Source organism: Phyllobates terribilis, unplaced genomic scaffold (assembly GCF_046119375.1).
Source record: "Phyllobates terribilis strain yellow unplaced genomic scaffold, ASM4611937v1 Scaffold_38__1_contigs__length_12584779, whole genome shotgun sequence".
Classification (NCBI taxonomy): Eukaryota; Metazoa; Chordata; class Amphibia; order Anura; family Dendrobatidae; genus Phyllobates; species Phyllobates terribilis.
The window spans coordinates 5,006,043-5,150,221 of NW_027362798.1; the positions used below are offsets into that span (position 1 = coordinate 5,006,043).

The 144,179-nt window shown below is 49.3% G+C and overlaps 1 long non-coding RNA gene across 1 annotated transcript; it reads left to right on the forward strand.

The window, feature by feature from the left end:
- Positions 1-9,570: 9,570 nt before the first annotated feature.
- Positions 9,571-65,866, forward strand: LOC141182960 (uncharacterized). The gene is made up of 4 exons (XR_012257984.1): positions 9,571-9,913; positions 18,593-18,679; positions 63,785-63,916; positions 64,769-65,866. It is a non-coding gene; the product is annotated as an uncharacterized lncRNA (long non-coding RNA).
- Positions 65,867-144,179: the final 78,313 nt, after the last annotated feature.

Sequence of the window (144,179 nt, forward strand, 5' to 3'; positions counted from 1 at the left end):
CTGGTTCGTATTCGTCAGGGGGATGAATGGAAGACGGCATTCAACACCCGGGACGGCCACTATGAATACCTGGTAATGCCCTTTGGTCTCTGTAACGCTCCTGCCGTCTTTCAAGAGTTGGTCAATGACATCTTCCGGGACCTTCTCTACTCCTGCGTAGTGGTGTACCTGGACGACATCTTGGTCTTCTCTCCGGATCTCCAGACTCACCGGAGGGACGTTCGTCAGGTCCTGCTCAGGCTAAGGCAGAACCATCTCTACGCTAAATTTGAGAAGTGCCTCTTTGAGCAGACCTCGCTTCCGTTTCTGGGCTACATTATCTCTCAGACCGGCCTTCAAATGGATCCTGAGAAACTGTCTGCCATCGAGAAATGGCCCCGACCGGAGGGGTTGAAGGCCATTCAGCGTTTCCTGGGCTTCGCCAACTACTACCGCCTCTTCATACCACACTTCTCTTCCCGGACGGCCCCAATTTCTGCGCTCACCCGTAAAGGTACTAATCCCAAAGAGTGGCCACCCGAAGCAGAGGAGGCCTTTCTTTCCCTTAAACAGGCCTTCTCTTCCGCCCCGGTGCTGCATCGCCCAGATGGCAACAAGCAGTTCTTCCTGGAAGTTGACGCCTCCTCCTCTGGAGCCGGAGCGGTACTTACTCAAAAATCATCTTCCGGGAGGATGGTAACTTGTGGCTTCTTCTCTAAACTCTTCTCCTCCTCTGAGCGCAACTATTCCATAGGAGACCGAGAGTTATTGGCCATCAAACTGGCATTGGAGGAGTGGCGTTACCTGCTCGAGGGGGCTCTTCACCCGGTAATAATTTACACTGACCACAAGAACTTGGCTTACCTCCAGCATGCCCAGAGACTTAACCCGCGCCAAGCCCGGTGGTCCTTGTTTTTTGCTCGTTTTGATTTTGTCCTTCATTTTCGCCCGGCTGACAAAAACGTCAAGGCGGATGCCTTGTCTCGATCCTTTCTGGTGTCTGATCTCGAGGAGGATCCGAAACATATCATCGATCCCGCCAGAGTAATGCAGGTGGCTCCCGTGAGTCTAAATCGTCTTCCTCCTGGTAAGACGTTCGTACCAGTACCTGATCGGGAGAAGATTCTACACTGGGGTCATTCGTCTAAACTAGCTGGCCACGCCGGTCAGAAAAAGACCCTCCAGCTTATTACCCGGCACTACTGGTGGCCTAACCTGCACAAGGATGTAATAGACTTTGTTTCTGCCTGTGTGTCCTGCGCCCGCAACAAAGTTCCGAGACACCTGCCGGCCGGCCGCCTCCTACCTCTGCCAGTACCTGCTGCCCCCTGGCAGCATATAGCGATGGACTTCATTACTGATCTGCCCGTCTCTGCCGGTTGTACGGTCATTTGGGTGGTCGCTGACCGCTTCTCCAAGATGGCTCACTTCATTCCACTGCCAGGTCTTCCGTCTGCACCCGAGCTGGCTAAAGACTTTATCCGCCACATCTTCCGTCTTCATGGCCTGCCCCGTCACATCGTGTCGGATCGTGGGGTACAGTTCACTTCCCGTTTCTGGAGAGCCACTTGTAAATTGCTGGACGTCACCCTGGACTTCTCCTCCGCTTACCACCCACAGTCTAATGGTCAAGTGGAGCGGATCAATCAGAACCTGACCAGTTACCTTCGGCACTTCGTTAATGCCCACCATTCTGACTGGGTGGATCTCCTGCCATGGGCCGAATTCTCGTACAACAATCACGAGAGCGAGTCTTCCTCCAAATCCCCGTTTTTTGTAGTCTACGGTCAGCATCCTCGGATCCCGTTTCCCGTCTCCACCTCGGCGGACAATCCGGCTGCGGAATCTCTTGTTAACAAATTTTCCTCCATATGGGAGAGTACCCGGTCCGCACTCCTTCTGTCATCCGAGCGTATGAAAAGACACGCTGACAAAAAACGTCTGGACCCTCCTCAATTCCGCCCTGGGGATAAAGTCTGGCTCTCGTCCAAATATGTCCGGCTCAAGATCCCTTCCTATAAGTTAGGGCCTCGGTTCATCGGCCCACTGGAGGTCATCAGTCAGATCAACCCGGTGGCCTATAAATTGAAACTCCCGGCCAACTTACGGATCCCTAACTCCTTCCATGTGTCTCTCCTCAAACCTGTGGTACTTAACTCTTTTTCCAAGTCTACAGGTACGCCTCCTGCTCCGGTTTCTGCTGAGGACGAGTTTGAGGTAGAGAACATTCTTGCCACCAAAAGGGTAAGAGGAAAGACCTTTTTCCTGGTAGATTGGAAGGGGTTTGGTCCTGAGGAGAGAACGTGGGAGCCCCGGGAGAACATCCATGCCCCTCTCATCCTAGCTAAATTTCTGTCTGGCCTAAAAAAGGGGGGGCCTAAAGGGGGGGGTACTGTAGTGCCGGCGTCCCTGCCCTCTGCTAGGCAGGGACGCTGCTCCTCTCACCGCTCTGCTCCGTGCCCGGCTTCCTCCCCCCGCTCTGCTGTCAGCGCGCGCTCCGTCCCGGCGTCCTCCTCCTGCTCTGCTCTCAGCGCGCGCTCCTTCCCAGTCCCTGTGCTTAGGGCGCGCGCGCGCGCGCTCCCCTCCTCTTAAAGGGGCCGCGCGCGCCGCCCTAAAGAGTCCCCGGCCAATGGCCGGAGGACTTCATCATATATAAGGCACCTCCTCCAAAATGGAGGTGCCCGAGCAATGTTGTTTGCACCTGTGTCTCACCTGTGCTTCAGCCCTCAGGTCCCGTTGCCAGTTACCTGCCAGTTTCCTGCCAGTTTCCTGCTAGTTACCTGCCAGTACCTGCCAGTTACCTGCCTGATTCCTGCCTGAATACTTGTTACCTGTCTGCCAGTCTGAGGTCCGACGGTCTGCCTTACTACTCCTGTCAGTCTGTCTAAAGGACCAGCCTGCCCGCTCACCTGGGAGCGCATATCAGCTACCTGCCTGCTTGCCAGCCCGGAGGTCCCGTTGTCACGTGCGGTGACCATCAGCTATTCCAGAGACTCTTGCCCGCTCACCTGGGAGCGCTTCTCCGTTACCTACCTGCCTGCCAGCCCGGAGGTTCCGCCGTCACGTGCCGTGACCACCTGCTATTCCAGAGACTCTCGCTTGCTCACCTGGGAGCACACATCTACCACCTGCCTGCTAGCCTACCCGGAGGCTCTGCCATCACAGGTCGTACCTACCCCTTACCCAGAGACTGCCCTGATCACTTGCCGTAACTCCCTGTCCGTTCACCCAGAGACTGCCACCCGCTCCCTTACAAGGGCCGCCCCCTTGTATAGTAGCTCAGAGGTTCCGCCTCCCGGACCCGTTACAGTCCGCCTCCCGGACCCGTTACAGCCGGCATCACCACCCGGGCAAGTGCCTGGGCCCTGAGCGAGCAGGGGGCCCACTCACCCTCTGGGACACCAGCGCGCTATGGGGCCCATGAGTCAGCGGGGCCTGATGCCAGCGAATGGGCACCTGCACTGGGCCTTCCCCAGTGCTTTAAACTGTTTGCAATACTTACCTCTCCCTGTTCCTCTGCTGCTCCTCTGTCTTCTGCGTCTTCTTACTCTGTGACATCTCAGGGCAGAGGGCGCAATGACGTCACTACAGAGCGCCCTCTGCTAAGCAGTCCCAGTGCAGAGAGTCGGAAGACGCTGATGAGACAGGCCTGCTTCCAGCAAGGAGCGGTGAGTATTTGATTTTTTTTTTTTATGTTATGAGTATTATATGGGGCTCATTATCTATTGAACAATATATGGGGCCCATTATGTATGGAGTATTATATAGGGCTTATTATCTATTGAACAATATATGGGGCTCATTATGTATGTAGTATTATATGGGGCTCATTATCTATTGAACAATATATGGGGCCCATTATGTATGGAGTATTATATAGGGCCCATTATCTATGGAGCATTATATGGGGCCTATTCTTTATGGAGCAATATATTGGTCCCACTATTTATGGAGCAATATATAGGGCCCATACTGTATGGAGCAATATTTGGGCTCCATTATTCTGTATGGAGCATTATATGGTACCCATTATGTATGGAGCAATATATGGGGCTCATTTTACTTTATGGAGCAATATATGGGATCCATTATACTGAATGGAGCAATATATGGGGATCATACTGTATGGAGCATTATATACGGTCCGTTATTCTGTATGGAGCAATATATGGTGCCCATAGTACTGGATGCAGGACCATGTGGTGCCCATAATACTGTATATGGAGGACTATGTGGGGCCCATAATACTGTATGGAGGACCACGTGGTGCCCATAATACTGTATATGGAGGACTACGTGGGGCCCATAATACTGTATAGAGGACCACGTTGTGCCCATAATACTGTATATGGAGGACCACGTGGTGCCCATAATACTGTATATGGAGGACTACGTGGGGCCCATAATACTGTATAGAGGACTATATTGTCTGGTCTGCACTGTGCGCTGGGAGGATTCGCCGGTTTCTGAGCTGTTGTAGACTTTACAATAGATATCACTCATGTAATGTGAGAAGTAAGTGAGATCTTTAGCATTGTACTATACCTATATTTCTGTGCATCATGAATCGTGGTAGGTGTGAAAGGGGCCCACTGAGACTTTTGCCCGGGGCCCATGAAATCCTGGAGCCGGCCCTGGTTGTGGCATCTATTTCTTTTTGTACTGTATGCATGAGTTTTAATGGCAAATTTCTTTAAAAAAACAGTGGGATAAACCGTCATCTGAACTTGTCCCTTAACTTACATTGGTCTGTGAGGTGATCTGAAAGCAGAAAATCCAATGCTGACTTCTAGAACATTTGGGGTAACTTTCCCGCATTGGTCTCTACATAATCTGTGAATTCAGGGAACTGCTAGATCTGCAGCAGATAAAAGAGGGATTATATCAAAATGCCATCATGCAGACCAGCAAGTGACACATCGCTGGGATAAGGTCCTCTGCCCCGACTTGTTGCTTTTAGATTACATAGCAAAAAGCTGATGACAGTTTCCCTGTAATAAAATCCCAGAGCTTCTCCCATGGGAAATCCAGCGGGTGGCAGATACTGGCCTGGAATCCTGCAGATACACAGTACTGCCGTCGCCTATACACTGCATTGTGAAAGGATTTGGCCCCCTTGAACTTTTCTACCTTTCGCCACATTTCTGGCTTTAAACATAAAGATATAACATTCTATTTTTGGGGGGAAGAATCAACAACAAGTGGGGCACAATCGTGAAGTGGAATGAAATTTATTTGCTATTTTAAACTTTTTTAACAAATTAAAAACTGAAAAGTGGGGCGTGCAATATTATTCGGCCCCCTTGAGTTAATACTTTGTAGCGCCACCTTTTGCTGCGATTACAGCTGCAAGTCGCTTGGGGTATGCCTCTATCAGTTTTGCACATCGAGTGGCTGAAATTCTTGCCCATACTTCCTTGCAAAACAGCTCGAGCTCATTGAGGTTGGATGGAGGGCGTTTGTGAACAGCAGTTTTCAGCTCTTTCCACAGATTCTCGATTGGATTCAGGTCTGGACTTTGACTTGGCCATTCTAACACCTGGATATGTTTATTTTTGAACCATTCCATTGTAGATTTTGCTTTATGTTTGGGATCATTGTCTTGTTGGAAGATAAATTTCCGTCCCAGTCTCAGGTCTTTTGCAGACTCCAACAGGTTTTCTTCCAGAATGGTCCTGTATTTGGCTCCATCCATCTTCCCATCAATTTTAACCATCTTCTCTGTCCCTGCTGAAGAAAAGCAGGCCCAAACCATGATGCTGCCACCACCATGTTCGACAGTGGGGATGGTGTTTTGAGGGTGATGAGCTGTGTTGCTTTTACGCCAAACATATCGTTTTGCATTGTGGCCAAAAAGTTTGATTTTGGTTTCATCTGACCAGAGCACCTTATTCCACATGTTTGGTGTGTCTCCCAGATGGCTTGTGGCAAACTTCAAACGAGACTTTTTATAGATATCTTTGAGAAATGGCTTTCTTCTTGCCATTCTTCCATAAAGCCCAGATTTGTGCAGTGTATAACTGATTGTTGTCCTATGGACAGAATAACCCACCTCAGCTCTAGATCTCTGCAGTTCATCCAGAGTGATCATCGGCCTTTTGGCGGCATCTCTGATCAGTCTTCTCCTTGTTCGAGATGAAAGTTTAGAGCAGTGTTTCCCATACTCCAGTCCTCACAGACCCCACAGGTCATGTTTTCAGGATTTCCATAGTATTGCACAGGTGAGAAAATTCCTGATGCCTTGATGATACTTCCATCACCTATGCAATACTAAGGAAATCCTGAAAACATGACCTGTGGTGGTCCGTGAGGACTGGAGTTTGGGAAACACTGGTTTAGAGGGACGGCCGGGTCTTGGTAGATTAGCATTGGTCTGATACTCCTTCCATTTCAATATGATCGCTTGCACAGTGCTCCTTGAGATGTTTAAAACTTGGGAAATCTTTTTGTATCCAAATCCGGCTTTGAACTTCGCCACAACAGTATCTCGGACCTGCCTGGTGTGTTCCTTGGTCTTCATGGTGCTCTCTGCACTTGAAACAGAACCCTGAGACTATCACAGAGCAGGTGCATTTATACAGAGACTTGATTACACACAGGTGGATTCTAGTTATCGTTACCAGTCATTTAGGACAACATTGGATCAGTGGATTCTAGTTATCGTTACCAGTCATTTAGGACAACATTGGATCATTCAGAGATCCTCACTGAACTTCTGGAGTGAGTTTGGTGCACTGAAAGTAAAAGGGGCTGAATAATATTGCACGCCCCACTTTTCATTTTTTATTTTTAAGTTTAAAATATCCAATAAATTTCATTCCCACTTGTTGATTCTTCCCAAAAAAATTTGAATTTTATATCTTTATGTTTGAAGCCAGAAATGTGGCAAAAGGTAGAAAAGTTCAAGGGGGCCAAATCCTTTCACAATGCAGTGTATCTACCACTCGCCGACCTCCCTCTGTGAGAAGCTGATGGTTATTAATGATGGAATACAATGTTTTATTATAGCGGTGAGTGCTGCATTCACTTCTTACACTCATTCATGTGGATTTGTCTGATTAGTGACCTGCACCAGATTATATCATGGGGCTGCTCAAAGTATAAAAATTTACCAAAAAGGTGTGTTCTGTTTATTTTCTTTTGGTTTCCATTTTTTTTTACTTTTCTTCTTTTTTTTCTTACGTGGATCTTTCAGTAAAAAATAAATAAATAAAAAATAAAATATAGTCAACCTCTGGTATGCTCTACTACCATGAGATCCCCATAATAAAGGCAGAATTTAATAAAGGGTTACACATTTATCCAAGACATTGAAAGTTATGGCTAAAAAGGTAAAAAGACTTTTCTTTTTTTGCAGCAAAATTGGCTACAATTGCCCAGACAGGTTATATTTGCTCACAGCGTCGGACTGGGGAGACTGGGGCCCACCCTACAGCTAGATGCAGATACCTGTTAGCCGTTATCCCCGTTATAGTGGGACCTCGACTGTAAATCACAGGCGGCTCCTGCACATCTACTGTGCGCACAGCACAACTGGGATGGACAATTACGGTAGTTTGCATTAAAGGGCTTCTTTGGTGAAAACAAGTTATCACCGATCCATGGGCTCCTCAGGATTGGTGATAACTTAATGATCGTTTGGGTCCGACCATTGGAAACCGCACTGATCAGAATTGGGAAGTTTTATCCCTGACAGGACACTTTTATCCCCATTTTAAAATGCAGCGGCAGGTGGGATGTCTGACCGCAGATCCATTCATTCTCTATGGGGCTTCCAGAAAAAAACAAGAGCAGCGCTCGCAGCCATTGAGGGAATGAATGGATCAGTGGTGAAGTCGCACATGCTGCTCCAGTCTAGTGGGGATAAAAGCTCCACATTCTACCAATCGGTGCGGGTCCCAGCAGTCAGACCCCCACCAATCAATACCTTATCACTTATCCTTTGGAAAGGTGATTACTTGTTTTCACAGTAGAATTCCTGTAAGTGCATCTTGTTCCAAGTATTTAATCACAAATCTAAATAAAGATTATTCTCCTAATATCAGAGAGAACAATTGACTGCTGTACACAACACAATCCACTTTTTCAAGACCAATAATACCACATTCAAGGGAGAACTAACGTGACACTGTGACCAGACCACATATTACCACCACATAGTGACCGAATAATACCACATATTGTATAAGGGACAAATATCGCCACACCATGATCAGACCAGATTTTAGCAGCATATAGCGACCAAATTATTCCACATAGAAGGGAGAACTACCGTCACACCGTGAGCAGACCACATGACCACCACATAGTGACCGAACAAGACCTCATACTGTAAAAGGGACAAATATCGCCACACCATGACCAGACCAGATTTTAGCAGCATATAGCGACCAAATTATTCCACATAGAAGGGAGAACTACCGTCACACCGTGAGCAGACCACATGACCACCACATAGTGACCGAACAAGACCTCATACTGTAAAAGGGACAAATATCGCCACACCATGACCAGACCAGATTTTAGCAGCATATAGCGACCAAATTATTCCACATAGAAGGGAGAACTACCGTCACACCGTGAGCAGACCACATATGACCACCACATAGTGACCGAACAATACCTCATACTGTAAAAGGGAGAAATATCGCCACACCATGACCAGACCAGATATTACCAACATATAGCGACCAAATAATTCCACATACAAGGGAGAAATACCACCACACCATGTCCACACCACATAGTGACCAAATAATAACACATACAGGGATAAATACCACACCATGACCGGACCAGATATTACAACATAGTGACCGAATATTACAATACTGATCATTAATGAAATGTCCTCGGACGCACATTCAGTTGAAACCAGTGGGCCCCCTCTACGTCCTGCTCAAGGTCCTGCCAAGGACCCTGGCCCACCGGATAATCGTCCAGTGTCCCGGTGCTCCAGTCAGACCCTGTTTGCCCACCAAACTCATCCATTTAAATGTCTGATTTTAGAGTTTGCATTGTGTTCCTTTTCTTTGCTTATAAAAACATAATAATTCTAGTCTATGGACCTTTTCTGATGCTGATGGTTCACAAAAGAAATTTGAGACATGTTTGATTGTAATCTGATTTGCAGATAAAACTGGCCCATTCAAATGATTGGATTGCCAAAAAAAGATCCATTTGCATCCTTGTTCTGTGTGTTTTTCACTGACTAATGTTAGAAGTTTGTAAATCTTCATCACTTTTTTTCTCTCATCAATAGGTGGCAGAAAATGTAATTTTTCAACATGAGGAGAGAAAACTTCATCCCATCACTTTACCTGATGGGCCCATGCAGGGTCGGACTGGCCTGGTGCGATAGCGCGAAAAATTGCCGGTGGGCCCCGATGAGAGAGAGAGAATTGGTAGCGGGGGCTCTTAAAAAGTGCGGACCCTTTAAAAGCGCAGCAGAAGGAAATGTAGCGTCGCGTGCGGCGCTCCTACTATTCAGTGGTGACAGCGGGTGACGCGCATAGTCACATGACAGGAGGACGTGGTCTTGGTGGGCGGTGACACGCACCGCGCTCTGCTTTCCCGCTGGTGGCTGGCAGTTGTGTGGTGTCAGGTGACACGCTGACGTCACGCTCTCCTCTCTCTGCTCCCCTGCCAGTTTTTGATACGCCGACGCCGCGCTCTGCTCTCCAGTCCCGGCTCCTGCTCCCTTGGAATTGGCCGTGTAACACCGGCTCTCGTCCGGGTATGTAACACCGCACCAGCACCGCGCACCGCCCTCTTCTCTCCTGCTCTCTTGGCCTTTTAAGCCGGCTCCTGGGCTGAGTATGCGGTGACCTGCACTCCGCTCTCTCACCATCACCCTGGAAACAAGGCTGCAGGCCCTGGCTACAGCTCTCCCTGCTTCAACTTCAACTCAACTGCAATAGCCACGTTTTTCTGGGTGAGTGTTATCAGCATTGGTCATCATCCATATATGGAGGGGTCGCAGGCTGGTCACATGGGGACATGGATAGAGACATGGGGCTGAAGGGGGGGCTGGATGGACCCGTGGGGACATGGATGGAGACATGGGGCTGAAGGGGGGGGCTGGCTGGACCCGTGGCGACATGGATGGAGACATGGGGCTGAAGGGGGGGCTGGTTGGACCCATGGGGACATGGATGGAGACATGGGGCTGAAGGGGGGGCTGGTTGGACCCATGGGGACATGGATGGAGACATGGGGCTGAAGGGGGGGGCTGGCTGGACCCGTGGGGACATGGATGGAGACATGGGGCTGAAGGGGGGGCTGGTTGGACCCATGGGGACATGGATGGAGACATGGGGCTGAAGGGGGGGCTGGTTGGACCCATGGGGACATGGATGGAGACATGGGGCTGAAGGGGGGGGGGGCTGGTTGGACCCGTGGCGACATGGATGGAGACATGGGGCTGAAGGGGGGGGGCTGGCTGGACCCGTGGCGACATGGATGGAGACATGGGGCTGAAGGGGGGGGGCTGGCTGGACCCGTGGCGACATGGATGGAGACATGGGGCTGAAGGGGGGGGGGGCTGGCTGGACCCGTGGCGACATGGATGGAGACATGGGGCTGAAGGGGGGGGGCTGGCTGGACCCGTGGCGACATGGATGGAGACATGGGGCTGAAGGGGGGGGGCTGGCTGGACCCGTGGCGACATGGATGGAGACATGGGGCTGAAGGGGGGGGGCTGGCTGGACCCGTGGCGACATGGATGGAGACATGGGGCTGAAGGGGGGGGCTGGCTGGACCCGTGGCGACATGGATGGAGACATGGGGCTGAAGGGGGGGGGCTGGCTGGACCCGTGGCGACATGGATGGAGACATGGGGCTGAAGGGGGGGCTGGTTGGACCCGTGGGGACATGGATGGAGACATGGGACTGAAGGGGGGGCTGGTTGCACCCATGGGGACATGGATGGAGACATGGGGCTGAAGGGGGGGCTGGCTGGACCCATGGGGACATGGGGCTGAAGGGGGGGCTGGCTGGACCCATGGGGACATGGGGCTGAAGGGGGGGCTGGCTGGACCCATGGGGACATGGGGCTGAAGGGGGGGCTGGCTGGACCCATGGGGCTGAAGGGGGGGCTGGCTGGACCCATGGGGCTGAAGGGGGGGCTGGCTGGACCCATGGGGCTGAAGGGGGGGCTGGCTGGACCCATGGGGCTGAAGGGGGGGCTGGCTGGACCCATGGGGCTGAAGGGGGGGCTGGCTGGACCCATGGGGCTGAAGGGGGGGCTGGCTGGACCCATGGGGCTGAAGGGGGGGCTGGCTGGACCCATGGGGACATGGGGCTGAAGGGGGGGGCTGGCTGGACCCATGGGGCTAAAGGGGGGGGCTGGCTGGACCCATGGGGCTAAAGGGGGGGGCTGGCTGGACCCATGGGGCTGAAGGGGGGGCTGGCTGGACCCATGGGGACATGGGGCTGAAGGGGGGGGGCTGGCTGGACCCATGGGGACATGGATGGGGACTTGGGGCTGAAGGGGGGGGCTGGCTGGACCCATGGGGACATGGATGGGGACTTGGGGCTGAAGGGGGGGCTGGCTGGACCCATGGGGACATGGATGGGGACTTGGGGCTGAAGGGGGGGCTGGCTGGACCCATGGGGACATGGATGGGGACATGGGGCTGAAGGAGGGGCTGGCTGGACCCATGGGGACATGGATGGGGACATGGGGCTGAAGGAGGGGCTGGCTGGACCCATGGGGACGTGGATGGGGACATGGGGCTGAAGGAGGGGCTGGCTGGACCCATGGGGACGTGGATGGAGACATGGGGCTGAAGGGGGGGCTGGATGGACCCATGGGGACATGGGGCTGAAGGGGGGGCTGGCTGGACCCATGGGGACATGGGGCTGAAGGGGGGGCTGGCTTTACCCATGGGGACATGGGGCTGAAGGGGGGGCTGGCTGGACCCATGGAGACATGGATGGAGACATGGGGCTGAAGGGGGGGCTGGCTGGACCCATGGGGACATGGATGGAGACATGGGGCTGAAGGGGGGGCTGGCTGGACCCATGGCGACATGGATGGAGACATGGGGCTGAAGGGGGGGCTGGCTGGACCCATGGGGACATGGATGGAGACATGGGGCTGAAGGGGGGGCTGGCTGGACCCAAGGGGCCATGGATGGAGACATGGGGCTGAAGGGGGGGCTGGCTGGACCCGTGGCGACATGGATGGAGACATGGGGCTGAAGGGGGGGCTGGTTGGACCCGTGGGGACATGGATGGAGACATGGGGCTGAAGGGGGGGCTGGTTGGACCCGTGGGGACATGGATGGAGACATGGGGCTGAAGGGGGGGCTGGTTGCACCCGTGGGGACATGGATGGGGACATGGGGCTGAAGGGGGGGCTGGATGGACCCATGGTGACATGGGGCTGAAGGGGGGGGCTGGCTGGACCCATGGTGACATGGGGCTGAAGGGGGGGCCTGGCTGGACCCATGGTGACATGGGGCTGAAGGGGGGGGCTGGCTGGACCCATGGGGACATGGATGGAGACATGGGGCTGAAGGGGGGGCTGGCTGGACCCATGGGGACATGGATGGAGACATGGGGCTGAAGGGGGGGCTGGCTGGACCCATGGGGACATGGATGGAGACATGGGGCTGAAGGGGGGGCTGGCTGGACCCATGGGGACATGGATGGAGACATGGGGCTGAAGGGGGGGCTGGCTGGACCCATGGGGACATGGATGGAGACATGGGGCTGAAGGGGGGGCTGGCTGGACCCATGGGGACATGGATGGAGACATGGGGCTGAAGGGGGGGCTGGCTGGACCCATGGGGACATGGATGGAGACATGGGGCTGAAGGGGGGGCTGGCTGGACCCATGGGGACATGGATGGAGACATGAGGCTGAAGGGGGGGCTGGCTGGACCCATGGGGACATGGATGGAGACATGGGGCTGAAGGGGGGGCTGGCTGGACCCATGGGGACATGGATGGAGACATGGGGCTGAAGGGGGGGCTGGCTGGACCCATGGGGACATGGATGGAGACATGGGGCTGAAGGGGGGGCTGGCTGGACCCGTGGGGACATGGATGGAGACATGGGGCTGAAGGGGGGGCTGGCTGGACCCGTGGGGACATGGATGGAGACATGGGGCTGAAGGGGGGGCTGGCTGGACCCGTGGGGACATGGATGGAGACATGGGGCTGAAGGGGGGGCTGGCTGGACCCGTGGGGACATGGATGGAGACACGGGGCTGAAGGGGGGGCTGGCTGGACCCGTGGGGACATGGATGGAGACACGGGGCTGAAGGGGGGGCTGGCTGGACCCGTGGGGACATGGATGGAGACACGGGGCTGAAGGGGGGGCTGGCTGGACCCGTGGGGACATGGATGGAGACACGGGGCTGAAGGGGGGGCTGGCTGGACCCGTGGGGACATGGATGGAGACACGGGGCTGAAGGGGGGGCTGGCTGGACCCGTGGGGACATGGATGGAGACACGGGGCTGAAGGGGGGGCTGGCTGGACCCGTGGGGACATGGATGGAGACACGGGGCTGAAGGGGGGGCTGGCTGGACCCGTGGGGACATGGATGGAGACACGGGGCTGAAGGGGGGGCTGGCTGGACCCGTGGGGACATGGATGGAGACACGGGGCTGAAGGGGGGGCTGGCTGGACCCGTGGGGACATGGATGGAGACACGGGGCTGAAGGGGGGGCTGGCTGGACCCGTGGGGACATGGATGGAGACACGGGGCTGAAGGGGGGGCTGGCTGGACCCGTGGGGACATGGATGGAGACACGGGGCTGAAGGGGGGGCTGGCTGGACCCGTGGGGACATGGATGGAGACACGGGGCTGAAGGGGGGGCTGGCTGGACCCGTGGGGACATGGATGGAGACACGGGGCTGAAGGGGGGGCTGGCTGGACCCGTGGGGACATGGATGGAGACACGGGGCTGAAGGGGGGGCTGGCTGGACCCGTGGGGACATGGATGGAGACACGGGGCTGAAGGGGGGGCTGGCTGGACCCGTGGGGACATGGATGGAGACACGGGGCTGAAGGGGGGGCTGGCTGGACCCGTGGGGACATGGATGGAGACACGGGGCTGAAGGGGGGGCTGGCTGGACCCGTGGGGACATGGATGGAGACACGGGGCTGAAGGGGGGGCTGGCTGGACCCGTGGGGACATGGATGGAGACACGGGGCTGAAGGGGGGGCTGGCTGGACCCGTGGGGACATGGATGGAGACACGGGGCTGAAGGGGGGGCTGGCTGGACCCGTGGGGACATGGATGGAGACACGGGGCTGAAGGGGGGGCTGGCTGGACCCGTGGGGACATGGATGGAGACACGGGGCTGAAGGGGGGGCTGGCTGGACCCGTGGGGACATGGATGGAGACACGGGGCTGAAGGGGGGGCTGGCTGGACCCGTGGGGACATGGATGGAGACACGGGGCTGAAGGGGGGGCTGGCTGGACCCGTGGGGACATGGATGGAGACACGGGGCTGAAGGGGGGGCTGGCTGGACCCGTGGGGACATGGATGGAGACACGGGGCTGAAGGGGGGGCTGGCTGGACCCGTGGGGACATGGATGGAGACACGGGGCTGAAGGGGGGGCTGGCTGGACCCGTGGGGACATGGATGGAGACACGGGGCTGAAGGGGGGGCTGGCTGGACCCGTGGGGACATGGATGGAGACACGGGGCTGAAGGGGGGGCTGGCTGGACCCGTGGGGACATGGATGGAGACACGGGGCTGAAGGGGGGGCTGGCTGGACCCGTGGGGACATGGATGGAGACACGGGGCTGAAGGGGGGGCTGGCTGGACCCGTGGGGACATGGATGGAGACACGGGGCTGAAGGGGGGGCTGGCTGGACCCGTGGGGACATGGATGGAGACACGGGGCTGAAGGGGGGGCTGGCTGGACCCGTGGGGACATGGATGGAGACACGGGGCTGAAGGGGGGGCTGGCTGGACCCGTGGGGACATGGATGGAGACACGGGGCCGAAGGGGGGGCTGGCTGGACCCGTGGGGACATGGATGGAGACACGGGGCCGAAGGGGGGGCTGGCTGGACCCGTGGGGACATGGATGGAGACACGGGGCCGAAGGGGGGGCTGGCTGGACCCGTGGGGACATGGATGGAGACACGGGGCTGAAGGGGGGGCTGGCTGGACCCGTGGGGACATGGATGGAGACACGGGGCTGAAGGGGGGGCTGGCTGGACCCGTGGGGACATGGATGGAGACACGGGGCTGAAGGGGGGGCTGGCTGGACCCGTGGGGACATGGATGGAGACACGGGGCTGAAGGGGGGGCTGGCTGGACCCGTGGGGACATGGATGGAGACACGGGGCTGAAGGGGGGGCTGGCTGGACCCGTGGGGACATGGATGGAGACACGGGGCTGAAGGGGGGGCTGGCTGGACCCGTGGGGACATGGATGGAGACACGGGGCTGAAGGGGGGGCTGGCTGGACCCGTGGGGACATGGATGGAGACACGGGGCTGAAGGGGGGGCTGGCTGGACCCGTGGGGACATGGATGGAGACACGGGGCTGAAGGGGGGGCTGGCTGGACCCGTGGGGACATGGATGGAGACACGGGGCTGAAGGGGGGGCTGGCTGGACCCGTGGGGACATGGATGGAGACACGGGGCTGAAGGGGGGGCTGGCTGGACCCGTGGGGACATGGATGGAGACACGGGGCTGAAGGGGGGGCTGGCTGGACCCGTGGGGACATGGATGGAGACACGGGGCTGAAGGGGGGGCTGGCTGGACCCGTGGGGACATGGATGGAGACACGGGGCTGAAGGGGGGGCTGGCTGGACCCGTGGGGACATGGATGGAGACACGGGGCTGAAGGGGGGGCTGGCTGGACCCGTGGGGACATGGATGGAGACACGGGGCTGAAGGGGGGGCTGGCTGGACCCGTGGGGACATGGATGGAGACACGGGGCTGAAGGGGGGGCTGGCTGGACCCGTGGGGACATGGATGGAGACACGGGGCTGAAGGGGGGGCTGGCTGGACCCGTGGGGACATGGATGGAGACACGGGGCTGAAGGGGGGGCTGGCTGGACCCGTGGGGACATGGATGGAGACACGGGGCTGAAGGGGGGGCTGGCTGGACCCGTGGGGACATGGATGGAGACACGGGGCTGAAGGGGGGGCTGGCTGGACCCGTGGGGACATGGATGGAGACACGGGGCTGAAGGGGGGGCTGGCTGGACCCGTGGGGACATGGATGGAGACACGGGGCTGAAGGGGGGGCTGGCTGGACCCGTGGGGACATGGATGGAGACACGGGGCTGAAGGGGGGGCTGGCTGGACCCGTGGGGACATGGATGGAGACACGGGGCTGAAGGGGGGGCTGGCTGGACCCGTGGGGACATGGATGGAGACACGGGGCTGAAGGGGGGGCTGGCTGGACCCGTGGGGACATGGATGGAGACACGGGGCTGAAGGGGGGGCTGGCTGGACCCGTGGGGACATGGATGGAGACACGGGGCTGAAGGGGGGGCTGGCTGGACCCGTGGGGACATGGATGGAGACACGGGGCTGAAGGGGGGGCTGGCTGGACCCGTGGGGACATGGATGGAGACACGGGGCTGAAGGGGGGGCTGGCTGGACCCGTGGGGACATGGATGGAGACACGGGGCTGAAGGGGGGGCTGGCTGGACCCGTGGGGACATGGATGGAGACACGGGGCTGAAGGGGGGGCTGGCTGGACCCGTGGGGACATGGATGGAGACACGGGGCTGAAGGGGGGGCTGGCTGGACCCGTGGGGACATGGATGGAGACACGGGGCTGAAGGGGGGGCTGGCTGGACCCGTGGGGACATGGATGGAGACACGGGGCTGAAGGGGGGGCTGGCTGGACCCGTGGGGACATGGATGGAGACACGGGGCTGAAGGGGGGGCTGGCTGGACCCGTGGGGACATGGATGGAGACACGGGGCTGAAGGGGGGGCTGGCTGGACCCGTGGGGACATGGATGGAGACACGGGGCTGAAGGGGGGGCTGGCTGGACCCGTGGGGACATGGATGGAGACACGGGGCTGAAGGGGGGGCTGGCTGGACCCGTGGGGACATGGATGGAGACACGGGGCTGAAGGGGGGGCTGGCTGGACCCGTGGGGACATGGATGGAGACACGGGGCTGAAGGGGGGGCTGGCTGGACCCGTGGGGACATGGATGGAGACACGGGGCTGAAGGGGGGGCTGGCTGGACCCGTGGGGACATGGATGGAGACACGGGGCTGAAGGGGGGGCTGGCTGGACCCGTGGGGACATGGATGGAGACACGGGGCTGAAGGGGGGGCTGGCTGGACCCGTGGGGACATGGATGGAGACACGGGGCTGAAGGGGGGGCTGGCTGGACCCGTGGGGACATGGATGGAGACACGGGGCTGAAGGGGGGGCTGGCTGGACCCGTGGGGACATGGATGGAGACACGGGGCTGAAGGGGGGGCTGGCTGGACCCGTGGGGACATGGATGGAGACACGGGGCTGAAGGGGGGGCTGGCTGGACCCGTGGGGACATGGATGGAGACACGGGGCTGAAGGGGGGGCTGGCTGGACCCGTGGGGACATGGATGGAGACACGGGGCTGAAGGGGGGGCTGGCTGGACCCGTGGGGACATGGATGGAGACACGGGGCTGAAGGGGGGGCTGGCTGGACCCGTGGGGACATGGATGGAGACACGGGGCTGAAGGGGGGGCTGGCTGGACCCGTGGAGACATGGATGGAGACACGGGGCTGAAGGGGGGGCTGGCTGGACCCGTGGGGACATGGATGGAGACACGGGGCTGAAGGGGGGGCTGGCTGGACCCGTGGGGACATGGAAGGAGACACGGGGCTGAAGGGGGGGCTGGCTGGACCCGTGGGGACATGGAAGGAGACACGGGGCTGAAGGGGGGGCTGGCTGGACCCGTGGGGACATGGATGGAGACACGGGGCTGAAGGGGGGGCTGGCTGGACCCGTGGGGACATGGAAGGAGACACGGGGCTGAAGGGGGGCTGGCTAGACGCATGGGGAGACATGGATTGAGGCACGGGGCTGAAGGGGGGGCTGGCTGGACGCATGGGGGGACACATGGAGGTGAAGGTGGCCAAGTTGGGGACCTGGATGGACACATGGAGGTGAAGGGCGGCAAGCTGGACACATAGGGACCTGGATAGATTATGGGGTGGGGTGGGATGCATATATGGGGGGGACAGGATGGATATATGAAGGGGGCGGGCTGGACACATGGAGTCCCGGATGGATATATGGGAGGGGCAGGCTGGACACATGGAGACCAGAATGGATATATGGGTGGGGGGGGTCAGGATGGATAGATGGGTGGCCTTGCTGGACAAGGGACTTTATTACTGTTTAGTGGCCAGATTGAGGAACTTTATTAGTTTATGATGGCGAGTGGGGAACATTATTACTTTAGAGTCCAATTAGGGACATTATTACTTCTGTAATATAATTTACTTTTTAGGAAACTGTTTTCCATAAGAGGGGACAAAAGGGGGGTCCTGTTACTGTGCAGGGCGCCACTATGTCGCTTTATTTCTTCAACTGGTGTAGTGTAGAAGCCTGGGGAAAAGTGGGAATGTGCTCTAAAAGAGATCAGTTATTGATAACTGTGTGTTATTTTCTGCAGAGATGATTCCTCGCTGGAAGAAGTGATGGCGGACTGTGCCAGATGAAGAAAAGCGAAGATGAAGAACTTCACCTAGAGACATCACTGGTGAGTCAGTGTATTACTGTACACTTACACTATATAGTATATTCAGAGCTCCTGTGTATGTCACTGGTGACCAGTGTATTACCTATACACTATATACAGAGCTCCTGTGTATAATGTCATCGGTAATCACTGTATTACCTGTACACTATATACAGAGCTCCTGTGTATAATGTCACCGGTGATCACTGTATTACCTGTACACTGACACTATATACAGAGCTCATATATATAGTGACAGTGTTGTTAGTATTGTGGTTTGTATTCCTGATCAGTATTGTAGTATTTGTAAATATGCCGGCTGACAGAGATGAGCAGGCACAGAATAACACTAGAACCCAGCTGTCAGAGAAGTGCTCAGCTGGCCTCCAGCCGCCGACCATGTTTTCCTGTGCGTTGCAAATAATGCATACTTTCAAACGCATGCCTATTTTTGCAATGCAAGTCTACGGTACATTGAGTCTGCGCTGATTTACAACGGATCCATTGTAACGCACAGCATAAACGCAATGTTAACCCAGCCTAACAGCAGCGAGAAGGGGAGACGGAGCCCTGGAGACCGCCTAGTCAGTCTACTGGTGGTACTATCATGCCCATTGCCCAGTATGTACTGCCAGCCTCTGTGGTACTAGCATTCAAGCTCACATGGCATGTCCTGCCAGCCAGCCACTGGTGTTAATACTAGCATGATAGTACCACACCACCAGTGGCTGGGCAATGGGCATGCATGATGGTACCACCAGTGGCTGGCAGGACATGCTGGGCATGATTCATGCCTTGTATGTCTTGCCAGCCCCTGTGGTACTATCATGCCCACCCGGCATGTCCTGCCAGCCAGCCACTGGTGGTAGTAGTACTAGCATGATAGTACCACAAAGGGCCGGCTCCAGGTTTTTCTGGGCCTCGGGCGAAAGAGTCTCAGTGGGCCCCTTTTAACACATACCACGATTCATGATGCCCATTGCCCAGTAGTATTTACTGCCAGCCTCGGCCAGGGGTCCTCCCAGTCACCCTTCCCCCCTATCCCTTCCTCCCCTCCCGGCCCCTGCTTTTCATACTCACGCGTGGAGATGAGCTGCAGCCGCTGCCTGGAGCGATGCCGTGTCCGTACTCCACAGCGCGCACAGGAAGCAGTCCCAGGGCGATGACGTCATCACCCTGAGACTGACCTCCTGCGCACGCGCCGGCAGTGTCGCGCTGCGCAGAGGAGGCAGAGGGGCACTGCGGCAGCAGGCAGAGCAGGGAGACCGTTCTGCCTGCTTTGCTGCTGCAGAGGGCCCATCACTAATCATATCGGCAGTGCTGCGAACCGGGGGGGCCCTCTGTTCTCTGTACAGGGCCCAGGGGGTGTAGAGGGGTGGGGCTTGGGGGAGTGGCCATCGCGGCCCACAGGGGGTTTTCCCGATCCTCCGGTGGGCCAGTCCCCCCTGCAGAGGGGCATATGTATATATGCAGGTCGGCCACATCACAGTGGTGCAGAAACATCCACACTGCACCCTGTATACTTGTGTACTGCTGTCTGCTGAAGTGGTAGGAGCCGCCTGAATGCATCTTTTTCCTGCCGGAGAGGAGCTTGTGGGCCTGTGCGGTGAGGAGGTGGACGCTGCGCACCTCCTGAGAAGTATATGGCACTCCATGTATCTGTGCACATAGTATACCACTCTAGTATATAGCAGAAAGGAAACATCGACCAAAAGAGTCCAGGCATGTGGGTGATGCAAAGAATTATTTTATTGATAACCGGGTGGAAGAGGAGGAAATGCAAAAAAAGGGGGGAAAATTAAAAACTATACGCAAAGGGTACGTCGAGACAGGAATTACAATTAAAACCAGTGGGAATGGATCATGATTAGAACAGCAAATGGGTAATACAGAGAATAAAGCCACAAATTAATCCAGTATATAAAAATATATATACATATCATTAGTTAGATATATCTGTACATATGATTGTTTAATTATCATAAACTTTATGACTCGCCCCCTGGGCCGTGGGGCACTCGGATCCGGGCAATAGGGGGAACGATGGGAGTAGTAGTGGCAACTCGGTTCCGTGGCTCAGGGTGGTCAGGCCAGTGGTAGTCCGTTATGTGTTATTGATAATGTCCGACTACGCCACCCGTGGATTGCGGTTATTAGGAACCGCCGCTGCATGCAGACCGCTGGGGCTGATGAGGTGTGCAGCTAGGGTAGTGTGACTCCCCACGGGAAGAGTGCGGCCCCAGGGCAGTGTAGTGGATGGTGGGAGTGATGGTAGTGAGAATCCCAGTGCTGATAGTGCTGGAGGAGCAAGGAGCACACAGACAACAAGTTGCAGTCCAGGGTCTTTACTACAACAGGTAAACTGACCCATAAACAGTCCCAGCTAGGAGGGGACCTGGATGTCTGAGAGCAACGGGGAAATTGGCCCTGGTCAGGGTGAGGGTGTAGGCCTACCGTGCTTTCTGCGCTCCTTCTGACTATCTCCTCCTGATAGGGTAACAGCCCACGTTTCCGAGCTTTCTCGCCTGTATGGCCTGCGACGTGGGTTCCTTTCTGCTCCAAGCCTTGTACGGCTTTACTGGTCCCTTCGGTTGTGGCAGGGCCTCCAGGCTTCTTAGGCCAAGGAATGTACAGTCCCTTGCGGACTGGTTCTCTGCTGGGGGATGTGGAATCCTTCCAGCCTCAGACACCAAAGTCTGGTAAAATGAAGTCTTTTCTCTGCCAAGACAGGCTCTCTTCGCCTCTTGTCTCTGGCTGGTGGCTCTTTCCTACTGCCACACTTCCTCTTAGGTGCAATCAACTTTCTGTCCCTGCTCCACTCTGGGACACGTCTCAAAGCTGAGACAGGCAATCCAGTTCTCTCTAACCCTGTCCCCAGTACCAGCTTTTATAGGGGCAGCCTGCTCCCCCTACTGGCCTGAGACAGGAGGCATTGCATGCTAATGTTCCCCTGGCCAGAGAACCTCCCCCTTGCTCTCAGACACAGCTTTAATTACACTTGTGGCATCCAGGTAGGGTGACACATTCCCCCCTAGTGAAATTTAGTACTCCGGGACTAAACAATAAACAAAGACATTATGCACAACAATAAAACATTAACAGACAGACGACGCACAGATTGAGTTCTTAAGGTCACAGTGTGGTCTGTGACCAGGTGTCCATATCACCAAAACAACGGGGAGCCTTAACCAGGTGGGGGTCTGTCCTACCCCAAGTCCTTCACAGTCTTAGTTCATTCCTGGGTTAGGCTCAGAATGCAGTCCATACAAGGTCCCGGTTATAAAAAGTCCATAACCTGTGAGTCCTTACGGTAGCTGCAAGAAACTGAAACACACTATTAATAAACATGCAGGTAACTTGGCAAACAATTCAACATTTGGCAACAGGGTTATTTACAATTTTAGTACATCCTATATTCTCCAGCGAGCGGGTATCTGTCCCTTTGTGCTCCTGGTTGACCTACGTAGCCACTGTTGGTGGACCAACCTGGCTTTCCCCACCAGCGTTAGGGGTACAGCTACCAGCTGGGTGTACAGGTAAGGCAGGCAGCTGTCTGCGGGTCCTTTGGCTTACCGCAGGCATGGCAGGCTCACTGTCAGCAGAGGGTTGACTCTCCTGGGCTGCTGGAACAGGCTCTTCTGCCTCTGGAACCGCTTGCTCCTCTTCACCTTCCGGCTCTGGTGTTGGTTGTTGCTGTGCCGGTTGCAGGAAATGCAGGACGGGTACCACTATGGCATAATTTATGCGAGTCCAGGACTGAGGGAACTCTCCGAGAACGGTGCTGATCATTTCTTCCTTGTCCTCTGTGGGTTCAAGGTGACTCTGATCCTCTTCTGCACTACGGAGTTGCTCGGGGCACCTTTTGAGGTGGTCTCTGGAGACGACACTAGTGGTTTCTCCTCCGTCCTTGGTGATTACGCACACCTTTGGGTTGTCGTGGTCAGACTGCAGTACGGTGTAGGGTTCCCTTTCCCACTGGTCGTCCAACTTATGTAGCCTTCTTTTTCGCTTTAGGACTTGCTCACCAGGTTCTAGGGGACGAGCAGGGGCGTGTTGATTGAAGAGTCTTTCTTGCTTCTCTCTCACCTGGGCCAGGCTCTTCTCCACACTCTCCTGTACCTTCTTGTACTGCAGTTGCCTTTCCGTATCCCAGTCCGCATCCGGGGAGGTGTCCTCAGGTATTAGGACTCCCATCTCCAGGTCTACGGGCAGCTTTCCTGGTCTCGCTCGCATCAGGTAAGCCGGGGTGCAGTTTGTAGCGTTCACCGGGATGTTGTTGTACATGTCTACCAGGTCCGGCAGTTTTTCTGGCCACAGGCTGCGTTCCTCCAGGGGCAACGTCTTCAGGAGATCAATGACTATATTGTTCAACTTCTCACACATCCCGTTGGTTTGGGGGTGGTAAGGCGTTGTCCGAATCTTCTTATAGCCATAGAGGTTGCAGAACTCCTGGAAGATTTCAGCTTCAAACGCGGGACCCTGGTCTGTCAGGACCTGTTCCGGATACCCGTGTGGACGGCAGAAGTATTGCTGGAAGGCACGGGCCGCTGTTTGGGCTGTCAAGTCCTTTACCGGGACCACCACTAGAAAACGGGAATAGTGGTCCACGATTGTCAGGGCATAGATGTATCCAGACTGGCTTGGAGCCAATTTGACGTGGTCCAGAGCTACCAGCTCAAGAGGCTGCGTGGTGACGATGGGCCTCAAGGGTGTCTTCTGGCTGGTGCGGTCCTTCCTCCTCAGGTGACAAGGGCCACAGTCTCTGCACCACTTTTCTACAGCTCCTCTCATGCCGACCCAAAAGAATCTTCCTCTTAGCAGGAACTCCAGTTTCTTCCAACCAAAGTGTCCCGCTCTGTCATGGTAAGCTCCCAGGACCATAGCTGCATCTCGCCTTGGGACCACGACTTGCCAGGTCAGCTCGTGCGTCCGGTGGTTGACAATCCTTCTGCACAACTTGCCTTCGTAGAGGAACAGCTTGCTCTTCTCCTTCCATAGCTGCTTGGCTTCCTCCGGGGCATCTGGATCTAGGCGGGCGTCTTCCCGGGTCAGCAGATCTTTCACCAGGCGGCCAGCAGGGTCACTATCTTGGGTTTCGGCCCAGCTGTGGTGAGGTAGGGGATTCATCATCACAGTTGTTAGATCCTCCTCCTTCACGCGGTGAGAGAGTTGAGCGGCTCCATACCGGTGAAACGCGGGGAGTTCTACCTCTTCCAGCTCTTCTGGGTCTTCGTCACCTTCAGGTAAGTGAGGCATTCTTGATAGGGCGTCCGCGTTGGCGTTGGTTTTGCTTGCCCGGTACTTGATCACGAAGTCATAGTTGGAGAGACGGGCCATCCACCGCTGTTCCAGGGCACCCAGTCTTGCATTGTCCAGGTGTGTCAACGGGTTGTTGTCCGTGTACACGGTGAACTTTGCGGAGGCCAGGTAATGCTTGAAGCGTTCCGTCACGGCCCACACCACCGCCAAGAATTCTAGCTTGAAGGAGCTGTAATTCTCCGGGTTCCTCTCAGTGGGCCTCAGCTTCCGGCTGGCGTATGCGATCACCCGTTCTCTGCCCTGTTGGTTTTGGGACAGTACGGCTCCCAGTCCCACATTACTGGCATCTGTGTGGAGAATGAAAGGCTGGCCATAATCAGGGTAGGCCAGGATCTCATCCCCAGTGAGGGCCAACTTTAGCTGGCGGAAGGACTCCTCTTCCGGTTTATCCCACTTGAAGGGTGGCTTTTGACTTCTGGACTTGGACTGTCCGATCAGGAGGTCCTGCATAGGAGCTGCCATCTTGGTGAACCCAGGGATGAACCTTCGGTAGTAGCCTACCAACCCGAGAAACTGTCTCACCTCTTTGATGTTCGAGGGGCTTGGCCAGCTCTTGATTGCCGTGACCTTGTCAGGGTCGGGGGCCACTCCTTCCGCGCTTACCACGTGCCCTAGGTACTGGACCTTCGGTTTCAGCAGGTGGCACTTCGATGGTTTCACCTTCAGGCCATAGCCTGCCAGGGCTTCGAACACCTCGGCCAGGTGCTTTAGATGGTCCTCGTAGGTTTTCGAATAGACGATCACGTCGTCCAGGTAAAGGAGGACCGTCTCGAAGTTTCGGTGCCCTAGACAGCATTCCATCAGCCGCTGGAAGGTCCCTGGTGCGTTGCAGAGCCCGAAAGGCATACAGTTGAACTCACTCAGTCCCATCGGGGTGGTGAAGGCGGTCTTCTCCTTGTCAGCCTCTGCCACAGGAACCTGCCAGTACCCGCTAGTAAGGTCCAAAGTAGAAAAGAAGTTAGCAGATTTTAGTGCAGCTAAAGACTCTTCTATTCTAGGCAGCGGATATGCGTCTTTGTGGGTGATACGGTTGATTTGTCTATAGTCCACGCACATTCTCATGGTGCCGTCTTTCTTTTTGACCAGAACCAAGGGGGCTGCCCAGGGGCTACAGCTGTCTCTAATGACCCCAGCTTCTTTCATCTCCCTTAGCATACCCTTGGCGTTCTGATAATGTGCAGGGGACACAGGTCTGTGCCTCTCTTTTATTGGTGGGTGGCTCCCTGTGGGGATGTGGTGTTCTATCCCTTTTACTCTGCCGAAGTCCAGGGGGTGCTTACTAAAGACTCTCTCGTACTCCCGTACCACCCGGTAGACTCCTTGTTTTTGGTGCAGGGGAGTGGAGTCAGCACCCACGTGGAGTTTCTGGCACCAGTCCTCCTTTTGTTTCTGGGAGCCATTACCCTCCGCCTGAGGAGATGGAGGCAAGGGTTCCACGGCCCTGATAGCTTGGTGTTCGACAACAAACAGTTTGGCGAGTGTAGCGTACCTGGGTAAGTGTACTTCCCTCTCCCCAATGTTGAGGATGCGGACGGGCACCCTCCCATGACGGACATCAACCACCCCCCGGGCTGTCAAAATGGTGGGCCTGCTGTCTGAGTACACGGGTTCTACCATGGCTTGGTAGTCTCTACCTCTCAACCCGATAGCAGTCCGACACCAGATCATCATTTCACTTTTGGGAGGCATGGAAATGGGGAATGGATCACTGAGTCTTACGCTACCGATCTCACCACCAGACAGTTCTACCTGCTGCCGTCTCATCAGGGCTTTTATCTCCTTGTTGAGGACTCTCTTTTGGCTGGAACTAGCATTCACCGCCACCTGTTGTAGAATTACAATTACCTCTGAAAGACAATTTTCAATTATGTTAGTACCCACAGTTATTTTAGGGTGACTTTCATGACGGTCAATGTCCACAATAATCACTCCCTGTGCCGGCAGTTCAACTTTACCAATTTTAATGGTCATCTCCTTGAACCCCATCTGCGGCACGGGTAAGCCATTACTGGTGATGATGCTCAAGTTACTGTCTGGATACCGTGTGATATCAGCATCAGTCCAATACTGCTTAAAAAGTACATAAGGGATTGTGGTTACTTGCGACCCAGTATCCACCAAGGCGCTCATGGGGATACCGTCCAGCACCACGGGTAAAACCGGGCGCCCCCCAACGTACTTATCATGCCAATTATAAGGGCCTGGTGATCTTATGCCTGGGGGTCGGCCCTCTGCCCCAGGTTGGACCTGTTTAAATTACAGTACCTGGAAATGTGTCCGGGCTGGTTGCATCGACGGCAAATGGGCTGTGTCCATCCTCTGCGTAGCGGTCTGTGGGCCTCCCTCGGAACGACGGGATCCTCCTCTGTCGACGCCACGGGACATCCTCCGGACTTGAAGCCAGCTTGATGGGTCTTGACGGGTCCACTTGCAACGCCTGGACGGTCCTGGTCAACGCCGCGACGCTCCTGGTCAGCTCCTGGACTTGGTGGTGCAGGCCTTTCGACGGGGCTTGGTTCAGGGCCTGTGCATCAGCCTCCACGGAGTCCATAGAGGAGGGCGCCGCCTCCTGGTGGTAGGTGATAGCAGGGCGCCGGGGGTTTATAGCGCCACTGGTTGCAGATTCACGGAGCACCCTTATGGCCCTGTCCTTAAATTGGGAAAAGGTCAGGTCGGGGTTCTGGAAGAACATGAGGCGCAGCTGGGCCCTGTGGGCGCTGGACAGCAGACCCTCTATGAATTGTTCTGTTAGCAGCTTATCGGTTTCCTGCACACTGCCAGGGTCAGTTTGTTGAATAGCCCTCAAGGCTTCCTGCAGATTTAGGGCATAGTCTCTGATGCTGTCCTGTGCCCGCTGCTTACATCCATAGAACCTCATTTTAATTTCAGCGGAGGTACGTGTATCAAAGGTACCCCGCAGCCGGGCCAGAATACCCTTCACAGTCCCTTTCTCCTCAATGGGCCATGATTTTACCTCCCTTTGGGCTGCGCCAGTTAACTGCCCTGTCAATATGCTGACCTTCTGTTCCTCTGTCAGGGGGTAAACTTGGAACAAACTATACAGTCTTTCCTTGAAGTCAGTTAGGGCATGGGGCTCCCCTGAGTATTTGGGCAGCCAGGCCGCTCCAGGGATGTAGGGCAAGGAAAAGGGCATCACCGCTGCTGCAGCTGCGCTGGTGGCAGTGGGCGCCTCTGTGTCCGACATCTTCCCCCCCCCCCTAGTGAAGTGTGGCCTACCTTCCGACGATCCTCTTCTGTAGGCCACGGCTCCGCTGCTGCTCTGGACGAGGACCTGGCGTCGCACTCCGATGACGTCAGCGTCGCTCTCTCTCCCTTCCAGGACCTTGCGCAGCGTCGTTGCGTGGGGCGGAGCTTCGGATCTCGCGCGGTTTTGACGTCCACGCCCCTCTTCTTCCCGCGCGGCGTCCTGAAGATGGCGTCCGATGGCGGGAAACAGCTGCGGATGGCGGGAAGATGGCAGAAGACGGCGGGAAACGGTCCAAGATGGCGTCTGATGGCGGGAATCGGCTCCGGTTGGCGGGAAACGACTCCGGACGGCGGGAAACTTCGCCACAGGTAAGTTACAAAAGTCTTTTTCAGGCACGCAGTACCCGGTGGTTGCGGGCACGAAATCCTGCCGGCTACGCCAAAGCTGACTCGCCCCCTGGGCCGTGGGGCACTCGGATCCGGGCAATAGGGGGAACGATGGGAGTAGTAGTGGCGACCCGGTTCCGTGGCTCAGGTTGGTCAGGCCAGTGGTAGTCCGTTATGTGTTATTGATAATGTCCGACTACGCCACCCGTGGATTGCGGTTATTAGGAACCGCCGCTGCATGCAGACCGCTGGGGCTGATGAGGTGTGCAGCTAGGGTAGTGTGACTCCCCACGGGAAGAGTGCGGCCCCAGGGCAGTGTAGTGGATGGTGGGAGTGATGGTAGTGAGAATCCCAGTGCTGATAGTGCTGGAGGAGCAAGGAGCACACAGACAACAAGTTGCAGTCCAGGGTCTTTACTACAACAGGTAAACTGACCCATAAACAGTCCCAGCTAGGAGGGGACCTGGATGTCTGAGAGCAACGGGGAAATTGGCCCTGAGGGTGTAGGCCTACCGTGCTTTCTGCGCTCCTTCTGACTATCTCCTCCTGATAGGATAACAGCCCACGTTTCCGAGCTTTCCGTGCTTTCTCGCCTGTATGGCCTGCGACGTGGGTTCCCTTCTGCTCCCAGCCTTGTACGGCTTTACTGGTCCCTTCGGTTGTGGCAGGGCCTCCAGGCTTCTTAGGCCAAGGAATGTACAGTCCCTTGCGGACTGGTTCTCTGCTGGGGGATGTGGAATCCTTCCAGCCTCAGACGCCAAAGTCTGGTAAAATGAAGTCTTTTCTCTGCCAAGACAGGCTCTCTTCGCCTCTTGTCTCTGGCTGGTGGCTCTCTCCTACTGCCACACTTCCTCTTAGGTGCAATCAACTTTCTGTCCCTGCTCCACTCTGGGACACGTCTCAAAGCTGAGACAGGCAATCCAGTTCTCTCTAACCCTGTCCCTAGTACCAGCTTTTATAGGGGCAGCCTGCTCCCCCTACTGGCCTGAGACAGGAGGCATTGCATGCTAATGTTCCCCTGGCCAGAGAACCTCCCCCTTGCTCTCAGACACAGCTTTAATTACACTTGTGGCATCCAGGTAGGGTGACACATTTACATAAAGTGCAAGGCCTCCAAAGTATAAATATACATAAATTATATATCTCATATGTGAACAAATACAGGTGTTTCTCACTAAATTAGAATATCATCAAAAAGTTATTGTTTATTTCTGTTAATGCTGATGATTATGGCTATACGAGTTTCACTTTTTGTATTGAAGAACTGAAATAAATTAACTTTTTGATGATATTCTATTTTAGTGAGATGCACCTGTATATGTATATATACAAGGGCTGGTCCCTTATTATTTGGAGGTCGGTGTGAATCCTGTAGAGAGTAGGGCACTGACTTGGGCATATGTGCTGTTGACAGATCTGTATTTGTATCCACTTTAAGCGTTTTTTAAAAAGGTGACCACATGTGCATTGTACTCACGCTATAGCAGATGCAGATCCCACTCCTGAATGGCGTCCACCCGACGTATGTTTCGGCTTCTTGTCTTCGTCAGGGGGTGGCATCATTCGGAAAGAGCTAAGAGTTAAACGGCCAACTATAGCCAATCAGGATGGAGGTATGTCTCCACCAACCAATGGGTGCTGAGGAGGCGTGGCTCGATACACAACGCGCACCAACGCTACGAGGCAACTACGGCGACCTGTGATGCTGCGAGCACGTGATGGAGACACATGATCGGGGGTCACGGGGCACATATAGATACAGTCGGGGAGGATGATGTGGAGACGTTCATGTGTATCGCCTCTTCAGCAGACATCTAATCTACTGATTGAGTGTGGATATATCGGATAAAGTGGAAAATCTTCTTAATTTATAATGATGGATAACGAGTATAGGTTATATATTACAGCAATACACAGGAATAGGGGGTAGTGAGTGTTACATGTATATAAGAATATAAAGAATATCATAAATTATTATGTGTGATCAGGTGATAAATAAATATTAAATATATACTGTATATTATACGGATATTAGTCCCCATATACAATACAAAGAATAATGAATTAGACTAAAAATAACCATTATAATAGTTGGAGAAAAAGGGGGAATAAATACTAAGTCATTATTAAAGGGGTTTTCCCACAAACAAAAGTTCATTTGAATCATTGTCTGTGTCTGACCCTGTACGGAACATACCACAGCTCCTGGGCAGGGGAGGAAGCAAAAGACAATACAGACATTACAGCAGGGGATCGAAGAGAACTCATTTTCTGAGGTAAAACATTTCACTGCCTGATTTAAACTATATTTTTCCTCACAAAATGAATCCTCTGTTATTCCCTGCTGTAATGTCTGTATACTCCTTTTCTTCCTCCCCTGCTCAGGAGACGTGGTATGATCAGACCATGTTCTGTACACCATCAGACACAGCCATTCATTAAAATTACTTTTGGTTGTGTGAAAACCCCTTTAATACATATATCTTATATCTCCAAATGCGACATGGTGTCCGCTAACAAATTGGAACCATGTCGCGTTTGGAGAGCCCCTGTGTGTCTAAACATGAAAAAGTATTTTTTTTTCCACTTTTTCATTTTTACGACTCAATTTGTGAAGCACCTGGGGGTTCCAAGTGCTCACTATCCATCTAGATAGGTGCCTTGGGGGGTCTAGTTTCCAAAATGGGGTCACTTGTGGGGGAGCTCCAATGTTTAGGCACACAGGCGCTCTCCAAATGCAACATGGTGTCCGCTAACAATTTGAGCCGATTTTCCATTCAATTTGTTAGCGGACACCATGTCGCGTTTGGAGAGCCGCTTTGTGCCTAAACAGTGAAAACCCCCCACAAGTGACCCCATTTTGGAAACTAGACCCCTCAAGGATTTTATCAAGGGGTATAGTGAACATTTTGAACCCAGAGGTACGACACAGAATTTGATAACATTAGGTCATCATATTGAATAAGTTGTCAGTCTTGAGCGCAATTGCTCGCTACTTGAGTCTGTGACGCGCCCCTGGGCCTGTGTCGCGCTGCGTTGCGCACGCGGGAGCTTACCCGGAGCCGGATCTGTTTAGGGTTGTAGTCTCGTGGCGGTGACCCGGTCCGTGCCCAGGGAGTCAAACTGGACGGCAGTCTGTTAGCGGTAGAAAATGGTTGATGACTACGCCACCCGTTGAATGCAGCCAGGGGGCTGCTGCTGCAGGGCAGACCGCTGAGGCCGGTGGAAGGATGGTGCAGCGTGATAGTATAACCCCCAACGGGAGGGGTATGGCCTCAGGGCAGCCGACGTGGATGATGGGGGTAGCAGGAACCACTCAGAGACGGTATGGTAGCGTTCAGGGTCTTTACTGGTAACAACGATAGACCCTCCCGGAGTACTTGCTAGCGAACGGGGCCTGGTCAGTCCTTGAGCAGATGGGATCTCCCCTGGCCAGGCGTAGTTGTAGGCCTCCCAAGCTGACTGTACTCTTCTGGCTACCTTGCTAGAAGCTGATGTAAGTAGCCCACGTCCCTGAGTGTACCGTGTGGTGCTCACCCGTATGGCCGGTGACTCGGGGCCTTCTAATGGCTTCCGCTCCACGATGGCGGTGCTGGTCCCACGCGTGTGACCGGGCCTTCGGGCTTCTGGGCCAGGGGACCTGAAATCCCCTGCCTGACGGATTCTGCTGCTGGGTAGAAGTTAGTCCCCACAGCCTCGGACTCCGGGTCCGGTAAAGAATCTTCTTAGTCAGGGCGAGCTCTTTAGCTGCCAGCCCCTGACTCCTTGTGACTCTGCTGCTTCCTATGCTGCTCTTGTCTCTCCTCTTCCTGGACTCACTAACCCTGCCTCAGCCCCGGGTTTATACAGGGGAAGTTCTTCCCCTCCCAAGGCTGGGCAGGAGGTGTGGCATGCACAGGATCCCCGACCAAAGGACCTCCCACCTGCTCTCAGACGTAATATCTCTATCACTGTGACAACCAGACCCCTGGGGTGTCACACTCCCCCCTAGTGAAATTTAGTACTCCGGGACTAAACACTTTTTAGAAAAATATAACAAGGTATATCAAAGAACAATAAAATACAATAAGGAAACACAATAAGATGGTCACGGATGTCCGCAACCGGGTGCAGTCTTTGAAGAAAAGCAAAGGTGTCCATTTCACCAACACAGGGAGACGTAACCAGGTAGGGGTCTGTCCTACCCCGAGTCCTTAACAGTCTCTAGTCCATCCTGGGTTACGCTCCAACTATATACAAAGGATTCCCGGTAAATCCACCGAAGACTCCTAAAAACAACTAGAAACACAAAATTACACACAAGCAACAATAAACAGGTAAACATTGTAAAACAACTTAAACATTTAGATCCTCCAACGTGCGGGTAACTGGCCTCTAGTGGCCCTAGTGGACCTACGGAGCTGACTGTCTGGCCCTGAACTACAGGGTGTAGGAGCTGTCAAGGGTAAACTGGGCAGCTGTCTACCGGCTCTTTGTCTCACTAGGGGTACGGCAGGCTCACTATAAGCAGAGGGTGGATTCTCCTGTTCCGCTTGGGTGGAGTCTTCTGCCTCCTGGACCGGTTGCTCTTCCAGCTCTACCCGTTGCTCCGTAGGTTCTTGGGATGATGGTTGGAGGAAGGTGAGTACGGGTACCACAACTGCACCATTGACTTGAGTCCAAGACCGAGGGAAGTCCCCGAGCACGGTACTAACCATATCTTCCCTTTCTTCCATGGGTCGATGGTCTTCCTGTTCCTCCTCAGGGTTCCTCAGTTGTTCGGGGCACTTCTTCAGGTGGTCCCGGGATACAATGGCTGTGGTTTCCCCTCCGTCTTTACTGATGGTACAGACCTTCGGGTTCTCGTGGCTTGAGGGCAGTACGGTGTACGGGTCCTTCTCCCACTGGTCGTCCAACTTGTGGAGCCGTCTCTTCCTCTTCAAGACCTGCTCTCCGGGTACCAGGGGAACAGCGGGAGCATACTGGTTGTAAGTCTTCTCTTGTCTTTCCCTAGCCTGACAGAGACTTCGCTCCACGCTCTCCTGTACTTTCCGGTACTGCTGCTGCCTCTCTGTGTCCCAGTCCGTTTCTGGTGAAGTGTCCTCGGGCGTCAGGACTCCCATTTCCAGGTCAACAGGTAACTTACCAGGTCTTGCCCTCATTAGGTAAGCCGGGGTACAGTTGGTGGAACCTACCGGGATGTGGTTGTATAGGTCCACCAGATCGGGCAACTTCTCAGGCCACAGACTGCGTTCTTCCAGGGGCAACGTTTTTAGAAGATCCATTACCACCTGGTTCATTTTCTCACAAAGTCCATTAGTTTGCGGATGGTAGGGTGTCGTCCTTATCTTCCGGCAGCCATACAGATTGCAGAATTCCTGGAAGACCTCCGCTTCAAAGGCAGGTCCCTGGTCCGTCAGCACTTGGTCCGGGTACCCGTGTGGACGGCAAAAGTGCTGCTGGAAGGCTCTAGCTGCTGTTCGAGCCGTTAAGTCCTTGACGGGGACGACAACCAGAAACCGGGAGTAATGATCCACGATGGTTAACGCGTAGACGTAGCCACTTCTGCTGGGGGTCAGTTTTACATGATCCAAGGCTACCAGTTCCAACGGTTGCCGGGTGACGATGGACTGCAGGGGAGTCTTCTGGCTGGCCCGGTCCTTCCTTCTCAGATTGCACGGGCCACAGTCTCTGCACCACTTCTCGATGGTTCCCCTCATGCCTACCCAGTGGAACCGCTCGCGCAGCAGGAACTCCAGCTTTTTCCACCCGAAGTGTCCAGCTCCGTCGTGGTATGCCTCCATCACCATGGCTGCGTCTCTTCGTGGCACCACTACTTGCCAGAGTAGTTCATGCGTCCTGGAGTTAACCATTCTGCGGCACAACTTCCCCTTGTAAAGGAACAGTCGACTCTTCTCTGCCCATAGTTGTTTGGCTTCCTCTGGAGCGTCTGATTCCAGGCTAGCCTCCGGGCGAGTCAGCATCTCCTTCACCAGTCGGACGGCAGGGTCGCTGTCTTGCGTTTCCGCCCAGTTGTAGTGAGGTAAGGGGTTCAACGTAGCAGCCTGCTTACTCCTTACCCGGTGGGAATACTGGATAGTCCCATGACGGTGGAACGCAGGGAGTTCAACTTCTTCCAGTCCCTCCGGATCTTCTCCGTCCGGCAGGTTGGGCATCCTGGACAGGGCGTCCGCGTTGGTATTGGAGCGCCCTGCCCGGTATTTAATTGTGAACTCGTAGTTGGACAGACGGGCCATCCACCTCTGCTCCAGGGCACCGAGTCTTGCCGTGTCCAGGTGTGTCAGCGGGTTGTTATCCGTGTATACGGTGAACCGGGAAGAAGCGAGGTAATGCCTAAAGCGCTCGGTGACTGCCCATACCACGGCCAGGAACTCTAGCTTAAATGAGCTGTAATTTTCGGGGTTCCTTTCGGTGGGTCGCAGTTTTCGGCTGGCATAGGAGATTACTCGTTCTCTCCCCTGCTGAATCTGGGACAGTACGGCTCCTAGCCCGATGTTACTGGCGTCGGTGTAGAGGATGAAGGGCTGGCTATAGTCCGGGTACGCCAAGATTTCATCCCCCGTGAGGGCCATCTTCAGCTGGCGGAAGGACTCTTCTTCTAGCTTTTCCCATTTGAAGGGCGGCTTCTGGTTCTTGGCCTTCCGGGACTGGCCTATCAGGAGGTCCTGCATAGGTGCTGCCTTTTTGTTGAAACCGGGAATAAACCTTCGGTAGTAGCCTACCAACCCTAGGAACTGCCGCACTTCTTTTACGCTGGAGGGGCTTGGCCATCCCTTAATTGCGGTGATCTTATCGGGGTCGGGAGCCACTCCGTCAGCGCTCACCACGTGTCCCAGGTATTGCACCTTTGGTTTCAGGAGGTGACACTTGGAGGGTTTCACCTTTAGGCCGTAACTCGCCAGAGCTTCGAACACCTCCGCCAGGTGTTTCAGGTGGTCCTCATAAGTTTTGGAGTATACGATGACATCGTCCAGGTACAACAGGACCGTCTCGAAGTTTCTGTGGCCCAGACAGCACTCCATTAATCGTTGGAAGGTTCCTGGGGCGTTGCAGAGTCCGAACGGCATGCAGGTGAACTCGCTAAGTCCCATCGGGGTGGTGAATGCGGTCTTCTCCCGGTCCGCCTCTGCTACAGGAACCTGCCAGTACCCGCTAGTGAGATCCAAGGTAGAGAAGAAGTTAGCAGATCTTAAAGCAGCCAATGACTCCTCTATCCTTGGTAAGGGGTACGCATCCTTGTGTGTGATACGGTTGATTTTCCGGTAATCTACACACATCCTCATGGTGTTGTCTTTCTTTTTGACTAAAACTAGTGGGGCTGCCCAGGGGCTACAGCTATCCCGGATTACCCCAGCCTCCTTCATGTCTCTAAGCATCCCCTTGGCGTGTTGGTAATGTGCAGGTGGTACGGGTCGATACCTCTCTTTTATGGGAGGATGATCTCCCGTGGGGATGCGGTGTTCTACCCCCTTGACTCGCCCGAAGTCTAACGGGTGTTTACTAAACACTCTCTCATACTCTTGAACCACCCGATAGACTCCTTGTTTCTGGTGTGAGGGAGTGGAGTCAGTACCCAGATGTAGTTGCTGACACCAGTCCTCCATGTCTTTCTTAGAGCCGTTACCTTCCTCCGGGTGAGATGGAGGCAAGGGTTCCACAGATTGTATAGAATTTTGATTAGTGGTATATAATTTGGCTAGCGTGGCATACCGGGGCAGGTACACTTCCCTCTCCCCGATATTTATTATGCGAACGGGCACCCTCCCATGGCGTACATTGACCACCCCCCGTGCTGTCAAAATGGTGGGCCTACTGTCTGAGTAAACTGGTTCTACCATTGCCTGGTAATCTCTACCTCTCAGACCAATAGCTGCCCGGCACCAAATCATCATTTCACTTTTTGGGGGCGTGGCAATAGGAAAAGGGTCACACATTCTTACGCTACCAATCTCACCGCCGGAGAGTTCCACTTGTTGCCGTTGCATCAGTGCCCGGATCTCTTTCTGGAGCACCCGCTGCTCGCCGGAGCTGGCATTCTTGGCAACCTGCTGTAAAAGGAAAATCACCTCTGCAAGACAATTTTCAATTACATTAGTTCCTAGAGTTATTTTTGGGTGACTCTCATGTTTGTCAATATCTACAATGATCAGTCCCTGTGCGGCCAGTTCGACTCTACCAATTTTGATGGTCACCTCTTTAAATCCGATCTGTGGCACGGGCTGACCATTGCTGGCGATGATACTCAAGTCGTCGTCAGGGTAGCGGGTAATATCCGAGTCATTCCAGTACTGCTTGAAGAGCACGTACGGGATGGTGGTGACCTGTGACCCGGTGTCCAGTAGGGCACTCATGGGAATGCCATCCAGTACCACAGGCAAGACTGGACGTCCTCCCACATATCTGTCGCGCCAGTTCGATGGGCCTGGTGATCTTTTTCCTGGGGGTTGGCCCTCTACCCCAGGTTGTGCCCGTTTAAAGAACAGTACCTTTCCATATGTCCGGGTTGATTGCAGCGGCGGCAGATGGGTCGTCCGTCCTCGCTGTATCGGTCACTGGGTCTTCCTCTGGCCGGTGGGGTCCTCCTTGGTCGACGCCACGGGATGTCCTCCGGTCCGGATGCCAGCTGGATCTTCCCTGGAGTGGAAACCTGTAAAGACTGCACAGTTCGGGTTAGCGCAGCAACGCTTTTAGCTAGCTCTTGGACCTGATGGTGTAGGTCTGGAGCCGGGTCATTGTCCAAAGCCTGCGCATCAGCTCCCACAGGCCCTGCTGACAAGGGCGCCGCCTCCTGGTAGTAAGTGGTAGTGGGGCGTCTGTGGGTCACAACGCCACCTGGTGCCGGTTCTCGGAGCACCCGGATGGCTCTGTCCTTGAACTGTGCAAATTCTAGATGAGGGTCCTGTAAGGCCATTGCCCGCAACTGGGTGCGGTGTGCATTGCAATATAAACCCTCTATAAATTGTTCGGTCAACAGCCTGTCCTCGTTTCCCACTCCATTAGGGTCGGTCTGCTTAATGGCCCTCAGGGCCTCTTGTAGGTTTAGTGCATAGTCCCTTATACTCTCATGCGCTCGCTGCTTGCACCCGTAGAATCTAAGTTTAATCTCGGCTGAGGTGCGGGTATCAAAGGTGTCCTTCAGCCGGGTTAGTATCCCTGCGACAGTCTTCCTCCCAGGTGGCCAGGATTTTACTTCCCTTTTGGCTGCCCCAGTTAGTTGGGCCACCAGGATGCTCACTTTTTGCTCTTCTGTGAGGGGGTACACCTGGAAGAGGCTATCCAGCTTTTCTCTAAAGTCATGCAGGGTATGTGACTCCCCTGAGTACTGGGGTAGCCAAGCTGCTCCCGGGATATAGGGCATGGTGAAGGGCATAACTGCAACAGCGGTAGCGCTGGCGGGGGTTGAGGCAGTGGAGCTCTCCTCCGTATCCGACATCTTCCTCCCCCCTAGTGGACCGTGGCCTACCTTGCGATGATCCTGTTCCGTAGGCCGCGGCTCCGCAGTGGATCGTCAGGGTTGAGGACCTTCCGTCGCGCTCCTGTGACGTCGGCGTCTGCTGGGCTCCTTCCAGGACCTTACGCAACGTCCGGACGTGAGGCGGGGCTTCAGTTCTCGCGCGCTTTCGGAGTCCACGCCCCTCTTCTTCCCGCGCGGCGTCCTCAAGATGGCGTCCAATGGCGGGAAAACTCCACGGATGGCGGGAAGAAGGCTGAAGATGGCGCCGGATGGCGGGAAACTTCACCGATGGCGGGAAGAAGGCTGAAGATGGCGCCGGATGGCGGGAATCTTCACCGATGGCGGGAATCTTCACCACTGGTAAGTTTGAACAGTCTTTGCTTTTCAGGCACGCAGTACCCGGTGGTTGCGGGCACGTGATCCTGCCGACTACGCCAAAGTTGACGCGCCCCTGGGCCTGTGTCGCGCTGCGTTGCGCACGCGGGAGCTTACCCGGAGCCGGATCTGTTTAGGGTTGTAGTCTCGTGGCGGTGACCCGGTCCGTGCCCAGGGAGTCAAACTGGACGGCAGTCTGTTAGCGGTAGAAAATGGTTGATGACTACGCCACCCGTTGAATGCAGCCAGGGGGCTGCTGCTGCAGGGCAGACCGCTGAGGCCGGTGGAAGGATGGTGCAGCGTGATAGTATAACCCCCAACGGGAGGGGTATGGCCTCAGGGCAGCCGACGTGGATGATGGGGGTAGCAGGAACCACTCAGAGACGGTATGGTAGCGTTCAGGGTCTTTACTGGTAACAACGATAGACCCTCCCGGAGTACTTGCTAGCGAACGGGGCCTGGTCAGTCCTTGAGCAGATGGGATCTCCCCTGGCCAGGCGTAGTTGTAGGCCTCCCAAGCTGACTGTACTCTTCTGGCTACCTTGCTAGAAGCTGATGTAAGTAGCCCACGTCCCTGAGTGTACCGTGTGGTGCTCACCCGTATGGCCGGTGACTCGGGGCCTTCTAATGGCTTCCGCTCCACGATGGCGGTGCTGGTCCCACGCGTGTGACCGGGCCTTCGGGCTTCTGGGCCAGGGGACCTGAAATCCCCTGCCTGACGGATTCTGCTGCTGGGTAGAAGTTAGTCCCCACAGCCTCGGACTCCGGGTCCGGTAAAGAATCTTCTTAGTCAGGGCGAGCTCTTTAGCTGCCAGCCCCTGACTCCTTGTGACTCTGCTGCTTCCTATGCTGCTCTTGTCTCTCCTCTTCCTGGACTCACTAACCCTGCCTCAGCCCCGGGTTTATACAGGGGAAGTTCTTCCCCTCCCAAGGCTGGGCAGGAGGTGTGGCATGCACAGGATCCCCGACCAAAGGACCTCCCACCTGCTCTCAGACGTAATATCTCTATCACTGTGACAACCAGACCCCTGGGGTGTCACATCTGCATCGGGTACTCAGGTATGCACCATGTACTGCGTGTGCTCGAGTGACATGCTCGAGTCCCTGCCCCGCATGTTTCACGGTTATTAGACACCCCAAAAAAAACATGCGGGGATCGCTCGTGCATGGCAGGCAATCCCCGCAAAGTTTTTTTGGCCGCGAAGCATATGGGGCGGAGACTCGAGCATGTCACTCAAATACCCATGATACTCAATGCATACCAGAGCACCCGATGCAAACTCAAATAGCGAGCACTTGCGCTCAACACTAGTCGCCATATCGTCACCTTTTTTTCTTACTTTTGAAAAAAATCCCAACCCCATCACAACCCTAAACTCAACCCTAACCCCAACCCCAGCCCTAACCCTAGCCCAGCCCTAACCCTAGCACAACCCTAACCCTAGCACAACCCTAACCCGAGAGTTTATTTTTTACGCCGTCCCTTGTGCGGTATAAGTGATTAGATGACTTTATTCTTTGGGTCGGTGCTATTACAGCGATACCAGAATCATATGGGGTTTTTATGATGGACAGCTGTCACACACTAAAAGACGCATTTTTTGTAAAATCTAGTTTTTGCATCGCCATATTTTGAGAGCTATAATTTTTCCATATTTTGGCTGATAGAGTCATGTGATGGCTTGTTTTTTGCGGGACAAGTTGACGTTTTTATTGGTGCCATTTTTTAGGCACGTGCCATTTTTTGATCGCTTTCTATTCCGATTTTTGGGAGGCAGAATAAACAAAAACCACCAATTCAGGAATTTTTTTTTTTTATTCTGTTCCGCGTGTGGTAAAATTGATAAGGCAGCTTTATTCTTTGGGTCAGTACGTTTACAGCGGTACCACATTTATATCGTTTTTCTATGTTTTGGCGCTTTTACACAATAAAAGATATTTTATCGAAAAAATTATTTTTTTGCATCGCTTTATTCTGAGAGCTATAACTTTTTGATTTTTCGGATGATGGAGCTGTATGGCAGCTTGTTTTTTGCAGGACAAGATGACGTTTTCAGTGGTACCATTTTTATTTATATTCGTCTTTTTGATTGCGTGTTATTCCATTTTTTGTTTGGCAGTATGAAGATAAAGCATTGTTTTTTGCTTCGTTTTTTATTTATTATTTTTACCGTGTTCACTGAAGGGGTTAAGTAGTGGGACAGTTTTATAGGTCAGGTCATTCTGGACGCGGCGATACCAAATATGTGTACTTTTATTGTTTGTTTGCTTTTTTTTCATAATAATATTTATTGATGGGTACATTATATTTTTATTTTTGGTGGATTATTTTTTTTAAATATTTTTACAATTTTTTTTTTCACTTTCTGACAGTTTTTACACTTTTTTACTTTGTCCCACTGTGGGACTTTCACTTTTTTTATTCTGATCGCCTGCATAGCATAGGGATGGAGCACCATCCCTGTGCCATGCAGGCAGTCAGCGCTGCATAGTGAGATTGTTTGGTCGTGCACTGCGCATGACCAAACAATGTTCCTGCTGCATGGTGACCCGGATGTTGTCATGACATTGAGTCGTCATGGCAACACCCGGGAAGCCCCGGCAGACAGCGCTGGAGGCCGGAAGAGGAGGTGAGTATTGCGATCACCTCCCCTTGCCACCGCAATGCTGCGATCGACTTCGATTGCAGCATTGCGGGGGTTAATGTGCCGGGAGAGGTGCGGGACCGCTCCCTGCACATAGTACCGGGTGTCAGCTGTGACAATCAGCTGACACCCGACGGCGATCGCGCCCGCCCAGCCTGTGTGCGCGCGTGATCGCCATGATGTACTAATACGGGTCAGGCTCTTAAAGCCCAGGGCACAGACGCGTATTAGTACGTCATGGGCTGTAAAGGGGTTAATGAATCAGAGCCAATATAGATTGCCAATCATGGGCCAATTCTTTGTGCCAGAGAGCCCCTGGCGACAATACATGCTGATGGCCTATCAGAGGCCAGCAGCTGACGTCGGCATGCATGTGAAGGCGAGCATGGCAGTGACGTCATACACTCCTGTCACCTGCCAAAGTCAGCTGCCGGCTTTACAAGAGGACGCTGCACGGCGGGAAAGCGAGGGGCAGGTGAGTATTTATTTATTTTAAATCAGTGGTCATGCTAGTGACTCGCCCCCAGGGCCGTGGGGTACTCGGCAGCCGGGCCTTATGGCTGCTTTCGGGGGAGAGATCACGGTGGCTGGCCCGTTGCCGTGCCCCGGGGCGGTCAGTGCAAAAAGGGGATATTTATAGGGGATTTGTCGTGACGCCACCTGTGGTGTCTGGTGAGGATGACCAGCGCTGCGACAGTCCTCTGAGGCAGATGATGGGGCTGCTTGAGATGGAATGGCTCCCCACAGGTGGAGCAGGCCTCAGGGCAGTGTAGAATAAATGGAGGTGCGCTGGGCATTGTAGTGCAGGGAGGGAAATGGCACCGGCGAAAGAAAGGAGCAGAGGCAGCTCGGTGCAGTCATCCAAGATTTACTCACAGTTCTTAGACAGTCCACAGGTGCACTGTACTGGTACAAGCCTCCCGCGTTGCGCCACGTTCACCGGGCAGGGGTTCCATCCTTCCTCAGGCAGTTCGGGTGTACCTGGCAGAACCCCACTTTGTTATGTACCTCTCTAGACCGACTTCACGCTGGGTCTTACTCCCTCCTGCCCTGCGCTTCCCACTGTGAATCCTGTTCGGGTGGCTGCGAGGTCCCCTCTGTCTGTCGGAGTTGCACAGACCTGCTTGACCTTACTTGGATTGAAGTGGGGGTTTGGCTCCTGGCTATAGAAGTCAGAAGCCTCTGGTTTTTCCAGCCGAGGCCTGTAGCTGCACGACTGGGCCAGGGGCCGGTCCCCTTCTTGCGGCCTAGATCCTCCTGACACTTGGCAGGTTCGTGGTGTACGGGTGCCGCCTGCAATCGCCGTACTCCCCTAGGATCCCTTCTACAGAACAGAGCTTACTCCCTGCTCCCCTCCTGGGCCTCAGTCCTGGGCCCTTGTAGTGGAGCAGAGCACCTACAGAGACTCTGCTCCCAGACTGTTCCTCTGAACCACACTCCTCAACTCCCTGCTCTTGTTAAGATGTCTACCTTTTTATATATCTGTATGAGTGCTCCCATAAACTACTTCCTCCACCCACACCCACTACTGGTTCCCCCTAACTTTGGGTTCCCCCCACCCCAGCCAGGGTCAGGGCTCAGCAGAAAACGACATTGCCTCTTGCCCCTCCTGCTGGCCTGGGGTAGTGTAGTGTTGGATGTAGGTGTTGAGGTTCCGTGCAGCACTCCCTCCTTACCTGAGAGAAGGGAGACACCACACCTCTGGGTGAGGTGCAGTACCTCTGTGGCTACCGAACCCAAAGGGGCGCCACACTACTACATGTATGACTATGGAGATGCATAATACTTTATGGATGACTATGGGGCTGCATTATAGTACATGGATGATTATGGGCTGTGCATTATAATTTATGGATGACTATAGGGTGCATTATGTTTTATGGATGACTATGGGGTGCATTATATTTTATGGATGACTATGGGGGTGCATTTTAGTACATGGATGACTATGGGCTGTGCATTATACGTTATGAATGACTATGGATTGTGCATTATAATTTATGGATGACTATGGGGTGCACTATACTACATGGATGACTATGGGCTGTACATTATACTTTATGGAGAACTAATGCCTGTGTATTATATTATATGAAGGATATGGGCTGTGTATTATGCTAATATGGATGACTATGGGCTGTGCAGTGTATAATATGGAGGACTATGGGATGCATTATACAATATAAAGGACTATGAGATGTCCATTATACTTCTTTTATGGAGCCCCGTGACTTTTACGTACGCCCCTTATGAGCATAGTTTATTTTCTTCTATACATTAAAGAACAGTAGCAGAATGGGAAAAATATACCAGGATGAGGGATATACTGTATATACCAGAATGGGCCCGGGATAAGGGACATATACCAGAATGGGAGATATAAATACCAGGATGGGGCCAGGATGAGGGACATATATACCAGAATGAGTGATATACGGTATATACCAGGATGGAGGACGCGCATATATATACATATATATATAATATAATATAATATAATAATTTATTCAAGATGGAAGGGGGACCCGGTCCAGATCTTGCACTTGGGCCCATAAGACTCTAGTTACGCCACTACATGCAGCTATAACCAGTCAGTCAAATGGGTACATACAGTACTGTGCAATATTTTTAAACAGGTATGGAAAAATGCTGCAAAACAGCATCAAAGCATCAGGTACACTTGCATACAGTTTTGTGAAGGACCTCAACAAGGAGACTGTTCCCAATATCTTGGCTCACTAAAAAATAACCACAGATCTTCTGTGGATGTAGGCTTTGACAAAAATACTTTTGTCTCTCTATGTAATCCAAGATAGACTTGATGATTTCGAGATCAGTGTTCTGTTCGGGCCATATCATCACTTCCAGGTTCGTTGTTCTTTTTTATACTGATAGTACTTAGTCAAATTGGATTTATGTTTGGGGTCATTGTCCTACTTGTTAGGTATTGTGGTTCTGTGCTCCCACCTGGGAATGGATCAAGTCCAGTGCTACGCTACTCCGGTCGCAGGGGCCACCATTGTCCTGACTGCAGGCAAAGCTACTACGCATGCAGGAAAACCGTCTCAATCTTATGGAGCATCGTGCTCTGGAGTAGTAGGATTTGTGAGGATGCGGGACGCCGTATCTCCCACTGATATAATGCCCGGTTAACATGGGATGCTGTGTTCCCCCGGTTTCCAGGCAACACACGATACTGCTGTGTCTGGCACTAGGCAGTGGTGGGATTGGGTCCAAGCTGCTGTGCAAGTTAGCAGGGAGTGGTTGTCTTGGGATGATTGAGAGGTATTCAACACCTGATCATTAGGTGGGCTATTTAACCCTGTTCCCTGCTCAGTCCTTTGCTGTTTATTACAGTTTCAATGTGCTGTGGTGGTAAGGGGTGCTATCATTATTAGTTGTTATCTTTCCAGCGTTTTGTCTTAGGAGTCTTCTCTTTCCCTTTTAATTTTTCCTAGGTGTTCTTACAGTCGTACCCACCTGGTTCTTGACTAGGCACCGGCCATGTCACCAGACGCCAGCTGGCTGGCGACAGTGGACCTGGGAAGGCTCTGCCATAGTCCCCCTTCCATCACTGGGAGCTGAGTAAAAAGTGTTCCCGGTCCTAAAGAGCTCACCTAGCTGGGCAGCTTGCGCCAAGTGCGTCTGTCCCTGCGGATTTGCTGGTTTGGTGCCAGTCTTGCTGGGTCTTTCTGCGTTAGCGCATTACACTGCTGAATAATAAATTTAGAGCCGGTCAGACGCTTAACTGATGGTATTGCATGATGGATAATTATTAGTGTTGAGCGAATATGTTCTGTTAACCCTTTCGGCGAGTATGCTTGGGCCGAGCACCGAGTAGTTACAGCTGCTCGGTGTTATGTTTAAATCACTCCCGTGTGCATGATTTGCGACTGTTTGACAGCTTTAGTACATGTAAGGAATGTCTATTTATTACACATTCCTCACATGTATTAAAGTTGTCATACTCGCCAAAAGTGTTAACAGGACATACTCGCTCAACACTAATAATTATCTGCTATATTTCTCTGCATTGAAGACACCATTAATGATGACCAAATCCCCAACTCCATTTGTTGAACTGGAGTTCCAAATATGCTAGGTCCCTCTGTAATGGTGTAGAAGATGTCTGAACACCCTCTCTGACGACTCCTGACTGTATAGTTAGTGTGACCAGTGGTTTTATGTGTTTTATCCTTATGTAGGCTCCAGTTTTCCTCTGTACAGGGGTGGACATGGTTAACTGTAGGGCCAGCCCATAGTTTGGGGAGGAGTAAGTGGGCACCAGGAGTTAGTTCCTGTTTTAATAGAGAGTCTGAGTAGAGCTGCAGAGAAGAAAGGACAACTTCAATCGGATCTAGCCATAATTTTGTGTGTGTGAAGAGCAGACATACTAGGGAATACATTTCAGCATTCAAGTAACAGTGGCAGCAGTACTCCATACCAAAGGCAAGTTGGGGCACCCACTGAAAAATAAATCATTTTAAAGCTAGTCTCAGTGTTAGCCAGACCTGGAGGTCTTTGTGAAGAAATATGGGATCAGCCAGGCTGGTACAATGGTCACAGCGCAATACATCGACCCATGTAGCCCTGTACTGGGAATATGAAGGCCCTCGGTGGAGCTTGCTGTTCATTTGCAAAGTTCTACACAAGTATTGCGCCGTCCTCAACCATCAAGTGTGAACCTCTGTCATACTATACAGATGAAAGTTTAAAGCATTATTCCTGCTACCCATTGTACATTTTTTCCAGACCTAGTAAATGAGAGTTTATTTTCGTAAACATGTCTGTCTTCTTCTTTGCGGAGTTAAAGAGTCCCAGTGTCTCACCAACTGTGGCAGAACATAGTCTGAATGTGCCATCAGCTGAATCAGTAATATGTGCACACAACGAGGAACCCCTTGTCTCGTCCCTTACACCTTCACCATACTTCATTGTTGCTTGCAGACCCTCTATATTGTTCCACTCTCCAGTCCTTTGACAAACTAACTGTCTTCTGTGAACGGCAAATATTTCACATTTTTGCTCATTAGTCCATAGCCAAGGCTGACATTTTTCTGCACTCTTGTTTCTATGACTAAGATATAGTTTTTGATTACAATTCTTCCTTGAAGACCACTTCTGGCCAGAACTTTGGATGGGATGGGAGCATTTTTGTGCCAGCTCTGTGCTCAGGCTTGGACTGGCCGACAGGAGAACAGGAGAATCCTCCAGTGGGCCCCTGTGCAGAGTGGCCACCACTCTCTTATATGAGCAGTACTTGGCACAATAAACTTTACTCACTATGTGCAGACAAAGGTAGCATCTTATTCATTTACCAATCTACCCAGTTCATTGTTATATACATTTGTGATTGAGGATAATGTCACATTTGCATGTAGTTGAGAAGTGGGGCCCTAAAGTTGGACAGTGGGGGTCTCTGGCACCAGTCAGACACTGCTTGTGTCTCTTGTATTCAGTGGCTCTGTGTCCCGGTCTTCAGTCTTCAAGCAGGTAGTTTGTTGTGTAGGACATACACTATTTTAGTGCCCTTCCCCCATCACAGAGATTGGTCTCCATAAGGCTGTGTGTCCACGATGCATTTTTAAACTTTTCCGCTGCGGAAAAAACGCTGCAGAAACGCTTAAAAAACGCATGGTAGAAGGCCTGCTATGTTCCCCAATGATAATCCGCATGTGCTGTGCACATGCTGCGGAAATTTCCGCTGCGGATTATCATTGCGGAAAAAAACGCAGCACTACCAATTATTTTGCGGAAGTGCTGCGTTTTCGCCGCCATTTACTTGCATTAGATCGCATGGATTTACGCATCACTGTATATGTAGATGCGCATTCCATGCGTTCTAATGTGCGGATCGTACCCAGGTCTAGAGAAGAGGAGACTCTCCTCCGGACCCGGGTACCATAGAAAACTGTAAAAAAAAATGAATAAAATAAATATATATTTATTTTTTACCTTCTGGCGGCCCCCGATGCGCTCCTCCTCTCATGCCGGCAGTTCGATGGACTGAAGGACCTGCGCTGACGTCATAGTCATGTGACGGGTCACGCGACACTGACGTCGGCAGGTCCTTCAGTGTAACATGATCTGCCGGCAGCCGGGACGGTGAAGCTAGACACCGGGGGCCATCGGAAGGTAAGTATATATTTATTTTTTGACATTCTCTTGGGTCACACTATATAAATCCATGCTGTTTGCATGGATTTATATAGTGTGACCAAGTTGTCAAGCACTTTCCAAGTGATGCTAAAATCGCTTGGAAAGGACTTGTCAACCCGCATGCGGAAATGCATGTGAAGAACGCTTCACATCCGCATGTCCCTGGCAGGAAAAACGCATGTACAATCCGCATGGACAATCCACATGTACAATCCGCATGCGTTTTTTCTCCAGGGGAGATGCAGAAATGCTCAGGAAAAATCCGGAGCATTTCTGCATCGTGGGCACATTGTTAGAACCCTCCTGTTAGTTTTTGCTATCTAGTGTTTTGCGGTCACGTGACGATCTGCCTATATATTCCAGCTCCGCCCTTTTGGCTGTGACTTCAGTGTTGTTTGACTGTTTTTCTAGCCTGGTGCTTCGGTGCCTATCTCTGTCATTTTACTCTTGGACGTCTAGTACTTTTTGTCAGTTTGTCTTTTGTGTTCTACAACAATTTCTGTTTAGGAGGTGTCCCATTTTTGTCCCAGCCCTTAGTGCTTTAGGGACCCCTCCCTTAATTCTATAGGTCTTCGTTCAGACTAGCCGAGGACGAAGGTGGGTCTGTTCACTAGGAACAGGCAGCCCGCTACATCGTAGGGATTCAGCTTAGTCTTACTGTAGGGACAGCTTTCCCCTATCTTTCCTTAGTTCTTGTTGCAGATCACAACAGTAAGTCCAGCCCCAAAAAAAAACTAAAAGGAAAGAAATTCAGGGATCAGTATGGTTTCTGTCCAGGAGTTGGCTCAACGTCTGCAAGGATGGTCTCTGGAGGTGGCCGAGCTTCAGCAACACGTGAGTAGCTGTCCTGGAGCGCATTTTGTGGAACCGAAGGTAGGACTGCCTGATGTTTTTTATGGTAAACAGCAAGATTTTTTTCCTTTAAAAATGCTTATTTGTTATATTTTCGTTTGAGACCAAGATCCTCTGGGAATGAATCACAGCGCATTGGTTTTATTATGTCACTTTTGCGCAAAGAACCACAGGGTTGGGCCTTTTCTCTCCAGCCTAATGATCCATGTTTAAGTTCTGTTGAAGAATTTTTTTCTGCTATGGGGCTATTATATGACGATCCTGATCGAAGCTCATCTGCTGAATCAGAACTTAGACGTTTGAATCAGGGGTCTGATGATGTTGAAAATTATTGCACACACATCAGGAGATGGGCTTCAGAAGTTAAGTGGAATGATTCGGCGCTTAGATGTTTATTTCTTGCTGGTCTGAGTGAAAGGGTTAAGGATTTGCTAATTGCATTCCTTGCACCTGAGACTCTGCAGGGGGCTATGCAGTTAGCTGTTCGTATAGACAGGAGACTGAGGTGCAGGCTCAATGACGTAAAGACTCCTGTAATGTCAGGTCCTAGTCCCCAGAAAATCTGCACTGACGGCGGGGAACCGATGGAGGTTGGGGAGATGTCACTCCACTCTCAGGAAAAAGACCGGAGATTCGCCGAGGGATTGTGTCTTTATTGTGGTAAAGGTGACCATTTGATTAAGTATTGTGAGCGTCGTTTAAGTAAAGAAAAAAAAAAGGTCAGTTACGCCCGTATAGCTTGTTTATGCTCTGCAGGAGTATTTCTTTCTGGGAGTACTACTCTGCAGGGAGATTTGATTGAATTTCAGGTATTTGTGGATTGTGGTTCAGCACTTAATGTGATTGATAAAGGGTTTTTGGAAAACCTTAAATTGAAATCCAAACCTTTGTCATCACTTATTTCTGTGGTTGCAATTGATAACACTCCTTTGAAATGTATTACTCACAAGGTTGCTGCATTTTCTCTCACTATCAATGGAGTTCACCAAGAAATTTTGGACTTGGTTGTTTTGGATAATTTACCCTCTCCAGTTGTTCTAGGATTGCCTTGGTTAAAACTGCACAATCCTTTATTGGACTGGTCTACTAATGTGATTAAGTTTTGGAGTCCGAAGTGCTATGATAAATGTTGTAATGGTCGCTCTGCGGCTGTGGAAAAAGTGGAATTACCTGTACCTATTCAAGATTTTTGGAGGCTTTTTTTTGAGGAATCACAAGTTTTACCTCCTCATAGGGATTATGATTGCACCATTGAGTTTGTTCCTGGAACTACTCTTCCCAAAAGTCGCTTGTTTAATCTGACTATCCCTGAAAGAAAGGCCTTGGAGGAGTACAAAGAGACTAGCCTGGTTGCTGGTCACATTAGACCTTCTAAGTCGCCTGTGGCAGTCGGATTCTTCTTTGTTAAAAAAAAGGACGGCGGTTTATGTCCATGTCTGGATTTTCATGAAATTAATAAGATTACCGTACGCAATTCCTACCCATTACCGTTAATTCCTGACTTGTTTAACCAGTTAGTGGGAGACAAGTGGTTCTCCAAAATTGATCTCCGGGGGGCATACAATTTGTTACGTGTGAAGGAGGGTGATGAATGGAAAACTGCTTTTAACACTCCGGTAGGTCATTTTGAGAATCTGGTGATGCCTTTTGGTCTTACCAATGCACCTGCATTTTTTCAGAACCCTATTAATGACATCCTGAGACCTCTGATTGGTAAGAATGTGGTTGTGTATTTGGATGACATTTTGATTTATTCACCAGATCTGGAGTCCCATTGGCAGAGTGTACGTGAAGTTTTGCAGTTATTGGGTGATATTTCACTCTTTGCTAATCTGGAGAAATGTTAGTTCGCTGTGCAGAAAATTCGTTTTTTTAGCTACATTGTCTCCAGCGATGGCTTTGAGATGGACCCTGTGAAGGTTCAGGCTGTGCAGGAATGGCCTAGGCCTATTGGTTTGAAATCTATACAGAGATTTTTGGGTTTTGCCAATTATTACAGGAAATTCATTAAGAATTTTTCTGTAATTGTTAAACCTCTAACCGATCTCACCAGGAAAGGTGCGAATACGGCCCAGTGGACTACTGAGGCCATTGAAGTTTTTGAGTATCTCAAAGAGAGGTTCAGTTCTGCCCCTATCCTTATGCAGCCTGATGAGACCAAGCCTTTTTTGGTCGAGGTCGATGCTTCATCGGTGGGGGTCGGAGCAGTTTTGTCTCAGGAGAACAAGGGTGGAGTACATCCTTGTGCCTTCTTTTCGAAAAAATTTTCGGAAAACGAACTGAATTATGATGTTGGAAATCAGGAGCTGCTGGCTATTAAGCTCGCGTTTGAACATTGGCGTCATTTTTTGGAAGGCGCTAGATTTCCTATTCAGGTTTTCACAGATCATAAGAATTTGATTTATCTGGATGCTGCCAAACGCTTGAATGCCCGTCAAGCTAGGTGGGCACTTTTTTTTCTCGGTTTCATTTTTCTGTTACCTATTTCCCTGGTACTAAGAATGTTAAAGCCAATGTTTTATCTCGCAGCTTCTCTCCTACGGTCGGTGCCGAGGAGGAGGAGAGCATTTTACAGAAAGGGATTGTGGTGGCGGCTTTGGACTCCGTTTTGGAGAATGGGATTCTGAAAGCTCAAGAAGATGCTCCATCTAACACTCCAGGTTGTTCGTGCCTGGAGCCTTTAAGAGAGATTTGTTTGTGGAGTGTCATGAGTCTCTGTTGGCAGGTCATCCAGGAATTTCGGAGACTAAGAGACTGATCAGTCGCAGTTTTTGGTGGCCTGGATGGCAGAAGGAAGTCATCAAGTGGGTGCGTCAGTGTACTGTGTGCGCTAGGTCAAAGGCTTCACATACTCCTGCTGCGGGGTTGCTTTGCCTTCTGGAGGTTGCTAGTGTGCCTTGGACGCATCTCACTATGGATTTTATTACTGATCATCCTGTGTCCGAGGGTTTTACTGTCATCTGGGTGGTCGTGGAGCGTTTTAGTAAGATGTGTCATTTGGTTCCATTCATTAAGTTGCCCTGCGCCAAGACTCTCGCTAAGGCATTTGTTAAGGAGATTGTCAAGCTCCATGGCGTTCCCACGGATATTGTTTCTGATAGAGGACCTCAGTTTGTGGCTCGCTTTTGGCATGCTTTTTGTGACAGGTTGGGAGTCCATTTGTCATTTTCGTCTGGTTATCATCCTGAGTCTAATGGACAGACTGAAAGAAAGAACCAGGATGTTGAACAGTTTTTGCGTTGCTTTGTGGCGGACAATCAAGAGGTGTGGTCGGAGTTTCTGCCTCTCGCAGAATTTGCTCTTAACAGTCATACATCCTCCTCTGCTGGGTGTTCTCCTTTTTTTTTGTTGTACTGGGAGACATCCGTGTTTTGGTTCTTTCTCCAAATTGGGGTCGGCGGTGCCGGAGGAGGAGAATTTTTCCGGTGATTTAGAGAGAGTTTGGACTAATGTACGTTGTAACCTTCAAGAGGCTAACAAAAAGTCCAAGAAGTATTTTGACAGGAAACGTAAAGAGGTTTTGTTTACTGTGGGTGACATGGTTTGATTGTCTTTGAAGAACCTGCGTTTGAGGATTCCCTCTAAAAAACTGGGTCCTAAGTTTGTGGGTCCATTTAAAGTGCTTCAGGTTGTTAACCCGTCTGCTGTTAGGTTGGATGTCCCTACTTCCTGGAAGATTAATCCTGTGTTTCATATTTCCTTCTTGAAAAAGGCTGACGTATCTAATAGGGACGCCACTGTCATAGTTCCTCCTGTGGTGGAAGACGGCGAATATGAAATTTCTCGTATTTTGAATTCTAGATGGCATAGAGGGAAATTACAGTATCTTGTCTCCTGGAAGGGTTTCGGTCCCAAAGACTACGCCTGGGTAAAGACGGATGATGTCTCTGCTCCTAGGCTTGTTAAAGCTTTCCACAGGAGCTTTCCTGATAGGCCTGGGCCTGGAGGATCCGGAGGATCCTCATAGAAGAGGGGGAACTGTTAGAACCCTCCTGTTTGTTTTTGCTATCTTGTGTTTTGCGGTCACGTGACCATCTGCCTATATATTCCAGCTCTGCCCTTCTGGCTTTGCTGGACTTCAGTGTTGTTTGACTGTTTTGCTAGCCTGGTGCTTCGGTGCCTAGCTCTGTCAGTTTGCTTGGTCCTCTTGGACCTCTAGTACTTTTTGTCAATTTGTCTTTTGTGTTCTACAACAATTTCTGTTTAGGAAGTGTCCCATTTTTGTCCCAGTCCTTAGTTCTTTAGGAGTCCTTCCTTAATTCTATAGGTCTTCGTTCAGACTAGCCGAAGAAAAAGGTGGGTCTGTTCACTAGGAACAGGCAGCCCGCTACATCGTAGGGATTCAGCTTAGTCTTACTGTAGGGACAGCTTTCCCCTATCTTTCCTTATTTCTTCTTGCAGATCACAACACACATAGCCTTACTTTGTTATTTAGATAGACAGATAGATAGATAGAGGGCTGCCACCAGGAATTTCAGGGCCCAATATTGGCAACATTTTCAAGCTCCCTTGAGACTCTGCCCAGGCTCCACCCCAGCTCCACCTCCACCCCTCGAAACTTCCACAGTCCCACCACCCAATCTTGGAAAAACTCCACTTCTGCACCACGCCCTCACCAATCACAGATTTACAGTTTCCACTCAACCATATATCATATACATAGCCAGCAACTTTTGTTTTGGCCAAAAGATTTTTTCAATCAACCACCACGACAAGTTAGACTCTTTTGGCTGGGCCCTACTTTACTCTAACCTATTAAACCTTTCTTAAAATATCCAATACTCTTTTTAGGTATATTTTTAGTTCTTTTTCTTTAAAGGAATGTGTCACATAAATTTTTTAAAATGACTAATAATATCACATTCAAGGAACAAAAACCATCACACCATAGCCGGACCACAATTTACCATCACATAGTCACCAAATAATACCACATACAAGGTATACTGCCACACCATGACCAGACCACATATTACTACCACATAGTGATCAAATAATACCACATACAAGGAAAAAATACCGCCACACCATGGCCAGACCACATATTACCACCACATAGTGACCGAATAATACCACAAGCAAGGAACAAATACCACCACACCATGACCAGACCACATATTACCACCAAATGGTCACCAAATAATACCACATATACACTGTGTGCAGAATTATTAGGCAAATAAGTATTTTGATCACATGATACTTTTTATACATGTTGTCCTATTCCAAGCTGCATAAGTTTGAGAGCCAACTACCAATTAAGTAAATCTGGTGATGTGCATCTCTGTAATGAGGAGAGGTGTTGACTAATGACATCAACACCCTATATAAGGTGTGCTTAATTAGTAGGCAACTTCCTTTCCTTTGGCAAAATGGGTCAGAAGAGAGATTTGACGGGCTCTGAAAAGTCCAAAATTGTGAGATGTTTTGCAGAGGGATGCAGCAGTCTTGAAATTTCCAAACTTTTGAAGCGTGATCACCGAACAATCAAGCATTTCATGGCAAATAGCCAACAGGGTCGCAAGAAGCGTGTTGGCCAAAAAAGGCGCAAAATAACTGCCCATGAATTGAGGAAAATCAAGCGTGAAGCTGCCAAGATGCCATTCGCCACCAGCTTTGCCATATTTCAGAGCTGCAACATTACTCGAGTATCAAAAAGCACAAGGTGTGCGATACTCAGGGACATGGCCAAGGTAAGGAAGGCTGAAAAACGACCACCTTTGAACAAGAAACATAAGATAAAATGTCAAGAATGGGCCAAGAAATATCTTAAGACTGATTTTTCAAAGGTTTTATGGACTGATGAAATGAGAGTGACTCTTGATGGGCCAGATGGATGGGCCAGAGGCTGGATCAGTAAAGGGCAGAGAGCTCCACTTCGACTCACGCCAGCAAGGTGGAGGTGGGGTACTGGTATGGGCTGGTATAATCAAAGATGAACTTATGGGACCTTTTCGGGTTGAGGATGGAGTGAAGCTCAACTCCCAGACCTACTGCCAGTTTCAGGAAGACAACTTCTTCAAGCAGTTGTACAGGAAGAAGTCGGTATCGTTAAAAAAAAACATGATTTAAATGCAGGACAATGCTCCATCACATGCATCCAACTACTCCACAGCGTGGCTGGCCAGTAAAGGTCTAAAAGAAGAAAAAATAATGACATGGCCCCCTTGTTCATCTGATCTGAACCCCATAGAGAACCTGTGGTCCATCATAAAATGTGAGATCTACAGGGAGTGAAAACAGTACACCTCTCGGAACAGTGTCTGGGAGGCTGTGGTGGCTGCTGCACGCAATGTTGATCGAAAACAGATCAAGCAACTGACAGAATCTATGGATGGAAGGCTGTTGAGTGTCATCATAAAGAAAGGTGGCTATAATGATCACTAATTTTTTTGGTTTTTGTTTTTGCATGTCAGAAATGTTTATTTCTAAATTTTGTGCACTGATATTGGTTTACCTGGTGAAAATAAACAAGTGAGATAAAATTATATTTGGTTTTTATTAAGTTGCCTAATAATTCTGCACAGTAACAGTTACCTGCACACACAGATATCCTCCTAAGATAGCCAAATCTAAAAAAAAACACTCCAACTTCCAAAAATATTAAGCTTGGATATTTATGAGTCTTTTGAGTTGATTGAGAACATAGTTGTTGATCAATAATAAAAATAATCCTCTAAAATACAACTTGCCTAATAATTCTGCACACAGTGTAAGGGACAAATACCGCCACACCATGACCGGACCACATATTACCACCACATAGTGACCAAATAATACAATGCTGATCATTAATAAAAAAAAAAAATACTAATATTACCATAAGTGCCATTATACACAGGAGCTCTCTACATAGTAGACGGTGTACAGTGATCACCAGTGACATTATACACAGGAGCTCTGTATATAGTGTCAGTGTACAGGTAATACAGTGATCACCAGTGACATTATACATAGGAGCTGTGTATATAGTGTACAGGTAATACAGTGATCACCAGTGACATTATACACCTGAGCTCTGCATATAGTGTATAGTGTACAGGTAATACAGTGATCACCAGTGACATACACAGGAGCTCTGTACATTAGTATATAGTGTCATTGTACAGAGAACACACTGACTCACAAGTGACGTCTCTAGAAGTCCTTCATCTTTGCTTTTTTTCACTTTCATCCAGCGCAGACCGACCTCACTTCTTCCAGCCAGGACTCGTCTCTGCATAAAATAGCACATAGTTATCTAGAGCACATTCCCCAATTTCTACATTATGTAGCTGAATACAGATGTGCACCCACCATTAATATATAATTAGTTATTATGCAACCCACCATTCCAAATACAAATTGTAATCCACCATGGCCCCCCCACTAACTGTAAATAGCCACTTTCTCCACCCAATAAATATATAAATTAAATAGCACCTGTACTCTTTCCCAATTCATTACCAGTCACACTCCTGCATCCTCAACACCCCCCACTCTGTACCTCCCGCTCCCCCAATTCATTATATTTACATGAACCCCTCCACTCCAATTCATTATGTCATGTTCGTGCACTCTCCCAACCTGTATTCATAATCATTTATTCTCCCCCACTCCCAATTCATTATTTGCTCTCCCCCACTCCCAATTCACCATTAGCTCTCCCCACCCCTATTCAACATTTGCTCTCCCGACTCCAAATTCACCACTAGCTCTCCCCACCCCCCACTCCCAATTCACCTTTTGCTCCCCCCATCCCCACTCCCCATTCACCATTTGCTCTCCCCACTCCCAACTCATTTGCTCTCCCCACTCCCAATTCACCATTTGTTCTCCCCACCCTCCACTCCCAATTCACCATTTGCTCTCCCCACCCGCACTCCTAATTCACCATCTGCTCTCTACCCCCCACTTCCAATTCAACGTTTGCTCTCCCCACCCCCCACTCACTATTTGCTCCATTCACCATTAGTTCTCCCCACCCCCTTTTCCCAATTCACCATTTGCTCTTCCCACCCCCAATTCATCATGTGCTCTCCACACTCCCAATTCACCATTAGCTCTCACTACCGCTCCCTCCCAATTGACAATTTGCTCTCCCCACTCCCAATTTACCATTAGCTCTCCCCACCCCCACTCCCAATGCACCATTTGCTCTCCCCACCCCCCACTCCCAATTCACCATTTGCTCTCCCCACCCCCAATTCACCATTTGCTCTCCCCACCCCAACTTCATCATTTGCTCTCCCCACCCCCAATTCACTATGTGCTCTTCACACTCCCAATTCACAATTTGCTCTCCCCACTCACCTCTCTCAATTAATCATTTGCTCTCCCCACCCACTCCCAATTCATCATTTGCTCTCCCCAACCACTCCCAATTCATCATTTGCTCTCCTCACCCCCCCCATTCAGCATATGCTCTCCCCGCCCCCTCACTTCCAATTCACCATGTACTCTCCCCACCCCACAGATCGTTATCTGCTCTCCCCACCCCCAATTCACCATGTGCTCTCCCCACCCCCCACTCGCAATTCACTATTTGCTCTCTCCACCCCCCACCTTCAATTCATAATTTGCTCTCCCCACCCACCATGTGCTCTCCCCACCCCCAATTAATAATGTGCTCTATCCACTCCTCACTCCCAATTCACCATGTGCTCTCCCCACCCCCAATTCACCATGTGCTCTCTTCCCCCCCCACTCCCAATTCATCATGTGCTCTCCCCTTCCCCCACTCCCTATTCTCTAAGTGCTTTCCCCAACCTCCACTCCCAGTTCATCATGTGCTCTCCCCCAAGACCATTTAATTAATTCTATTAAAAATAAATAAATTGATACTTACCTTTCATATAATCCCCTGCAGCTGCACTTCTGTACTGGCATCTTGGCCCTCTATGCAGACGTGTACGCGATGATGTCATTGCGTACGCACCTTCACCAGCACGTCCCATAAGAGGCGGAGGGACTGCACGGCCGTTCAGTTTTTATGGCTGTGAGAGCTCCAAGGGTCCCGGCACACGATACCCCAGTGTCGGCATATAAGTAAGCAAAAAAGATGGTAGCACTTAATAGAAAATTACATAAAAAATGGTGTATTTATTGGCCCGTGTGAACAGGTGCCAATGTTTCGGCTCAAAAGCAAGTGGATTTTTAATGCAACCAAACAAGCCTCATCAGGTCTAAGAAATGTATTTATTTTAATAAAATAAACAGTTTGTATTGTGGAGTCTGCTCCACTTCAGAGTTATTACATATATTGGGAATAACTCTTTAACCCCTTCCCACTTAAGGTAGTTTTTACTTTCCTGACCAAGCCAAATTTTTTAAACTAATATGTGCCATTTTATGTGGTAATAATTTTTTTCTTAACACATTGTAGTTTATGTTCGTGGTAAATTTAGGTCAATATGATAGACATTTATATAAAAAATATCGGAAATTTGACAAATATTTAGAAAAAGTCTCATTTTTGAACTTTGAACTTTGTATGCCAATGAAATGTCCCATCCCTCAGTTTTTCAGGACCATCTACACATTTGAAAAGATTTTGAGGGATCTATATGTCATGTATACACCTCAAAATATTCAAAACCGTATTCAGAAATTTTGTATAACCCACAGGGCTTCATGCAAAGTTAAATGAAAAATTACTTTTTATTATTATTATTATTAGCATGTGAAGGTATTTGCAAAGGGGGGTAGCAGAGGAATAGTGAGGCGAGAGATGAACTAGTCGAGCAGCAGAGTTGAGGATGGACTGGAGGGGTGCGAGAGTGTTAGCAGGTAGGCCACAGAGGAGGGTGTTGCAGTAGTCGAGGCGGGAGATGATGAGGGCATGAACAAGCAGTTTAGTAGATTGAGGGTTGAGGAAAGGATGGATTCTGGGAATACTTTTGAGCTGGAGGCCACAGGAGGTGGCAAGAGCTTGGATGTGGGGTTTGAAGGACAGGGCAGAGTCAAGGGTTACTCCGGGGACAGGGGAAAGTGTGATGTCATTTATTGTGATAGAAAGATCAGGTGGGGAAGATATGCGAGATGAAGGAAAGATGATGAGTTCAGTGTGCTGAAAAAGTTGGCTTATCCTCAAGTATATACTTTATACTCTATAAAGTATTAGTAACAAGGCAAATCAACAGTAGAACTAATAACAGTAAGCTTGGGATAGCAGAGAAAGTCTTTCACTATTTAACGTTAATGTTCTCTTCACAAAGGTGGTGTGCCCAGTCGTGTGAGTTTCCATGTAAGTTTTCTATGAAGCTCTGGCCCTAGCAGAGATCACTGGGTTTTCCGGCTAGGCCGCAAGTCTCTCTCTGATGTTCACTACTAGGACCAACCCTTCTCAATCACTATGTTTCCACAAAGTAAAATAATAGGAGCTATACTCACCTCCGGTGCTGGCACCATTCCAGCTGGATCACTGAGGGGCTCCCGCAGGAACTGAGCAGTCAATGTCTGTGATCCTAGCTGTTATCTTTAATTAACGCCTTTGATGCCGCAACCTATAGTATCAGTGGCATCTAGGTTGTCAAATAAAGGTAGGGGGCTCTTTTAGTCAACCAACTCTACACAATGGCCCCCACAGCTGCAATTGTAAATCATGCCTCGCAGCATCGTGCAATAAAGCTCAACCAGGTTCACGTTCTGTAAAGGGACAAAAGTAAAAAACAAAACGGTTCATAGAAAAAAATAATACAAATCCCAGGTCCCGTTCTTTGATGTGGACTTGGGAACTGAGCCGACAAATGATGGCTGCATTATTCAGCCATCATCTGCCTCTAACAGTTGCGAGTGGAGGGAAGCGGCCGTTAACCTGTTATATGCCGCTAACAATCTGTGATGGCAGAATTTACAGTGACTGGTCCAGGTGGGGCACACTGTTCTAACTGTCCCTGCATCATGATTGTGGGGTGCCAATGGGTTGTCATGACAGCTTGAGGTTTTCTGAACACCCCAGTGCTTGTCATGACAATACTCTGTAGTATCGGTGTCTCTGCGCCTTGACAGGCAGAGACGCCGCCCCTCTTACCGCCGCGCTCCCCGCCCGGCTTCCTCCGGCGCTCCTGCTTCTGCCGGCGCGCAGCTTCCCGGGCATTGTGCTTAGGGCGCCCTCTTAAAGGGGCCGCGCACGCCGTCCTAAGGAGTCCCCGGCCAATGACCGGAGGACCTCTCATATAAAAGGCACCTCCTCCAAGATGGAGGTGCCCATGCAAGGTTGTAGCTTTGTGTGTTAAACTCTGCTTCAGCCCTCAGGTACTGCTGCCAGCCTGACTACCAGTCCAGCCCGCCAGCTTGACTACAAGTCCAGCCCGCCAGCCTGACTACAAGTCCAGCCCGCCAGCCTGACTACAAGTCCAGCCCGCCAGCCTGACTACAAGTCCAGCCCGCCAGCCTGACTACAAGTCCAGCCCGCCAGCCTGACTACAAGTCCAGCCCGCCAGCCTGACTACAAGTCCAGCCCGCCAGCCTGACTACAAGTCCAGCCCGCCAGCCTGACTACAAGTCCAGCCCGCCAGCCTGACTACAAGTCCAGCCCGCCAGCCTGACTACAAGTCCAGCCCGCCAGCCTGACTACAAGTCCAGCCCGCCAGCCTGACTACAAGTCCAGCCCGCCAGCCTGACTACAAGTCCAGCCCGCCAGCCTGACTACAAGTCCAGCCCGCCAGCCTGACTACAAGTCCAGCCCGCCAGCCTGACTACAAGTCCAGCCCGCCAGCCTGACTACAAGTCCAGCCCGCCAGCCTGACTACAAGTCCAGCCCGCCAGCCTGACTACAAGTCCAGCCCGCCAGCCTGACTACAAGTCCAGCCCGCCAGCCTGACTACAAGTCCAGCCCGCCAGCCTGACTACAAGTCCAGCCCGCCAGCCTGACTACAAGTCCAGCCCGCCAGCCTGACTACAAGTCCAGCCCGCCAGCCTGACTACAAGTCCAGCCCGCCAGCCTGACTACAAGTCCAGCCCGCCAGCCTGACTACAAGTCCAGCCCGCCAGCCTGACTACAAGTCCAGCCCGCCAGCCTGACTACAAGTCCAGCCCGCCAGCCTGACTACAAGTCCAGCCCGCCAGCCTGACTACAAGTCCAGCCCGCCAGCCTGACTACAAGTCCAGCCCGCCAGCCTGACTACAAGTCCAGCCCGCCAGCCTGACTACAAGTCCAGCCCGCCAGCCTGACTACAAGTCCAGCCCGCCAGCCTGACTACAAGTCCAGCCCGCCAGCCTGACTACAAGTCCAGCCCGCCAGCCTGACTACAAGTCCAGCCCGCCAGCCTGACTACAAGTCCAGCCCGCCAGCCTGACTACAAGTCCAGCCCGCCAGCCTGACTACAAGTCCAGCCCGCCAGCCTGACTACAAGTCCAGCCCGCCAGCCTGACTACAAGTCCAGCCCGCCAGCCTGACTACAAGTCCAGCCCGCCAGCCTGACTACAAGTCCAGCCCGCCAGCCTGACTACAAGTCCAGCCCGCCAGCCTGACTACAAGTCCAGCCCGCCAGCCTGACTACAAGTCCAGCCCGCCAGCCTGACTACAAGTCCAGCCCGCCAGCCTGACTACAAGTCCAGCCCGCCAGCCTGACTACAAGTCCAGCCCGCCAGCCTGACTACAAGTCCAGCCCGCCAGCCTGACTACAAGTCCAGCCCGCCAGCCTGACTACAAGTCCAGCCCGCCAGCCTGACTACAAGTCCAGCCCGCCAGCCTGACTACAAGTCCAGCCCGCCAGCCTGACTACAAGTCCAGCCCGCCAGCCTGACTACAAGTCCAGCCCGCCAGCCTGACTACAAGTCCAGCCCGCCAGCCTGACTACAAGTCCAGCCCGCCAGCCTGACTACAAGTCCAGCCCGCCAGCCTGACTACAAGTCCAGCCCGCCAGCCTGACTACAAGTCCAGCCCGCCAGCCTGACTACAAGTCCAGCCCGCCAGCCTGACTACAAGTCCAGCCCGCCAGCCTGACTACAAGTCCAGCCCGCCAGCCTGACTACAAGTCCAGCCCGCCAGCCTGACTACAAGTCCAGCCCGCCAGCCTGACTACAAGTCCAGCCCGCCAGCCTGACTACAAGTCCAGCCCGCCAGCCTGACTACAAGTCCAGCCCGCCAGCCTGACTACAAGTCCAGCCCGCCAGCCTGACTACAAGTCCAGCCCGCCAGCCTGACTACAAGTCCAGCCCGCCAGCCTGACTACAAGTCCAGCCCGCCAGCCTGACTACAAGTCCAGCCCGCCAGCCTGACTACAAGTCCAGCCCGCCAGCCTGACTACAAGTCCAGCCCGCCAGCCTGACTACAAGTCCAGCCCGCCAGCCTGACTACAAGTCCAGCCCGCCAGCCTGACTACAAGTCCAGCCCGCCAGCCTGACTACAAGTCCAGCCCGCCAGCCTGACTACAAGTCCAGCCCGCCAGTCTGTCTATGGGCCTTGCCCGCCTGCTTACCTGGAAGCACCTGCCTGTTACCTGCCGTGCCTACCAGCCAGCCTATCTGGAGGCTCCTGCTTGTTACCTGCTGTGTCTGCCAGTCCGCCTACCCGGATCACCCGTCAGCCTGCCTGCCGTGCTCATCTGCTGTACCGGTCAGTCCCTGCCTTCTGACCCGTGGAAGTCACCTGCTCTCATACAAGTTCGGTCCCAGAGTAGCACCTGGTCTCTCTGCTCGGTCCTTCCCTGGTCACGGAGTCGATTGAGCCGCCGTATGACCTTCGTCAGTCCGAGTTGACAGCTACTTACGCCCCTCTGGTCCCTCCTTGCACCGCAGCACAGAGGTTCCACCACCCGGATCCGTAACATACTCCTTTGAACACATGCCTGTGGAGAGTAGGAGACTGTGATTTTTGCTACATACTGAAGCAGGGCTGCCACCAGGAATTTCAGCACCCCATACTGGCAACATTTCCGGGCACCCTTAAGACTCCACACCAGCCCCGCCTCCACCCCTCAAACTTTCCACCGTCCCACCTCCCACTCTTGGAAAAACTCTGCTTCTGCACCTCGGTTTCACCAATCACACATAAACAGTTCCCATCGAACACCATATCACATACACAGCCATCAGCTTTTGTTTTGGCCAAAAGATTTTTTAAGCCTGCCACCACGACAAGGTAGACTCTTTTGGCAGGGCCCTACTCTACTCTAACCTATTAAACATTTCTTAAACTATCCAATATTCTTTTTAGGTATATTTTGCTTATTTTTCTTTAAGGGAATGAGTGACGTACATTTTTTAAACTAATTGAAACCAGATTGTGATAATTTTTTTATAATCTGTATTTCTGACTTCAGATTATTGTATCCTGCTTTCTGTACATTTATGGCAATCTGCTGTCTTGCCTGTTTGGAGATATGAACAATAGACATATGGATGTATATATATCACAAGACAAAATAGAGGACTCTAATTCCTAGGGAGAGTTTTCTATACATGTTCTCATGTTTAGTGACATGCAGATGTCATTGTGCAGGAAAGGGGAAGAGGTGAGCTGTGACACGACCTAATGTGAATGGTGGATTCTGTTATCTCTCATTGGAATCCTGCTAGCTATGATAATGAGGTGACTGCTGAAAAGGAATCTCTTCTGGACGTGTTATTCTATTAGAAAAGCAATTTCTGTTTATTTATTATTTATGATATAAGGGGTGACAAACTTTAAAGTAAATTCTTCCAAAACGTTAAACTATGATTAAAAGGATTGGCAATTTTCTGGTTATTCTTGACCAATGTGTTTGAGATGATGATAAGGCACTTAGTATTATGGTCTTTCTTGAACTTCGGCACTAAATACGAAATATGGGAAATAGACTATATTTCTATGTTGAATTTCTGCATTAAGGGCCTTTTATTCGTCTCACACACACATTGGTTAAGAATAACCAGAGCATGGTCAATGCCCTTAACATAAAAGTTTTGTAAAACATTCCCACTAAACATTTCACTAATTAAATCTATTTTTCATAAGAGTCATTTAGTTAAATCCTTTGGTCAATTGTGTAAAGTGCAAAATTATAATGTAACAAAACAAAGACAAAACGTATAACCAATTAATACAATGAAAATAATGTCATTTTGTGAGGTCAGAAAACATATTAAAACAACAAACAGTTTTGCACACGATCTAAGGAAATGAACCATAATAATAAAGACGTATTTCCATAAATTCAAGAACAACAAACAATAGTGCGCTCTATCCTAAAAACTGAGCCCTAATATTAAATGGGTATTCCCATCTGGGGTACCGATAGTGCATCGCAGGGTCAGTCAGGTGCAGGTCTCAGAACTGAAACATCACTATCCGATCTGTTACATCTGTCTAATGCTAGGACTTTGGGTCAGTAATCCCGCAGTCAGGCTAGGACACTCATCCATAATACAGGGGAACATACATGGCAATAACACACTAATGTAAAACTGGCTACATGTAGAAGATGTGAAGATGCAAATTTACATGTATGGAACAGGCAGTCGTTTTACCTGCTGGTTAGAAAAATTCTTTATCAGGTCTTTAAAATTCAGGTGTCTGGCGAGCTCATGTTCAATTGACAGAAGGGCTCGGCTGTTTAACCGTTGTTCCCTCATTGTAGAATGCAGATAGTTCTTGAGAGTTTGCTAATGCTATCTCTCCTTCTGCTACTCAAAGTGGTTGGGTGATAAAAATTCTTACAATACACACCTCTCCAAATCTTGAAGCTCGAATTTGTAGATGGCGTTTAGTAAAGCCAGTGGACCCATGTTTTCTGTAAATGTAGCTTCATAAACTTTCCGAAGACGTTGCTACTCAGAAAGTAACGGTGATGTGAGATCTACCTGCCTTCCCATGGGTTGTTCCATCTCTTGCTATTATTTTGAATTATTTGGTTCTTTCCTAGAATGGGTGGTTAAGTATGAAACAGGTTCCTCCGCTATAATCCATTATCTTGACGATTTTCTTTTTGTGGGACCACCAGATTCCAGGTCCTGTCAATTTTTGCTGGACAATTTTATTTTTTTCGCGACGCATTTTGGCGTTCCCTTATCCAGTGAAAAACTTTTGCTACTACTTCGCTATCCTTTTTAGGAATTGAGATTGATTCCGTTGCCATGGTTTTTCGTCTTCCCTCAGAAAAAAGGTCAAAATTGCTGTCCCAGATTGAAGGATTCTGTTCTGTCCTCAAAGTAACACTATGTCAAATGCAGTCCATGCTAGGCCTCCTTAACTTTGCTTGCACAGTAATGCCTATGGGGAGAATTTTTTCCAGACGTTTATCCCTCTCGACCAAAAGCATCAAGCTTCCCCATCATAGAATTCAGAAAAAAACTCCTTTGAAAGCAGACTTGCTGGTTGGGAAGGAGTTCCTCTTGTCCTATAATGGATATACATGCTTTTAGTCATCGGAATTGACTAATGAGGATCTCTCCCTTTTTTTCCGATGCCGCTGGATCTACTGGTTTCAGTGTCATTTTTGGAGACCAATGGTGTGCCGAACCTTGGCCAGAATCTTGGTGCACTGAGGGCTGGGTTAAAAACCTTACTTGGTTAGAGTTATTTCCTATCATCACAGCCATTTCTTTATGGGGCCCATCCCTCAGGGATAAACGGATCTGTTATTGGACTGACAATATGAGTATTGTACACGCCATAAATCACTTGTCATCCTCATCTCCCCTGGTTATCAAATTACTCAGATTCCTGGTATTAAAATGCTTAAGTTTAAACATCTGGTTTAAGCCCGCCATGTTCCGGGTACAAATAATGTCATTGCTGATTCTCTTTCTCGTTTCGATTGGCAGAAATTCCGGGAATGTTTCCCCGCGGCCAAAGAGGAGGGACATCCATGCCCATCCCTCATGTGGGAGGTGGTAGAGAAGGATTGATGGAGTTGGTGAGATCTTCAGTGGCCTTGTCTACATGGCGTTCTTACGGTAAGGCATGGAATGAGTGGCATAACCTATTTGGGGATAGATCAGCAGCAGCATCCGACGCTGCCCGTCTGGAGGTCACAATCGAATATTTACTTTACTTGCGCAGCATGGGTGTTTCAGGAGCCGTTGCACAGAACCGCCTATCTGGTCTCGGTTTTTATTTTCGCCTCTTGGGTTGGAACGATGCTACTAAGGTTTTCATCATTCGGCAGGCTATTAGGGGTTGGAGGAGGGAGCACACTCGTCAGGAGAACAGACGGCCCATTTCTTTCAGTTTACTTACCCGCCTAATCAACTCCACTCCCGCTGTCTTCTCTTCTCCTTTCAAGTCTGCTCTACTCTATGCCGCTTTTTGACTCGCGTTTTTTGGTGCTTTGCGCATTAATGAATTGGTGTCCCCATCCAAGCGCACTTCAGGAGGACTCCAGTATGATGGTGTCACTCCCTGTGACCGAGGTCTCCGTATCCGCTTTCGGAAATCGAAAATTGACCCGTCCGGTATTTGTTCATGGATTCCCCTTCTAGCCATCCCCGGTCCTATTTGTCCTTTAACCCTTGTTAATAATTACTTATCGTTCTGGCGATCTGGTGACTCCTTTTTCTCACATGAGGATGGGTCTCCTCTTACGGTTTTTCAATTTCAATCCCTTTTTCGGAAATGTTTAGCTTTCGTAGGCCTTCCTCTCAAGGTATTTGGTACGTACTCCTTTAGGATAGGAGCTGCTACCGAAGCAGCCCGTGCTGGTTTGCCTAACTCCGAGATCCAGCGCATTGGTAGATGGCGTTCCTCCTGTTTTGCAAGATATATCAGACCAAATTTATTGCTTCACTAACTTTATTATCTCTTCATAGGTGGTGTAAAACACACAGTGAGGATACTGGGCCACTCCTACATCTTCTGGGCACCCCAAAGAGCAGAACGTCGACCAGGTGACAGAGGTCTTGGGTTCCACGGCATCAACGTTTTTTGGAGAGGAATAAGAGGCTTGACCTGGCCTCAGGTTCTTCCCGAGGTGGTGCGGATAGCTCAGACTGCTTCCTCTCCCTTAATTCTAGTTCTGCATGCGGGAGGGAATGATCTCTGCTCCTTTCACCTAGCGGAACTCCTCACAATCATGCACTCCGACGTGGATAAATTCCACAGACTTTTTCCAGAGCTTACTCTGATTTGGTCAGAGGTCATGTCACGAGGGCGCGAGAGATGCGGCGGCAGTTGAACGTTCTCGGCGCACGCTTAATGCCCGCTTGTCCCGCTTTATCCGTTTTAAGGCCGGAGTGGTCATGAGGCATCACCAACTTGAGGGAGACAATTCCAGTCTTATGCTACCCGATGGTGTCCATCTGACGGAAATAGGGCTGGATATTTTTCTCTCCGGTCTCCAGGATAGCATAGAACAGGCTTTGTACCAAATGGGTGGGGGTCGGAGCGCAGTATAAATACTCCGCTCCTCCTTGGCGGTCATTTGCAGGGCACGCCAATCTTTAATTGAATGCCCCTTGACTGCTGTGCCCTGCTGAAGGGGTTAAATTGTGTGTCCCATGTTCTTTTTCTCCTCTCCTCCTGGCTTTCACCCAATAATCCTCTTCTTCCTCCCTCTTCCCCTCTTTATAAGTCCAGACCCTGCCTCTTCCTGCCTCTCTCCACACAAGCATGGGACCCGCAGTCTGCGTTTCCCACCACCCCTCCCCTTTTTTCCCATGTACAGTGTGTTTTGTTGGTATTATTTGGTTGTTCTGTATTTAAGTCACAGCAGCAGTCATTTGCTCTATCTTGATGTTTTTCTCCAGTATGAAGTATGATATGCGCCGGGAGTCCGGCAGTGGAATATGGATTTGTACCCGTTTCAGCTGGCCAATAGTGCCTTAACCGGGTTTTATACCAGTTACGCGCTGAGCACGTCCTTTTTGGCTGTGATCGACCTCTAACCATTAAAAGGAGTTTTGGTTAAATTCTGTATGTTGTCCTTATTACATGGGACTTTTTGGGGAAATTTTGTTGCTGGGTCTCAGAAGTCATCTTACTACTGTTACTGGTAAAAATGATCATAGACATGTGCAATGTTAGTTAAAAAAAAATCTGGCCTCCTCCTCCTCCCCTTAATAGCCGGCCATCGCACACCATGTTATTTCTTCTTAGCCCAAGACAGCACCAAAGACTGGAGCTGTTATGAGCAAGAGGAAATCCAATTACCAGTTAAGGTAAAATGTTCTGCACATGTCTATGAGTATAATGAAGCGCAGATGTTGTGGCGCTTATACTTACTGCCAGCGTATGAGTAGATCTGCTGGCATCTCTGTCTTTGGTGTCATATATTGGGATCCTCTGTCATTGCTATGCTTATCTTCATTATTAACTGCTAATTTAAAAAAAAAAATCCGGCCTCTTTCCTCCCCTTAATAGCCGGCCATCACACACCTCTTCCCGACACCCATGACAGCACTTTCATGAGTGTGAGGAAATCTTACTACTGGTAATGGTAAAAATGATCATAGACATGTGCAATGTTAGTTAAAAAAAAAATCCGGCCTCCTTCCTCCCCTTAATAGCCGGCCATCGCACACCATGTTATTTCTTCTTAGCCCAAGACAGCACCAAAGACTGGAGCTGTTATGAGCAAGAGGAAATCCAATTACCAGTTAAGGTAAAATGTTCTGCACATGCCTATGAGTATAGTGAAGCGCAGATGTTGTGGCGCTTATACTTACTGCCAGCGCATGATTACATTGTCTGGCTTCTTCATCTTTGGGGTCTGTGTTTTGGGTCCCTCAGTGTCGTATCCATGGTCATCTTCATTCCAGCAGTGCTTTCAGATGATCATCAAAGTGATGTCCAATCTTCAGTTCTTCAAGGTCTACTGGAGGCTGAGGAAGACAGCTGGCTCTGATGACTATGGAGCTGGTGTCTTGTCAAGGGTTTCCAAGTTGACAAAAGAAAATCCCTTGAACATGGCCTGGTCCTTTGCTGATAGAGGTGACTTTTTGGCCTCTGCTGCTTCTAATTTCTCCAGATGGTGTGGTCGAGAACGGTGATGAGCTTTAGATGGCTATAAAACAAACAAAAAAATAATTATTACCAAAATCTCAAACGTTCTGGAGAAGGATGATATGAAATGATCTGGACCATCAGACCAGGACCAGCAGCTCTGGATGATGTTGATTTTCCAATGTTAGGCTGTGTGCCCACGATGCGTTTTTAATGCGTTTCTGCAGCGTTTTTGCAGCTGCGGAAACGCATTAAAAACGCATGGTAGAAGGGCAGCAATGATAATCCGCTGTGGATTATCATTACGGAAAAAAATGCAGCACTACCAATTATTTTGCGGAAATGCAGCATTTATCGCCGCCATTGACTTGCATTAGAACGCGCCAATTCCGCAAGACTGCATCTGTACTTGCGTAATTGGTGCGTTCTAATGTGCGGATGGTACCCAGGACTAGAGGAGAGGAGACTCTCCTCCGGACCCAGGCACCATTAAATAAATGTATATTTACCTTCCGGCGGCCCGCGCTGCGCTCCTACTTGCTTCCCAGCACTTTGCAGTGGATTGAAGGACCTGCGCTGATGTCAGAGTCATGTGATGGGTCATGCGACGCTGACATCGGCAGGTCTTTCAATCCACTGCAAAGTGCCGGCACCGAGCGAAGCAAGCCAGCGCGGGCCATCGGAGGGTAAGTATACATTTGTTTTTTTTTTATTTTTAACCACTCTCTCGGGTCACACTATATAAATCCATGCAGTTTGCATGGATTTATATAGTGTGACCTAGTTGTCACAAGCACTTTCCAAGTGATGCTAAAATCGCTTGGAAAGCGCTTGTCAATCCGCATGCGGAAATGCATGTGAAGAACGCTTCACATCCGCATGTCCCTGGCAGGAAAAACGCATGTACAATGCGCATGTACAATCCGCATGTATGATCCGCACGTACAATCCGCATGTACGATCCGCATGTACAATCCACATGTACAATCCGCATGCGGAAATGTCAGTGAATAACGCTCCATTTCCGCATGTCTCCGGCAGGAAAAACGCATGTACGATCCGCAAGTACGATCCGCAAGTACGATCCGCAAGTACGATCCGCATGTACGATCCGCATGTACGATCCGCATGTACGATCCGCATGTACAATCCGCATGCGTTTTTTTCTGCCAGGGAGATGCAGAAACGCTCAGGAAAAAATCCTGAGCATTTCTGCATCGTGGGCACATAGCCTAAGTGTCAGCGCTAACTAATACTTAACAGAGGTGCAATGTGATCTGGCCATATACTTACTACAGGGATGTGTGGTGGAGGCACTTTCAGGGCTTCCACAGAGACCCAATCAATACACTGGAAAAACACGTGCTCTCGGATGTTACCATGGACTCCTAAGCGTCTGGCTGGATCTTTCTGTAGGAGCTAAAAACAATAAAGTAAAACCCATGAAGGTAAGCGGTAGAGGCAATAAAACATTCTCACAACTTCACCATTTAAATGAATATTGTACAACCCCTAGTACTAATAACCTGGAACTATACTGACCTGTTTAATGATGTCATCAATGCCGGAGGATGCCTCATCGAGTGTCAGATGGAACGTACACTCACTGGTAACCATATCTTTTAAGATGACACCAAGAGAATACCAGTCTACCCGGCGTTATACTCCTCGCCAGCAAAAATCTGTCATGGAAGAGAGAACAAAAAGGTCAAAATGTTAACATTCCCATGGACTGTAATTTTAGTGAAAACTAAATAGGAAAGCACTATTATCCCACCTCAGGAGCCATGTAACCGGCAGTCCCAGCGTATTCGGTGGCTGTTCGGTCTCCATGCATGTTGTCAATTGCGAGACCGAAATCTGTGATCTTAATATGGCCCGTTTCAGCCACCAAGATGTTCTCGGGCTTGAGGTCTCTGTGGATGACGCCCTTGGAGTGGAGGTACTGGATTCCACAGACCAGTTCAGCGGCATAGAATCTGACAGAAAGACATGAATGAGTGTAACTTTCCGAGGAGAAGACAAGAAACACAAAGATATTGCTTCCAGCCAATATTATCTACATTGACTAGACGATTAGAACAAGATGACCATATGCAGAACATACAACAAATCCTGCCAGATCCCACTGAAGAATAATGAGGCCACTCAGATTTCTGTCAATGTTCTGGTTAATTTCGCTGCAACCTACAATATTTTTTATATTAAAAACACCAGAAGAACCCAAAGGCAGATAATACAGCAGGGAAGTGAACGGATCAATGCTAGACATTTCTATACAGTTATGATCAGGTTTGTAGGTAACATAAAATGTACCTTGCGCTGGGGATGTCAAGCTGCCCCTTCTCCAGAAGGAAGGTGTTAAAGTCCCCGCAGCTCACGTATTCCAGACCAAGCAGCACACAGAGCTGGAGCACAGAAATACAGAAGTAGATTTGTATGCAGGTAAAGTGGCCAAAAGATCACAATATCTACACACCTACTACAGAATAGCTCCGTATAACTATAGGCCGCAGGATAAATGGAAGGTGGTCTACATGTCCCATGTAAGAAGGATTACATTTCACATGTCCCATCATTTGTTTCAATGTTCTAGCTGATGACCATGAGACCCCTGTAATGACACCTTAGGGTTCATAATGATGCTCCTGTGGAGGGTCACTTAAATATGCGAATATGTAGAATGATTTTCTTCAGGGGCATACAGAGATAGAAAGAATTGCTGTACATTTTGTTCAGTTAATGTTCAATGTCCTTTTATGTCAGATATTTATAGGGGTGTCCTGTGATTACTGATGCACAGGGCAGGCATGGTGCCAGTATCTCTTCCCCCGCAGCATCTGGCAGATTTATTATAAAATGATTCTGGTTTATGGTAAAAACACGAGGTCAGACCTTCTACAACACTTTAATAAGTAAAAAATGGAGGCATGTTTTCATGAAACTAGCTTCACGTGGCGAGACTCCTTAGATATGGTGCTCGGATTGAATCATGTTTTTCAAAGCATTTAACTCAGACAAAAGAATGAAATCTTTGTGCCCGGAGGTCTCACTAGTTGTATCAGCAGAATAATATATCATACAGAAAATACTTACACATATCTTACTGACCAACAGTCAGGGAGGCCCGACTGGACTGGACGAGTGTAGACTGCAGTGCACAAAGCATGGTTGTTGTATACCCTAATCCAAGCTACAATAATACCAGGCCATAAAAGTGGTGGTCTGAAGGACATGATGCTCCATCTGTTAACCGGTTCAGGAACGCCCACTGTACATAAACGTCAGCGCTGCCTGGGCTCTGTGCAGCGCCGACGTTTAAAAACGGTGGGTGGTCCAGCAGTGCTCAGGACCCCCAGGGTCCTGCAAGCGCTGCGGTTCCGGTGCAGAGCGATAGCTCTGACATGTGAGATCATGGGGACCTGATTGGATCAGGTCCCCATGATGTTAACCTGTTCCTATCTTCTAGATGAAGCGATCCATAGCGATCGCGGCATTTAAAAGATAGTGACAGCCGGTGGTCGGTGATCCAGACCCCCACATACCTTAGCAGCGAGGGGATCCTGATGCTGTGGCCTCTGACCTCATTGAGACCTGAGTGGCTCAGGTCTCGATGATGTCAGCATCACACCAGCCAATCAGAGAGGGCGATCTGCCTGATAAATACACTGTTTCCCCTCCGATCTCAGTGAGAGAGCAGAGGAGAAACAGTGTGACAAGAGCTGTGTCAGCCTTGCCACTGTGAAAGTAGAAAAAATGAAAGTAAGAGTTAGGTTAGGGTTAGTCAGTCCTGTCAGACAGTCAGTCCTGTCAGGTCAGGGCAGTCAGTCCTGTCAGGTCAGTCCAGTCCAGTCCCGTCCGGTCAGTCCAGTCCGGTCAGTCCAGTCCAGTCAGTCCAGTCCAGTCCGGTAAGTCCAGTCAGTCCGGTCAGTCCAGTCCGGTCAGTCCAGTCCAGTCAAAAAATATAAAAACAAATAAAATGGCCCGTCAGACTTATACCGCAGAGGAGGTGAATGCCCTGCTGTGTTCTGACACTGATGACAGTGCAATCTCAGATGGAGATATGGATTTTGAGGGCTTTAGTAGCGGCGACACTGAGAGCTCAGAAATGAGCAGTGATTCTGTTCCATCCTCAAGCCCAAGGACCAGTACAACAATAGGGGCAAATAGCGCTACTGGAGAAACGTCTCCAAATCAGGGAACACTGCCCAGTACAAGCGCTGTCCCTTCTACTAGTGAATTGGCGCACGCCAGTGTACAAGGGGCTTTGCCACGTGATATAGCATTTCCCAGATGGGAGGCTTCGGATTCGGCTGCTCCATTCAGCCCTGATTTCAACGCCATTCCTGGTATAAATGTGGAGGTGGAAGATTTTGGACCAATTCATTTTTTTAATTTGTTTTTTACAGACAGCTTGCTAGAGCATATTGTCGTGCAAACAAATTTATACGCATCCCAATTCATAAGCCAGAATCCCCGATCTTACTATGCTAGGGCAAATTTATGGACACCAACTAATGTCCCGGAAATCAAAAAAAATTTAGGACTTACATTTGCCATGGGGCTTGTTAAAAAACCGAGCATTCGATCCTACTGGTCCAACCACCCTGTTCAAGCCACCCCTATGTTTTCAGTCGTTCTTCCTAGGACCCGTTATGAAATGCTCATGCGGTTTTGGCATTTTAACGACAATAGTCAATGCCTGCCCAGAAATGCCCCAGAACATGACAGGTTATATAAAATTAGACCCATCATTGAAAATTTGTCAGAAAAAATCTGAAGGCTCTACACCCCAACACAAAATATTTCTATAGATGAGTCCCTTGTAAAAATTCAAAGGAAGACTGCACCTCAAGCAATTTATAACATCTTAAAGGGCAAGGTTTGGAATAAAGCTCTATAAAATGTGCGAAAGTTCAACCGGATACACATCCGCTTTTCACATATATGAGCTGCTTGCCCTGAAGTATAGGGATAAGAGGGATATTTTTGTCCTCAGCTCGATCCACACAGATGCCACAAGGGCCACTGTAGAACTAGGATCCACCACTCCGAAGCAAAAACCTGTGTCAGTCATTGACTACAACAAACACATGGGGGGTGTGGACCTTGCAGACCAGGTTCTACAGCCATACCAGGTATAAAGAAAGTCCTATACCTGGTATAAAAAGTTGGTTATTTATTTGTTTCAGGTGGCCACATACAATTCTTTTGTGTTGTACAAAAAAGCAGGAAATTCCGATCCTTTTCTTGATCATCAAGAAAAGGTAATTGAAAATCTTGTTTTTGAAAGTGTTAGCCCCGCTCATCCATTAGAATCTGAGGATGTGAAAAGACTCACTAAGCGACATTTTATTGCACTTATTCCAGCAACGGAAACGAGAAGGAACCCCCAGAAAAGATGTCGTGTACGTACTAAGAGAGGAATGAGGCGTGATACCCGCTACTATTGCCCACAATGACCATCATTGCCAGCCTTATGCGTCACTGACTGCTTTAAAATCTTCCACACAGAACCACGTTTTTAAACTGTAAAAATGTATCCCATTTTGTCATTCAAACATTTGGTTCATTTAGTGAATGACACATTCGAGTAGAGCTCACTTAATTTCCAGGGGTGGGGGGGGTTCTCCAGAATCTAAACCTTCCATTGTGTGCTTGTTTCTGGAAATCATCCATTGAGTTAAAATGGTCACTAAACCCATAGATGAATTCCCAGAGGGGTGTCATTTCCAAAATGGGGTCACTTCAGGGGGGATTCTTTAGTTATGGTACTTAGCGCCTCTGAAAAGTGCCAGAACAGCAGAATCCCCCATGAAGTGACCCCATTTTGGAAATGACACCTCTCTGGGAATTCATCTATGGGTTTAGTGACCATTTACCTATCTACTTATTTTCCCACCACTAGATTAATTTATACAGAGGAGTAGATTGTAAAATTCGGTCACTTGTTGGGGGTTTCCTCTGTTTAGGCACCTCAGGGGCTCTCCAAATGCAACATGGCGTCCGCTGTCGATTCCAGTCAAATTTCCATTCCAAAAGTCAAATGGCGCTCCTTACCTTCCGAGCCATGCCGTGCGCCCAAACAGTGGTTTTGCACCACATATGGGGTATCAGCGTGCTCAGGAGAAATTCCACAACACATTTTGGAGTCCATTTTTTCCTGTTACCCTTGCGAAAATTAAAAAATATTGGGTCTAAGGTAATTTTTTGTGAAAAAAAGTTAAATGTTCATTGTTTTCTTCCACATTCCAAAAATTCCCGTGAACCACCTGAAGGGTTAATAAACTTCTTGAATGTGGTTTTGAGCACCTTGAGGGGTGCAGTTTTTAGAATGGTATCACTTTTGGGTATTTTCTGTCATAAAGGCCCCTCAAAGTGCCTTCAAATAAGATGTGGTCCCTAAAAAATGTTTTTGCAAATTTTGTTGTAAAAATGAGAAATCGCTGGTCAACTTTTAACCCTTATAGCTTCCTAACAAAAAAAAAATTTTGGTTCCAAAATTGTGCTGATGTGAAGTAGACATGTGGGAAATGTTATTTATTAACTATTTTGTGTGACATATCTCTCTGATTTAAGGGCATGAAAATTCAAAGTTTGAAAATTGCAAAATTTCCAAAATTTTCCGATTTTTTCACAAATAAACGCAAGTGATGTCGAAGAAATTTTACCACTATCATGAAGTACAATATGTCACGAAAAAACAATCTCAGAATCAGGGGAATCCGTTGAAGCGTTCCAGAGTAATTACTTCATAAAGTGACAGTGGTCAGAATTGAAAAAATTGGCTCGGTCACGAAGGCAAAAACAGGCTCTGGCGCGAAGTGGTTAACGTAGCATCTCAGGTTCTCATACAAGAAGTATTAGAAAAGCAGCTTTTCAAGAGGTTTCAGTAGACTTTGGCTGTGCCCGGGACATTTGCTTACTTGTCTGGGAGATCTCTTTTTTTCTGGAAGCCGACCATCATTTTTAACACGATTGTCTAGAATTATATATGTGTGTATATGTTGAGCCCCTGTGGGTTCAGTCGCCACAGAGGTACTGCATCTCACCCAGAGGTGTGGTATCTCACTCTCAGGTAAGGATAGAGTGCTGCCCGGGACCCTAACACCTGCATCCAACACTACACTACTCCAGACCAGCAGGAGGGGCAAGATGAATCGCTTCCCTTCTGAGCCCTGTCCCTGGCTGGAGTGGGGGGAACCAAAATAGGGGGAACCATGTAGTGGGTGTGGGTGGAGGAAGTAAATCAGGGGAGCTCAGTAAGAAGTGATATAAAAAGAAGGTGGAACAATCTAGAAGGGTTCTTCAGTGAGAGGAAGAGTTGGGAGCAGGAGCTCTGCAGGAGCTCTGCTCGGGAGGAGGGCCTAGCCAGAGAGGCCCAAGACTGAAGAGAGAGAGAGAGGAGCAGGAGAAAGGCTCCAGGAGCGTGGAAGGGATCCCAGGGGTACGGGCAGTGCTGGAGGCCACCTGTATGCCCGAATCTGCCAGATGGTGGAGGGATCAAGCCGCAGAGGGGACCGGCCCCTAACTAGTGAGAATTACAAAGTTCAACTAGGAACCGGAGGCTTCTGTACTTTCAGGGTGCAGTTGCCACATCCGCACTCAAGTCGCCAAAAAGGTAACCACATAGGATCCAGGGAACTCCAGGTTGCCCAGAAAGATCCGAGGATACCGACTAGGGACATTGTTTGGCGAGGCACAGGGCAAGAAGGGTGAGGGCCAGCGCAGAAAGACGGCTGAGGAGGTCATATAGAACGGGGTCCTGTCTGGCACTCTTGAAACACCTGGGAGTTTGCTGCACCCCTGCCTGGTGAAAGCAGCGTGATGTGGGAGGTCGTAGTCCAGAAAGTGTAACCTGAGGAACTAAACAACTGTGAGTAAACCCTGAAGACTGCACCACACTGTCTCTGTGAATTATTCTGGCCGCGCCATCACCCCCTGCACTACAACTGCAACAGCAACATCCATAACATCTCAGCACAGCCCTGGAGCTAAGCTCTATCTGTGGAGGGGTAAACCAACTGTGCTGCATTTACACCAGCTCCAGAGGACCTGCTCCGCAGCGGCGGCTCCATATAGCCGCATACCACAGATGGCGTCACGAACTGTATATAAAAACTATATATCCCCTGTAAATATCTCCTTTTATTGACCGCCCTGGGTCACGGATCGGGTCACCGCCACTGTGACATCTCCCCTGCACCGACCGGCCCTGCACCGAGTACCCCACGGCCCAGGGGGCGCGTCATATATTATAGCTATATAGATTGATGACTGTTAATCTTCCTTAGTCTGGGGCTCCATGCAAGATCTCGCCTCATGAGATAATTCTGAGAAAGGTCAAGAATGGGTCTTTCAGCAGGACAATGACCCGAAATATACAGCCAGGCAACTAAGGTGTGGCTCCGTAAGAAGCATTTCAAGGTCCTGGAGTGGCCTAGCCAGTCTCCAGACCTGAACCCAATAGAAAATCTTTGGAGGGAGCTGAAACTCAATGCTGCCCAGTGACAGCCCCGAAACCTGAAAGATCTGGAGAAGATCTGTATGGGGGAAGGGGCCAAAATCCCTGCTGCAGTGCGTGCAAACCTGGTCAAGAACTACAGGAATCGTCTGACCTCTGTAATTGCAAACAAAAGTTTCTGTACCAAATATTAAGTTCTGTTTTTCTATTGCATAAAAATACTTATTTCATGCAATAATATACAAATGAATTATGTAAAAATCATACAAAGTAATTTTCTGGATTACTTTTAGATTCTGTCTCTCACAAGTGAAGTGACCTACGATAAAAATTACAGACCTCTCCATTCTTTGTAGGTGGGAAAATTTGCAAAATCGGCAAAGTATCAAATACTTATTTTCCCCACTGTAGAAATGAGCACATACAGTACAGACCAAAAGTTTGGACACACCTTCTCATTTAAAGATTTTTCTGTATTTTCATGACTTTGAAAATTGTACATTCACACTGAAGGCATCAAAACTATGAATTAACACATGTGGAATTATATACTTAACAAAAAAGTGTGAAACAACTGAAAATATGTCTTATATTCTAGGTTCTTCAAAGTAGCCACCTTTTGCTTTGATGACTGCTTTGCACACTCTTGGCATTCTCTTGATGAGCTTCAAGAGGTAGTCACCGGAAATGGTTTTCACTTCACAGGTGTGCCCTGTCAGGTTTAATAAGTGGGATTTCTTGCCTTATAAATGGCGTTGGGACCATCAGTTGTGTTGTGCAGAAGTCTGGTGGATACACAGCTGATAGTCCTACTGAATAGACTGTTAGAATTTGTATTATGGCAAGAAAGAAGTAGCTAAGTAAAGAAAAACGAGTGGCCATCATTATTTTAAGAAATGAAGGTCAGTCAGTCCGAAAAATTGGGCAAACTTTGAATGTGTCCCCAAGTGCAGTTGCAAAAACCATCAAGTGCTACAAAGAAACTGGCTCACATGAGGACCGCCCCAGGAAAGGAATATCAAGAGTCACCTCTGCTTCTGAGGATAAGTTTATCCGAGTCACCAGCCTCAGAAATCGCAGGTAACAGCAGCTCAGATTAGAGACCAGGTCAACGCCACACAGAGTTCTAGCAGCAGACACATCTTTACAACTGTTAAGAGGAGACTTTGTGCAGCAGGCCTTCATGGTAAAATAGCTGCTAGGAAACCACTGCTAAGGACAGGCAACAAGCAGAAGAGACTTGTTTGGGCTAAAGAACACAAGCAATGGACATTAGACCAGTGGAAATCTGTGCTTTGGTCTGATGAGTTCAAATTTGAGATCTTTGGTTCCAACCACCGTGTCTTTGTGCGACGCAGAAAAGGTGAACGGATGGACTCTACATGCCTGGTTCCCACCGTGAAGCATGGAGGAGGAGGTGTGATGGTGTGGGGGTGCTTTGCTGGTGACACTGGGATTTATTCAAAATTGAAGGCATACTGAACCAGCATGGCTACCACAGCATCTTGCAGCGGCATGCTATTCCATCCGGTTTGCGTTCAGTTGGACCATCATTTATTTTTCAACAGGACAATGACCCCAAACACACCTCCAGGCTGTGTAAGGGCTATTTGACCAAGATGGAGAGTGATGGGGTGCTACGCCAGATGACCTGGCCTCCACAGTCAACAGACCTGAACCCAATCGAGATGGTTTGGGGTGAGCTGGACCGCAGAGTGAAGGCAAAAGGGCCAACAAGTGCTAAGCATCTCTGGGAACTCCTTCAAGATTGTTGGAAGACCATTTCCGGTGACTACCTCTTGAAGCTCATCAATAGAATGCCAAGAGTGTGCAAAGCAGTCATCAAAGCAAAAGGTGGCTACTTTGAAGAACCTAGAATATAAGACATATTTTCAGTTGTTTCACACTTTTTTTGTTAAGTATATAATTCCACACGTGTTAATTCATAGTTTTGAAGCCTGCAATGTGAATGCACAATTTTCATAGTCATGAAAATACAGAAAATCTTTAAATGAGAAGGTGTGTCCAAACTTTTGGTCTGTACTGTATATATATATTATATATATATTTATAATATGGTTGCAAAAAATAAAAAATCCTAATGATTGCACAGATACGTAGCACAATGTGAATGTTAATCTATATAATTGACATTAACTAAGGGGAAATGTAAGCGTCTGTAGAACTACTAAAAGGATATCTTCATAGTGTGACAAAGTCACTGGTAGTGTGTCAGAAGGGAGGTATGTGTCGCTGAGACTCTTAGACTCAGTGATGTGAAAACATACAAGTTCTCATGCACAAGTAGGTGCAGAGAGAGTTAATAGAACGATATTTACAAGGGAATGTTTTCAGTGGATAATGAAAGTGTAGGGAGGAACGTTATCCACCATCCTTCCAATCAGGGGAGTGTCTGGGCTTTAAATAGTCAGCCCTGACACTCAGGTGTGTTCAGTACCTGGGGAAACTTTGTTCCAGGAAGGAGCTAGCACATGCTGTGATGAACCTGTGTGTAGCTAATTGTGAGTGGCCAGACCTTGTCCGAGATTAGTACTCTGCTGAAAGTTCTGAAAGTTTTGCATTTTGTTTTGTCTCTTTAGCTGAATGGGCTGTGGTTTTATTTATGGACTCAAGGGTAGTTTATGACTGCTAAATAAACTAACCTGAGAATTTAAAGAGACAGTATCTTGTGTTTTACCTACGCATACAGCCGAGCTTGTCGCTATACCACAATAGACTCACAAGCCCAAGTGGGTACACATATATAGTATTTAATATTAACCGGTTCAGGACCGCCCACTGTACATAAACGTCGGCGCTGCCCGGGCTCTGTGCAGCGCCGACGTTTAAAAACGGTGGGTGGTCCCGCAGCGCTCAGGACCCCCAGGGTCCTGCTAGCGCTGCGGTACCGGTTCAGAGCGATAGCTCTGACATGTGGCATCATGGGGACCTGAATGGATCAGGTCCCCATGATGTTAACCTGTTCCTATCTTCTAGATGCCGCGATCCATAGCGATCGCGGCATTTAAAAGATAGTAACAGCTGGTGGTCGGCGATCGGGACCCCCCACATACCTCAGGAGCGGCGGGGATCCCGGTGCTGTGACGTCTGACATCATTGAGACCTGATTGGCTCAGGTCTCGATGATGTCAGCGTCACACCAGCCAATCAGAGAGATCACCAGGGAAGTTTGTTTTAGCAACAAACTTTCCCGGGCGATCTGCCTGATAAATACACTGTTTCTCCTCCGATCTCAGTGAGAGAGCAGAGGAGAAACAGTGTGACAAGAGCTGTGTCAGCCTTGCCACTGTGAAAGTAAAAAAAATAAAATAAAAAAGAAAGTAAGAGTTAGGGTTAGTGAGTCTGTCAGATCAGTCAGTCCTGTCAGATCAGTCCTGTCAGATCTGTCAGTCAGTCAGTCCTGTCAGATCTATCAGTCAGTCAGTTCTGTCAGATCTATCAGTCAGTCAGTCCTGTCAGATCTATCAGTCAGTCAGTCCTGTCAGATCAGTCAGTCAGTCCTGTCAGATCAGTCAGTCAGTCCTGTCAGATCTATCAGTCAGTCAGTCCTGTCAGATCAGTCAGTCAGTCCTGTCAGATCAGTCAGTCCTGTCAGATCTGTCAGTCAGTCAGTCCTGTCAGATCTGTCAGTCAGTCAGTCCTGTCAGATCAGTCCAGTCAGTCAGTCCTGTCAGATCAGTCCAGTCAGTCAGTCCTGTCAGATCTGTCAGTCAGTCAGTCCTGTCAGATCAGTCAGTCAGTCCTGTCAGATCAGTCAGTCCTGTCAGGTCAGTCAGTCCTGTCAGATCAGTCCCGTCCGTTCAGTCCGGTCCGTTCAGTCCAGTCAAAAAATCTAAAAATAAAATGGCCCGTCAGACTTATACCGCAGAGGAGGTGTATGCCCTGCTATGTTCTGACACTGATGACAGCGCAATCTCAGATGGCGATGTGGATTTTGAGGGCTTTAGTAGCGGCGACACTGAGAGCTCAGAAATGAGCAGTGATTCTGGTCCATCCTCAAGCCCAAGGACCAGTACAACAATAGGGGCAAATAGCGCTACTGGAGAAAATCAGGGAACACTGCCCAGTACAAGCGCTGTCCCTGCTACTAGTGAATTGGCGCACGCCAGTGTACAAGGGGCTTTGCCACATGATCTAGCATTTCCCAGATGGGAGGCTTCGGATTCGGCTGCTCCATTCAGCCCTGATTTCAACGCCATTCCTGGTATAAATGTGGAGTTGGAAGATTTTGGACCAATTCATTTTTTTAATTTGTTTTTTACAGACAGCTTGCTAGAGCATATTGTCGTGCAAACAAATTTATATGCATCCCAATTCATAAGCCAGAATCCCCGATCTTACTATGCTAGGGCAAATTTATGGACACCAACTAATGTCCCGGAAATAAAAAATTTTTTAGGACTTACATTTGCCATGGGGCTTGTTAAAAAACCGAGCATTCGATCCTACTGGTCCAACCACCCTGTTCAAGCCACCCCTATGTTTTCAGTCATTCTGCCTAGGACCCGTTATGAAATGCTCATGCGGTTTTGGCATTTTAACGACAATAGTCAATGCCTGCCCAGAAATGCCCCAGAACATGACAGGTTATATAAAATTAGACCCATCATTGAAAATTTGTCAGAAAAATTCTTAAGCCTCTACACCCCAACACAAAATATTTCTATAGATGAGTCCCTTGTAAAAATTCAAAGGAAGACTGCACCTCAAGCAATTTATCCCATCTAAAAGGGCAAGGTTTGGAATAAAGATCTATAAAATGTGCGAAAGTTCAACCGGATACACATCCGCTTTCCGCATATATGAGGGGAAAGACAGCCAACTAAACCCACCAGGATGCCCTACTTATCTGGGGACATCTGCAAAAATTGTTTGGGAGCTGATAAGTCCATTTTTTCAAAAAGGCTACAATCTATATGTGGACAATTATTACACCAGCATACCCCTATTTAAAAGTCTGGTTGAACACAACATCGGGGCTTGTGGGACCATCCGTAAAAACCGTCAGGGGTTTCCACAACCATTGGTCAACCAAAAGTTCCAAAAGGGGCAGTCAGGGGCTGTACGCAACGGAAAGCTGCTTGCCCTGAAATATAGGGATAAGAGGGATATTTTTGTCCTCAGCTCGATCCACACAGATGCCACAAGGGCCACTGTAGAACTAGGATCCACCACTCCGAAGCAAAAACCTGTGTCAGTCATTGACTACAACAAACACATGGGGGGTGTGGACCTTGCAGACCAGGTTCTACAGCCATACCAGGTATCAAGAAAGTCCTATACCTGGTATAAAAAGTTTGTTATCTATTTGTTTCAGGTGGCCACATACAATTCTTTTGTGTTGTACAAAAAAGCAGGAAATTCCAATCCTTTTCTTGATTATCAAGAAAAGGTCATTGAAAATCTTGTCTTTCAAAGTGTTAGCCCCGCTCATCCATTAGAATCTGAGGATGTGAAAAGACTCACTGAGCGACATTTTATTGCACTTATTCCAGCAACGGAAACAAGAAGGAACCCCCAGAAAAGATGTCGTGTATGTACTAAGAGAGGAATGAGGCGTGATACCCGCTACTATTGCCCACAATGCCCATCATTGCCAGCCTTATGCGTCACTGACTGCTTTAAAATCTTCCACACAGAACCACGTTTTTAAACTGTAAAAATGTATCCCATTTTGTCATTCAAACATTTGGTTCATTTAGTGAATGACATATTCGAGTAGAGCTCACTTAATTTCCAGGGGGGGTTCTCCAGACTCTAAACCTTCGGTTGCGTGCTTGTTTCTGGAAATCATCCATCGAGTTAAAATGGTCACTAAACCCATAGATGAATTCCCAGAGGGGTGTCATTTCCAATATGGGGTCACTTCAGGGGGGATTCTTTAGCTCTGGTACTCTGAAAAGTGCCAGAACAGCATAATCCCCCCTGAAGTGACCCCATTATGGAAATGACACCTCTGTGGGAATTCATCTATGGGTTTAGTGACCATTTACCTACTTATTTTCCCACCACTAGATTAATTTATACAGAGGAGTAGATTGTAAAATTCGGTCACTTGTTGTGGGTTTCCTCTGTTTAGGCACCTCAGGGGCTCTCCAAATGCAACATGGCGTCCGCTATCCATTCCAGTCAAATTTCCATTCCAAAAGTCAAATGGCGCTCCTTACCTTCCGAGCCATGCCGTGTGCCCAAACAGTGGCTTTGCACCACATATGGGGTATCAGCGTGCTCAGGAGAAATTGCACAACACATTTTGGGGTCCATTTTTTCTGGCTGCCCTTGTGAAAATTAAAAATTTGAGGCTAAAGTAGCAGTTTTGTGTTAAAAATGTGTTTTTTTATTTTCACCCTTCAACATTATAAAATTGTGTGAAGCCCCTGGGGGTTCAAGGTGCTCACCACACATCTAGATAAGTTCCTTGAGGGGTCTAGTTTCCAAAATGGGGTGACTTGTTGGGGGTTTCCTCTGTTTAGGCACCTCAGGGGCTCTCCAAATGCAACATGGCGTCCGCTATCGATTCCAGTCAAATTTCCATTCCAAAAGTCAAATGGCGCTCCTTACCTTCCGAGCCATGCCGTGCGCCCAAACAGTGGCTTTGCACCACATATGGGGTATTAGCGTGCTCAGGAGAAATTGCACAACACATTTTGGGGTCCATTTTTTCTGGCTGCCCTTGTGAAAATTAAAAATTTGAGGCTAAAGTAGCAGTTTTGTGAAAAAAAGTTAAATGTTCATTGTTTTCTTCCACATTCCAAAAATTCCTGTGAAGCACCTGAAGGGTTAATAAACTTCTTGAATGTGGTTTTGAGCACCTTGATGGGTGCAGTTTTTAGAATGGTATCACTTTTGGGTATTTTCTGTCATAAAGGCTCCTCAAAGTGACTTCAAATAAGATGTGGTCCCTAAAAAAATGTTTTTGTAAATTTTGTTGTAAAAATGAGAAATCGCTGGTCAACTTTTAACCCTTATAGCTTCCTAAGAGAAAAAAATTTTGGTTCCAAAATTGTGCTGATGTGAAGTAGACATGTGGGAAATGTTATTCATTAACTATTTTGTGTGACATATCTCTCTGATTAAAGGGCATGAAAATTCAAAGTTTGAAAATTGCAAAATTTTCAAAATTTTCGCCAAATTTCCGATTTTTTCACAAATAAACGCAAGTGATATCGAAGAAATTTTACCACTATCATGAAGTACAATATGTCATGAAAAAACAGTCTCAGAATCAGGGGAATACGTTGAAGCGTTCCAGAGTAATTACCTCATAAAGTGACAGTGGTCAGAATTGAAAAAATTGGCCCGGTCACGAAGGCAAAAACAGGCTCTGGCGCGAAGTGGTTAAGCTCTATAAGGAATCTCCTATAAAATAAAACATCCAAAATGGATGTTTTGGGGGCCCCTGATGAAGCAAGGACGAAAGGTACATTGGTGCACATAGGACCACATCCCACATTTACTCACTTGGACATTTAAGTTGCCTTGTAACTACTGCTCCTCCATTTTGAATGTATTATTTTATAGGAGATTCTTTATAGAGCTTAATATTATATACTATATATGGGTACTCACTTGGGCTTGTGAGTGTAAGAAGCTATCTTCTTAGTAGTTCTAAAAACACTTACATTTTCCCTTGGTTATTGTCAACTATATATAGACTAGATGGTGGCCCGATTCTAACGCATCGGGTATTCTAGAATATGTATGCGGCCGACCGGGCGCAATCAGCAAAGCGGTGTTTAAATTTGGCGGCAATATCGGCGACCGCGACCAATCAGCGAACCGTGTTAGTGAGAACTGGAGAGCGTGTTTAAATTTGGCACCAAAATCGCTGATTAGTCGCGACCAATCAGCAGAGCGGTTTTTAAATTTGGCGCCGATACTGCTGATTGGTCGCGACTGCCGACCGCGACCAATCAGCAAAGCGATGCAGAGCGTTGTTTAAATTTGGCGCCATAATCGCTGATTGGTCGCGGATGGCGGCCGCGACCAATCAGCAGAGCGGTGTTTAAATTTGGCACCAATCTCGCTGATTGGTCGCGGCTGGCGGCCGCCACCAATCAGCAAAGCGGTGTTTAAATTTTGGGCCAAAAGCGCTGATTGGTCGCGGGCGGCGGTCGCGACCAATCGGCGAACCGTGGTAGTGAGGACTGGAGAGCGTGTTTAAATTTGGCACCAAAATCGCTGATTAGTTGCGACCGCGACCAATCAGCAAAGAGGTGTTTAAATTTGGCGACAATACTGCTGATTGGTCGCGGCCGGCGACTGCGACCAATCAGCAGAGCGATGCAGAGCGGGGTTGAAATTTGGCGCCAAAATCGCTGATTAGTCGCGACCAATCAGCAAAGAGGGAGGTGTTTAAATTTGGCCCCAATACTGCTAATTGGTCGCGGCAAGCGACCGCGACCAATCAGCAGAGCATTGTTTAAATTTGGCACAAAAAACGAAGATTGGTCGCGGCCGGTGGTTGCGACCAATTAGCAGAGTGAGGTTTAAATTTGGCGCCAATACTGCTGACTGGTCACGGCCGACAACCGCAACCAATCAGTAGAGCGGTGTTTAAATTTTGCGCCAATACTGCTGATTGATCTCGGCCAGCGACCGCGATGAATCAGCAGAGCGTTGATTAAATTTGGCGCCAATCTTGCTGATTGGTCGCGGATGGCGGACGAGTCCAATCAGCAGAGTGGTGTTTAAATTTGGCGCCAAAATCGCTGATTAGTCGCGGCTGACGGCCGCGACCAATCAGCAGAGCGGGGTTTAAATTTGGCACCAATAATGCTGATGGGTCGCGGCCGGCGACCGCGACCAATCAGCAGAGCGGGGTTTAAATTTGGCCCCAATACTGCTAATGGGTCGCGGCAAGCGACCGCGACCAATCAGCAGAGCGTTGTTTAAATTTGCCACAAAAAACGAAGATTGGTCGCGGCCGGTGGTTGCGACCAATCAGCAGAGTGAGGTTTAAATTTGGCGCCAATACTGCTGACTGGTCACGGCCGACAACCGCGACCAATCAGCAAAGCGGTGTTTAAATTTTGCGCCAATACTGCTGATTGATCTCGGCCAGCGACCGCGATCAATCAGCAGAGCGTTGATTAAATTTGGCGCCAATCTCGTTGATTGGTCGCGGCTGGACTCCGCAACCAATCAGCAGAGCGTTATTTAAATTTGGCGCCAATCTTGCTGATTGGACGCGTCCGGCATCTGCGACCAATCAGCAGAGCGTTGTTTAAATTTGGAGCCAAGGTCGCTGATTGGTTGCGGCTGGCGTCCGCGACCAATTAGCACAGCAGTGTTTAAATGTGGCGGAAAGATCAGTGATTGGTCGCGGCCGCTATTTAAATGTGGCACCCAAATCGGTGATTGGTCGCGGGCAGCGGCCGCGACCAATCAGCAGAGCGGTGTTTAACTTTAGCGCCAAGATCACTGATTGGTCACGCTCTCCGCACGCGACCAATCAGCTAATCGTATTGGTGAGGAGCGGGGAGCGGAATTGTATTAGTGAGGACCGGGGAGTGCCGCAGCCTGTGCGGGTACTTCCGCTGCGAGAACCCGGGACATGAGCGACTGCTCGCAGCAAAAGTATCCCGACCCGCAGCGCCGCTCCCCGGTCCTCCCTTGACACGCTAGCCGCTGATGTCACCACAGTATCCGCATGGTGTTACAAAGGTCTGGACATTTGTGTTAAAAATCGCTGATTGGTCGCTGGCGCTGCACAGCGGTGTTTAAATGTGGAGCCAAGATCGGTGATTGGTCGCGGCCGATATTTGAATGTGGCGCCCAAATCGGTGATTGGTCGCGGACGCTGCCCGAGACCAATCAGCACCGTAGTGTTTAACTTTTGCGGCAAGATCCGTGATTGGTCGCAGGCCAAGACAGCAACCAATCACCGATTTGTGCGGCACTTTTAAATAGCGGCCGAGACCAATTGGATGTCAGTGCCACTCCCCGGTCCTCCCTTCACACCCTAGCCGCATGGATGTCAGCGGTGCTGCCTGTGCGGATACTTCCGCTGCGAGAACCCGGGACATGAGCGGGCGCTCGCAGAAGTATCCCGACCCGCAGCGCCGCTCCCCGGTCCTCCCTTCACACCCTAGCCGCTGATGTCCCCACAGTATCCGCATGGTGTTACAAAGATCCGGACATTTGTGTTAAAAATCGGTGATTGGTCGCAGGCGCTGCCCGCGACAAATCACCGATTTGGGCGCCAAATTTAAATATCGGCCGCGACCAATCACCGATCTTGGCTCCACATTTAAACACCGCTGTGCTGATTGGTCGTGGCCGATATTTAAATTTGGCGCCCAAATCGGTGATTGGTCGCGGGCAGCGCCGGCGACCAATCAGCGATTTTTAACACAAATGTCCGGACCTTTGTAACACCATGCGGATACTGTGGGGACATCAGCGGCTAGGGTGTGAAGGGAGGACCGGGGAGCGTCGCTGCGGGTCCGGATACTTCTGCTCCGAGCGCCCGCTCATGTCCCGGGTTCTCGGAGCAGAAGTACCCGCACAGGCAGCGCCGCTGACATCCAATTGGTCGCGGCCGCTATTTAAATCTGGCGCACAAATCGGTGATTGGTCGCTAGGACCGCTGATCTCCCGACGGTAAGTGTGAAGGGAGGACCGGGGAGCGGCGGCGCCGCCGGTCGGGATGCTTCTGCTGCGAGCAGCCGGTCATCTCCCAGCTGCTAGCAGCGGAAGTACCCGCATAAGCAGCGCCGCTCCCAGGCCCACACTAATACGACGCTGATTGGTCGCTGCCGACGGCCGCGACCAATCAGCTATATTGGCGCCAAGTCTAAACACTGCTCTGCGCCAATCAGCACAGCGGTGTTTAAATTGGCGCCAATATCGCTGATTGGTCGGGGCCGGCGGCCGAGACCAATCAGCACAACGGTGTTTAAACTTGGCGACAATATCGCTGATTGTTCGCGGCCGTCGGCAGCGACCAATCAGCGATATTGGCGCCAAATTTAAACACCGCTCTTCACAGAGGTCAGCGGCGATGCAGCCGAAGTACCCCGACCGGCAGCACCGCTGACCTCCATGCGGCTACCGTCAGGAGATCAGCGGCTAGGGCCGCTGATCTCCCGACGGCAAGTGTGAAGGGAGGACCGGGGAGCGGCGCCACCGGTCGGGATACTTCTGCTGCGAGCAGCCGGTCATCTCCCGCAGCGCCGCTCCCCGGTCCTCACTAATACAATTCGCTGATTGGTCGCGGCCGGGACCAATAAGCGATATTGGCGCCAAATTTAAACACCGCTGTGCTGATTGCGCCCGGTGTACCGCATTCATATTCTAGAATACCCGATGCGTTTGAATCGGGCCACCATCTAGTATATATATATTCACTACTGTCTCTATATATGTGATACTCATGAGTTGGTGACTTGGGGTCCTCCATTGTTATTCTCTGTAGAATTGTCTTTTAATTTTTGTAATATTTATTTTAGCGTCAATAAGCACCTATTGTTTCATTTTGGTGGTATCTACAGTCATATACATGTATATACATACAGCAATATATATACTGTATAAGATCTGATGTCTGTAGTCACAGTATGTCAGCAATGTACAGTATGTACTTTATTGTGCACTGACATTAGATCATATATGCCCTGGACTGATCCTGCACCGACTACCAGACATCACATTGTATAGATGGCAGTATAGATATAATCTGTGATGTCCTGTACAGGGCCGGCTCCAGGTTTTCGTAGGCTCAAAAGAGTCTCAGTGGCCCCTTTAACACATACCACAATTCATGATGCACAGATAAGGCGGAGAAATATACATATAGTACAATGCCAAAAATTTCACTTACAGTATTTTTCGGACTATAAGACGCACTTTTTTCCCTCCAAAATTTTGGGGGAAAATGGGGGGTGCGTTTTATAGTCCAAATGTTGGGGGGGGGTATATATATGTGGTGTGTGGGGGGAGCGGTAGAGGAGCGGGGCACAGGAGGCAGCAGCCGCCCGCTGCAGCCTACACTGTCCCCACTGCTAAAGAAAATGAATATTCATGCTCCTTATTAGCAGCACACAGTGTAGCCGCGCTGTGGCTCCTGCCAGAATCGCCTGTGCCCGCTGTTAAAGGGCATGAATATTCAACCTCTCTCCACGCCCATGGGCATGGTGAGGGGGTGAATATTCATGCCCTTTAATAAGCGGGCACACGCGATAGCCCGGCAGTAGCAGGAGCCGCAGCGCGGCTACGGTGTGTGCCGGCTATGAAGGAGAGTGAAGTCACTGCTCCCAGCGCACACAGTCCCGGCATGGGGAGCAGTGACTTCTGGCAGCTGATCTCTCCTTGTGAGCCACGCATGGCAGTGATGTCATGCGCGGCTCACATGGAGAGATCAGTACGGGCAGACAGGACGCAGCGCTGGAGGAGAGAAGAAAGGTGAGTATCAGTGTTTATTTTCTTTTATGTGCAGCATGATGGGGATTAGGGGGACCATGCATACCAGGATAAGGAAGAGGGGGCAATACATACCAGGGTAACGCTGAGGGGGCCATACATACCAGGGTAATGCTGAGGGGGCCATACATACCAGGGCAACGCTGAGGGGGCCATACATACCAGGGTAACGCTGAGGGGGCCATGTGCAGCATGATGGGGATTAGAGGTGCCATACATACCAGGACAGCGATGAGGGGTGCCATGCATACCACTATACCAGGATAAGGATGAGGGGTGCCATGCATACCGGGACAGGGATGAGGGGTGCCATGCATACCGGGACAGAGATGAGGGGTGCCATGCATACCGGGACAGGGATGAGGGGTGCCATGCATACCAGGGTAACGCTGAGGGGGCCATATGCAGCATGATGGGGATTAGGGGTGCCATGCATACCGGGACAGGGATGAGGGGTGCCATACATACCAGGACAGCGATGAGGGGTGCCATGCATACCACTATACCAGGATAAGGATGAGGGGTGCCATGTATACCGGGACAGGGATGAGGGGTGCCATGCATACAGGGACAGGGATGAGGGGTGCCATGCATACTGGGACAGGGATGAGGGGTGCCATGCATACCGGGACAGGGATGAGGGGAGCCATGCATAACGGGACAGGGATGAGGGGTGCCATGCATACCGGGACAGGGATGAGGGGTGCCATGCATACCGGGATAGGGATGAGAGGTGCCATGCATACCGGGATAGAGATGAGGGGTTCCATGCATACCAGGATGGGGACCACGTATAAAAGGAAGGGGGGGGCATATATACCAGGATGGGGGATATTGTCAGAATTGGGGGACATTACCCCTATACCAGTGTCAGCAGAAGACCCCCTCCCCCTTAAAAGTGCATCATGAACACATTTTTGGCTTAAATTTTTATTTTTTTATTTTCCTCCTCTAAAACCTAGGTGCGTCTTATGGTCTGGTGCATCTTATAGTCCGAAAAATACGGTACTTCTTACATTACATGAGTGATATCTATTGTAAATTCTATAATAGCTCAGAAACCGGCGAATCCTCACAGTGCATGGAGCGTGTCAAGGGGGGATTCAAAAGTTTTCATTTTAGACTGTACATTATAGTCCTCCATACAGTATTATGGGCACCACATAGTCCTCCATACAGTATTATGGACACCACATAGTCCTCCATACAGTATTATAGGCACTACATAGTATTCCATACAGTATTATGGGCACCACATAGTCCTCCATACAGTATTATGGACACCACATAGTCCTCCATACAGTATTATGGGCACTACATAGTACTCCATACAGTATTATGGGCACCACATAGTCCTCTATACAGAATGGGCTCTATACTGAATAATGGACCCCATATAATGTTCCATAAAGAATAATAGGCCCCATATAATGCTCTATACACAATAATGAACCCCATATAATGCTCATTACACCATAATTGACCTCATATATTACTCCATGCAGAATAATGGGCCCCATATAATGCTCCACAGAGAATGGGCCCCATATAATGCTCCATAGAGAATGGGCCCCATATAATGCTCCATAGAGAATGGGCTCCATACATAAAAAATAAATAAAATACTCACCCCTCCTCATACCATGCTGGCTACAAGTCCTGTCTCTTCAACACTGAGACGTCACAGAGTCAGAAGACGCAGAGGAGACTGGACCTGCGGCCAGCAGGGTATGACGAGAGGTGAGTATTTCAAACACCGTAAAGCACGGGGGGGGGGGTTTACCCGGCCCCCCCAACTCTCAGGCCCAATAGCGTTCCAGTGTCCCCAACTGTGAGTGGGCCTCCCCCCTCTTGCCCAGGGCCCTGGCACTTGCCCTGGTGCAATGGATGGTTATGCCGGCTCTGGCCCTGTAGCTGGTGCAGGATCAGTCTGGGGCAGGGGTCTGTATAGTAAGGTCTGAAGTGTCTCGATCTCAGGTCCGATGTGATTTGAACATCCATACAGATCGAGAGCCGATGATCTCACACTGACAGCACGACCCCAACCTGCTTGAAGGGTCCATCTGCTACAATAAATCTTTCTGATCCTCAGCAGAGCGACCATAGATAACATTCAGAATCCGGCCCTGGACTTGTCAGGAGGTGAGCAGCATCCTGCCACTTCCACACTCTACAAAAAGTATAAATCTCCTGTCCTGACCACTATCCGGAGCTCAGGCTAAGGCCACGGCCCCACTATCAGTATTTGGTCAGTATATTTTCTCAGGAGTGGGAGCCAAAACCAGGTCAGTAACAAATCAGAGAAAATGTATAATAGAAACAAGTCACCAATTCTGCATTTATCACCAACTCCTGGTTTTGTCTCCCACTCCTGTGAAAAAATACTGACCGAATACTGACCAAATACTGATAGTGGGGTCGTGGCCTTACAAGAATCAAAGATGTCTGCCCTCTCGTACTGCTCAGCGGCTGAAGCTTCTCTCCGGCAGGCATAAGAACGTGGCCTGTGCCTGCTGTTCTGGGCTGCAGATGCCCAGCTGGCACATGTACACAATGAAAGATACAGGGCCGCCCTGCAGTCTGTAAAGAAGCAGCTGCTTGGCCACCGGCTTGGAGGGCATGTGCCCCTCTGGCCCACCTCGCCCCTGGTCAATATGATACCATCTTTTTCATTAGTTGGTGAGGTTAGAAGAAATTTCACTCCAAGACAGTGGATTTTGTACTTTATTCCAGTATATTTATACATAGAAAACATGGCAATGAAAAACAAGTAGATGCACGTGCATAAAAATGTCCCAACATTAATTAAAAAAAGCCTTTAAGATACAGATAATACTTGTATACAAAAATATTAACACATTTTCAAATTGTATATAAAGTGCACAAAAGTCAATAGCCCTGACATATAGTGTACACAGGGTCCCGTCCCCCCACATGGTATACACAAAATACAATGTCATCCAGGAAATAACAAAAAATAACAAATACATTTAATCTATTCTGAAATCCCATGTCTATACAAGATAATAATATGTAAAATTCTACAGTGTCAAAGAAATGAGCTAGAGACTACTACATGGCGATGATGCCTCCAAACAAGATAATGCCCAGCTAATGCTGTAAATGATACAAATATTACCAGTCACCCAATTAGACACATGAGGTCCGGGCAAGTGATTTTCTACAGTTCATTGACCTCTATGATGACATCTAATATTTTCAATCATTTATAGAGCGGGGTACATTGGGCCTCATTAATAAATCTGCTCACTAGAAAACTAGTTGCCCATACTAACCAATTAGAGCTCAGCTAAGGTTGTTTTAACGGACCTGGAAAAGTAAAAGCTGTTCTGTGATTGGCTGGGATAAGTAAAAAGGCTGTTTTAATAAATGATTCCCAATGTACCAAGCCCCGCCATAAATGTTATTGATTACAGTAGGGGCCACAATATCCCATGTGTATAGTCATCACATTCATCTTATTGTCTGCGGTTACCTTGGGACATGCTATATTGAAATGTAAGATGATATCAGTGGGGTCCATGAGGCAGAGCAGTGTGTGGTACGTGTGACATTTCCTAATATCGAGCAATCAATACTGTACCTTGGTCTGGAATGCAAAGTCTGCGTGGACAAGGAAGGGGCTCCCAGATGCCAGCTGTAAAACCCGTCGCTCCACCATCACACGCTCATCACCGTCAGCAAGCAGGGCTCTTTTGCAGATGATCTTAACAGCAAAATGTTTGCGGGTAGATGAATCTTCCGCCAGCAGGACCGTTCCATAGCATCCCCGGCCAAGCACTTGATGGAATAATAATCTCCTCTTGATGGTATCAGAGACTGTGCTTTTGGAGCCGGTTGGCCAAACACCGCTGCTTCCTTCAGCTTCTTCAGCCTTCTGCTTTAGATCCATGGGTTTCTGTCCTAATGTAATCCTTCTTCTTTTCTTCTCCTTTTTGTCCCCTGATGAGATGAAGATGGCTCCTCTCTTCTTGGCTCCCATCTTCTGACTTTCTACCTTCTCCTTTTCTTCCACTTCTTCTTTCTTCTGGACTGGTTGTTTTGTCCTGTTGACTGAAGACTTCCTCTCATCATCAGATGTGTCATGGGAAGGTCTTAGTCTCTTCGCTGCTTCTCTCCTCACCACGTTCTCCTCTACTTCTTCTTTCTTCTGGACTGGTGGTTTTGTCCTGTTGACTGAAGACTTCCTCTCATCATCAGATGTGTCATGGGAAGGTCTTAGTCTCTTCGCTGCTTCTCTCCTCACCACGTTCTCCTCTACTTCTTTCTTCTGGACTGGTGGTTTTGTCCTGTTGACTGAAGACTTCCTCTCATCATCAGATGTGTCATGGGAAGGTCTTCGTGTCTTCACTCTTTCTCTGCTCACCACAATCTCCTCCTCTTTTATATCCATATTATTGCTTTGCTTAGAGTTAGCCGACATCTCTTCCACTGTTGTTGGTCAATTCCAACTGTCACTTACAACGGTCACTCAGTGCACTTCATATGGAATCATCATGCATGCACCACCACTGGTCATGTGATCAGCATCTGACCAATGATATTTAAGAGATAAATGAACATTAGCTGAGATTAAATATTCAGGTAATATTCAGATATTCTGTGGAACAGAAGGTGCCACATTTACTAATAGTAATAGTACTGCACTAAGTCGCCAATTTAATTTACATTGTTACTACAGAGCATCAGATGAATGTAATATAATAAATATTAGCAAGATGTATGATTTCCATCCACTCTACGTATCACAGAAATACAGATATACTATCTTTTTATATAGAGATGTAGCAGAAGCCATCCTGATTGTTTGCAGCATGCTATGGTGATAGAGAAGCATGCATGACTGTGCCATGCAAATGGTGAGGAGCACCAAAATGGGACATATGATTCACGTAGCCAGGGGCGTAATGTCCGCGGTCGCAGTGGCAGTCACTGCGACCGGGCCCAGGGGGGTTGGGGCTTGTAAACGCCAGCAGAAATTTCAACAGGATGTGTGTATCGCAGTGCACAGTCGCTTCGGGTCCGTGAGTGACAAATCAGGGGCGGGCTGGGTCAGGGGCAGAGGGGCAGCGCCGGACTGAGGTGTCTGGGGCCCACCAGGGACATTGACTCCAGGGGCCCACCCACCCGGGCCCACCCTTCAGCTATTTGCAAATACCTGTTAGCCGTTATACCCATTATATTGGCGGCTCCTGCCCATCACTGTGCGCTCACCAGAACTGCGATGTACAATTACTGTAGTTTGCATTAAAGGGTTTTTATTGGTGAAAACAAGTTCTCAGCGATGCACAGGTTGGGAAGGGGATCACTTATTTATTGGTGGAATCCGCACTGTCAGAAGATTGTGGCACTTTGAGTATTTGGTGAGATTTTTACCTCTGTATTTATAAGACAAATCCAGGAGTGGAGCAATCCGAGGTAATGTTTTATGCATTTCTCACCCACTCCTGGTTTTGTCTTATAAATACAGAGGTGAAAATCTCACCAAATGCCAACTTGCTTTCTCTGGTGAACCTCTGTAACTGCATCTCTGCTGCTGTGTAATAGTTACAGGGCAGGGAGGGGTTAAACATCCAAGTATTTAATATCTATTGGAAATAAAGAGGTTTCCCCTTATTGATATCAGATAAAACAAATGACCAACCACAATCCACTCTACCAAGACCAACATTACCAGATAGAAGGCAGAAATACTACCACACCATGACCAGATCACATATTACCACCACATAGTGCCCAAATAATGCCACATACAAGGCACAAATACCGCCACACCATGACCAAAGCACATAATACCACCACATAGTGATCAAATGCTACCAGATACAAGGTATAAATACTGACACACCATGAGACTACATATTACCACCATATAGTGACTGAATAATACCACATAGAAGGGACAAATATCGTCATGTCATGACCAAAGCACATAATGCCACCACATAGTGACAAATAATGCTAAAATAATAAAAATGTAAAAAAGCTCAGTATATTGGGTCAGTGTACAGGTTATACAGTGATCACCAGTGACATTATGCACAGGAGCTCTGTATATAGTGTACAGGTTATACAGTGATCACCAGTGACATTATACACAGAAGCTCTGTATATAGTGTCAGTGTACAGGTAATGCAATGATCACCATTGATATTATACACAGGAGCTCTGTATATAGTGTACAGGTAATACAGTGATCACCAGTGACATTATACACAGGAGCTCTGTATATAGTGTCAGTGTACAGGTAATACAGTGATCACCAGTGACATTATGCACAGGAGCTCTGTATATAGTGTGAGTGTACAGATAATACAGTGATCACCAGTGACATTATGCACAGGAGCTCTGTATATAGTGTCAGTGTGTGTGTGTATAGGTAATGCACATACTCACCAGTGATGTCTCTAGGTGAAGTTCTTTATCTGCAGACCGATATATCACATCTTCTATGCAGGACTTATCGCTGCAGAATATAACATAGTTAGCTATAACTGATCACTTCCAGAGCACAATCCACACTTTTCGCAAGATTTCTACACTGCATGAAATGACAAAATGCAACATAGTGCCGCACTACACAGTAAAAATAAAACACAAAATACATTTAGGGACTCCATCTTTAATAAAAAAAAATAAATCATGAGAGATCAGAGATTATGGGGCCCAGTCAGGGATCGTACATAGAAATCATGTGGCCCAGTCAGGGGCGTACATAGAGATCATGGGGCCAATCAGGTTAGGGGTGTACATAGAGATCATGGGGCCCCCTCAGCGGCGTACATAGAGATCATGGGGCCCAGTCAGCGGCGTACATAGAGATCATGGGGCCCAGTCAGCGGCATACATAGAGATCATGGGGCCCAGTCAGCGGTGTACATAGAGATTATGGGGCCCAGTCAGCGGTGTACATAGAGATCATGGGGCCCAGTCAGGGATCGTACATAGAGATCATGGGGCCCTATGAGGTGAGGCTCTCACCTCCTCAGGGAGCTCTCACAGGGCATCACAGGCCTTAGTATGAAGCAATACTAGAAGACTTGTGGAATTGCTTCATACTAAGGCCTGTGATGCCCTGTGGGAGCTCCTGAGGGCACCATACTGGGGAGGTGAGATCCTCACTTGGCAGTAGTAGGAGCAGCATCTCCATAGTGTGGCATTCACATCACACTACATGCTGCACTGTACAGGACTCCCAGCCGGCAGCAGGACAGATGAGGAGGTAACTGTCTGGGACCAGCGCCGGACTGGAGTACCTGGGGCCCACCAGGAAAAATCAATCTTGGGGCCCACCAGCACCATGCAGTTACCGTATATAGGAATAACATAAGTCCACAAACTCTTTCAAAATGAATTAACTTTATTAACCAATAAATCTCTACTGCTGTGTAGTAGTCACAACACAGGGAGAGGTTAAACATCCAAGTATTTAATATGTATTGCAAATAAAGAATGTTCCCATTCTTAATATCCGAAAAAACAAATGACTGACAACCATCCACTATACCTAGACTAATAATACCATATAGAAGAGAGAAATACCGCCACACCATGACCAGAACACATACCACCTCATAGTGATCAAATACTACCAAGTACAAGGTATATATACTGCCACACCATGAGAAGACCACATATTACCACAACATAGTGACTGTCTGAATAATACCACATACAAGGGACAAATACCGCCACGCCATGACCATGGCACATAATGGCACCAGATAGTGACTGATAATGAAAATGTAAAAAAGCTCTGTATATAGAGTCAGTGTACAGGTAATATAGTGATCACCAGTGACATTATACACAGGAGCTCTGTATATAGTGTCAGTGTACAGGTAATACAGTGATCACCAGTGACATTATGCATAGGAGCTCTGTATATAGCGTCAGTGTACAGGAAATACAGGGATCACCAGTGACATTATACACAGGAGCTCTGTGTTTGGTGTCAGTGTACAGGTAATACAGTGTTCCCCAGTGACATTATACACAGGAGCTCTGTATATAGTGTCAGTGTACAGGTAATATAGTGATCACCAGTGACATTATGCATAGGAGGTCTGTATATAGTGTCAGTGTACAGGTAATATAGTGATCACCAGTGACATTATACACAGGAGCTCTGTATATAGTGTCAGTGTACAGGTAATACAGTGATCACCAGTGACATTATACACAGGAACTCTGTATATAGTGTCAGTGTAGAGGTAATACAGTGATCATCAGTGACATTATACACAGGAGCTCTGTATATAGTGTCAGTGTACAGGTAAGATAGTGATCACCAGTGACATTATACACAGGAGCTCTGTATATAGAGTCAGTGTACAGATAACGTAGAGATTATCAGTGACATTATACACAGGAGCTCTGTGTATAGTGTCAGTGTAGAGGTAATACAGTGATTACCAGTGACATTATACACAGGAGCTCTGTATATAGTGTCAGTGTACAGGTAATATAGTGATTATCAGTGACATTATACACAGGATCTCTGTGTATAGTGTCAGTGTAGAGGTAATACAGTGACCACCAGTGACATTATACACAGGAGCTCTGTATATAGTGTCAGTGTACAGGTAATATAGTGATCACCAGTGACATTATGCATAGGAGCTCTGTATATAGTGTCAGTGTACAGGTAATACAGGGATCATCAGTGACATTATACACAGGAGCTCTGTGTTTGGTGTCAGTGTACAGGTAATACAGTGTTCACCAGTGACATTATACACAGGAGCTCTGTATATAGTGTCAGTGTACAGGTAATACAGTGATCATCAGTGACATTATGCATAGGAGCTCTGTATATAGTGTCAGTGTACAGGAAATACAGGGATCACCAGTGACATTATACACAGGAGCTCTGTGTTTGGTGTCAGTGTACAGGTAATACAGTGTTCCCCAGTGACATTATACACAGGAGCTCTGTATATAGTGTCAGTGTACAGGTAATATAGTGATCACCAGTGACATTATGCATAGGAGCTCTGTATATAGTGTCAGTGTACAGGTAATATAGTGATCACCAGTGACATTATACACAGGAGCTCTGTATATAGTGTCAGTGTACAGGTAATATAGTGATCACCAGTGACATTATGCACAGGAGCTCTGTATATAGTGTCAGTGTACAGGTAATATAGTGATCACCAGTGACATTATACACAGGAGCTCTGTATATAGTGTCAGTGTACAGGTAATATAGTGATCACCAGTGACATTATACACAGGAGCTCTGTGTATGGTGTCAGTGTACAGGTAATACAGGGATCACCAGTGACATTATGCAAAGCTCTGTATATAGTGTCAGTGTGTGTGTGTATAGGAAATACAGGGATCACCAGTGACATTATACACAGGAGCTCTGTATATAGTGTCAGTGTACAGGTAATACAGTGATCACCAGTGACATTATGCACAGGAGCTCTGTATATAGTGTCAGTGTGTGTGTGTATAGGTAATACAGGGATCAGCAGTGACATTATGCACAGGAGCTCTGTATATAGTGTCAGTGTGTGTGTGTGTGTATAGGTAATACACATACTCACCAGTGATGTCTCTAGGTGAAGTTCTTTAACTGCAGACCGATATATCACATCTTCTATACAGGACTTATCTCTGCAGAAAATAACCTAGTTAGCTATAACTGATCACTTCCAGAGCACAATCCACACTTTTCCCAAGATTTCTACACTGCATGAAATGACAAAAAAAGAAACATAGCACTGCACTACACAGTAACAGTGCTCCAGTGTCATTCTGTGCCTGCTCATCTGTCAGCAGACATATTTGTCTGATGGCAAAGATCTAAGAGAGATGAAGACAGAAGACCTATGGATTACGTTGGGAGTGAGGATTTTTCTTTATTAAAGATGGAGTCCCTAAATGTGTTTTATTTTTAATAAAAAAAAAAAATTCTGTCTTTTTTTTTCTGTTTACTAGAAATTGATGGTGGCTATGTCTAATTTGGCGTGAAACCATGAATTTCAGGCTTAGTACCAGCTGATAAGGCAAAGCTGGCCTGGTACTAACCCTATTATTACCCAGGGTGCCACTCACCACCAGGGCCGCTGGAATAGCCGGGTAAAGCACCTGGAAATGGCGCCATGATGAATGCGCCATTTTCAGGGATGGCTGTGGGCTGCGATTTTCAGCGTGGAGGGCCAAGAACGCTTGGGCCTTACCATGCTGCGAATCCCAGCCCCCTGGTTTTATCTGGCTGGCGATCAACATATGGCGGGAAAAAAAAAAGTTAAGTTTAAAACAAATATTCGGCTTCTCTGTCTTTTGATCGCCAGCCAAGGTAAAGCCAGGCAGCTGGGGGTGGCAGTACGTAGCGGTCTGCTTTATCTGCGGTGAGAATCAAAAATTCGTTTTTAAAATTTTCTTTTCACACTTCTATATGTGACAGACCCAACAGTCAATCGCAGATGCTGTCAAAGAGGATGGGCTTCTGTGATTGGCTGGTTGAGTAATGTACAATCAGCCCAAACATTCTAGTATGGTACTATGTATGGGCTGCTTTCAGGTTACTCAAGCAGCCAGTCACAGACGCCCATTCTCTGTGTCAGCGTCTGTGATTGGCTGTTGGGACTGTCACACATATAGAAGTGTGAAAATAAATAAATAATAAAACAAAAATGACATAGCGCTCTGCAGAAATTTTGATTCTCAGCGCAGATAGAGGTGGCAGCCCGTAGCTGTCTGCTTTATCTGCCTGGTTTTACCTTGACTGGTGATCAAAAGTCAGGAAAGCCCAATGTTTTTTTAATTATTTAAAAAAATAATTCAAATAAAAAATGCATGGGCTCCCGCCATATTTTGATCGGGGGGGGGGCTGGGATTCTCAGCATGGTAGGGCCCAAGCATTCTGGGCCCCCCACGCTGAAAACGGCAGCCTGCAGCCACCCCTGGAATTGGCGCATTCATCGTAGCGCCATTTCCAGGCACTTTATCCGGCTCTTCCAACGGCCCTGGTGGGGGGTGGCACGCTGGGAAATAATGGGGTTAGTACCAGCTTTGTATTATCAGCTGGCACTAAGCCTGAGATTCATGGCATCACGCCAAACTAGACATAAGAGATGGTTTGGGCTAGTCCGGCTTGAGTGGCTGATTAACGACTATGCCACCTGTGGTGCCTGGTGAAGGGTCACCAGCGCCGCTACAGTCCGCTGAGGCATGGTGTTATGGCGGCCAAAGTTCTCACTGCTCCCCACAGGCGGAGCAGGGCCTCAGGGCAGGCAGACAGGATGGAAGCGGGGTAGTAGTGCGAGGAGTACGGGCACCGCGTCGCATGGTATGGCGCATAATGAACAGTCTGGAGGCCATAGGGGTGAACTTCCAAGGCTTTACTCACTTAGAGATGACAGCGGGAAGGTGACTCCCTGCTCCCCGCGGAGTCCTGCGGCCACCAGGGACGGGGGTCCGACTACCTCCGAGAAAGTCCAGTGTTCGGTAGCGGCCCTACACTAGAGTGTTCCTGCACTACAGACTTCACCCTTTCCCGTCTGTGCGTGTGTAGCTAGGCCGGGTCTCCCTCTGAGCTCCTCTCAGGACTAGGGCACGGGTGGCAATTCCTCTCCATCCGATGCCCGGTGGGATCCTCAGGGCCTAACCGGGCTTTCCCGTCCAGGACATAGAGTACAGTGTCGGGGGCCGGTACCCCTCATGCAGCCGGAATCCCTCTGAATAGATCAGGTAGGCGAGGACAGGTGGCGTACTCCGCTCCGTCTGCATCCTCCCCGGGACCCATTTGCTGGGGAGCCACACTCTACAGCTCCCGGGCCTTCTTGATCCTGGTCCTTGGCCGGGTTGAGACATTCCTTGTCTGCAACCTACCTCTCGTCCCAAGGCCAGGGTACGAGGGCTGTGTCCCATGCCGGTGCAGGCCCACACAGGATCTGCGCTCCCGGAGGGAAGTCACATTAACACGTAGTAGTTTGACAGCACAGTACGACCACTAGGACTTGACTAACTAGGACCAACGAACGACTAGCAGAAAAGGACTAAGATCAAAAATGGCTTTTCATTAAATATTAGATCAAAAGTGTCACTAACTTGTAAGGTCTCCACCCTCACCCACTAACTGGTTCCTACCACTTTGTGTTCCCCAGTCTCCCTGTAACCAGGGGAGCAGCACCTAGTGCATACTAGCTCCCTCTGGTGGAGAAGTGTGGTGTTGGATGCAAAAGGTTAGGTCACAACTATCACACTGGCCTTACCTCGGAGGAGGAACACTACACTCCACTAAAGAAGTGCAGCATTCCTGTGGCGGTCGAACCCTCAGAGGCGCCACATTCCCCCCTGGTAAAACACAGCATGTCCGCGGGCTGAAAAAGAAGTAACACCCAGGAAATTTTTTTTTATAATAACAAAACTATGTTCCCTTTATGGGAGGCACATTTCTTAAACGTTGCATAACAGGTATAAAAATACAAAAGTATAAAATTATAAAAGTGCTAGCATTTTTCCAGAGACATTTTGTACAAACACAGGTAAAGTGCAAGGTAGCCGAGTCACTTCAGAAGTGCGAGGGACCTGTCCTAAACCCCCAACGTGGGCCCTGGGGTGGCTGCAGGGCATGAAGATCCCGGGTTGGCCCTTCCGGAGAGCCACCCCGACAGGTTTTTCTTCTGAGGCTTTGAGGTAGAGAATATCCGCGGTTTTGTATAAAACCAATATGGAGCACCTAAACAAATGCAAACTATGTACAATTTTAAAGAGTCTGCTGCCAGTCCGCAGGGACACGTGTCTCTAGAAAAACCGGGTAGAAATTAAACAATAATAGAAGAAAGTCAACACACACTAAAACTTGTAAACAAATTGCAACAACAGCCGGGGGCTGCTTTAAACCTCGGGCTGTCTTCTTGGAAAGGGCTCATTCATCCCGACGGAGGCTAGCCGGTCCCCTGAGGCTGATCGCGGGGTGGCGTCGCTCCCGGACACTTTGTGTACGTCCAGGACGTACCACCCATGCTCCCCCTGGTGGCGAGAGAAAGTCACTGTGTCGCCCGGGAAGAGGTTCCGACCGGGGTGTCCCTTCTTGAGGCGCGGCTCAACGTCTCGCCGGCTGACGAACACACTGTCCTGGAACTGGGGACACCGGATGAACCCCCACCCCGCCTCATGATGAAAACGGACGACTTGGCCTTCGTACCGGGGACAGGTGGCCTCCTCCTGACGCGCCCGAGATTTGGCAGCTTTGGTCCGGACCTCGAGGCGCCCGCAGCGCTGCTCCCGCCGACGCTGCTCCCATGCAAGCTAGAATATCTGGTCGCTGCACCACTGGCTCCTCCTCCGCGCTTCAGCCCTGGTCTCCCCGGGGAAGCCCATCAGGTCGCCCCCCTGGTTTTCCCAGGCCCACTCCTCAGCCTCGGGCCAGGTTACTGCTGATGCGGGTAGCGGAGTAAGAACGGGTTGCTGAGAGTCCTCTGTAGGCGCGAACCAGTCCGGTTGGAGCCGGTAGTTTCCTCCGCAGCTTCAGCACCTCCGTGTCAGGGTTTGGGCGGCATCGCAGGTCCCCACCGATGGCTGCCGATTGCAGCTCTGGAGCCAACGCTTGCTCCCAAGTGACCGCATGGGGAGTTAGATACTCCGTCATGAGGTCCAGATTATTCACGGTAGGCTCTGCAGCCGGGGCAGGGGTTGCACACTCACCCGCCGCTGGGCCGCCCTCGACCTCTGTCACCGAGTCGACTTGTCCTGGGACCTCAACTCCTTGGCGGCGGTCCCGGATACGCAGCAGCATCTCCTCCCGCCACGCAGCCGTCGCCGCCTCCTGGGCCTCTCTTTGCTTTCTTAAGAGTCCCGGAGCTTCCTGCTGGAGAAATGCGATATCTTCCGGGGTCAACACGCTGCCGCCTTGCCCTCTGCCGGGTGAAGAGCCTGAACCGGGTTCAGTAGATGCGTGGTCTTGCTCCCCAGAGGCATCCATGTCTGCCTCTGTTGACTGCCAAGCGCCGACTGCAATGGCTGCACCTTGTTGCTTTTCTTCTTCCTCCTCTTTCGGGGCGGTTCCTGGGCGGAATGCTGACTGGCCCGCCTTCGTTCAGCCCATCCAGTTTGACGGGCATTACCCCGCGGACAGTCTCTGATGGAAGGGGCAGTCCACATTTTTGGCGCCAAGCGGGAGCCCAGCCCACGATGGGAGGCGTTCAATGGCAGTCTTTTCACAGCATTATGGCGCCTGTTCTTCTTGGGCGGGCGCCATTTTAAGTGTAAACGACAGTTCAAGGTGTAAGGCACACAGTACCCGGTAGCAATGGGTACTTCTTCCTTAGCTGCGGGCACGCGATCCAGCCGACTACACCAGGTTGTGACGCCTCTACTCGTAAAGCCCGTGTTTTACCCTGGGTGTTGGGGGACTCGGTGTCGGGCCCTGTGATGGAGAGGTGGGATGCAGCCGTGGCCCGGGCCCGACCCGTGCTCAGGGCCGTCACATTAGAAAGAGATGGTGTGGGCTTGTCCGGGTTGAGTGGCTGATTAACGACTACGCCACCTGTGGTGCCTGGTGAAGGGTCACCAGCGCCGCTACAGTCCGCTGAGGCCCGGTGTCATGGCGGCCAAAGTTCTCACTGCTCCCCACAGGCGGAGCAGGGCCTCAGGGCAGGCAGACAGGATGGAAGCGGGGTAGTAGTGCGAGGAGTACGGGCACCGCGTCGCATGGTATGGCGCATAATGAACAGTCTGGAGGCCATAGGGGTGAACTTCCAAGGCTTTACTCACTTAGAGATGACAGCGGGAAGGCGACTCCCTTCTCCCCGCCGAGTCCTGCGGCCACCAGGGACGGGGGTCCGACTACCTCCGAGAAAGTCCGGTGTTCTGTAGCGACCCTACACCAGAATGTTCCTGCACTACAGACTTCACCCTTTCCCGTCTGTGCGTGTGTAGCTAGGCCGGGTCTCCCTCTGAGCTCCTCTCTGGACTAAGGCACGGGTGGCAATTCCTCTCCATCCGATGCCCGGTGGGATCCTCAGGGCCTAACCGGGCTTTCTCGTCCAAGACATAAGGTACAAGATCGGGTGTCGGGGGCCAGTACCCCTCATGCAGCCAGAATCCCTCTGAATAGATCAGGTAGGCGAGGACAGGTGGCGTACTCCGCTCCGTCTGCATCCTCCCCGGGACCCATTTGCTGGGGAGCCACACTCTACAGCTCCTGGGCCTTCTTGATCCTGGTCCTTGGCCGGGTTGAGACATTCCTTGTCTGCAACCTACCTCTCGTCCCAAGGCCAGGGTACGAGGGCTGTGTCCCTTACCGGTGCAGGCCCACACAGGATCTGCGCTCCCGGAGGGAAGTCACATTAACACGTAGTAGTTTGACAGCACAGTGTGATCACTAGGACTTGACTAACTAGGACCAACGAACGACTAGCAGAAAAGGACTAAGATCAAAAATGGCTTTTCATTAAGTATTAGATCTCAAGGGTAACTAACTTGTAAGTCCTTCACCCTCACCCACTAACTGGTTCCTACCACTTTGTGTTCCCCAGTCTCCCTGTAACCAGGGGAGTAGCACCTAGTACATACTAGCTCCCTCTGGTGGAGAAGTGTGGTGTTGGATGCAAAAGGTTAGGTCACAACTATCACACTGGCCTTACCTCGGAGGAGGAACACTACACTCCACTAAAGAAGTGCAGCATTCCTGTGGCGGTCGAACCCTCAGAGGCGCCACAGAAGTGCCTCCAAAGTATAAATATACATAAATTATATATCTCATATGTGAACAAATACAGGAGTTTCTCACTAAATTAGAATATCATCAAAAAGTTAATTTATTTCAGTTCTTCAATGCAAAAAGTGAACCTCATATATTATATAGATTCATTACAGAGTGATCTATTGTTTATTTCTGTTAATGCTGATGATTATGGCTATACGAGTTTCACTTTTTTATATTGAAGAACTGAAATAAAGTAACTTTTTGATGATATTCTAATTTAGTGAGATGCACCTGTGTATGTATATATACAAGGGCTGGTCCCTTATTATTTGGAGGTCGGTGTGAATCCTGTAGAGAGTAGTGCACTGACTTGGGCATATGTGCTGTTGACAGATCTGTATTTGTATCCACTTTAAGCGTTTTTAAAAAAGGTGACCACATGTGCATTGTACTCACGCTATAGCAGATGCAGATCCCACTCCTGAATGGCGTCCACCCGACGTATGTTTCGGCTTCTTGTCTTCGTCAGGGGGTGGCATCATTCGGAAAGAGCTAAGAGTTAAACGGCCAACTATAGCCAATCAGGATGGAGGTATGTCTCCACCAACCAATGGGTGCTGAGGAGGCGTGGCGCGATACACAACGCGCACCAACGCTACGAGGAAACTATGTGACCTGTGATGCTGCGAGCACGTGATGGAGACACATGATCGGGGGTCACGGGGCACATATAGACACAGTCGGGGAGGATGATGTGGAGACGTTCATGCGTATCGCCTCTTCAGCAGACATCTAATCTACTGATTGAGTGTGGATATATCGGATAAAGTGGAAAATCTTCTTAATTTATAATGATGGATAACGAGTATAGGTTATATATTACAGCAATACACAGGAATAGGGGGTAGTGAGTGTTACATGTATATAAGAATATAAAGAATATCATAAATTATTATGTGTGATCAGGTGATAAATAAATAATATATACTGTATATTATACGGATATTAGTCCCCATATACAATACAAAGATTAATGAATTAGACTAAAAATATCCATTATAATAGATGGAGAAAAAGGGGGAATAAATACTAAGTCATTATTAAAGGGGTTTTCCCACAAACAAAAGTTCATTTGAATCATTGTCTGTGTCTGACCCTGTACGGAACATACCACAGCTCCTGGGCAGGGGGGGAGCAAAAGACAATACAGACATTACAGCCGGGGATCGCAGAGGATTCATTTTCTGAGGTAAAACATTTCACTGCCTGATTTAAACTATATTTTCCCTCACAAAATGAATCCTCTGTTATTCCCTGCTGTAATGTCTGTATACTCCTTTTCTTCCTCCCCTGCCCAGGAGATGTGGTATGATCAGACCATGTTCTGTACACCATCAGACACAGCCATTCATTACAATTACTTTTGTTTGTGGGAAAACCCCTTTAATACATATATCGAAATCGTGAAAATCAATAGTGAATATGTTTATATACCGTATATTCCGGCGTATAAGACGACCCCCCTACTTTCCTGTTAAAATATAGAGTTTAGGATATATTCACCGTATAACACTACCCCTTTTCCAACGCATACCAAACACCGGTAAAAATTAAAAAAAAACAGATTTGAATTTAACATGGTCCTTTTTTAATTTAAATTCTTATGACATGCAGGTATATAGCAGGAAAACTGTCACTCATAAACATAAGGCATACAACAACAACATTACTATCATCCATTTTCATCAGCGGCATACACCGGTACCCGACAATTTACAACAGAAAGAATAGAGCTTCACACATAGATTAGATAGATAGAAACATGTCAGTCACATATATGAAGTACAGTGACATTGTTGCTTACTGTACTTGTCATTTAGTGTAAAGGATTTATTAAAAAATATAATAGTGTTTTCATGCACTGTCTCTTTAAAAAAGCCGGCCGGCAATTCAGCAGCGGTACCCGACAATTTATAACAGAAAGAATAGAGCATCACACATAGATTAGATACATAGAAACATGTCAGTCACATATATATGAAGTACAGTGACAGTGTTGATTACTGTACTTGTCATTTAGTGTTAAAATAAAGGATTTATTTTAAAAAAAATTGGCGTGGGGTTCCCCTTAATTTTAGTCTCTAGCGGAGGTTAAGCAGACAGCTGGGGCCGATGTTTGAAGCCTGGGAAGGGGGTAATACCCACGGAGCTTCCCAGGCTGCTAATATCAGCCCCCAGCTGAATACCTAGTCTTTACTAGCTATTAAAATGGGGGACCCCCCCAAAAAAATGACGTGGGGTCCCCCCTATTTTAATAGCTAGCAAAGGCTAGGCAGACAGCTGGGGGCTGATATTAATAGCCCAGGAAGGGTGCCATGAATATTGGCCCCCTCCCAGGCTAGAAACACCAGCCGTCAGCCGCCCCAGAAATGGCGCATCCATAGGATGCGCCAATTCTGGCGCTTAGCCTCGCTCTTCCACGCTGCCCTGGTGCGGTGGCAGGGGGTAATAGTGGTGGGGTTCATGTCAGCGCCAGCTGCCATGAAGCCCAGGTTAGTAATGATGGGCGTCTATAAGACACCCCCATTACTAACCTACAAAGTGTTAAAAAGAAAAAACACACTACACCCAGAAAAAAATAATTTATTTGAAATAAACCACACCATTTTATTTAATTCTTAGTTTACTAAAAAAAAAATAGTTACCTGTCCACGTTCCTGCGCTGATCTCCCATGCACAGCTGTCACATCTGGAGATGGTGACAGCTGTGCATGGCTGCTGTAAGCTCACACTGCCGGGAACATGTCCGCTCCCGGCAGCGTGAGCCACTGACTGAGGTCACCGGAGTGCATTCAGGCAGATCAACTCCGGAGACCTCCTTTACGGCACTGCTGTACCGTGGGAATTTCTCACGATACAGCAGGGCCGTAAAGCAGCTAACCGGAGCAGCGCTGCCTGAACTCCGGCGAACCCGCTTATGCAATGACGGGGCTGCTTTACGGCCCCGTCATTCTAGTGGCGGCAGCGGTTCAGAGCGGTCACATTCTATGTGGCTGCTCTGAACTGGAGATCTTCGTGGGACACTCGTGGACTGCTACGGAGGGGTAAGGATAAGGTTGTGGTTTATTATTTTATATTTTATTACAGGAGATCGATGGCTTCGGGGAATTAGGTGTCTAGGTGAGTATAGGTGTAGTTTTTTATTTTTTACTTTATTTTAGGTGGCGATCGGCGGGGACAGGTAATGTATGAACTAATTTATTGTAGGTAACCACTGGCCACCAATGACATGTATTTAACATTTATTGGGGACACAGTAGGGCAATTTATATAGCAGGATCAGGCTGATGGGAACTACTGCTCCCATCGAGCTGATCCTGCTGGCAGGAGTGGACGGGGGACAGACATAGGCCGATGGGAGTAGTAGTGTCACATCGGCCTATGTCTGCCTGCACGCACACACCCGCACACATCGCACAGACACCGCGCACACCCGCAGACATCGCACAGACACCGCACACATCGCACAGACACCGCACACACCCCCAGACATCGCACAGACACAGCGCACACCCGCACACACTCGCAGACATCGCACAGACACCGCACACACTCGCAGACATCTCACAGACACCGCACACACCCGCAGACATCGCACAGACACCCCACACACACTCGCAGACACACGCACAGACACCCGCACACACCAATCATGACGGGTCTGGGAGGTGAGGCTGACCTGTGAGACCGTGGGAAAGTTCATGTGAGTTCATGCAATGCAGTCAAGCATGAACTCACATGAACCCTCTGAGGGCACCGCGGCGACTTCAAATGAACAGCTGATCGGCATCACCTGATACCTCAGCTGTTCATTTGAAATAACCGGCGGGAAAGCGCAGCACAGAACGGGAAAGCCGGCGGTGAAGTCTTTTCACTGCCGGCTTCCCCGCCCGGGTCCTTCGCTCCCCGCTCCTTTGTGCTGCACTCCCCACCCGGTCCTAACTTACGATCGGGATGGGAGGTGGCGAGGGGAGCGGAGGATCGGGGTGGGAGGCTGCGGGGAAGGAGTATGGGGCTGTGTGATTGTTTAAAAGCCGGCGGCTTTTTACCGCCCGCCGGCTTTTAAACAATCAGGAGAATTCTCCCACGCTGGGATGGCATTCTGATGACAGGCTGGATCTCAGCTGAGCTCTGCCATCCAACTTGTCATCCTTCAGAGACACTGCAGAGCGCAGGCATTATGGGAACTTCCGATTCCGGTATTCGATATTGTAAAAGTATCGGAATTAAGTATCGGAATTCCGATACCGCGAATATCGGCCGATACCCGATATTACAGTATCGGAATGCTCAACACTACTTGTCACAGAAGCGATGCAAACTTCCCAGCTCCGGACACAGCGCAGCGCTTCTGTGACAAGTGAAAGCTGTCGGCACAGAAGCCCTGCGCTGTGTCCGGAGCTGGGAAGACACTGCGATGTGTCAGAATAGTTCGCTAGGTTCTGTCTGTCTCCGCTGCTGGGAATACGCTGCGCTGTGTCCCAGGCCTGAGAAGACACAGCGCAGCGATGTGTGAGTTTCAGCACAGAAGCGCTGACTGTCTGGACCTACCGCCGCCGTATTTTAACTCCCTCCACCTTATATTAACTCCCACATGGCAGGGATACGGCCACGGCAGCTTATTAACACCCCCAGAGTATCCCCGCATGTCAATTTCTGAAAGTTCAAAAACATTACCGGCGTATAAGACGACCCCAGACTAGACAGAAGATTTTTCAGTCTTCAAAAGTCGTCTTATACGCCGAAATATACGGTAAATATATAAAAATGCAGTGACATGTGAACAATAAATAAAGGGTGAAAAATATATAAAATATATATAAAAGAAAAAAAATTTATAAAATAATAAAATTTCAGGGACATGTGAACAATTAATAAAGGGGAAGGGAAGGAAAAAAAGGAGGGGAGAGGTGTGGACGGGAGGGTTGGGGAGAGGGAAAAGGTGAACGTGAGGAAAAACTAAAAAGATAATATTGATACATATATATACTGTAGAGAATTGTACTCACTCAGCCGTGTTAGAGGTAGGCACAGGATACTGTTTCTTTAAAAATGTCCAAGGCAGGTTTATTCAGACCTCATAAACCGCACTTCCAAAGTAAACAAAAGACAGCCTTGTCCAGCACAAAGTAGCAAAACAGAACATAACTAGTCCATACAATACTGCAGGTTCACCTGCTCACGGTCAGTGTCCTGTAGCACAGACACGCTGGAGGTCACCACACCTCCAGCCACAGACACTGAATGAGACACTCGGTCTCCATTTTATACACAGGCCCTTGGGTGGGGATATGTGAGCAGCCAATCCTTCCCAACTCTAATGACTGCTCGTAAAAACCAGCCCTGATACGCCCAATTAACTCTCTCTGGGTTTATATCACCGAAGCTACTAACCTTGTTGACACATATCTCCCCTCAAGGACCTCTCCGGCTGCCATCTTACAATACATAATAACATAACAACGTAATTCTTTTATTAATATCCATATGTGTACTCTCTTAGTGTTTACACTATAGTATAAAGAATAATACAGACATCAGCTGTTATACATTATACACACTGTCATATATCTGTATATACATACAATGTGTATAATGTATAACAGTATATCAAATCAGTCAGTCGTATAAATCATATATTATCCTGTATGTGTGAGGGCCTGTGCAGACGTTGCAGATTGTCGCAGATTTTTCTGCACAGATTTGTCACAAAACCTGAAGGGTTTCCGGATGTCAGCGGAGTGAAAGAGAATCCTGAAGTCTCATGCACATGTTGCTTATTTTTTCCTTACAGATTTAAATCTGCAGCATGTCAATTCTTTCAGAGTTTTTGCTGCAGATTTCACCCATACTAATGGGTGAGAAGAAGAACAGTGCACAGTGACCGGAATCTACTGAGCATATATCAGAACTGACAACCAACACATGCTTGGTAAAGCAGGGACTAGCCCAGCCCCCGAAACGGAGGCCACTAATGACGCTTCATTTCAGGGAGTGGGCAAAGGCTGTGGCAATGACTGTAGTCTCTGCCCCCTGATGACGATTCGTTTCATCATCAAAGAGAAAGTAATATAAATAAATCAGAGTAGTGAGGGAAGGATACGGAATTTTAAATGAAAGTATATTAGAAAAAAGATCAGATTGTGACATTAAATAGCTAGAGATTTAGGAGTAAAATAAAATTTGGTTTTGGACCACCCCTTTAACCCCTTAATAACATCTGACGTACTAATACGCGTCTGTGCCCTGGGACTTAAGAGCCAGACCTGTATTAGTACGTCATATCTTTAATGCGGCACCGTCACTTAAGTCGCGGTGACAGCATTAAAGTTACGGTGCCATCCTACCTCTTGCTAGATGGAGTCATCATCCCGGGGGCTGTCGCCGCCCCCCCGCACCAGCGATCGCTGTGATTGGCTGTTCAAATCTGAACAGCCAATCACAGCATTTCTCACTGTTTCCGGCAATGTGATTGCCGGAAACAGTGATCTGCAGCCTAGGATCGGTGCTCCTAAGAGCACCAATCCTAGGCTGTTGCTAGGACACCCCAGCCCTGGCCCCAGACTGCTATGATTGGTGCGATCGCCGATCACATCGATCGCACCGATCGTAGCGCGACCGCGCGGTGACAGGGCGGTCATGGGGCGGTGACAGGCTTGTGACCTGCCTGTCACCGCCCCATGACCCCCTGTAATGTGATTCAAGCCCCCAGACTACTGTGATTGGAGCGATCGATGATGACATCGATCGCTCCAATCAGAGTACCTGAATACAGGTGACCAGGCGGTCACAGGGAGGTGTCACCTCTCTGTGACCCCCTGTGGTGCGTGCTCTGCTCCAGCCATGTCTGATTGGTGCAATCAGTGTCACCAATCAGATGGCTGGGGCACAACATGCACCACAGGGGGTCACAGAGAGGTGACACCTCCCTGTGACCGCCTGGTCACCTGTATTCAGGTACTCTGATTGGAGCGATCAATGTCATCAATGATTGCTCCAATCAGATTACCTCCACCTGTCACCACCCCATCATCACCCTGTGACCGCCCTGCAGACCCTCACACTTGGTGAGGATTTCTACAGAGCGATCACATCTGATGTGTCTGTGCTGGGCCTTGTAGTGCCACAGAATATTCTGTGACACCACAAGACCATCTTCTCACTGTTCCAGTCGCTGCTGCTGCTGCCGCTGCTCCTGGATCTTCTGTTCCAGCGTCCTGGATCTTCTGCTCCAGCTCCTGGATCTTCTGCTCCTGACCTGCTGTGGTTCCTGCTCCAGAGCCTGCTGCTGATCCTGCAGAGAAGACTTTGGTAAGTCTGTTCTCCCCTCATCCACCCCAATCCCCCCTCCCCCCTCTTTTTACCCCCCCCCCCCTTACCTTTTTTTCTGCGTCCTGCAGCGGTCTCCAGCTCTGGTCCGAGTTTCCAGCTCCGCTCCCGGTCACCAGCGCCGGGCTCCTGGTCACCAGCGCCGGGCTCCTGGTCTCCTGCTCCGGGCTCCTGCTCCGGGCTCCTGCGCCGGGCTCCCGGTCACCAGCTTCAGGCTCCTGGTCACCAGCGCCGGGCTCCTGGTCTCCTGCACCGGGCTCCTGGTCTCCTGCTCCGGGCTCCTGCGCCGGGCTCCCGGTCACCAGCTTCGGGCTCCTGGTCACCAGCGCCGGACTCCTGGTCTCCTGCACCGGGCTCCTGGTCTCCTGCTCCGGGCTCCTGCCCCGGGCTCCTGCGCCGGGCTCCCGGTCACCAGCTTCGGGATCCTGGTCACCAGCGCCGGGCTCCTGGTCTCCTGCACCGGGCTCCTGCTCCGGGCTCCTGCGCCGGGCTCCCGGTCACCAGCGCCGGGCTCCCGGTCTCCTGCTCCGGGCTCCCGGTCTCCTGCTCTGGGTCTTCTGTTCCAGTCCTGCTGACCCTTTGGTAAGTCCGTCTCTAATCTCCCCTCATCCACCCCAATCCCCCTCTTCCCACTCCCCTGTCTTTTTACCCCTCTTCCCACTCCCCTGTCTTTTTACCTCCCTTCCCACCCCAATCTGCCTCACCCCTGTGTCCCTGTTAATTCTTTTGCTTCTGATCTCCAGCTCCAGTACCGGTCTCCTGCTCCGGGCTCCTGGTCTCCTGCTCCGGGTTCCTGGTCTCCTGCTCCGGGCTCCCGGGCTCCTGCTCCGGGCTCCCGGTCTCCTGCTCTGGGTCTTCTGTTCCAGTCCTGCTGACCCTTTGGTAAGTCCATCTCTGATCTCCCCTCATCCACCCCAATCCCCCTCTTCCCACTCCCCTGTCTTTTTACCCCTCTTCCCACTCCCCTGTCTTTTTACCCCCCTTCCCACCCCAATTCGCCTCACCCCAGTGTCCCTGTTAATTCTTTTGCTTCTGATCTGCAGCTCCAGTACCGGTCTCCTGCTCCGGGCTCCTGGTCTCCTGCTCCGGGCTCCTGGGCTCCTGCTCCGGGCTCCCGGGCTCCTGCTCTGGGTCTTCTGTTCCAGTCCTGCTGACCCTTTGGTAAGTCCATCTCTGATCTCCCCTCATCCACCCCAATCCCCCTCTTCCCACTCCCCTGTCTTTTTACCCCTCTTCCCACTCCCCTGTCTTTTTACCCCCCTTCCCACCCCAATCCGCCTCACCCCAGTGTCCCTGTTAATTCTTTTGCTTCTTATCTCCAGCTCCAGTACCGGTCTCCTGCTCCGGGCTCCCGGTCTCCTGCTCCGGGCTCCCGGTCTCCTGCTCCGGGCTCCTGCTCTGGGCTCCCGGTCTCCTGCTCCAGTCTCCTGCTCCGGACTTCTGGTCTCCTGCTCCGGGCTCCCGGTCTCCTGCTCCGGGCTCCTGCTCCCGGTCTCCTGCTCCGGGCTCCCGGTCTCCTGCTCCGGGCTCCTGCTCCCGGTCTCCTGCTCCGGGCTCCCGTTCTCCTGCTCCGGTCTCCTGCTCCGGGCTTCTGGTCTCCTGCTCCGGGCTCCCGGTCTCCTGCTCCGGGCTCCTGCTCCCGGTCTCCTGCTCCGGGCTCCTGCTCCCGGTCTCCTGCTCCGGGCTCCCGGGCTCCTGCTCCCGGCTCCTGCTCCGGGCTCCCGGTCTCCTGCTCCGGGCTCCCGGTCTCCTGCTCCTGGCTCCTGCTCCCGGTCTCCTGCTCCGGGCTCCTGCTCCGGGCTCCCGGTCTCCTGCTCCGGGCTCCCAGTCACCAGCGCCGGGCTCCTGCTCCGGGCTCCCGGTCCTGAAAGAAGAACAGAGAGGACTTTGGTAAGTAATCTCTGATCTCCCCTCATCCAACCCAATTCCCCTCTTCACACTCCCCACACATTTGTGCGCACATCCAGCAGCCGCCGAGTATTGATCGGTGGCATAGTTCACCAATCCACACTCGTGCTCGCTGTTTGCACCACATACAGTATTTCCTTTTTCCACACACTCTAAATAAAGTACTGACACACACACACTCTCAATAAAGTATTGACACACACGCACCACATACATAACAAACAATGTCCTGCTCATCCCAAGCTCAGTATTCAGCGGAGGAGGCATACGCTATTCTTGCCTCCGACACTGACAGTGAGGGTGAGGATCCCACATTTCTTTATTTTTCCGACTACTCGTCGTCTTCCTCCTTCTCTTCTTCCTCCTCTTCCTCAGGTTCTGCTGGCCCGCCCCGCCGTCGTCGCAGGAGAGATGTTCCAGCGCCCCCCACTACTGAGCCTATATGGACTTCGCCCCCCGAAAATTATGAGCCGCTGATTCCTGATTTCGTAGCGGAATCAGGAATCAAGTTTGACACCACCAGCCTCACAGAAATAGACTTTTTCAAAGTCTTTTTCTCTGAGGATTTTCTAAACCTCCTGGTGGGCCAAACTAATTTGTATGCTCATCAATTTTTAGAACAAAACCCCTCTTCATCATTTTCTAACTGGTCTCCTGTAGACGCAGTAGAAATGATGAAGTTTTGGGGCCTGGTCCTTCTTATGGGGATCTTGAAGAAGCCCGAGCTTCGGCAATACTGGAGTGTTGACGTTTTGTATAACACTCCAGTGTTCCGAATGGTCATGCCCCGGACACGCTTTCAGGCCATCTACAAGTTCTTGCATTACCAAGATAATGCAAGGTGTCCTGCACACGATGACCCGAACTTTGATCGTCTTTTCAAAGTTCGGCCTGTCATCGAACACTTCAACAACAAGTTTGGTGAAGTGTACATGCCCCAAAGGGACATCTGTGTGGATGAGTCCTTAATTTCTTTTAAGGGGCGGCTTGGATTCCGGCAGTACCTGCCCAGTAAGAGGGCAAGGTAAGGGATCAAGCTGTCTAAACTTTGTGAGAGTACCTCAGGTTACACTCACAAGTTTAGAGTTTATGAAGGGAAGGACTCCCGGATTGAACCCCCTGAATGCCCCCCTGTTCTGGGAGTGAGTGGGAAAATTGTGTGGGACTTGGTGCACCCACTGCTTGATAAAGGTTATCACCTCTACGTGGATAACTTTTATACAAGTATCCCGCTCTTCCAGTCCCTCTCTGCGAGACGTACCGCAGCCTGCGGTACTGTCCGCAAAATTCAGAAAGGCCTCCCAAAGACGCTAATTGGGCAGCTGCTCAGAAGGGGTGAGAGCAGAGCCCAATGTAGCGACCACCTGTTGATGGTCAAGTACAAGGACAAAAGGGATGTCCTTTTCTTGACCACCATACATGGTGATGGCAGCACACTCAGCACTGTACGAGGTTCCACTACACAGGTCGTCAAACCAGACTGTGTAGTGGGGTACAACAAGTACATGGGGGGAGTTGATCTCTCTGATCAAGTCCTCCAGCCATACAGTGCTTTGAGAAAGTCCAGAGTGTGGTACAAGAAGCTGGCCGTGCACATTGTACAGATGGCAATGCACAATGCTTTCCTTCTGTCACAATGTGCAGGCCAGACTTCTGCGTCGTATCTTCAGTTTCAGGAAACAGTTATCAAGGCCCTGATATTTGGCAGCGGTGACAGAGCGGGACCCAGTACTTCTGGAATTGAAGGACCGAGAATTGTACCAGGCCAGCATTTCCCAGGGCAGATCCCTCACAGCGGAAAAAAAGGAAAGTCACAAAAGAGGTGCCGAGTGTGTTATAAAAGTGGAATACGCAAGGACACCATTTATCAATGTGACACCTGCCCTGACAAACCTGGCCTGTGTATGAAAGACTGCTTCAAAAGGTACCATACTTCGATGGACTATTGAATTAATTTCTGACGTATGACAACCTGACGAACACTACACAGCTGACGTAGTGTTCGTCAGGTTGTCATACGTCAGTTGTGTAGTGTTCGTCAGATTGTCCTACACAACTGATGTACAACACTATATTACAAAATTCAAAAATCAACTAACTACCGAAAAGGGGGCACTTGTTAGGCATTTCACTGTTTAGGCACATCAGGGGCTCTGAGAACATGACATGACGCCCACAGACCATTCCATCAAAGTCTGCATTCAAAAGCGTCACTCCTTCCCTTCCGAGCCCTTACATGCGCCCAAACAGTAGTTTTTTTCAACACATGGGGTATATGCGTACTCAGGAGAAATTGCACAACAACATATGGGGTGCAATTTCTCCTGGTACCCTTGTGAAAATATTTTTTTTTGCATTTTTGTGGAAAAAATGTTTTTTTTTTATTTTCACAAGTCAACATTATGATTTTCTGTGAAGCACCTGGGGGTTCAATGGGCTCACCACACATCTATATAAGTTCCCTGGGGGGTCTAGTTTCCAAAATGGGGTCACTTGTGGGGGAGCTCCAATGTTTAGACAAACAGAGGCACTCCAAATGCAACATGGTGTCCCCTAACAAATTGGAACCATGTCGCGTTTGGAGAGCTCCTGTGTGTCTAAACATTGGAGCTCCCCCACAAGTGACCCCATTTTGGAAACTAGACCACCCAAGGCACCTATCTAGATGCATAGTGAGCACTTGGAACCCCCAGGTGCTTCACAAATTGATCCATAAAAATGAAAAAGTGTTTTTTTTTCACTTTTTCATTTTTACAAATCAATTTGTGAAGCACCTGGGTATTCCAAGTGCTCACTATGCATCTAGATAGGTGCCTTGGGGGGTCTAGTTTCCAAAATGGGGTCACTTGTGGGGGAGCTCCAATGTTTAGACACACAGGGGCTCTCCAAACGCGACATGGTTCCAATTTGTTAGGGGACTCCATGTTGCGTTTGGAGAGCCCCTGTGTGTCTAAACATTGGAGCTCCCCCACAAGGGACCCCATTTTGGAAACTAGACCCCCCAAGGCACCTATCTAGATGCATAGTGAGCACTTGGAACCCCTAGGTGCTTCACAAATTGATTCAGAAAAATGAAAAAGTGTTTTTTTTTTCACTTTTTCATTGTTACGAATCAATTTGTGAAGCAAATTGATTCGTAACAATGAAAAAGTGAAAAAAAAAACACTTTTTAATTTTTATGAATCATTTTGTGAAGCACCTGGGGGTTCCAAGTGCTCACTATGCATCTAGATAGGTGCCTTGGGGGGTCTAGTTTCCAAAATGGGGTCACTTGTGGGGGAGCTCCAAGGTTTGGGCACACAGGGGCTGTCCAAACGCAACATGGTGTCCGCTAACAATTTGAGCCGATTTTCCATTCAATTTGTTAGCGGACACCATGTTGCATTTGGAGAGTCCCTGTGTGCCCAAACATTGGAGCTCCCCCACAAGTGACCCCATTTTGGAAACTATACCCCCCAAGGCACCTATCTAGATGCATAGAGAGCACTTGGAACCCCCAGGTGCTTCACAAATTGATTCGTAACAATGAAAAAGTGAAAAAAAAAAACTTTTTCATTTTTATGAATCAATTTGTGAAGCACCTGGGGGTTCCAAGTGCTCACTATGCATCTAGATAGGTGCCTTGGGGGGTCTAGTTTCCAAAATGGGGTCACTTGTGGGGGAGCTTCAAGGTTTGGGCACACAGGGGCTGTCCAAACGCAACATGGTGTCCGCTAACAATTTGAGCCGATTTTCCATTCAATTTGTTAGCGGACACCATGTTGCATTTGGAGAGTCCCTGTGTGTCCAAACATTGGAGCTCCCCCACAAGTGACCCCATTTTGGAAACTAGACCTCCCAAGGCACCTATCTAGATGCATAGTGAGCACTTGGAACCCCCAGGTGCTTCACAAATTGAATCGTAAAAATGAAAAAGTGAAAAAAAAAACACTTTTTCATTTTTCTGAATCAATTTGTGAACCACCTGGGGGTTCCAAGTGCTCACTATGCATCTAGATAGGTGCCTTGGGGGGTCTAGTTTCCAAAATGGGGTCACTTGTGGGGGAGCTCCAATGTTTGGGCACACAGGCGCTCTCCAAACTCAACATGGTGTCCGCTAATTATTCAAGCAAATTTTACAATCAAAAAGTCAAACGGCGCTCCTTCCCTTCCGAGCCCTGCCGTGCGCCCAAACAGTGTTTTTTCCCCACATATGGGGTATCTGCGTGCCCAGGGGAAATTGCATAACAAATTTTGGGGTCTATTTTTTCTTGTTACCCCTGTGAAAATAAAAAAAATTGGGTCTAAAGAAACATTTTTGTGAAAAAAGTTAAATGTTCATTTTTTTCTTCCACATTCCAAAAATTCCTGTGAAGCACCTGAAGGGTTAATAAAGTTCTTGAATGTGGTTTTGAGCACCTTGAGGGGTGCAGTTTTTAGAATGGTGTCACTTTTGGGTATTTTCTGTCAAAAACACCTCTGAAAGTGACTTCAAATGTGATGTGGTCCCTTAAAAAATGGTTTTGTAAATTTTGTTGGAAAAATGAGAAATCGCTGGTCAACTTTTAACCCTTATAGCTCCCTAACAAAAAAAAATTTTGGTTCCAAAATTGTGCTGATGTAAAGTAGACATGTGGGAAATGTTATTTATTAAATATTTTGTGTGACATATCGCTCTGATTTAAGGGCATAAAAATTAAAAGTTTGAAAATTGCAAAATTTTCAAAATTTTCGCCAAATTTCCGTTTTTTTCACAAATAAACGCAAGTGATATCGAAGAAATTTTACCACAATCATGAAGTACAATATGTCATGAAAAAACAATCTCAGAATCAGGGGGATCCGTTGAAGCGTTCCAGAGTAATTACCTCATAAAGTGACAGTGGTCAGAATTGTAAAAATTGGCCTGGTCATTAACGTGCAAACCACCCTCGGTGCTTAAGGGGTTAATGAATCAGAGCCAATATAGATTGCCAATCATGGGCCAATTCTTTGTGCCAGAGAGCCCCTGGCGACAATACATGCTGATGGCCTATCAGAGGCAGCAGCTGACGTCAGCATGCATGTGAAGGCGAGCATGGCAGTGACGTCATACACTCCTGTCGCCTGCCAAAGTCAGCTGCCGGCTTTACAAGAGGACGCTGCACGGCGGGAAAGCGAGGGGCAGGTGAGTATTTATTTATTTTAAATCAGTGGTCATGCTAGTGACTCGCCCCCAGGGCCGTGGGGTACTCGGCAGCCGGGCCTTATGGCTGCTTTCGGGGGAGAGATCACGGTGGCTGGCCCATTGCCGTGACCCAGGGCGGTCAGTACAAAAAGGGGATATTTATAGGAGATTTGTCGTGACGCCTCTTGTGGTGTCTGGTGAGGATCACCAGCGCTGCGACAGTCCTCTGAGGCAGATGATAGGGCAGCTTGAGATGGAACTGCTGCCCACAGTTGGAGCAGACCTCAGGGCAGTGTAGAATAAATGGAGGTGCGCTGGGCGTTGTAGTGCAGGGAGGGAAATGGCACCGGCGAAAGAAAGGAGCGGAGGCTGCTCAGTGCAGTCATCCAAGATTTACTCACAGTTCTTAGACAGTCCTCAGGTGCACTGTACTGGTGCAGGCCTGCGTCGCGCCACGTTCACCGGGCAGGGGTTCCATCCTTCCTCAGGCAGTTCGGGTGTACCTGGTAGAACCCCACTTTCTTATGTACCTCTCTAGACCGACTTCACGCTGGGTCTTACTACCTCCTGCCCTGCGCTTCCCACTGTGAATCCTGTTCGGGTGGATGCGAGGTCCCCCCTGTCCGTCGGAGTTGCACAGACCTGCTTGACCTTACTTGGATTGAAGTGGGGGTTTGGCTCCTGGCTATAGAAGTCAGAAGCCTCCGGTTTTTCCAGTCGAGGCCTGAAGCTGCACGACTGGGCCAGGGGCCGTTCCCCTTCTTGCGGCCTAGATCCTCCTGACACTTGGCAGGTTCGGGGTGTACGGGTGGTGCCTGCACTCGCCGTACTCCCCTAGGATCCCTTCTACAGAACAGAGCTTACTCCCTGCTCCCCTCCTGGGCCTCAGTCCTGGGCCCTTGTAGTGGAGCAGAGCTCCTACAGAGACTCTGCTCCCAGACTGTTCCTCTGAACCACACTCCTCAACTCCCTGCTCTTGTTAAGATGTCTACCTTTTTATATATCTACTGTATGAGTGCTCCCATAAACTACTTCCTCCACCCACACCCACTACTGGTTCCCCCCACCCCAGCCAGGGTCAGGGCTCAGCAGAAAACTACATTGCGTCTTGCCCCTCCTGCTGGCCTGGGGTAGTGTAGTGTTGGATGTAGGTGTTGGGGTTCCGTGCAGCACTCCCTCCTTACCTGAGAGAAGGGAGACACCACACCTCTGGGTGAGGTGCAGTACCTCTGTGGCGACCGAACCCTCAGGGGCGCCACACTACTACATGGATGACTATGGAGATGCATTATACTTTATGGATGACTATGGGGCTGCATTATAGTACATGGATGATTATGGGCTGTGCATTATAATTTATGGATGACTATAGGGTGCATTATGTTTTATGGATGACTATGGGGTGCATTATATTTTATGGATAACTATGGGGATGCATTATAGTACATGGATGACTATGGGCTGTGCATTATACTTTATGAATGACTATGGATTGTGCAATATAATTTATGGATGACTATGGGGTGCACTATACTACATCGATGACTATGGGCTGTACATTATACTTTATGGAGGACTAATGGCTGTGTATTATATTATATGAAGGATATGGGCTGTGTATTATGCTAATAGGTAATCCTAATTGACCTAAAACGGGAAAGGTTTATTCTGTTTTCATGTCAGATATTGAGAAAAACATGCAGATCTGTCTTTTTATATAGTGTATGTAAACTTCTGGTTTCAACTGTGTGTATGTATATATATATATAAATATATACATATATATATATATTGTATTGTGCATATATATATTGTATTGTGTATATGTATATATATATACTGTATTGTGTATATGTACATATATATTGTATTGTGTATATGTATATATATATATATATATATATATATATATATATATACAGTACAGACGAAAAGTTTGGACACACCTTCTCATTTAAAGATTTTTCTGTATTTTCATGACTATGAAAATTGTACATTCACACTGAAGGCATCAAAACTATGAATTAACACATGTGGAATTGTATACTTAACAAAAAAGTGTGAAACAACTGAAAATATGTCTTATATTCTATGTTCTTCAAAGTAGCCACCTTTTGCTTTGATGACTGCTTTTGCACACTCTTGGCATTCTCTTGATGAGTTTCAAGAGGTAGTCACCGGAAATGGTCTTCCAACAATCTTGAAGGAGTTCCCAGAGATGCTTAGCACTTGTTGGCCCTTTTGCCTTCACTCTGCGGTCCAGCTCACCCCAGACCATCTCCATTGGGTTCAGGTCGGGTGACTGTGGAGGTGAGGTCATCTGGCGTAGCACCCCATCACTCTCCTTCTTGGTCAAATAGCCCTTACACAGCCTGGAGGTGTGTTTGGGGTCATTGTCCTGTTGAAAAATAAATGATGGTCCAACTAAACGCAAACCGGATGGAAAAGCATGCCGCTGCAAGAAGCTGTGGTAGCCATGCTGGTTCAGTATGCTTTCAATTTTGAATAAATCCCCAACAGTGTCACCAGCAAAGCACCCCCACACTATCACACCTCCTCCTCCATGCTTCACGGTGGGAACCAGGCATGTAGAGTCAATCCGTTCACCTTTTCTGCGTCGCACAAAGACATGGTGGTTGGAACCAAAGATCTCAAATTTGGACTCATCACACCAAAGCACAGATTTCCACTGGTCTAATGTCCATTCCTTGTGTTCTTTAGCCCAAACAAGTCTCTTCTGCTTGTTGTCTGTCCTTAGCAGTGGTTTCCTAGCAGCTATTTTACCATGAAGGCCTGCTGCACAAAGTCTCCTCTTAACAGTTGTTGTAGAGATGTGTCTGCTGCTAGAACTCTGTGTGGCATTGAGCTGCTGTTAACCTGCGATTTCTGAGGCTGGTGACTCGGATAAACTTATCCTCAGAAGCAGAGGTGACTCTTGGTCTTCCTTTCCTGGGGCGGTCCTCATGTGAGCCAGTTTCTTTGTAGCGCTTGATGGTCTTTGCAACTGCACTTGGGGACACTTTCAAAGTTTTTCCAATTTTTCGCACTGACTGACCTTCATTTCTTAAAGTAATGATGGCCACTCGTTTTTCTTTACTTAGCTGCTTTTTTCTTGCCATAATACAAATTCTAACAGTCTATTCAGTAGGACTATCAGCTGTGTATCCACCTGACTTCTGCACAACACAACTGATGGTCCCAACCCCATTTATAAGGCAAGAAATCCCACTTATTAAACCTGACAGGGCACACCTGTGAAGTGAAAACCATTTCCGGTGACTACCTCTTGAAGCTCATCAAGAGAATGCCAAGAGTGTGCAAAGCAGTCATCAAAGCAAAAGGTGGCTACTTTGAAGAACCTAGAATATAAGACATATTTTCAGTTGTTTCACACTTTTTTGTTAAGTATATAATTCCACATGTGTTTTGATGCCTTCAGTGTGAATGTACAATTTTCATAGTCATGAAAATACAGAAAAATCTTTAAATGAGAAGGTGTGTCCAAACTTTTGGTCTGTCCTGTATATATATAATGCATATGTATTTTTTATTTGTCTCCCTAGACAACTTGATCCTGCAGTCGCTCGTTCTCTTATGCATTACACTAGTTATAGGGCGGATCTGGACATAATCCACACCCGGACAAGGAGCAAATGATGCACCAGAGAAAGCGTCATCCATCAATGTGTGAGCCTTACATGTCACTTCAGCTTTTATCTCATGAGACGTGAGCCCACCTCAGTGATAGTTACCGCAGTGCCCCCTTCCAGAAGTCATAGCAGCCCCCCAGTATTTATGAACCTCCTCTCTTTTCCAGGCTGTCACCATGAAGCTCCAAGGCGTCCTCTTCACCCCAATCCTTAGCCCCTGATTGTCTCCACAATGCTTCCCTTTCTCAATACATTTAGCTTGAGCTGCAGTTGAACTGTTGGGCATGCAGCTCCATGTATCCAACACTAGGTGGAAGCACTTACCACTGATTGCCTATAGAGTTGGGCACAAATCCTGGGCACCAGCGCCCGTCCTTCTCGCATCTATGACGCCGTCTTATGTCACCTGAGTCTCTACAATGATTTTTTTTGCCCTAGATGAGAATTCTTATATTGTTCCTGTGTTGTATGGTCTAGTTTCCTCAGAAATGGGATTTGTCATGGGCACAGACTTATTTAAACAGCCCAGCACCCGGCCATTTCTCCTTGTTCCTGAATAAATACATTTTCAGATTTTTTTCGTACATGCAGATTAAAGAGCTTTACTTTTTTGGGGGGATATTCAAGTACTTTCTTCATCTTTTTTCGTGGGGCCTAATGTTTGTTATTTTCACATTCTCTTCTTTTATTGTATTTTTTTGCCTATAACGGGCGATATCCATACGAGTAAAGGAAGTACGTCTATCTTTTTTACATATTTCTTTATAGCTACAAAAAAAAATTTTTAAATGTTGTTCCCATTTCCATAATAATTATTTTATATAATTTTTTTTTGTTTTTAACAGCAGGGGCAGGGCTAGTAACATCAATTTGGCAGCTCCATTTTCTTGCTTTTATTTATTAATGTATTTATTTTTCATTTATTTCACACATTGTGCTCCCCATAAGGTCCTGAAACACCTTTGGGGGCAATTCAACAATTAAACGCTTTTTAAAAAAAATAGGTCTGGTATATTAGCCGCGGTTACAGGGGAAATTCAGCTTCCTGCTGCATAGCAGAGCTCAGTGAGTCTCCTAGGACCCGGCAGCTCCTGCTCCCTCTCTGCAGCCAGCGAGCCCATGATCACTAGGTCAGGAGGAGAAAGTGACATTAGTCCTTCCCATTATTGTGTATACAGCGATCAGTAAAACAAAGACGGTAATAAACCCCCTCCGCTCTCTCTGTTGGGAGTCTAGCCGTGTCTGACAGCCGGATCCCTGCTCCTGCAGCTCCATAATCACTTGAAGCTGCTCTACTATGCAGGAAAGTTTTAGAAAAATATGGGCCACATATATAATGTGAGTGTGTATGCATATTGCTCCCTGTTACTGAAATGTATTATCTGTCGGCTCTTTCTTTGAAGGTATAAAGTTCATGGTGCTTTCGGACCCACGACAGGCTGGCATAGATTCATTGCTCCGCAAGATTTATGAACTGTATTCTGACTTCGCTCTTAAAAACCAATTTTACTCCTTGGGGATGCCAATTAGGTAAGATAAATCCTTTACTCTGTAATATATGGGGCGTCCGTGTGCACCAAACCAGGAGTCGCTTTCACTGTACTGTGCGGCTCATAGAGAGCAGTGAACCATTGTCCATATGCCTAATAGATCATATTAAGAGACATCCATTACCTTGAACCCCTTTGCGCACCCTGCCATACACGTACATGCCAGTCAGGGTGCACGTATATGGAGTGGGCTCATGATCTGTACCTGCTCTATACAGGGCAGATACCGGCTGTAATACACAGCCGACATCTGCCTCTAACAGCAGCATTAAGCAGCAGCCATGATTGCTGCTGTTTTAATTATTTAAATGCCATGGTCAATTTCTGATAGTGGCATTTAAATGGTGCAATTGTCTGTGCTCTTGCTAATCAGTGCGCCCAACACAATCGCAGGGAACCGATGTGCTACCGTGGTATTTGGAGGCCTGCTTGAGGGTCCCTGTCGCTACCATCTTTTCCCTCCGCTGAAGCTCAGCTATGTTTTGAGCTTCAAAAGAGACTGAGATTCATACCATATACTGCAAATTATGGTAATTCAATGTATAGGACGAACTAGCCAACGACTGCAGCGTAGAGGACGAGCTACCAAGGACTGCAGCGTAGAGGACGAGCTAGCCAAGGACTGCAGCGTAGAGGACGAGCTAGCCAAGGACTGCAGCGTAGAGGACGAGCTAGCCAAGGACTCCAGCGTAGAGGACGAGCTAGCCAAGGACTGCAGCGTAGAAGACGAGCTAGCCAACGACTGCAGCGTAGAGGACGAGCTAGCCAACGACTGCAGCATAGAGGACGAGCTAGCCAACGACTGCAGCGTAGAGGACGAGCTAGCCATCGAGTGCAGCGTAGAGGAAGAGCTAGCCACCGACTGCAGCGTAGAGGACGAGCTAGCCAACGACTGCAGCGTAGAGGACGAGCTAGCCAACGACTGCAGCGTAGGGGACGAACTAGCCAACGACTGCAGCATAGAGGACGAGTTAGCCAACGACTGCAGCATAGAGGACGAGCTAGCCAATGACTGCAGAGTAGGGGACTAGCTAGCCAACGACTGCAGCGTAGGGGACGAGCTAGCCAACGACTGCAGCGTAGAGGATGAGCTAATCAACGACTGCAGCGTAGCTGACGAGCATGCGCACCCCCGCCAATCAGCTGTTATCGGTGCCGGCGCCTGCCGGAAGTGCTCACCTGCGGGGCTCCGCTGTCCAATCATACATTGATGCCCTATCCTAAGGATAGGGCATCAATGTAAAAGTAGTGGACAATTTCTTTAAGAATGAAACCTGAAAAAACAACTGTGGAATTGACATTTTTTCAGTTTCATTGCACTTCATATTGTTTCTGTTTTTCACTACAGAACGCAGTAAATTGAATGAATGGTCTCATCCATAATACAGCTGGTCCCATAAAAAACAAGCCCTGATACAGCTGTGTCAAAGGAAAAATAAATTATGGCTCTTGGAAGAAGGGGAGGAAAAAAAAAGTGGAAAATCACCTAGCCCTGACGGGGTTAAAATGAACCTGACAGCTGATACCTGCTGCCCGGGAGCACAGGCAGCAGGTATCAGACACTAGTCTGTCATTTCAGGCAACGTTGTGCCTTTAGACAATGTGGCTGGGGACTACGTCTTTCAGAACTAGTCCAAGAGGCTGGTCCCTGGCAGGTTCTCCCCGCCCCTCTCCTCTTGATTGACAGGTCTCTCCCTATACACACTTGTATGTAGAGATCTGTCACTGAGGTGGAGCATAGAGAGGTTGCTCGGGACCAGCCTCTTTGACTAGTTACCCGAACAGCATAGTCCCTGAATGGCTTGTAAATGTATGATTTCTCCAAAACGCCACAGCATTTCATACCTGCCCAAAATGATGGATTCATGCTGCCCATTATCCAGGCGGCATGAATCAGCTATCAGGTTCCCAATAAACGGGGTATTATCAAGTTAGGAAGTTATTCACTATATATGAGATATTTTGGGATTGTAGAAAACTTTCTGATCCCTGGGGGGTCTGACTGTTGGGGCCCGCACTAATCCCGAGAACCGGAGCTCTGAAGAGCCCTGTGTACAAGAAGTGGTGTCGACCCTGTGCACTGCCGCTACATTCATTCTTAAGTGATAGGCGAGCGCTGCATTCAGCTGGTCTTCAGCACTCCCATAAGAATGAATGGAGCAGCAGCGCTCATTCACACAGGGCTCTTCAGAGTAATGTTTCTTGGGATGGGTGTGTGTCTCAGCGGTAAAGCCTCTAGTAATCACGAAGTTATCCCCGATCCCACAGATCCCTAACTTGAGGATATCCCTTGAAGCATTTTCCATTGATAAAGGGGTTTGGGAAAACTAAAAGCAATTTCTCTACATGTTGTACCTGTTTCTTTTAGGTGTGAACTCTTTGACCAGAACTTGAAGTCCGCCCTGGAAGTAGCAGAAAAAGCCGGGACGTACGGACCCAGTTCTTAGCATCTGAAATCAATCTGACCGTACAATAAGCAGGAGCAAGGATCGCCGTTTGTGGGAACCTTAATGGCAGCACGTCTGCAGCGCCCCCTTCAGGAGTTACACCCTGCACTGTCTATGCTTGTATATACTGTAAAATTGGTAACTTATGACTATGGGTTCAATAAGTAAATGTGACCTACGATCTTCGGTGTCTAAGCTGATCTGTCAGTAAGGAACTCTGGGCATTTCGGTTGTCTGAAAATGGTACAATGTACAACATGCCACGTGTGTGATCAGACTTGATGCCAATCATAATAACATTGAACTTGGATTTCTGACCATCTAAGTTTCCGTTTTATGTTCTGTTTTATGGATGCAGCCTTTCAGACCATCTAAAATATACTTAATGGGAATCTATAGTGGGATCAACCCTCCTAAGCCGTCTATATGGGCATGCGGGTCATAGGATGCTGAATACAATTATACCCTGATATCTGTGATCTGATGTCTTAATCCAGAGAATCCACTAAGATCTGTATCCGGCCCATAGACCTTATTTTAAATGAAAGGGAGCGTTACCCGTGTGAAATATGTAATGACTGACAGTCTGATCTCTCTGTAGAGCTGTGTGTAGTTGCAATTAAAACAGTACAGCAGAACTTAACTTTGTCTCACTACAAACACATTTTCTGCAGCAGTTATCCTCTCATATAGCTGTCGGCTCTGCTGCAGAGCTGTATTTGATTATAATTCACACAGCACAGCAGAGATGAACCTTGTCTCGTTACAAACACATTTGCATCTCTCTTCTCACAGTGCTGATAGCTCTGCTGTACTCCTCCCTCCAGCGCTGGCTGCGGAAGCACACAGGACAACTGCAGCTGCAAATGTATTTGCATTGAGACAAAGTAAATCTCTGCTGTACTGTTAGTTCTGATCTTGCTGCAGAGCTGTGTGTGAGAACAAAGTGTCAGTCCTTACATGTCTCACACTGATAACTCCTATCATTTACAATAAGCTCTGGAGACAGATTCTTATGCAGATCAGTGTCCGGCCTATAGGCTGGAACAGCTCATTTACATATAAGAAAATAATAGATTCTCTGGAATAAGACATCAGATCTCAGGGTATCATTTTATTCAGCTTCCTATGACCTACATGCCCTTATAGATGGCTTAGGAGGGTTGATCCTACTGACAGATTCCCTTTGACATTCCTGGGAATCCATATTGTGTACATAATATTACAACTCTTTGCTGTACTTACATGTATGATATCAGAGTGTGGTTAAAATATCCAGAGGACCCTGGTCTGGTGGCCATGTCAGTAGTCTGTGGCTTCCGGACCAGATACCTGATTAGTGGGACATCATGTGTATGTCATGCCGCAATGATGATGTTGTGTCAGGTTTACTAATCAGAAGAAGCACTGCAAATGCGGGCAGGGGCGGAGGTTTGGTGGCTATGGACTACTGACATGGCTGGTGGACAATCATGGCTGCTCAACTCTAATATTGATATCACTATTATGCAATAAAATCTGATGTTAATTAGTTTTATTCCTGTGACTGTATCATGTTTTCACTGTGATAATGGCCGATTCTTATCACAGACTTCACTGGAGCTTCTTTTCTGAAGCATCGCCTGGAACATGGAGAGGAGCCTTTCAGCGGCCACATTATATTTTACAATTCCTATATTTGCAATACTATGACAACTAATGGATGTAATGGTGCAGAATCCGGTGTGTGCGTCCTCCAGGTCGGGATTGTAAGCTAAATGCAATTACAGCACTAAGGCAAAAGCCAATGGCTGGAGATGTCTCGCTCACGTCTACAGCAGACTTCACTTATAGTTTTGATGACTTTAGAAACTGGATAGATAAGGAGAACTGCTTGGACAATGGCCAAACACACAACATTTTTTTATGAGTCTCCATCATTTTTTTTCACCATTTAGATAATAAAAACCTTACACAATCACTAAAATTGTACTGACCTGGAAAATCATGGTAACAAGTCATTTGTACCATAAGATGCCGGCTGTGAAAACAAAACCCAAAATACAGTTTTAAGGGGTTTTTTTCCTGCAATTTCACCAATTTTTTTAAAGTTTTTTACTATATTGAATGGTAAAATGAAAGGTGTGTTTCAAGACTGCAACTCATTATGGCTCCTGGGGAGAAAAAACAAAAAGCACAACAATGAAAAGGGGTTAAAAACATTACACTGTTTCATTTATTTTGCGACTCACTGGCGAACAATTTATAATCTATTATTGGTGTCAGACTGTTTTCTTGTCAACTGGTCTCTACAGGGAGGGCCATTTATATGGATACACCTAAATTACATGGGAATGGTTGGTGATATCAGCTTCCTGTTGTGGCACATTAGTGTATGGGAGGGGGAAAGCTTTTCCAGATGGGTGGTGACCATGGCGGCCATTTTGAAGTTGGCCATTGTGGATCCAACTTTATTTTTTTCAATGGGAAGAGGGTCATGTGACACATCAAACTTATTGAGAATTTCATAAAAATACAATGGTGTGCTTGGTTTTAACATAACTTTATTCTTTCATGAGTGTTTTACAAGTTTATGACCACTTATAAAATGTGTTCAAAGTGCTGCCTATTGTGTTGCATTGTCAATGCAACCCTCTTCTCCCACTCTTGACACACTGATGGCAACACCTCAGAAGAAATGCTAGCACAGGCTTCCATTATCCGTTGTTTCAGGTGCTGCACATCTCGTATCTTGATGGTATGGTGTGGTATATGGGGTACAAAGATAGTGGGGCCACTCTTCATCAATGGAAACTCAATGCCACTGGATATCTGAAATTGCTACATGATGATGTGTTGCCCTCTTTATGCACTGAAAATGGCACGTTCCCTGAGTTTTTCCAACAAGATGGTGCACCACCACATTATGGGTGTCAGGTCCGAACATTCCTACATGAAGAGTTTCCTGTAAAGTGGATTGGTTGTCATGGGCCAGTTGAATGGCCACCAATGTCTCCTGATCTGACATCCCTTAGACTTTTATCTTTGGGGTCATCTGAAGGCAATTGTCTATGCTGTGAAGATACGAGATGTGCAGCATCTAAAACAACGGATACTGGAAGCCTGTGCTAGAATTTCTTCTGAGGTGTTGCCATCAGTGTGTCAAGAGTGGGAGAAGAGGGTTGCATTGACAATCCAACACAATGGGCAGCACTTTGAACACTTTTTATAAATGGTCATAAACTTGTAAAAAACTCATGAAAGAGTAAAGTTACATTAAAACCAAGCACACCATTGTTTTTCTTTTGAAATTCTCAAGAAGTTTGATGTGTTACATGACCCTCTTCCCATTGAAAAAAAATAAAGTTGGATCCAAAATGTTCGACTTCAAAATGGCCCCCATAGTCACCACTCATCTGGAAAAGTTTTTCCCCTCCCATATACTAATGTGCCACAAACAGGAAGTTGATATCACCAACCATTCCCATTTAATTTAGGTGTATCCATATAAATGCTGAATGTGAGTCCTCAGTGTCCAGGATGCTGCTGTCTATACTAGATCTCATGTATCAGCACATTTTCATTCCTGGAGTGAGTTACCCTTCATGGGTTTTCACTTTATATGCAGCCTGTTTTTTCTACGTACCCTGAAAACATAAATGTATTCACCCTGTAATGTGCTGTGTACAACAACACAACACAGTGCTAGAGAAAATAGCACGGAGGATGACTATTTGTTCTGGTAACAATTATGGCATCCGTGTACACCATCGTGTGACATCATCATACAGATACTGAGAATTACACACACTATGCAGGACAAGAAAAGTGGTATTGTGCAGAGCGTGTGTGTATTTGTATGTGTATATGGGCCCAAGAGGTAAGGGGCCCACATCTACTGCCAAAGCCTGTGGAATTGTGCATTATGAGGAGCTCTTGTGCTGCCAAGAGCCCAAATATTGTTGTTGCACAGGGGCTAAGTATTTTATACGCTGCTGATTTTGCAAGTTTTCCCACCTACAAAGAATGGAGAGGTCTGCAGTTTTTATCGTAGGTACACTTCATCTGTGAGAGACAGAATCTAAAAATAAAAAACAGAAAATCACATTGTATGATTTTTACATAATTAAATTGTATTTTATTGAATGAAATAAGTATTTGATCACCTACAACCCAGCAAGAATTCTGGTTCTCCCAAACCTGTTAGTTTTTCTTTAAGAAGCCCTCCTACTCTGCACTCATTACCTGTATTAACTGCACCTGTTTGAACTCATTACCTGTATAAAAGACACCAGTCCACACAATCAATCACACTCCAACCTCTCCACCATGGCCAAGAGCAAAGAGCTATCTAAGGACATCGGGGACAAAATTGTAGACCTGCACAAGGCCATCCCAGTGCTAAAGGAGAATAGGCAAGCAGCTTAGTGAGAAGTCAACAACTGTTGGCACAATTATTAGAAAATGGAAGAAACACATGATGACTGTCAATCTTCCTTGGTCTGGGGCTCCATGCAAGATCTTGCCTTGTGGGGTAAGGATGATTCTGAGAAAGGTCAGGAATCAGCTCAAAACTACAAAGGAGGACCTGGTCAATAACGTAAAGAGAGCTGGGACCACAGTCTCAAGCATTACCGTTAGTACCACTACACCATAATGGATTAAAATCCTGCAGGCACGCAAGGTCCCCCTGCTCACGCCAGCACATGTCCAGGCCAGTTTGATGTTCGCCAATGATCATCTGCATGATCCAGAGGAGGCATGGGAGAAGGTCATGTGGTCAGATGAGACCCAAATAGAACCTCTTGGTATCAACTCCACTGCACCATATTGAATGGAGGATGGATGGGGTCATGTTTCACGAGATTTTGGCTAACAACTTCCTTCCCTCAATAAGAGCATTGAAGATGGGTCATGGTTGGGTCTTCCAGCATGACAATGACCCGAAGCGCACAGCCAGGGCAACTAAGGAGTGGCTCCATAAGAAGCATTTCAGTGTCCTGGAGTGGCCTATCCAGTCTCCAGAACTGAACCCAATAGAAAATCTTTGGAGGGAGCTGAAACTCAATGTTGCCCAGCGACAGCCCCGAAACCTGAAAGATCTGGAGAAGATCTGTATGGAGGAGAGGGCCAAAATCCCTGCTGCAGTGCGTGCAAACCTGGTCAAGAACTACAGGAAACGTCTGACCTCTGTAATTGCAAACAAAGGTTTCTGTACCAAATATTAAGTTCTGTTTTTCTTATGTATCAAATACTTATTGAATGCAATAAAATGCAAATTAATTATCTAAAAATCATACAATGAGATTTTCTGGATTTTATTTTTAGATTCTGTCTCTCACAGGTGAAGTGTACCTACGAAAAAAAATACCGACCTCTCCATTCTTTGTAGGTGGGAAAACTTGCAAAATCGACAGTGTATTAACTACTTATTTTCCCTACTGTATGTACAGTATATGTATATATATATATATCTGTAAGGAGGCGGTGTTCACACCGTGCAGTAACTGAGGCAGTGACCCAAGCAAGTCCAACATAAGCAGCTTTTATTCAGCAACTCACGGGTAAAGAGAAAGTCCTCCGGTTCGCAGCCGGGTTAACATAAGTCCATAAACAATGGTTGCCGTGGGCAACGGCCGCGCCGGGCCGCTCAGAGCCTGACGGGTGCAGAGCCTTCCCAGGTGTGGGTTCAGCTACACACAGGCCCGCCAAGCTTTCCAGCTATGCACCTAGCAGGTCCCAACACTGAACACCACTAACCTTAATGCAGGGTTTTTAAAGGACCTGTGGCAAGAGCCATGGAAAACCCGGGTTGGAGTGAGGAGGCCGCCCCACTGCATTCTTGTAGCCTCCTCCAAGAAATGAAGGCCCTGCTGGGTTTTACTTAATTTGCCTTAGCCACATAGCCTGACCAGGTTAATGCTCACCTTCATTCCTGCAGGTGTGTCTGTGACTGCAAAGCACATCAATGGGTTTAATAGGTCTCTGTACACATTCTGGGGGATATATAACGTCCCTCATATATGATCCCAGTCACTGCCTCACATATGGTAAAAGTTGTTTGGTGGCATATATGTATTATATATATACACTGCTCAAAAAATTAAAGGGAACACTTAAACAACAGAATATAACTCCAAGTAAATCAAACTTCTGTGAAATCAAACTGTCCACTTAGGAACCAACACTGATTGACAATCAATTTCACATGCTGTTGTGCAAATGGAATAGAGAATAGATGGAAATTATTGGCAATTATCAAGACACCCTCAATAAAGGAGTGGTTCTGCAGGTGGGGACCACAGACCGCATCTCAGTACCAATGCTTTCTGGCTGATGTTTTGGTCACTTTTGAATGTTGTTTGTGCTTTCACACTCGTGGTAGCATGAGACGGACTCTACAACCCACAGAAGTTGCTCAGGTAGTGCAGCTCATCCAGGATGGCACATCAATGCGAGCTGTGGCAAGAAGTTTTGCTGTGTCTGTCAGCGTAGTGTCCAGAGGCTGGAGGCGCTACCAGGAGACTGGCCAGTACACCAGGAGATGTGGAGGGGGCCGTAGGAGGGCAACAACTGAGCAGCAGGACTGCTACCTCCACCTTTGTGCAAGGAGGAACAGGAGGAGCACTGCCAGAGCCCTGCAAAATGTACTCCAGCAGGCCACAAATGTGCCAAAACGGTTAGAAACCGACTCTATGAGGGCCCGACGTCCACAGATGGGGGTTGTGCTCACAGCCCAACACCGTGCAGGATGCTTGGCATTTGCCACAGAACATCAGAATTGGCAAAGTCGCCACTGGTGCCCTGTGCTCTTCACAGATGAAAGCAGGTTCACACTGAGCACATGTGACAGACGTGACAGAGTCTGGAGAAGGCGTGGAGAACGATCTGCAGCCTGCAACATCCTTCAGCATGACCGGTTTGGCAGTGGGTCAGTAATGGTGTGGGGTGGCATTTCTTTGGATCACAGCCCTCCATGTGCTCGCCAGAGGTAGCCTGGCTGCCATTAGGTATCGAGATGAGATCCTCAGACCCCTTGTGAGACCATATGCTGGTGCGGTTGGCCTTGGGTTCCTCCTAATGCAGGACAATGCCAGACCTCATGTGGCTGGAGTGTGTCAGCAGTTCCTGCAAGATGAAGGCATTGAAGCTATGGACTGGCCCGTCCGTTCCCCAGAGCTGAATCCGATTGAGCACATCTGGGACATCATGTCTCGCTCCATCCACCAACGTCACGTTGCACCACAGACTGTCCAGGAGTTGGCAGATGCTTTAGTCCAGGTCTGGGAGGAGATCCCACAGGAGACCATCCGCAGCCTCATCAGGAGCATGCCCAGGCATTTTAGGGAGGTCATACAGGCACGTGGAGGCCACACACAATACTGAGCCTCATTTTGACTTGTTTTAAGGACATTACATCAAAGTTGGATCAGCCTGTAGTGTGTTTTTCCACTTTAATTTTGGGGGTGACTCCAAATCCAGGCCTTTATTGGTTAATAAATTTGATTTCCATTGATGATTTTTGTGTGATTTTGTTGTCAGCACATTCAACTTTGTACAGAACAAAGTATTCAATGAGAATATTTCATTCATTCATTCATTCATTCAGATCTAGGATGTGTTATTTGAGTGTTCCCTTTATGTTTTTGAGCAGTATATATGTATAATATACGTCTATGCACAGGTGCATCTCACTAAGTTAGAATATCATCAAAAAGTTAATTTATTTCAGTTCTTCAAAAAAAAAAGTGAAACTCATATAGAGTTATTACAAACTGATCTATTTCACGTGTTTATTTCTGTTAATGTTGATGATTATGGCTTACAGCCAATGAAAACACAAAAGTCATTATCTCAGTAAATTAAAATAATTAACAAAAACACCTGCAAAGGCTTCCTACGTGTTTAAAAAAGTCCCTTAGTCTGTTTCAGTAGGCTCCACAATAATGGGGAAGACTGCTGACTTGACTGATGTCCAGAAGGCAGTCATTGACACACTCCACAAGGTCCCAGATTTCCAATTTTCATTTGGAAATCAAGGTCCCAGAGTCTGGAGGAAGAGTAGAGAGGCCACAATCCAAGCTGCTTGAGGTCTAGTGTGAAGTTTCCACAATCAGTGATGGTTTGGGGAGCCATGTCATCTGCTGGTGTAGGTCCACTGTGTTTTATCAAGACCAAAGTCAGCGCAGCCGTCTAGCAGGAAATTGTTGAGCACTTCATGCTTCCCTCTGCCGACAAGCTTTTTGGAGATGGAAATTTATTCTCCAGCAGGACTTGGCCCCTGTCCACACGGCCAGAAGCACCAATACCTGGTTTACACACAACAGTATCACTGTGCTTGATTGGCAGCAAACTCGCCTGACCTAATCCCCATAGAGAATCTATTATAGAGAATCTATGGGGTATTGTCAAGAGGAAAATGAGAGACATCAGACCCAACAATGCAGACGAGCTGAAGGCGGCTATCAAAGCCACCTGGGCTTCCATAACACCTCAGCAGTGCCACAGGCTGATCACCTCCATGCCACACTGCATTGATGCAGTAATTGATGCAAAAGGATCCCCGACCAAGTATTGAGTGCATTTACTGAACATACATTTCAGTCGGACAACATTTCGGATTTTAAAAACATTTTCAATCTGTTGTTATAAAGTATTCTAATTTACTGAGATAATGACTGTTGTGTTTTCATTGGCTGTAAGCCATAATCATCAACATTAACAGAAATAAACACGTGAAATAGATCACTCTGTGTGTAATGACTCTATATAATATATGAATTTCACTTTTTGAATTGAAGAACTAAAATAAATTAATTTTTTGATCATATTCTAATTTTGTGAGATGCACCTGTGGGGGTCATACAAAATAGTACTAGTTTTTAATGTAGGGTGTACTCATTTTTGCAACAAGTAATTTGAGTAAAACTGAAGATCTGTAGATTGTGAGCCCTCGCGGGCAGGGTCCTCGCTCCTCCTGTATCAGTCGCCAACTTGTATTGTTCAAATTTATTGTAATTATTTGTGCTATGTATATCCCTTTCACATGTAAAGCGCCATGGAAGGAATGGCGCTATAATAATAATAAATAATAATAATTTTGTATTGAAAGTTAAATTATTAACCCTATTTTCATGTTATGGGTCAAAAACATAACATATTTTTCCTAATCCATCCTAAATATCTATGTAATGTATTGTTAGCACTTCAATCTTCTCTCCCTCACCGCCCCCCCAATACACATGTATGACTGTTTCGGCTGAGCGTGCATGTGCTTTCTTTAGGATAATCAGCCTCTCCAACCAAAATCAGCAGTTTCAGATAAATTAGCTTTAATGTGAATGGGCACAAGAGAAATGGACTTTTTTTCTGAGATGAATCTTAATTTTCTACCGTACATTATTTTATATATTTTTCATTCACCTATGGGGCCTATGTACAGGGGGAGCCTGGTGCCGAATGGCCCCATCCCCTGCTCATGCCGTATATGTACAGTATAAGATGATTTATAAGGAGCAGACTCACAAGCTGAGCCCGCTCTATATCCACTGGGTGCCGGCTGTTCTACACCTGCTGCAATTCAAGCTCGCTCAGTTTAACCCCTTAGACTCCATAGTGACCAGCAACTAAGCAGTTAGACAGGAGGCCTCTGTCATCTCCACCAGGTTGCTTAATAGCTGCCGGGGGCCAATGGGAGATTCCAATTCGGACCTTGGCTATTGGGTCTGAGGGTCTCTATGTACGCCCCTGTATGACCTGATTATTTTCCTGTGGGTTAAGCAGGTGGACTAGCAAGATCTGTGTCCTCCCAGTATTCTTCTCTCTGCATATCATACCAGAAGTATCCATCTTCATACATGCCATTTTCTGAAAATCATATTTATCTGTTTTCTAAATGTTTTTATTTTGGATCATCATTAAACAAATGAATGGGAAATTTGTATTAAAGTAACTGATCGGCTGCAGTGGTCACCCAATGGCCTTTGCTAGAAGAGGAAGCCAGGAGATTGGCGGAGGACACTGGCAGCAGTACCGAGGAGCAGCTGGGGTCTGTAGGCGGGTTTGTGTTTTGCTTTATTTCAGGACCACCGTGAGAAACCGGTTCTGCAGTGGCTGAGGTTTCTATAGGGAATAATGCGCAGATTAATATAAATGATAAAATGATTATTATTCCTAGGTGTCTATTATTCTTACAATGTATGTGTGACACCCCAGGGGTCTGGTTGCCACAGTGATAGAGATATTATGTCTGAGAGCAGGTGGGAGGTCCTTTGGTCAGGGATCCTGTGCATGCCACACCTCCTGCCCAGTCTTGGGAGGGGAAGAACTTCCCCTGTATAAACCCGGGGCTGAGGCAGGGTGAGTCAGACAAGGAGAGTGGAGAAGAGAAGCAGCATAGGAAACAGCAGAGTTACAAGGAGTCAGGGGCTGGCAGCTACAGAGCTCGCCCTGACTAAGAAGATTCTTTACCGGACCCGGAGTCCGAGGCTGTGGGGACTAACTCCTACCCAGCAGCAGAATCCGTCGGGCAGGGGATTTCAGGTCCTCTGGCCCAGAAGCCCGAAGGCACGGTCACACGCGTGGGACCAGCACCGCCATCGTGGAGCGGAAGCCACTAGAAGGCCCCGAGTCACCGGCCATACGGGTGAGCACCACACGGTACACTCAGGGACGTGGGCTACTTACATCAGCTTCTAGCAAGGTAGCCAGAAGAGTACAGTCAGTTTGGGAGGCCTACAACTACGCCTGGCCAGGGGAGATCCCATCTGCTCAAAGACTGACCAGGCCCCGTTTGCTAGCAAGTACTCCGGGAGGGTCTGTCGTTGTTACCAGTAAAGACCCTGAACTACACCGTACCGTCTCTGAGTGGTTCCTGCTACCCCCATCATCCACGTCGGCTGCCCTGAGGCCATACCCCTCCCGTTGGGGGTTATACTATCACGCTGCACAATCCTACCACCGGCCTCAGCGGTCTGCCCTGCAGCAGCAGCTTCCCGGCTGCACTCAACGGGTGGCGTAGTCATCAACTATTTACTACTAATAGACTGCCGTCTAGTTTGACTCCCTGGGCACGGACCGGGTCACCGCCACGAGATTGCAACCCTCCACGGATCCGGCTCCGGGTAAGCTCCCGCGTGCGCACCGCAGCGCGACACAGGCCCAGGGGCGCGTCAACTTTGGCGTAGTCGGCAGGATTTCGTGCCCGCAACCACCGGGTACTGCGTGCCTGAAAAGCAAAGACTGTTCAAACTTACCAGTGGTGAAGGTTTCCCGCCATCCGGCGCCATCTTCTACCTTCTTCCCGCCATCCGCGAAGTTTTCCCGCCATCCGGCGCCATCTTCGACCTTCTTCCCGCCATCCGTGGAGTTTTCCCGCCATTGGACGCCATCTTGAGGACGCCGCGCGGGAAGAAGAGGGGCGTGGACTCCGAAAGCGCGCGAGAACTGAAACCCCGCCTCACGTCCGGACGTTGCGTAAGGTCCTGGAAGGAGCCCAGCAGACGCCGACGTCACAGGAGCGCGACGGAAGGTCCTCAACCCTGACGATCCACTGCGGAGCCGCGGCCTACGGAAGAGGATCATCGCAAGGTAGGCCACGGTCCACTAGGGGGGAGGAAGATGTCGGATACGGAGGAGAGCTTCACTGCCCCAACCCCCGCCAGCGCTACCGCTGCTGCAGTTATGCCCTTCACCATGCCCTATATCCCGGGAGCAGCTTGGCTTCCCCAGTATTCAGGGGAGTCACATACCCTGCATGACTTTAGAGAAAAGCTGGATAGCCTCTTCCAGGTGTACCCCCTCACAGAAGAGCAAAAAGTGAGCATCCTGGTGGCCCAACTAACCGGGGCAGCCAAAAGGGAAGTAAAATCCTGGCCACCTGGGAGGAAGACTGTCGCAGGGATACTAACCCGGCTGAAGGACACCTTTGATACCCGCACCTCAGCCGAGATTAAGCTTAGATTCTACGGGTGCAAGCAGCGAGCGCATGAGAGTATAAGGGACTATGCACTAAACCTACAAGAGGCCCTGAGGGCCATAAAGCAGACCGACCCTGATGGGGTGGGAAACGAGGACAGGCTGTTGACTGAACAATTTATAGAGGGTTTATATTGCAATGCCCACCGAACCCAGTTGCGGGCAATGGCCTTACAGGATCCCCATCTGGACTTTGCACAGTTCAAGGACAGAGCCATCCGGGTGCTCCGAGAACCGGCACCAGGTGGCGTTGTGACCCACAGACGCCCCACTACCACTTACTACCAGGAAGCGGCGCCCTTGTCAGCAGGGCCTGTGGGAGCTGATGCGCAGGCTTTGGACAATGACCCGGCTCCAGACCTACACCATCAGGTCCAAGAGCTAGTTAAGAGCGTTGCTGCGCTAACCCGAACCGTGCAGTCTTTACAGGTTTCCACCCCAGGGAAGATCCAGCTGGCATCCGGACCGGAGGACATCCCGTGGCGTCGACCAAGGAGGACCCCACCGGCCAGAGGAAGACCCAGTGACCGATACAGCGAGGACGGACGACCCATCTGCCGCCGCTGCAATCAACCCGGACATATGGAAAGGTACTGTTCTTTAAACGGGCACAACCTGGGGTAGAGGGCCAACCCCCAGGAAAAAGATCACCAGGCCCATCGAACTGGCGCGACAGATATGTGGGAGGACGTCCAGTCTTGCCTGTGGTACTGGATGGCATTCCCATGAGTGCCCTACTGGATACCGGGTCACAGGTCACCACCATCCCGTACGTGCTCTTCAAGCAGTACTGGAATGACTCGGATATTACCCACTACCCTGACGACGACTTGAGTATCATCGCCAGCAATGGCCAGCCCGTGCCACAGATCGGATTTAAGGAGGTGGCCCTCAAAATCGGTAGAGTCGAACTGGCCGCACAGGGACTGATCATTGTAGATATTGATAAACATGAGAGTCACCCAAAAATAACTCTAGGAACTAACGTAATTGAAAATTGTCTTGCAGAGGTGATTTTCCTTTTACAGCAGGTTGCCAAGAACGCCAGCTCCGGCGAGCAGCGGGTGCTCCAGAAAGAGATCCGGGCACTGATGCAACGGCAACAAGTGGAACTCTCCGGCGGTGAGATTGGTAGCGTAAGAATGTGTGACCCTTTTCCTATTGCCATGCCCCCAAAAAGTGAAATGATGATTTGGTGCCGGGCAGCTATTGGTCTGAGAGGAAGAGATTACCAGGCAATGGTAGAACCAGTTTACTCAGACAGTAGGCCCACCATTTTGACAGCACGGGGGGTGGTCAATGTACGCCATGGGAGGGTGCCCATTCGCATAATAAATATCGGGGAGAGGGAAGTGTACCTGCCCCGGTATGCCACGCTAGCCAAATTATATACCACTAATCAAAATTCTATACAATCTGTGGAACCCTTACCTCCATCTCACCCGGAGGAAGGTAACGGCTCTAAGAAAGACATGGAGGACTGGTGTCAGCAACTACATTTGGGTACTGATTCCACTCCCTCACATCAGAAACAAGGAGTCTATCGGGTGGTTCAAGAGTATGAGAGAGTGTTTAGTAAACACCCGTTAGACTTCGGGCGAGTCAAGGGGGTAGAACACCGCATCCCCACGGGAGATCATCCTCCCATAAAAGAGAGGTATCGACCCGTACCCCCTGCACATTACCAACACGCCAAGGGGATGCTTAGAGACATGAAGGAGGCTGGGGTAATCCGGGATAGCTGTAGCCCCTGGGCAGCCCCACTAGTTTTAGTCAAAAAGAAAGACAACACCATGAGGATGTGTGTAGATTACCGGAAAATCAACCGTATCACACACAAGGATGCGTACCCCTTACCAAGGATAGAGGAGTCATTGGCTGCTTTAAGATCTGCTAACTTCTTCTCTACCTTGGATCTCACTAGCGGGTACTGGCAGGTTCCTGTAGCAGAGGCGGACCGGGAGAAGACCGCATTCACCACCCCGATGGGACTTAGCGAGTTCACCTGCATGCCGTTCGGACTCTGCAACGCCCCAGGAACCTTCCAACGATTAATGGAGTGCTGTCTGGGCCACAGAAACTTCGAGACGGTCCTGTTGTACCTGGACGATGTCATCGTATACTCCAAAACTTATGAGGACCACCTGAAACACCTGGCGGAGGTGTTCGAAGCTCTGGCGAGTTACGGCCTAAAGGTGAAACCCTCCAAGTGTCACCTCCTGAAACCAAAGGTGCAATACCTGGGACACGTGGTGAGCGCTGACGGAGTGGCTCCCGACCCCGATAAGATCACCGCAATTAAGGGATGGCCAAGCCCCTCCAGCGTAAAAGAAGTGCGGCAGTTCCTAGGGTTGGTAGGCTACTACCGAAGGTTTATTCCCGGTTTCACCAAAAAGGCAGCGCCTATGCAGGACCTCCTGATAGGCCAGTCCCGGAAGGCCAAGAACCAGAAGCCGCCCTTCAAATGGGAAGAGCCAGAAGAAGAGTCCTTCCGCCAGCTGAAGATGGCCCTCACGGGGGATGAAATCTTGGCGTACCCAGACTATAGCCAGCCCTTCATCCTCTACACCGACGCCAGTAACATCGGGCTAGGAGCCGTACTATCCCAGATTCAGCAGGGGAGAGAACGAGTGATCTCCTATGCCAGCCGAAAACTGCGACCCACCGAAAGGAACCCCGAGAATTACAGCTCATTTAAGCTAGAGTTCCTGGCCGTGGTATGGGCAGTCACCGAGCGCTTTAGGCATTACCTCGCTTCTTCCCGGTTCACCGTATACACGGATAACAACCCGTTGATACACCTGGACACGGCAAGACTCGGTGCCCTGGAGCAGAGGTGGATGGCCCGTCTGTCCAACTACGAGTTCACAATCAAATACCGGGCAGGACGCTCCAATACTAACGCGGATGCCCTGTCCAGGATGCCCAACCTGCCGGACGAAGGAGAAGATCCGGAGGGACTGGAAGAAGTTGAACTCCCTGCGTTCCACCGTCATGGGACTATCCAGTATTCCCACCGGGTAAGGGGTAAACAGGCTGCTACGTTGAACCCCTTACCCCACTACAACTGGGCGGAAACGCAAGACAGCGACCCTGCCGTCCGACTGGTGAAGGAGATGCTGACTCGGCCGGAGGCTCGACTTGAACCAGACGCTCCGGAGGAAGCCAAACAACTATGGGCGGAGAAGAGTCGACTATTCCTTTACAAGGGGAAGTTGTGCCGCAGAATGGTCAACTCCCGGACGCATGAACTACTCTGGCAAGTAGTGGTGCCACGAAGAGACGCAGCCATGGTGATGGAGGCATACCACGACGGAGCTGGACACTTCGGGTGGAAAAAGCTGGAGTTCCTGCTGCGCGAGCGGTTCCACTGGGTAGGCATGAGGGGAACCATCGAGAAGTGGTGCAGAGACTGTGGCCCGTGCAATCTGAGAAGGAAGGACCGGGCCAGCCAGAAGACTCCCCTGCAATCCATCGTCACCCGGCAACCGTTGGAACTGGTAGCCTTGGATCATGTAAAACTGACCCCAAGCAGAAGTGGCTACGTCTACGCGTTAACCATCGTGGATCATTACTCCCGGTTCTTGGTTGTCGTCCCCGTCAAGGACTTAACGGCTCAAACAGCAGCTAGAGCCTTCCAGCAGCACTTCTGCCGCCCACACGGGTACCCGGACCGAGTGCTGACGGACCAGGGACCTGCCTTTGAAGCGGAGGTCTTCCAGGAATTCTGCAATCTGTATGGCTGCCGGAAGATAAGGACGACACCCTACCATCCGCAAACTAATGGACTTTGTGAAAAAATGAACCAGGTGGTAATGGATCTGCTAAAAACATTGCCCCTGGAAGAACGCAGTCTGTGGCCTGAGAAGTTGCCCGATCTGGTGGACCTATACAACCACATCCCGGTAGGTTCCACCAACTGTACCCCGGCTTACCTAATGAGGGCGAGACCTGGTAAGTTACCTGTTGACCTGGAAATGGGAGTCCTGACACCTGAGGACACTTCACCAGAAACAGACTGGGACACAGAGAGGCAGCAGCAGTACCGGAGAGTACAAGAGAGCGTGGAGCGAAGTCTCTGTCAGGCTAGGGAAAGACAAGAGAAGACTTACAACCAGTATGCTCCCGCTGTTCCCCTGGTACCCGGAGAGCAGGTCTTGAAGAGGAAAAGACGGCTCCACAAGTTGGATGACCAGTGGGAGGAGGACCCGTACACCGTACTGCCCTCAAGCCACGAGAACCCGAAGGTCTGTACCATCAGTAAAGACGGAGGGGAAACCACAGCCATTGTATCCCGGGACCACCTGAAGAAGTGTCCCGAACAACTGAGGAACCCGGAAGAGGAACAAGAAGACCATCGACCCGTGGAAGAAAGGGAAGATATGGTTAGTACCGTGCTCGGGGACTTCCCTCAGTCTTGGACTCAAGTCAATGGTGCAGTTGTGGTACCCGTACTCACCTTCCTCCAACCATCATCCCAAGAACCTACGGAGCAACGGGTAGAGCTGGAAGAACAGCCGGTCCAGGAGGCCGAAGACTCCACACAAGCAGAACAGGAGAATCAACCCTCTGCTTATAGTGAGCCTGCCGTACCCCTAGTGAGACAAAGAGCCGGTAGACAGCTGCCCAGTTTACCCTTGACAGCTCCTACACCCTGTAGTTCAGGGCCAGACAGTCAGCTCCGTAGGTCCACTCGGGCCACTAGAGGCCAGTTACCCGCACGCTGGAGAATTTAAAGTGTATAAATTGTTTTATTTATGTTTTTCTGTGTCTTGTTGCTTGTGTATAATTTTGTGTTTCTAGTTATTTTTAGGAAACCTTGGTGGATTTACCGGGAATCCTTGTATATAGTTGGAGCGTAACCCAGGATGGACTAGAGACTGTTAAGGACTCGGGGTAGGACAGACCCCTACCTGGTTACGTCTCCCTGTGTTGGTGAAATGGACACCTTTGCTTTTCTTCAATGACTGCATCCGGTTGCGGACACGCCGTAACCATCTTATGTGTTTTTCTTATAGTATTGTTATCGTTATACTTTGTTATGTTTTTCTAAATGTGTTTAGTCCCGGAGTACTAAATTTCACTAGGGGGGAATGTGACACCCCAGGGGTCTGGTTGCCACAGTGATAGAGATATTATGTCTGAGAGCAGGTGGGAGGTCCTTTGGTCAGGGATCCTGTGCATGCCACACCTCCTGCCCAGTCTTGGGAGGGGAAGAACTTCCCCTGTATAAACCCGGGGCTGAGGCAGGGTGAGTCAGACAAGGAGAGTGGAGAAGAGAAGCAGCATAGGAAACAGCAGAGTTACAAGGAGTCAGGGGCTGGCAGCTACAGAGCTCGCCCTGACTAAGAAGATTCTTTACCGGACCCGGAGTCCGAGGCTGTGGGGACTAACTCCTACCCAGCAGCAGAATCCGTCGGGCAGGGGATTTCAGGTCCTCTGGCCCAGAAGCCCGAAGGCACGGTCACACGCGTGGGACCAGCACCGCCATCGTGGAGCGGAAGCCACTAGAAGGCCCCGAGTCACCGGCCATACGGGTGAGCACCACACGGTACACTCAGGGACGTGGGCTACTTACATCAGCTTCTAGCAAGGTAGCCAGAAGAGTACAGTCAGTTTGGGAGGCCTACAACTACGCCTGGCCAGGGGAGATCCCATCTGCTCAAAGACTGACCAGGCCCCGTTTGCTAGCAAGTACTCCGGGAGGGTCTGTCGTTGTTACCAGTAAAGACCCTGAACTACACCGTACCGTCTCTGAGTGGTTCCTGCTACCCCCATCATCCACGTCGGCTGCCCTGAGGCCATACCCCTCCCGTTGGGGGTTATACTATCACGCTGCACAATCCTACCACCGGCCTCAGCGGTCTGCCCTGCAGCAGCAGCTTCCCGGCTGCACTCAACGGGTGGCGTAGTCATCAACTATTTACTACTAATAGACTGCCGTCTAGTTTGACTCCCTGGGCACGGACCGGGTCACCGCCACGAGATTGCAACCCTCCACGGATCCGGCTCCGGGTAAGCTCCCGCGTGCGCACCGCAGCGCGACACAGGCCCAGGGGCGCGTCATATGCATGTCATTTGTTTTGTTGTATGTGTGTATATAGAGGACATATAACAGATTGGGCAGTCAGCCATTATGACAGCGCGTTGTTGCTCTCACATGTGATGTCACAATGACATAGAATGCTGTGAGGTTATACAATCTCTGCGCACGGTGACATCAGCGTCATTTTCAGAGTTGATGTATTTGCGGAGACTCCACTTTGGTCTTGGAAGCACGAGCTAGATTGTTCTGTACGTCTAGTATTTACTTCCACAGCTTCTTACTGTTATTTGGGCGCTATAACATCTGCGCCATCAGAGAACTTAGTTCTTTTACATTTCACCATCTCAGCCCCGGTAACCAAGCCATGACTTCCCGGGAGCTTCATCAGCTAAATGCTGACAACGACACATGGATGAGCCGACCTGAAAATCAGGGTAAGTGACAGAATATTCCGCCTTATAGGGGCTTTTCTGAGAGTTTTCCCTGGGGTAAGATGTTTTATAACACACAGTGTGTCCTCCACCCTCCATTCATATTCCTTGGGGGCCGATCAGGGCCAGTTTTGGACAAAGTGGGACCATGGGAAAAAGTTA